This window comes from Phymastichus coffea, unplaced genomic scaffold (assembly GCF_024137745.1).
Source record: "Phymastichus coffea isolate CEN01 unplaced genomic scaffold, Cenicafe_Pcof_1.1 PCOF00224, whole genome shotgun sequence".
In the NCBI taxonomy this organism is placed as follows: Eukaryota; Metazoa; Arthropoda; class Insecta; order Hymenoptera; family Eulophidae; genus Phymastichus; species Phymastichus coffea.
In genome coordinates this window covers 24,995-168,295 of record NW_026707035.1, presented here as the reverse complement: position 1 = coordinate 168,295, position 143,301 = coordinate 24,995, and the positions used below count along the sequence as shown (strand labels likewise).

Sequence of the window (143,301 nt, the reverse complement as noted above, 5' to 3'; positions counted from 1 at the left end):
TAAACTTTTGCATAGAGCAAAATTCAATAAATTTTTCTACAGAAGTATCAGTCGGTCATTACTTTGGGGTTAATATGATTAAAGCGATCAATTTATATTGAAATTCATGCCCACTATATTGATGCACTTTTCAAACATTTAATAACCTATGGTAATCTTTCATGAACGTACACAACATATACCTATATATAATAACCTACAGCAGCTGATCACGTGACTATCTTTCAACCAATCAGCTTACGAATAAATTGGCTTCACTTTGCTAGGTTCTCTTTTTTATAAAAGGAATGAAAACCTCATGCTACCATTTAAATGAAAAAGTACACACAATTGGTTCTGGACGCTTACGTTAAAAAATTACTCTACTATCAAAGCACAAATAAAATTGATATTGTTTAATTGTTTCAGTTTAATAAATTACACTTCATTCACCTCTGTAAAATATTTAAAATAAGTAATAAAGTTGTCGTTAATACACTCAAATAATTTAGTTTGAAATTTAATTTAATGATTACGTTGCATGGGCAACAATTTCAATTTTCAAAGTCCGCAAATTTTTATTGAAAATCTTGATGTCTCTTGAAAAAGTCTGAAACCCATTGAAAGCTATAAAACTTGCATACCTTTTGTAAATATTCAAAGATCCTGAAAAGTTGTAAAGTTTTGAAAGTTTTTCATGATACTTTTTAGTAAATAGTCCATCAAAGCTGTGAAACTGCTTGAAAGAAGAATACATTCAATTGAGATTATTCATGATGCAAGCTTAAAATGAAGAAAAAAACACTACTGGGTGTGGAAGTTAAATATTTTAATGATATAGTGGAAGAGGTAAGAAGCGTTCGAGTTCAAAGAGTTATTTTTAGACAACCAAAAACAGTCATTTTCCCATGTAGGTATACAGCTCATTAAATGAAAATTTATGAGGGCTTCTTCGGAAGATTGCAGGAAATAGGGTCGACTACACAGGAAAAATCGGTCAGAAACACCTAATGATTTCTCTAGTTTGGACAGAAAAATGTCACAGTTAAGTAGATAAACGTCTGCTCAGCCCCAGTGCACGGCCCAGATCTCAAAGAACAAGGAGACATGTGCCGGAGTGTCGCGGCTGATTAGGCGATTCCGTCTCGCCTGCGGCCTTTTTTGAGAGAGTGAGAGAGACAGAGAGCAAGCACACGTATTATACAAATAGACTAGCGGGTGCAGTCGTCTTCGAATGCATCACTTTACTGCGAAGTTTACGCCCACTCTTCCCTTCGATGTCTACTGTTACGTAAGATCTCGCATATGCCTCATTTGAGCTTCACATATGTCCTATATACTTAAACATAACTCTTAAACTAAAACCGTGAATTTAGATTTATCAATCGAAAATGAAACCCCTATTAATTCTATCTCCAATAAATCACCAACTGTATAGAATTTATTTTCCTATTAGCGGTAGTTATGTTTGAAAAATACCATTTGGTTAAAGTCGAATTTTTTCCGTCAAATACACGAAACGAACGGTAAAGGTAGAAAACAAAAAACAAATTATCTTGTAATAACTTCCAAACTTAAAATAAATGATTTTTAATTAGTGTTTAAGTATTGTATGACTCGATTCGCGACGACAGAAAGAATATAAAATAGAGATCCAATAACGATGAAAGTTCATTGTAAGATAAATTTCGTTGAGCCAGTTTTTCGGAATAAAATTTAAAAATAATTTTTAAATAATTTTAAAGGAGCATTGAAAGTAAATTGTAAGCGAAGTTGTAAAAAAAATAAGCAAGACGTATGCGCATCCAGGGACGTGCATCCAAGATGTCTTGTCTTGATGAACTATCCAAGCGTTTCATTTCTCCACCCATCAATTTGTCTCACAGCTCTCGGCGCACGTGGCAGCGTCGACAAGTTCCCGAGAAGCTTTCTTCACGGCGCATAAGGCCTCGCGTCGAACGTTGCTAAATTTATGTATGAATTGTCGTGTCCGCGCTTTCAAGAATCGCGACGAGAGAGAGAGAGAGAGAGAGAGAGAGAGAGAGAGACCACGACGACGACGGCGGCGGCGGTGGCGGCGAAAGAACCGAGCGGTCTGTAGACGCGAGAGAAAAGAGAGAAAGAAGCGACCGCGAGGATGAGGAGATAGAAGGAGGATGTATGTAATTCGGGTCCATGCGCATTCCCACGCACTCCTCTCGCGGACACATACATGTATAGGAGGGAAAGAGGTGAACGAGTGCCGCGTGTCATTTGACACAGTCCTAAACTCGATTCGCGCCGAGAGAAAGAGCGCGGAGCGAGGAAGGGAGAGAGAAAGAGACGAGCTGCTCTCGCTCGGTCTTCGTAAATGCCTGCTTTTTTTTGTTTTCGTCTCGCGGGGGCGCAGTTCCCAGCGCCGAAAGAACAAACGGACTCACTCCCCGCTCGTACGTACATGCGCGCATACGCGTTCCCACCGCGCGCTGATGAACTCGCCTATCGAGCAATTTCGCCGCTTTGCGTGCGCTTGAATGCGCGAATCTTGCCGAAAGATAAGCCTTTTGTCGAGCTTCGCTGGTTCTCATGGCTTTTTGCGAGCGGGCAACAAGGACAGAGCCGAACCGAGCGAGAGAACAGATTCTTCGCGCTCGGCGCGCTTCGGTGATGGATTTTTTCGCTTTCCGCAGTTCGGTCGCAGCATCGGAGCATCCGCGCAGCTCAAAGAGGCATTCATTAGCTGTAGCGTAAATCAAGTCAAAAGTTTGCGTGGGATTCAACGAAGGGTATTGGGGCATTGCAATTAATCTGAATTTTCTCCGAGACAATAAAAAGCCAGTAGATTTTGCGAAGCTCGATCGCTTGGCGCAAAACAGATTGAGACCAGCGTACGTGTCCGGAGATGGCAACAAACTCAGCGACTGCAGCTGAAGTGTTTTGCTGTCACTTTATACCGCCCATCGAATGCAGCTGCGCGATATCCGTCCTACACTTGAAAATCCCCGCGTTTGTATTTGCAACGTAAGCGGCATTTCCAAACATACCCTCGATTCAAATATAGCGTAACGAAGACGTCGCGATTGCAAGAAGCTGCATTCGTCTGTGACAAGAGCTTAACTCGACGACGCGCGACGCGTCAAAAATGCAGCGCACGCGATCGTCTCTCTCTCTCTCTCTCTCTCTCTCTCTCTCTGTCCATACGTTGCGAAGAGCGAGCCGCGCGCCGAGCGCGGCCGAGAAATATCAACGCGCCTGTCTGTCCGGCGCCAACGAAGCAAAACACGCGGCCGGCCGCAGTCAAAACTCGCGCGATCTAATAAATTGGCGCGACGCGAAAGCGAAAACTTTTATTATCGCCGAGAGCCCCGGGTGTACGCATATAGCGGCCGATCGATTTCTGGCGAAACCGAGAGCCGAGAGCGCAGAGCGCACGATATATCCGTGACCACCCGATTCGCGGATCCGCTTCTCTTTGTTTGGCTCATCGGCGCGGCACGTGCGAGCGACGAGCGCGCGGAGGCGAGGCGAGCACGAGGAAGAAAACGGGTACGAAGCGGTCGTTCGTTAGGCCAATCTTATCGCGAAATAAAATGTCGGATCATTATTTAACTTGCAAATGTCGCCGGCGATCCTTCTCCTTCTCGACGAGCTTTTCCGCGCGCATGCGCGCACGCGCGCGCGCTAAAAAAAGGAAAATCCATGCGAGCTAATTCGCGTGCGCGAGATAAGCCGCGCGGCGTCGTGCCGGAGGAGAGCGCGCGGGGGCCGAAGCAGTCGTATAGGGCGCGCGAGCGAGCCAAGCGGCAGCAGCAGTTTTCTGCGCAGTAGCGCGATCTTATCGACACGCGGGCCGGCCTGGCTGCTTTGCTAAGGCCTGATGACAATATCGCGTGGCCGCTGAGATAACCGCTCGTGTCATTCTTACATCGACTGCTAGCCACTTCTTGACGTCTTTGCCGCGGGGGCGGTGCTTGTACGCCGCACTCGTGCTCGATTTTCTCCACGGATAATGCGGACACACACACACACACACAGAGTCGGCTGCGCCGCGACCACAGAAACATATACGTGCGAGACCCTCACCTAATTCCGAGAGCGGGCTCGCGACACGCGCCGCCGCTGCCGGCAGCTCTCCGCAGTCCTCATTACAGCCGCCAATCATCCCGAGCACGCCAGTAGTTGCGCCCGAGCGCGAGAATTCAAAGTCCGAGCGAGTTCCGAGTGGTTACGCGCAGGGGCTACGCGACAAAGATAAGCCTTGGAGAGTACAGGGGGAGGCCTCGCGCTCGAGTATAATGTCAGTCGGCTCGCAATGACGCTGTGGAAAATGAGGCTCGTAAAGCGCGGTCGTCGGGCACGCGAGCTGGCCGGCGCGCACTCCTCCTCGTCTTCCCTCGCGCGGCTCCCCCCCCCCCCCATTCCGCGAAGGCAAGAAAGACCCATCTCCACAGGCGCGACATTTCCCTGCCGACAAAGCGCCGCTCAAATGGACTTTCTCCGAGTTTAATTTTTCATGATGTGCCTTGCGCTCCTCTCCCACTCTCGTGAATCTATTAATTTTCTGATGGATTTAGGAAGACACTTTCGTCCGAAGCGAGCGCGCCTCGCAGACTCGCCGCGCGCGAGCCACGCGCGCCTCAAAAGAGTTGCTAAGGTACGTCGCTAATGAAGTGCGCCTTATTGTCGCGTTGTAAGTTATCTTCTTTATGCCTCGGCGCATGAAAGGAAGATGAGAGGCGAAAATGCACAAGCGACAACAGTCGAAAAGACGCTAATGGCCAGGCTGGAAATGCCCGAACACGTTTCCTTATCCGTCACGGACTCTTCGTGCGCTTTCCATCCGATTTACTCCTCGGCTCTAATCTTTTTCCCGTCGGCTCGTTTGTTTCTTCGCTTTTTGTTGGCGTAATCTCTCCGTTGGCGTTCGAGGTTTTTTTCTCGAGAAACCGACGATTTGACATGTACCTGCGCGCTCGCGCTCGATCGCGTCCTGGCAAACGCGCGACTGCAATGTCATGGCGCGCGCTACGTTGCTCGGCTGCAGGGGCCGCATCGCGTAGCAAGGCGTAGCTCCCGACGCGATCGACTCGCGCACCACTACCTGCAGCCAGCCTGCCAGTCGCAGCAGGCTTACTCACCTTTACGATTGACTCGGACGAGAGAGAAACTCTCGGCGCGCAATCTCGAAAGCAAACAAAGCCGAGCGATTTTACGAGGACTCGCTGCACTCTCTTCCCTGGCGCGGCCGGCTGTTTAGCAAACATCGTGCGAGAGCCGATGGCCAGCAGGTAAAACGAAGGCCTAATTGGATGATTAATTGTGTAATTGCGAGCGCGAGTGCCGAGGTAACAATGGAACGAGCGAGCGCGCAGCGCGGCAACCTTATCGGCACCGAGCGCACGTGTATATGTGCGCGCAGCAGCTGTAAAATCTCGCGTGCCTGCGCGCTGATCGAGCAACAGTCCTCGAGCTTAAAAAGTGATAATCAAAAAGCGATTACCCGAGAGCGAGCAGCGCTTTACTTCTCGGCCTGCAGCTCAGCTCCGTTCCAACATCGTTATTCTTCATTTCGTTCCCTTTCTTGGCACGGTCAAACCAAACATGATGCACGATACGTTTCAGAGACGAATTCACCTTGACTTATCACTTCGTTGGCGTTGCCGCCGTAAACGAATGCGACGAAATCTGAAAAAGTCTGCCCGACAATCAAATTTACGACTGCGCTCGCGTTATTACAGTCGACACGAGTGCACGAGTTTCGAGTGTTATTTGGGGGCTACGGAAACAAGCGGAACCCACAACAAAGTCAAGTAAAGCCCGTACCTCTGAAATATCGAAGCACATTCAAACAGCGAGATTGTGCGAACTCGCGTGGCTCTTCTGATTGGCTTTCAAAAGTGCATTCCGAACAAACTCGACTGCATCCGAGCGACTGAAAACCCAGCCTGAAAGTGCGACGAAAGGTGCTTGCGAGTCGAATGAATGAAGGCTTCGGCTAAGACTCGCGACGGCTAATTGTTCCTCGGCTTTATAAACGGGTTTGCATGGCTCTTTTATTTCGGCGAGAATCGATCGCGTCCGGCAATGCGTGCATTCTTTTGCGCTCCGTTGCCGGGCGGTTGTTCTGTCTCCGCGAGGCTCATTGTCAATTGTGCGCCGATTCCTTGGTAAAATCAGTTTTGTCAGATACCGTCCAATTAAAATTTCCTGTGCCAGCATTCATTTGTCGTTTTTTTTTTTTTTAGCCGAGGGTATTCTTTCGCGTGTACGTGTCTCCGAAGGAATAAAAAATAAAAGATTTTTTTTTTTAATGGCGCGATAGAGAATAATTGAAACTTTACAAGCAAGCTGTGATAAGTCGAACTCATCTAGTGGTATCGCTCAGTTGCCCCCGCTATTGTGGTCGGCGGCAAAGTCTTGGCAGCGCTATCACGCAATGCAGTCGTAAAACATCACTCTAGATTTTTAATGCTCGCCCACGCGCTTGCTGTGTGTATGTGTGTGTGTGTGTGCGTGCGCGTGTGTTATGATTCCTTTGCGTTTCTCGTTAAGTCTCTTATATACTCGTGATTTTATTTTCTACAGAGATATGTATCTCGCGCAGCGTAGAGCTGTGTCTGAAGGATAACGGTATCCTGAATAAGACTTGTGCGGTACGTCGGGAAATATTAAAGCTAAATCGACGTGTGCAGGTATAACGAGAGATCGTGCGAAGCCGCTCAAGTTTCAGTTTCATCGAGTTAGAGAAGATAAACGAGTATCGAAGCACGAGCATGTCACTCAATCGAGGATGAGACGTTTAAATGGAAGCAAAGCCGATTCAAAGGATCATCGGGAGAATGAGCGAGTGTGTGTGTGTGTGTATGTGTGCGTACGCAGTTCAGCAAAAAAAGAAAAAAGCCATAATCAGCGAGGGAGAGAGGAAGAGGCGCGCGCTCTTAATTGAAAGCGACTAGGTTGATGGTAGTGGTGGTGGTTCGGGAGGGCGAGCGGACTGACCTACCTTTAGGATCATCCGATCTTTTGAGTGTTTTACAATTCATCGCAGTTGTGTGCAGGATGCCGAGACAAAGGCGCGTTTGTGCGAGACGACGTACGTCTCTCTCTCTCTCTCTCCCTCTCTCTTTCTCGCTCTTTTGTCTCCCCCGCGGATATAAGACTTCCGGTACCCGTAAGTACGCGTGTGTGCGTACTCAATGGGATGATGCATCTAAGAAGTGGACTCGCCGGGGTAGGATGATTGTTTCTACATTACAGGCGTATATATGCGCGAATACTTTTTCAGGCGGCGCGGAAGTACCTCGGCTATTCAGATTGTCACTCGGAATATCGGATCTCCTACGCTCCACGCTTAATTCGAACCCTCTTCCAGTGGGCCCGAGAAACCTTCTATCTCGTCTTATTTATCTGTCGGCAGCGGGACGAACGAGGGGCGACAACAGCACTGTGCGTTCTCGACACCAATTGAAATGCTCCTTGATTCGTGCGATTTTCTAAAGATGCGTCCACAATGGAGCCTTCATTGAACGACCGCGGTGCAGCAGTCAACACACGTGCACACACATGCAGCGGCACGAGAGGCTAAATGCCTAATTGCCCTCTCTTCTTGGCGTAGTCTTGGCCTCCCCTCCTCCTCCTCCTCCTCCTCCTGCCAGTGGCGCACTTGGCTTGGAGGGCTCGGTCCGCGACGGGCCATTGTTTCCCTCGCGACTCGAGAGCGAGACAGAGCCAGCGCGAAAGTCAAGTCTCATCGGATTTTGTCTTGCGGATTACTCGCACTCGTGTTCCGTGGAGACGCTCGATCGCGCGCGCAAGCAGTTTCAGCGCCTCTTGGCCAATTAACTCGATGTGCCGATTTGCCCCCAAGCTTGTCACTGCTGCGTTTTTGCAGAGCCCACGTTCGAGCGCGAGTTTGCTACGCTCTCGCGAGTGCTTATGCCCCGCTTACAACTTATCAGGACACGTCGAATCGAAATGTCACTGCTGTCAGTCCACGCTTGCCGCCAGCAAATTTCATGAAAATGCCTTTCCGCGGGCGCTCTCGAGCTCTTTCGCTTGATGAGAATTGATGGCGCTGGCAATTGGCAGGAGACGGTACAACGGCGCAAAACTAACAGCTGACAATGGTCAAACGGAACGTCAAATCGGAACGAGCGTAAAAACATGTGGCTCGTCAAATCGAATGGCCGCAATAAAACGGCAACATCGCGGCAGCGAGCGAGCCGTGCGGCTGCTCTGGATTTGAGCCGCGAGTGGGGGGGCGTGACTAAATATCGTCGGAAAGCCAGTGACTGACGAGGAGGACGAGCAGCTATTAAGCGAAAGAGGCTAAGTTTCTGAAAGCGATGCGCCAACTGACTGCTCCGCCTACTCGCGATTCGCAATGTCGCGACGTAACACGCTCCTTCGCCTACATGCTACATCATTAGCTTTGCTGCCAAGACTTTTCCTAATAAATTTATCCTCGGTCTACTTTCGTCTTCTCATTCCGCACGTTTTCACTTGGATGGCCGACATTTTCATTCGCATTTCCCGTGCGTCGTCAATGCGCAAGGTGAACATTGTGCTACCGCACATTCTTATCAAAATCTGATACCAAAGCGACTTTTGCAAACGGTACTTGCCTTCTGCTTCGCTCAAACAGTTAGCAAAACATGAAAGTGAGACTTGGTACGGCTTACTTAAGATAAACAAAAACAATCCGATACTGAGATTGCGATAAAGACTGGCTGTTTTAGAATTTCATAACAATGTATCGGACGTTTAAAAACTGATCAAACGCTATTAAGACACGCTCAACAGATGCGATCGAAAGTGGTATTGAAATGCGTAAGAAGTGCTATAGTAATGCTGATGTGGTATTTACCCTGTGCAACTCTTCTGGCGACCGACTTGGATCTCATCGCTGGAGCGACAGGGCGCAGTTGAAACTCAAAATTAAAGCACTAATAAGATGGATTATTGTCCTCCGAGCCATCCGCCTGGATCCGTTGATTCCGGGATCGTCGCTTGGCCCGAAGCTTCACTTGGCTAGGCTAGTCCGCAAGCACGAGGCTCGAGTGCGCAAGCTCGCCGAGAGCCCGGCGGGAGAGCGGGAGAATCGCGCGAGATAGACTAGAATAGCACAGAGTCTCGAGGTCGGTAGTCGTGAAAAAGAGCCGAAGCGAGTCCGGGTGATAGGTCGTGATGGTCTGTCGTCGGTCGTCGTCGGGTGGCTCCTTCAGTGTCAGCCTCCTGTGTCTGGCTGTTGCGCCGGTGCAACCTCCCCTCCCGGCGACGGCGGCCGAAAGAAAGCGCGTGAGCGCTGCTCGCGAGCGGCGGTAGCAGCTACGGATAGAGGCGGCGATGGTGGCGGTGGCGGTGGTAGCGGCGGCGGCGGCTCTCCCACCCTCTCTCTCTCTCTCTCTCTCTCACTCTTCCGCGTGTTCTCTCTCTCTCTCTCTCTCTCTCTCTCTCTCTCTCTCTCTCTCTCCTCTCTGTCTCGTCTTCGTCGCCGACGTCAACTCGCTCTCCCTCGCTTTGCCTCTCTGCTCCGCTCTGCTCTTGGCTCTCCGGGCTCCCCACCTGGGCTCTTCCACCGACCTGTATTCTCTTTTCCTCTTCCCCACCAGCCGCGATTCGTACACTCGCGTACACACACTGCCACCCCGCTCGGGGCGCGCGCCACGAGACTCGCCAATGATCAAGCCGCTGTCTCGACGTGTCTCAGCGTCCGCCTCTCCTCTCCTCTCCTCTCCGCTCCTCTCTTCGCCGTGGCTCGACTCTCGCCGAATATTGCCGCCACCGTCGTCGTCGTCGTCGTCGTCGCCGCCGCCGCCGCGAGCTTCATCGCGCTGTACTCGCCCATGCCAATTTCCAAATCCAATCAAAGCCAGCCACTCCGGTCGCGGCTCGCGCGAGCGCAGAGCTTATTTTCGGCCGCCGGCTTGTCTCACCTGCGGCGAGCTTTTGACACTTTGGACAAGTATGCGCATTCCCGCGAGCGAGGACGGCTCTCTAGCGGTGCGCACCCTTGCGAGGCGCGCGCAGCCCCGCCCTGCTCTACGTCCGCGCAATGCACCCGCGACGCATCTACGGCGAGCGCCTCGAGCGCGTCACCATCGACCGCTCGGCGGAGATAGCATCCTGCCCGATCGGGACTGCGGGCCGATAAGCAGCTCTCCGGGGTGCCCGGGCAAACGGCAAACGGCGAACCCGAGCGATCGATGGCGAATTACGTTTCAATTCCAGGACAAGCCGATTGCGATCGCGCGCGATGACGTTGAGCGTGCCGTCGACGCTGCTCGCGCATACACGAAGCGCGAGGCTCGATTTATCGGCGTGTGCCGCGCGTTCCTCAATTAGCGCCGCGAACTTCCGAAATAACGCTGCCCGCTCGTTACTTCGGAGAGCGAGGACTCAGCGGCGCGAGAGAAAGAGCAAAGCGGTCGCGCCGTTGCGCGGTGGCTTCGTTACCAAAATACCGAGCAGCTCGCCATACGTGAGCTCGCGCGGTGGCCAGTCGCGGAACAGTTTATTTTCATCCCACGCCGATTGTAAACATTCGCTGCCGACGCCGTTTTTCCCCGTTCTCCTGGCTCCGCTCGCTTCGCCGTTGCGCCTCGATCGCGCGCCTTGCCGAGTTTACTCTCGCTAGACGCAAATCCTCCCGGTTGCTCCTCATCGGTTCATCGCATTTGGTTGGAGGACCGAATACTCCCGTAAATGGGTTAGCTGCGCGGGAAAGGAGGAAGGAAGGAAGCAAAACCTAATGAGTCGAGTGTCGCTCTACCAGACTGATTCGTCACGGATCGGTTTTCAGAGTAGTGCGCATAAGGTATAGGTGCGCTCTGCGGCGCAAGCCGACACCCTCAGCCGCGTGCACTCTCTTTTTTCCATTTTTTTTTCTTTTTGTTTTTTTTCAACCTCTCTCGCTCCACTCGCACTCTTTCCGTTCTCTCTCTCTCTCCTCTTCCTCTGCACGCTGAATGAGGCTGCCGCGGCTGGCTGTTGTACTCATCCGCCTGCGCGCTTCCATCTGTTTACCGTGTCGTGTATTTCATTTGGCGTTCCGCTCGAGCTCGTCTCCCTCGATTTTTCCCTTGCATGATTTATTCCTTGTTTACCGACAAGAACGATCCCTCGGCCGAGCACGCGCCCGAGCTCAGAAAACTTTCGTTGCTTTTATTCCCTAAGCCCAAACTCTCGTGGCAGACGGAGTCAATTAGGTACAAGTTTGCGCTTTTTATGTAACGCGGAGACGTTTTTAGTGCATCCCATTTCTCGAGTGACACTCTTGTCGTTTGGCGTGCGCCCAGATTAGTCGATATCTATCGTCGACCATACGCGCGCTGGAACACAGCTGAAATGCAATTAACGCGCACGGAGCAGGAGAAGTGAACGCGTGGCGCATACAAATTACTGCCAGCGCAGCGTGTAATGTCGTTTGAAAAAGCATGGGCAGGTGTTTTTACAATGCGGGACCAGAGGGAAAAGAGCGAGAGAGAGGGCCAACGAGTCAGCAGCGAGACCAGACGCGATTCGTAACAGTGCACACGCTCGCGCATTCAATTTACTCTCCGCGCAACGACTTCATCCTCCGCCAGTCGGACAATCGTCGCGGACTTGGTGATTATACATCATGGGGCAACTTTACCAATTAAGCGCTCCAAGAGAAATGAGACTAGACACGCGAGAACAGTTTGGAAGTGTGATTAAACTTGGGAGGCGTATACTCGGCGCAGCGAGGAGGACCGATTATTAGCGAGCAAACAAAGGCTAAACTGGAATGTTGTCCTCGAGGAATCGGTCAAGACAGGGAGAGATGGGCACATCGATACTTTGCCGTTCTACACGAAATTACGCGTGTGACTTCATTTGAATAAACACGAGGGGCTCACCGACCCGTTTCTCCTTTGTGTGTCATTACGGCGGACGACGGCCCACTGCGACTCTCTCTCTCTCTCTCTCTCTCTCTCGAAAAATTGACTATTTGTTTTCGAGGATGTTCACACGCTACGAAGCGACGCGCCCATAGCTTTGTACGATCAAAGTCCGCGACTTTTATTGGCGGTTGACTCTCTTTTTCAATCTCTCTCCCTCTCTTTCGTTCATTATTCTCCGCGTATACTCACGTGTACGCGCGCAAGTCGATCCGTAAGGGTGCGCGTATAAAAAGAAGAGGCGAACGGACTTTCTTTATTTGACTTGGCGAGCCGAGCCGAGCCGAGCCGAGCCGAGTCGAGCCTTTAAACGCCAAGCCACGACAATGAAAGCGATCTCGAGTTTCGTCTTTCATACGTCCATTTTCGATGTACGCGCATGTTCATATCTGGTAATATACTCTCGGTCGCGATCGTCAAGAGGGCCCTGGCTGTCGAGTGCCGGCGCACGTTTCATGACGGGGATTAAAGCCAACAGATTCTCATCAAGGCTTACCTTCCAGCTGCCTTGTTTTCATGCTGCTTTTCGAGAGACCCACGAGAGAGAGAGAGAGAGAGAGAGAAAGAGAGAGCTTTATCACGGCAAGACATACATCGTTTTCAATTTTATTCGCGCAAACTTTTTGAGTAGCGCTACAATTAACAGACATCGAAACGCTATTTTCATTCCTTCTGTCTACTGTTGATTTGGTAGAAAGTCGTAGAAACATTGGTAGAAGTAAAATGAACAAATTTGTCGAAAATGAGATAAGAAATAAGAAAATATTTTCTCAAAGTCGAAAAAAGTCAATTTGGCAAAAGAGAGCTCTCTGGGGCAGATCGCGAGGCAGCCGAGCGAAAAGAAAAGGAGAGAGAGAGAGAGAGAGAGAGAAAAAAGTCACGAGCTTCTCGGGAATTGGGCGAAAGGAGGAGAGCTACGGCGCTTTGGAGCTGAGCGCGCGAGTGAAGCGTAGTCGCGCGGAGGTAAGGAAAGCCGAAGGCTGAAAGCATAAAGGGGCCGTTAACGGATGACGTATATTAGGGATACCCGGCTCGGTCGGACGAGCGTCCAGGGGGAGTCCGAGTCGGCGGTGAGTAGAGAGAGAGAGAGATCGCCCCTTGTCCTTTAGTCGCTACTCTCGTGCTATAAAAACCACTCGGTTTCCTCCTCGCGCGACTAAAAGGCCAATCCCTTGCTGTTCCTGACGGTCGCCCACCAGCCTATCGATCCGGAAAAAAGTACGCGAGCACTCTCTCTCTCTCTCTCTCTCTCTCTCTCTCTCTCTCTGTCTCTTCGTGTCTCGCACGTTTACCAAGTAGAGCCACTCGAATCACCTTTAAGGCTTCGACGTGCACGCGCCCCGCAGATTATGACACGGCCCACCTATCGCTCACTTACCTTGACATCCTTCCGCGGGGGCCTCTTGATGCAGTACGCCTGCCTCGGCTACGTATCCTGCAATCATAAATTACGCAAATCGTTAATTACGATAAGCATCGGAGATCGAGCTTGCGAGCAGCGCAAGAACGGCTCGTGCTACTAACTCGCTGTGCAGTTCTGGCACGAGCGGCGGGCATTAACAAACTATTACTTTGCATAAGCACGGCTTTGTTTTTTTATTGTCGTTGCATGTGTCGCGGCTCGTGTTTTCGAAATGAAGTCGGCGCTATTAAAGTCCAGCGGCAAGCTCGCGACGCGGCGCAGTCGCGCTCGGCGGTTGTCTCGAGGACGAGTCCGCGTCGGAGAAGCAGTCGGACGTCGCGCTCGGCTTCGCTCCTCGCGGCGGAAGAGCTTTCCTCTGCTCGCCGGCGCGGATCGATAGTCGAGCGCTCGTTGTCGTGTTGTTCTTTTTCTCCTCGCCTCGAAAGCTCGCGCTCTCCCCGCTGGCTGTCTTGGACGACTTCTCGGAAGCATGAAATCCGCAGCGCGCCCCGGGAGCTTCTATTATCGACTAAAGTTCGTCTCCTCCCTGCGAACTCGGGCGCGCGCGCTTTTCGCGAGAAAACCAAATTACCGGCGGCGTTACGAGCTGCGGAGAATTGCCTCGGGCCAGTCTCGCTGCAATTACGATCGCTTTTCGAAAGTGGCACGCGCGCAGCCCTTCGCGGATAATCTCTGGGATATCGCCGGAGCTGCTTTCTTTCCGAGGCGCGCAGGCGAAGCTGGCCGCAATCGATGCTCGGCTTCGAGTAGCGAGGCAAAGGACAGCGCGCGGCCTATTGGACGGTGAGCGAGCGCGTGCCTGCATTGGCACGCCCGTAGGGATTGGCGCTCGCATGCTCGGAGACCGATGTGTGGGCCGCGGGCGCGGGGACCGCCTCGTCGAGACATGCGACGTCGCGGCCGTTACTTATATCGCGCCGGGGAAAAAATGAGCGGAGATCAACGAGATTCACTGCGCCGCTGGCAGTCCGCGCGCCGCCGGCGCGACCTCGCCCGAAATGCCATTTTGATTTACACACGAGCGAAGGCGCGTTCGTGATCGCGTGCCCAGCAGCTTATAAAGCTCCGCGGCGACCGAGCAAGCCCATAACGATGTAGGCATTTCCATCGGCCGTCCAACACTGAGGCTCGCTCGCCGTGATTCGCTCGGCGAGAGAGCGGAGGAAACGGCTCGCATCGCGCGGGCTAAGAAGCTGCGCGCTCGCGACGCCCGTCGGAGATCCGATGCCGCCTTCTTCTTCCTCTTCTTCCTCCCGCCTTCCGCTGCGGCTCGTTGTATCAAGCGAGAAATCAAGTGGCGCGCGGCAGCGGCATCGAAGCGCGAAGGATATTGCGAAGAAAGTCGAGAGAGCGGGAGACGAGGAAGGCTGTAGCTAGCGTGACTCTCGTGTTCCAGGTCAGACCTATATATTTCGCAATATTATATTATTACGCTCGTGCGCGCTCGGGCGTTATTTATCGCTCTGCCGCGACATTACGTAGCCTCGGCGACGCCGATGAGCTTTCTTATATGCTCGGAGCTCGGGCTCCTCCCCCGCCTTCTCCCATAGCGCGCCGACACGCCGAGCAGCTGCCCGAACATTTATCGCGAAAGCCTCAACTCATTCCGTGATTATTGGCCTGCCGACTGCCGCGTATACGCTCCACTGTGCGACCGCCTCGCACAGACTAGATGTGATTTCCCGCTCCGAGCAAGTTATGACTCTGCTGCAGTCCAGAGGGTGGAGCGGCGTCCTCGCCTATATACACTTACTCGGGCCCCTCAGACATATGTAAGCGAGACATTGATTTTACACTGATTTACTCGACATCTGCTGTGTGCGCCAGCTATAGATACCGTTGTACTCGGATAACCAATATCGTCGCTGGCCTGGCTGGATAGGCGAAGAGACGCTTCCATCGCGGGTACCCTACCGACAATCGTCGTTCGCTCAACGAGACAAAAAGGGACCGTAAAAGCCTTCAAACTCAATTCTCATGCGGAATTCCACGATCATTCCAATGGGACGCGAGGTTAGGATGCATGTGTACGCATGCACGTGCCAAATGCTTATCAATGGTCGCTCCTGTGGAAGCCAAGAGTAGCGTAAGTGGATTGAATAACCGAAAAACTGAGCATAGAGTGTGCGAGTCGTGAAAGACAGTGTGCACCGGTAACTGAAACTTCAGCGCTTGTCGATTCAACTAATGCGACGTGATCGATGAATGTAGGTACATTGAAAACACTATCATTGAATAAACGAACAACTCTCCGTTTTCCTGTTTCTCAAATGCACGCAAAATTTTTCGTAACAGCAGCTATTGATATCGAATCCGCGTCGGTGAAAAAAGAAGAGAGAGAGAAAAAAAAACACATTAGACTCTCGCGTACGCCACACGATTGTGCATATTTTCGATAAGTTTCCTCGGTGAACTTACGTAGCATAGTGGTATGCGCGTGCAGCGCAGTCTGGCGCGTCGCAGAGAGTCACTCGCTCGCGCTCGCCCGGCCTCGACTTTTATTCGCTTTGATTTCGGTCCTTTGCCAGGCCACGAAGCGAAAATTATTTAACGAGTTTCACCGCACGACCAGCGTAAATGCAGCGGCGCGGCGGTAGTTATACGCGAAGGGTGAAGAGCAAACGAGTGACGAACGCGACTCGAGCACCTCCGCTCTTGCTCGCTCACTTTGCGCCCGCGAGAGCTCAATAAACGCGGGCGCCAGTTCGATATCGAGCTGGTTTTATAACTGTATGAGAAAACACGTCGGAAAAGGGGGAAAAAAGGTAGCGGCAAAACAAATACAACCGTTCGCGAGTAATTAGGTTTCGAAATGTAGCCAACGAGAAGTTGTGCATTCCCAATTGAAAATTACACGTTTCGCTCGTTAGTCGCGCTGCTGCGGGTCACGCTGCGCGGAGAAAATTCTTGCCGCGAGAGACTGATTTATAATCGACGGGAAAATTGTATTTTATTTTTTTTCTTCTTTTTATGATGACTGTGTGAAAAATTGGAGAGCTCGGTAATTACGATGGGATTCCGCGAAAAGACATATATACATATATATACACACACACCTACAGAGTGCAGAGGCGCAAAAAGCATTAGGAAGATCGAGGGCGATGGCTTGACAGCCGGAATTTCGTTGGATATCGTATTACACGATTTCTCTCTCGCTCGTTCGTTCGTTTTGAAAACAAAATTTCAAGTTTTACGAGTGCAGGCATCGTTTAGAGCAGCTTAATAAAAAGAAATGCGAGAGCGAGAGAGAAAACTAGCCGAGAGCGTACGGAGAAAAAAAAGAGTATGGCGCTTGTTCGTAATGTGGCACGCTGGTCAGGCCTAGCGTGTTATGCAAATATCCGTGCGAGGGAGACCGAAAATTTAATATAGAAAGAAAGGGACCTGACTAGTTTCCGCTCCGCTTCATTAAACACTTCAATTCTCTTCTTCTCTTAGGAGGATTTAATACTGGCGCGAATTTTTTACTTTTTAATTTTTCGAATCGTCGTTTGAGCTCACTGATTTACGAACTTCTCGAAAGTGTGCATGACCTTCGGAAGATTGCGAGGAAATACTTTATGCCTTCCAATTAGCATACGCAATCTGCAGTTAATAAATCGTCAAAAGCGCTGCATTAAAAGCGAACAAAAGATTGTCGACGTTCGTTGAGGCTTGCAAAACTGAATACTCGAGCCTGAAGGATATTTTGCTCGTGCCGGGAATCGCACGAACGGCATTGGATTGGATGATTAGACCTGAATTTACAGAGAACGCTAAGCGCAGCGATGAGGAGGAAAAAGCGTGTAAAGCCAAGCGACGAATAATAAACTTCTCATAGCAAAACAAGAAGGGTGCGGGGAGGGCGAGGGGGCGGCAGACTGCTCAGTCCGGGAGAGAAAGTGGTTCCCCGCAGCCATCCCGAGAGCAAGCGAAGCTATTATCGACTGAATAGTTATAACACTATAAAGCAATTTAAAGGCAAGCCAGGTTTTTTTTCTCGCTGCCTCTCCCCCCCACGGATTGCACGCTAGACATGATCGTCGAAAAGCTGCTCGCTGCTCCTCTCGACAGAGGGTGGATGCGGGCGCGCTGGCGTCCTCGTCGTCGTTCCGCTGCCGGGTTTTTGTTGTGCTGCTGCCGCCACCGCTGCTCCCTGAGCTTCTCTCGAGCGTGCACGGCTTCGGCAAACCCTCCGGGCCATTCACTGATTCAAATTAATCACAGCCACGACGAATCATATCATCCCCCTTTCCGAGCGACACAGCCGCAGGCAGCTTTCCGTTGAACCTTCGGCGACGTCGACGACGACGACGCGGCACCTCCACTAGAGACCGAATCACGTCGACGTTCGCTGCCTTTCTGCTTTCGTCGCGGCTAATAGGCTGCGCCGGCTCCTTGATGGATCAGTCGGGAGCGCGCCATGTACTTATCGAGCTTTGTTGGCCACGCGGCGTTTATCCGAGGAACGCGCCATTCGACGCGCGAGACCAATCTCGCAGACACGAAAAGAAGGCGCGGCCCGCGCGAGATCCGCGAGTCTGAGCAAAGTTGGCTGGTCCGCTGGTTCTTCGCTCTCTGTTCGAGACGCAGTCTCATCACGCAACATTACCTCCGCGCTCGCTGCGGAAAGCGGCGCGTGCATTTCCGCCGGGATCGCTAGCTGGCTGGCTGGCTGGCTGGCTGGCGTCCTCCTTTCGTCGGCCGCAAGCCAAAGGATTGCCGTGTGCAGGGAGAGCGAGAAGAGAAATGGCGGTGCAGCCAGAGGTGGAGGAGGAGCAGCGGGAGAAGCAGCGCCAGCACGACCGAGCGTCGAGGGAGGAAGGGAGGGCTCGTCTCCGTGTCTCTATTGATCCTCCCCGGTAGCAGAGGAGCCGCGCGCAGCTGCCGCCAGCTCTTTCCCTCTCCCGTCCGCTCTCCGCTGGCGCTCGCTATCCTCGACAAGCCCCGCGTGCAGCGACTCTGCACCGCACTCGCCTCTATAGATATCGCGCGTACGGCCTCGCCGCTGTAGGCGACGCGCTGCCGCAGGAGCTCGCTCGCGGCAGCTGTCTTGCTTCTGCTCGCTCCGATTCCGCCTCTACGGCTCCCGCTCTCGGCTTTTTGCTGCGCGCGGGATGGCTTTGTTTTCCAGCGCGAGCCTTGCGCTGCCTTCGATCGAGCGACCGTTGCTCGGTTTTATCCGGCCAATCGCGCGCACGACGAGCCGCTGTCTGCCTCGGCGCGACCGATTCCGATCGCGAGTACGCGGAGACTCGAGGATGGTTGCGGCCCAATCCGGCGCGACTTTGAACACGCCCGCGCCAAAGCGAGCAGCGGCCTCGGTCTCCTTTTTTCCTCTTTTATTTTTTTCTCTCTTCGTTTTCTATTTTAATGAATATGAAAGGGAAAAGAGAGCTCGAGCGTTGCTCGCCAAAGAGTGAAAAGGAAATACGGGCAGACGGCAGACCATTAGCGCGCCTTTTGCGGACTCGCTGCTAGAGGCCGCGATTCTCGCGCTGGCGCTCGGGCGAGCCTCGTTAATTGACGCTCGCAACGACACGGACAAGATCATCGAGCTATTATATTTTAATTGCAGAGTCCGCGCAGAGCCTGCACCGCCGGACACGAGCGATGCGCCTGCAGTCGAGAGCTTCTCTCGGAAGTTGTGCCGCGCGCGGGATGAAGAAAAAAAAGGCTTCGAAGGAGAAAAGCGAAGCGGTAGGAGAGTGAGCGCGAGGAAGAAAAAAAATACGCTCGAGTTCGGTTCCTTTGAATGGAAGTAAAATGCCAGCGGGAGAGAGAGAGAGAGAGAGAGAGAGCCTTTTTCTCGGCCGAGTTTCGCTTGCGCTTTGTCAAAAGACTCGTTTCTGCGCGCGCGTATATAAGTGCGTGCACGCTCGCTGATCACTTCATTTCCGGTGGGTGTTGCGCGACCAAAAAAGAGCGGAACAACAAGCGAGCAAGCGCTATCAGTTGATAGAGGAAAGGCTCTCTCTCTCTCTCTCTCTGGTTGCGGGCAAGCTATTAAAAAATTTATGGCCTAGGGCATAACGAGTGCGCCACTCGCGGGGCGTTTGTCTGCAGCGGCAGCTGGAATGCCAGAAGCGAATCGATCGTTTATCAATCGCACGTCGCTTGGACAGTTTTGACGGATTAGCCTCGTTAGCTTTACGAGCAATTGTGATTGCGGCGAGGCCAAGCAGTAGAGCTGCTTTTACTGCTTCTTTATCTTTTGTTTTATGGAGCTTTCGCCTTGATCGATTTCATCTTTCGAGACCGTGAACCTCGTGTTCCACCGGAAAAAATCGCGTCGGCTCTCGCGAGGCGCGTCGAATAGGAATAAAGAAAAATGGACGACGCAGTAGCAGATGGTGTCGTGCTTCGCAAGAGTTGCGGTTATCTCTCGGGAGAGCAGAGAAGCGCTGCGATTGGTCTGCCGCGCGGCTGGTTCTCCGCAGCGCGCAGTGTGTCCGCTCGCGTCGCCCTCGCACGTACGCGCTGCCTCGAGTGGCATCCCCGGGCTGCGATTGGCGCGAGGGAAGCATCGCCCGGCAGCCATTGGCCAGGCGCGGGAACATCTCTGCTCATCCTCGCGACTGCGCGTGATCATCGCTGCCCTCCCTCTCCTTCTCCTTCTCCGCCGCATAGTGCTCGCTGTCTCCGTAGACCAAAATGGCGGATTTCTGTTTGCGCTGCTCGACAGCGCTTCTGGCGAACGCGCGCTCTTCTCCGACCTCGATCGGGCTCAACTGAAATTACGATATATTTAGCGTCTGGACGACAAATTATTTCGAGTATCCAATGGAGTCCTCGACAGCAGATACGAAAAGGGTGCCAGACAGGCAAAAGTACAGACAGAGAGTGAATTTTCATAAAAGGCTTGGCTCCGAATAAAGCCAAGGCGTGAAACGAGGTAATAACTCCGCTCGGTCGGGTTCTGCCGGCAACGGATCCGAGAATATACGCGCCAGAGCAGATCGTGCTCCGGTGGCGTTGTCGCGCCGGATCCCGCGCAAAAAGAATACGGCAACACGGAGAAAGAGAGAGAGAGAGAGAGAGAGAGAGAGCGAGAGACGCGCGCGAGATTTGCGAGAGGCACGTATTGCGAGCACGCAAGCTGCAAATAATACTCCTGCATGCCGCGCGCGGCGGATCCTTATAGCCTGACCAGAATAGTTCCCTCGTTTCGAGCTCTAGCTGCATCCTGAGCGGATGCACCGCTAAACTTAGCCTCTGGTCTTCCGCGAACGGTCGTTGTTGCTCTTTGCCTCGGCTGTCTTTTGTAACGAACGTGCACACGGCGGCCGCTTGGCGAAGCTGAACGATGACGGCAAGCCGCGCGGCAGCAGGAGGATCGTTATCGCGCTCGTCGACGAGGAGCAAGTGAGATGCTATGATAATTGGAGACGCTCGTTCCTCGTCGTCGGAAGAGGAGGAGTGGAGGGCAGGCGGCAGCAGCCCAGTCAGGGGAGTGGAGTTTGGTTACCATGGTTACGCGAGTAACCGCAGAGTCGAACGAGATAGAGAGAGAGAGAGAGAACGAGCGAGCACGAGGTGTCACTGACTCTTGGCGCGCGCGCGCGCGTTCTCTTTCTCTCTGTCTCCGTCTCGCTGGCTCCCTGCCTGCACTGGAGAACGCGGCCGCCGCTGCTGCTGCTGCTGCTGCTGTTGCTATATACATCGCGCCAAACGCAACACGAGCCGCTCGTGCGCGTTAAAACCCGAAGTACCGACTGCAGCTTTAGCATCGGCAGCTTGTGACAAATCTGGCCTTTGCCTGTGACTGCGTGTAAGCACGCAGTTCTCTTTGTCTGGCCGACTTGGCGAACGAAAGAGAGAGAGCAAGAGAGAGAGAGCAAGAGAGAGAGAGAGAGAGAGAGCAGGTGTACGTGCTGCCACGACAATGCACCAGCCGTCTCCAACTGTGATCCGGCTTGTACTTTGAGCCTATCGCGCGCGCGCGCGTTCGCTAATGAACTCGGGCAGTCTGGCAGCCGAGTCCGCGAGGGCGAAAAAGCTCGGCAGCTTCGGCAGCGAACAGCCAAAAGGCAGCGAAGCAGCGATGCTCTTAAGGCGCGCCGTCAGTCACTTATCGCTCTTAGACATCCGCATCGGCGTATATACGCCCGTGAGCGGCCGTGTGCCGCTGTGCTCGCGCGCGGTCTCCATGGAAACCCGGGAGCTTGCGCCCACGGAAAAACCTATCGATTCTCCCTTCGCACTCCGCAGCTCCGCGCTCTCGAAAGAGAACTCTTTCAAGAATCCCCTCAGCCCTCGACTGCTCCTCGGCGATCCTCCCTTCTCTCGTTCTCTCACTTTTCCATTTGAATCTCTTTCCCTCGCGGCGCGCAGCTCTTTTTTTCCTCTCGCTCTCCTCTTCCCCGCGGCCCTGGCAGCCGCGTGAGCGGCGGCGCGTCTCGCGCCAAAGCCCGACAAGGCAGAGCTTGCGCGCGCTCGTTAAAGAGGTTTATTTCGTTAATAAGGACACGGAGCCGGGGCTTATTGAAACAATAAAGAATGTCCTGGGCGAAAGCGGCGGCTGGTCATTGCCCAGGGAGAGAGAAGGCGGGAGAGTCCGAGGTGGTACGTGCCTGGAATGCCGCGAGCGCATTGTCGTCGAGGGCCAGCCAAGCTCGCACCCTCGCCGCGTGCCCGTGCGATGGATTTATTGCCGCTGCCGCATTGCGGTCGCAAGCTCTCGCCTCAGTCCCGGCGACCAGTTGAATCCGGTTGACCAACTTAGCTCGCGAGGGCGCAACGTTTACGGAGCCAAGCGAGTACCGCGAGGCGCTCTTTGCGTAACGCTCGGCTCGAGCCCGACTGCGCAGCTTCTCGGCGGCGAGACGCGTTACGCAATTGAGCCGTTGCGAGGCGCACGCGAGGATGTAATGCAGCGCGCATCCGCGGCTGCGAATCGATCGCCGCGACGGGAGAAGGCCCGTAACGCGCGCGAAAGAGCTGCAAGGGCGCGCGGGCTCGGCGTAGGTGCACCACAGCGCTCGTGTGTATACGCAGCGGAGAGCAAGAGAGGAAGCCAGACGGAGGAGAAGAGGGAACAATAGGCCCCGCTTCGGAGACTCGGAAATGTCGAGTCGCGTTCCCGAATGCCCCCGGACGACGACGGACGACGACGGATGAGAAACGCGCACCCTCTCGCCACTGCCGCCACTCGTGCTCGCGATGCCGACTGCGCCAGCGAGACGAATGTTCAACCAGTCGGCTCCCGGCAGCGCCGAGATAGGCGGAAACGGATTCCACCTCCCGAGCAGCCCGCGAATTCTCGATTGCTCGCTCGCATTCCGCTCTCGGACACTTCGCCCTCCCTTTCCTGCCCGAACAACTTGTGAATATGTCACCTACAGTATTTACAGGTACTAGCCTTTCGCAGCCGATACATGCCACTTTTATTCACTGCGAGCTAACGAGCTAATGCCGTACGTCATTTCTTTCGAGTTGCTGCACTATTTTGCAAAAATCGAGCGGAATTGCCTTTGCGCGCTGAAGTAGGCGGCCTCGAACGCGTTTATGCCTGTCATTACAGATAACGAGCGACGAGTTTGAAGGATGAATCGAAAGCGATCAAAGTAAACGAGAGGGTCAGAGAAAGAGAGCAATCGGCTTGCGAGCGTGTCCCGTCGTCTTTTTACACAAGGGCGTGTTCCCGCGCTTATTAGCCGCGGCCACGGACGACTACTGAACTGTCTAGAAAATTCATGAAATGCAAACATCAAACAAGGGTCGTCCGATCGATGCCAGCTCGCGGTGCGTCGTCCATTCTCCGCTATGTACGTTACACGTACACAGGCCGTGCGGAGCCAGCTGACGCGACGCGGCGTGGTCGACGACGACGACGACGACGACGACGACGACAGTCGATGCCATGGGAGGCCGAGAAAGACAGCATCCCGGGCCCGGGTAAATAGACACATTGGCGAAGCTCGCTCAATCGGAGCGGCTTTCAAGCTCAGAGCCAATGTATATCTGGCGCGATAGAGCGGAAGCTAGAGCCAGGGGGCGGAAAAAAGCGGCGAGGCGGCTCGGCTCGACGGCGGCACGGAGGCGAGCGTGCAAGGCATATAAGGCGCACGACAGCGCGCGCGAGAATTATAGTGAGGGGCACGTGATATTACGGGGCTGAGCACGGCAGGAGGCGAGGAGGTCGGCCGGGCAGCGAAAATGCGGTAAACGGCCCTAATAATGCGAAATCTCGCTGGCCATAAATACGAGGCGGCGCGATATCTCGGCGCGGCGATCTAGGTGGCATGTCGCCGTGTCTCATGTGATAGCGCGGCATTATGTGCGCCGGCTAGCTGCTCGCGAGCTGCACCTCACGTCAACTCGGCCGTGAGAGCCGAGCGCCTTTATACCGCTTATCAACGGACGCCCGCCGGCCGCTCCTCGCCGACAGCGCGCCCAGCTACGTTCGCCACCGCTGCAGACTTCTCCCGACTGCCCTCGCTCATCTCGCTTTTCCTCGACGTTCAGCTGCACAGCGTGCTTTCTGCCGCCTCGTCGCGTCTCCTCGAAACAATCGTAAATGGCGATGCTCGCTCGCTGGACGCGGGCAGTGGCCGCAGTTTCGTTCGACCGATCGACGAGAACAACCCGCCACTCGCGGATCTTGCTCAACTTTCTCATCGACGCATCGCTGCGTTCGTTCTTCTCATTTTCGTGACAATTAAGACTTGTGTGGGGCACGGCTATTTCATTCTCGTAAATGAGCCGCGACCGTCCGCAACAGACAGCACATTCGTTTTAGCAGTCACACCGCTTGGAATAAAAGGCCGCAATCACATCGGTGACTCGAGAGGGGGCGGCAAAGCAAGGATCGTTAAGTCATGAGTCTCGGGCACTGATCGATGTTACGTAGGAACTCTCCTTTTTTATATATATACTCGGCGAATGAACGGGCGAAAAAAAAGAAAAAAACGGCGACGAACGAAAGAAAAAAAGAAAGGAGGAAAGAAAGAAAGGAGAAAAAAAAGGCATTATCAGATTTGTCGAGGGCCACGTAACGAGGAATCTCGCCGGTATGAGGGTAGTATACATAGTCAGTGTCTCCTTGGCTGCGGGGAGCTTAGCGTGTCCGGTATCTGCGTCGGGGATCGCCGGGACACTTCGCCCAGAAATGACCATCGTCCGTCCTCCTTCTTGCTGGCTTTTTTTTCTTTTGACGGGCTTGGGCGCGCGAGCGCTATCTTTGCCCCGCGCGCACTATGTATATAGATGCTGCGATAAGTCGATTTATTGGCCAAGGGAAGCGGCTAGCGAGGTGCCCGATCATCGCTCCGGCAGAAACGACAGCGATCGATCACGGATGACGGAGCTACTTGCTCACTTTTTAATCGTCCGGCCTTCTGTCGCGTGTCACTCGCGGCTTCTCTCCCTTATTACTTATCAAATCTCTTTTTATTGTTTCACGAGCACACACGCTCGCACGCACACTCCGGAAAAATACCATTCTGTTCTTTTTTTTCTTGTTATTTGGTATCGACCGATTACACTGGCATTGATAATCTGCGGCCTGCGCTTTATTTCGTAGAATCGTTGGAGGACGCAGACGACACAGTTGGCCCATTATGTCTTTGCCATTTAATAATGCCCGATGTATACGTGGAATAATGTGTATTGCTGATTCAATGTTATCACAATTTCATGGTCAAATGCATATGAGCGAAATGTGTTATATCGCACAGTGCTTTGGATACAGGTGGCCTTCTTTGTCATTTAGCGTTCCGAGAAAATCAGGCTTGATCTTATTTCAAACGTAAACAATCGAGAACCAATGTTTCTTAATGTATATTTCGCTTATCGATACTGCAACATAATAATTGTACGTCGTGGACATCCAACATTCTCGCATGACAAATCCTTCTGTTCAAATTATAAATAATGTTTTCAAGATAGTAACGGTATTCCGAATCGAAGAGCGCCCAAGCGTTCTTACGGAACATAATTTTTTTTAGACATCTGAAAACTTTTTGTCGGTAATTACTTCAGCAGCAGGAGCAAAAGATTGTAAAATGGAGTCTGCTACAAAGGCAAAAAATAGAATGAAAGATGGAGCACAAAGGAGAGTGGAAAAAAAGAGAACGTTAAAAGAGGAGGGGGGAGAGGGAGATGGCTATAAAGGACTGGAAGCCAGCGTTGTTATGTCTAAAGGTCCTGAAGTTCCCGGATCCGATAGTGTTCTCGATTGCTAAACAACCTCGAACAATCGTGCTCTTTACTCGTTGCTGACTGCAGCTATTGGTTAACTTGTAAGTCATCATCTTGACGGCGAGTCAAAACAGAATCAAATGTACCTTAAAAACCACAGCGACCTGCATCGGTTAAGTTTCCTTTCGTGACGATCGTTTTTCTTTTTACACGCTTGCACGAGATATTTACTCATAAATAATTTATACATAAAAATCCAAAACACTTTTTCGCAATGCAAAAGAAAGCAACATTGAGATCGGAAAAATACTTTTGCTGCTCGAATAACAGCGTCGAATCGACTTCGCTATCGAAGCCTTTTCATAAGACGGACGTTATATGGACAAAAATTGATATTAAATTGCGCTCTTGATTGATACATGGAAAAACAAAGAATGCTGCTTTTATTGATGCGCGAAAAGTCGTATTTACGAAGGTAGTTCGGCAAGTAAAATTTCTAATGTGCAACTTGGCCTGATCTACGCGTACATCAGCTTGACTCGGAAAATATCTTATCGATGAAGGAAAAGCAACACCAATTGTGTTTATCTGACGATTGTCGGTTTCTCGGTAAACCGCGCGCTCGAGACAGTACATCGCACTAGGAACATTTTTAAAGCAGGCCGATCGTTCGGTCGCATTTTTATCGGCGCCTACTGCTACCTGGCGGATCCACTGCGAAGCGCGAGTCGATGCGGTCGCAGTACCCTGGAGCGCCAATGCAGAAAGCCAGATTGCCGACCGAGGATATCGCGCGACCGGTAACAGTGCGGTGATGAGAACCGTGGGCACGGCGTTACCGCAGCGCGCGACGCCGGGGGCCGAGACAAAGGAGTTCGGCTTGGAGCTTCGGGGAACCGACCGCACCGGCGCCGGCGGGCGCGCGCAGGTCGACGGGGGTCGGGCCGAGGCGCAGTACGCCGGCGCGAGGCGAGAGCGCGTGCCTCCGGTCCTCGTGGAAGCGGGCGCAGGCATCACATTGGTGTGAGCGAACGAGAGCGGCAGAGGCAGACAGCGGCTCAGTTCAGCGGTGGCAGCTACTCGTCCGTGAGCAGCCCGGCTCGGCCGCGCGTGCATGTGTCGCCAAGTGCGCGCGCGCTTCGGAGGGAGACAGCACTGAGTGCGAGCGAGCGGCCGCGAAAATTGGTCGCGCGAGCAGTGCAGTGCGAGTGCGCGCTCGTCGTAGGCGGCTCTACTCCCAGGCGCTCCGAGCGTCGTCGCGCTTCGTTGCGAGCCGCGCGAGTGCACTCGCGGACACTGCGACAGTCCGAGTCCGTCCAGAGCGCGGCGAGCAACGGTCGGGGCCCAGTGCGCCGTGCGTCGTGCAGGAGCGCGCCAAGGCCAAGGTGGTAGCGGCGGTAGCGACGATAGCGACGATCGGCGGCCGGCTGCAATCGGCGTGCGCGGCGCAGGCGAATGCGAAGGCGCAAGAGGGCGGCCTCGGGGCAGCTAGTGAGCGGCTCGCGCTGCAGCATCAGCGGAGGTCGGCGTCGACGCCCGGCGGCGGCAGGGTGCAGCGCCAGCGCCAGCAGCAGCAGCAGCAGGCGGCCAGGCACAGAGCCGGCCGACAGGCGGGCGGCGGCGGCGGCTGCGGCTGCGGCGGCGGCGACGGCGACGGCGACGGCGACGGCGGCAGCGGCAGCGGCAGCGACGGCGGCAGCGGCAGCGGCAGCGGCGGCGGCGGCGGCGGCGGCCCCTGGCCCGGGCCCGTGAACAGCGCCCGCGAGCTCCTCTACTTCCTCGTGCACCTGCTGCTCGTGCGCTTCGTCTGGTCGGCGGCCGCGTGCTCGCTCTACTCGTGGCTGCGCCAGGCCCTCGGGCGGCTCGCCCCGGCCCGGCTCCACGTCGACAACATCGCCCGCCACCAGCGCCAGCTGCTCGGTCCGCGCCACTCGTCCCGAGCCGACTGCTGCGCCTCCGCGCCCAGCCCGATCGCGGGCTCGCCCGGCGCCGAGCCACTCGTGCCCAAGCTCCGGCCCCTCGAGGTCCAGGTCTCGCGGCGGCCCGAGCAGCCCTGCGCGAGAGCGCCTCGCCTCCTCGTGGCCAGACACCGGCAGCCCAGACGCAGGCGGCAGCCCGGCACCATTCAGCAGTGGACCTGCCGCGCCCCAACGAAGCTGGACCGCTCCTCAAGGTCAGTGCACTGCCGCCGCGCAGCCTCCTTTGCGTAACGGACTGGCCCGTCGCCGCCGCGCTTTTTGCCCCGTCTCCCGAGGCGGCACGGCTATTTTTGCGACGCCGCGGTAGCGCGCGGCTCTCCTTATCGCTCGATTACGCGCGGCACATAGACAAAAACTCGTCGTTTTTGCGCCTCGATCGGCGACGTCGTCTGCTAGCCGCGCGCCCGCGAGAGCGTCAAACGGAGCCGACGACTCGCAGAGGTCCGCTGCTGAGACCACTTGCGAAATCGATCCGTCGCGAAAGATTAGCCGGGAAAAACGCGGAGAGGCACGAGGCCGAGCGCTGCACACGGATAGACGCGCGGAGCGCCGAGGCACAAATCACGAAAGACGAGCTGGCCAAGTGAAGCAGCGTCACGGATGTCGCGCGCGACGACCAGACTCGAGACCTCGCTCCGTCTCTGCGTGCGTCGTTGGCGGATCAGCTGACAGCGGCGGTCCCTCCTTCGCAACCCGCTATCTCGCCGTTTATCGGCGAAAAATGCAGTAGCGATAACCTTCAATCATCTAGCGAGCGCGTGTTTTTTCAAACGATCGTCTGCGCATAGCTGCTTCTCCATTGCTCTTTCTCGCGATCCCCTCCACTCTTTAGTGGCGCTCTAAATATTTAACTACCCGCGTCCGCTCGCAGCTGCTCTTTTTCTCTCTCTCCCCCTCTCTCTTTCGCGTTTTTGAGCAATCGGCCTGCTCTTTTTTCACTTCCTCTTCTGCGTGCTTTAGCCTGGAGAGTAACTCTCTGCAAATTTTGACAGATGCGGCGACGACAGCGACTGCGAGTCGGAGGTGGAAAGAGGATCGGGTCAGGGCTTTTATTTTGTTCCAAACGCACCAAGACGCTCGCGACGTTTATTTCGGTGCTTGCGGCGTATAAATTTTGCCGGAGCAGAGGCTAGGCCGCGGCTAGGCGTCGTCGACCTTGGCAAAGATTACGTGACCTAGAGCCACGCAACTTTCTCGAGTCGAGACGTCGCTTCTAGTGTTAGGCGCAGCGCCTTGAGCGGTTTCGCCGTTGCCCAATGTCCGACCGACCGAGCTGGCCGTGCAGCAGGCGCAAACCTCGGCGGAGGAGGCTCTCGCGACCGCCATTGTTCCTCTGGCAAGCCGGGCCGCTAAGCGTTGCGTAAAACAACAGAAGCAAGCCAAATAAAAGAGTTTCTTTTTTTCGGGCTGTTTACGTAAGTCGCTCCCGAGTTTCGAAACGGCCGGCTCGCGCGGCGCCACGCGATGAATAATTTGCGAGGCTCGCCGGAGAGTTGTGCAAAGACTACATGCCGAGCGACGCCCGCCCGGGCCCACCGATCTATCGTCAGCGCGATTTCTCGATCGGCCGCTTTTGCCCTCTCGCCCGCGACTCGGCGCCGCCGCCGCCGCGCTCGCGGGGAATCGACGGGAACCGGGCCACGTGCTGTTCGCGTGCCACTGAATCGCTTGCAAGCAAAGCACATTTAGCATTCGCGCGAAGGCGGTTAACGAACCCGGCCTCTTTTGCCGCGCACCCGGCGAAACGTGTTTTCAAAAACACGGACCGCTCGCCGCCGTTGCCGTTTGTTTTGCTCTCCTTTGCTCGGCCTTTTTTTCGCCCCGTTTTGTTTAAGCAGCGCCGGTCGCAAATGTTATGAGTCAAAGCAAAAGCGTGTACGTGCAAGCGAAAAACAAAAAGCAGAATGACGAGTATAATAATACGCGAGCGGAAGCGCTTTTCGATTAGCGAGCTGCCGCAGAAGCAGCGCGGCGACGGCCACGGCCGAGAGGCCATTGTTTTCCCCGCGAAAGAAGCTAAACAATGGCACGTCACAGTTTTTTATTATCGCCGAGTGGACTTTTCGCGCCTTTTAGCGGCTACCGGTCAGCCCTTTTATTACGCCAGCCTGCAGCAGCGGCGCAGCGGCAGGCTAATCGGCTTTCAGAGACTCTCGCTCTCTCTCTCTCTCTCTCTCTCTCTCTCTCCATGAGACGTAGGCGCAGCGCAGCGTTGACGGCACAGATTTCCATCGATTTCACCCCTTTTTCGCTCTTTTCTTCCGGGCTTCCCCTCGCGCTTTTTCTCTCTCCCTCTCCTTTCTCTTTGGCCTCCCCGGCATTTTTTTCATGCCGCTCCGCGCATTTCGCTTTTATTCTTCAACGGTTTCTCTTCTGGCAAGCTATTCACGCTGAATACGCGCCCGTGCCCCCTTTCCCTCTCGCTCACTCTCTCGTCTTTCGACATTAACTCAATTAACGGTAAACTCTTAATTGGACGCTTTTCTCTTTTTCACGAGCGGCTCAATGAAAATATAATTTCCCTTTTTACCGCGTTTTATGTGTTTACAACCACCAAGTGCCATGCCATTTCTTCCGTGTAACTTTATGAGCATATAGGAAGCGATGGGGACTCTCGCCACGTTCGCCTACGTTATTTTTTTTTCTCGGACAATTGAAAGACAACTTGACCTCTCTGTCAATAGAGATTGGCTAAATTATTCGCCGAATGATTTGGAAATGCAATCGCTTACATCACGCATTACTTTTACCGAAAGTATTCGGTAATTCTTTACCTTGATCGTATTGCCATGGGATTTCGTCGTTGGCGAGCGCGTGCGCGTACATACTAACGAACTTTTAATTACATTCATAATACATGCATGATATCCGAATTGACTGTTTCATTTTATCCTGTCTCTATCAGATAAACGATGTGTAATTGAGGCTTATCGAGAGATTTATGTTGCTTGCTTATCAGATTTCGAGAGATTTGGATACAAAAGAGACCGCGACCTCGCATCGTTAATAAAACCGACAACACGGAAACGTGTACGAGAGAGGGAGAGGAATTTGAGTTTTGTTGTAAAAACGCAAATGTTTGCTCGTTGAGGAAAAATAAATTATGCTGATGCAGGCCATGATGCGCACAGGCGCTTGCGTAAATATGAGGAGAAAACAAAAAAAAAATGCGCATGCACATCCGCGCTTTGCTCTGACCTGCGTGCGCGCCGCCTCCGACGCGGACAGGTGCAATTTAACGGCGCGCGTACATGCACACGTCACTGAAAGGCAAATAACGCATCTACAATATTGCTAACGAATCTTTTGCATTACGAGATCGCAGGGGAAGCCAGCGGGGTTGAAATAAAAATACCAATATCAGGGCCACAAAGAGGGCAACGCGCGAGCGAGAGGCGGCGCATTATTTCTCTTTTGCCGTGGTTTGCAGACTTTATATTAAAAAATTTTATTATGAGCCCGCGCCCGCTCGGCGCTCTTTCTCGCCGCGGAAAATACGATCAGGCAGGTTTTGGCTTCGCGCGGCAACGCGGCTGCGGCGAGCGGTATGACAATGCGTGAATGGTCGCGATATCAAATACAGACTTCCAACTTGCGAGCACTGTGCCAAAGAAGAAGAAGAAGAAGTCGAAACACTCGTTTTGTTCTTTTTTTTTTCTTTCCCCGTCGGCCTCGCTCCCCCGGCTCGTCCTCGGCTATTTTTACGGCTTCTTTTATCGCGGAGATAAACTTTGCAGAAATTCACTTTTCGAGGAAGTAGCTGCTTATTCCCGATAAAAGCTCCAGTCGTAAAGTTTTAGCCAGACCAGTGCGATGGATAAGCAAATTATCGAATTTTATAAAATTTGAAAACAATTAGCCAGCCCCCTTCGTACTGCCTTTGTCCGTGGCATGTAGCTCGTTCAATAGATTGGTTAATAATCGGCAGCGGCGGGCTTGCAGTGCCCAGCCCTGCCACTTTGAGCATAAATCCCTTCAACAAGGAGATCCGGATTGGAATTGGAATCTAATGTAAAACACACAAGGGATAATCGAATGGGCTGCATGTACCGGTGGAAGGGGGTGGGCGCAGGTAAATAGGGGAATTTGCTTCAAGTCAATAGCCATAATTACGTATCGAATCTCCACAAATAGTTCAATGCTCATAATCGCTGCTCATCGATATTCAGTTGACCCCCCCCCCCCCCCCTCCCTCACCACCTTTCTAGCTGGCAGTCGCATGCGGCCGAGGGGGGCAATCCTCGTCATTAGGCATATCTATGATTTTAGTCGGCAATTGAAATATACCAGCGAGTGTAGAAGGAAATCGCCGCGGATTCGCTCTGAAATTGATTGACTAGCGCAGCGCAATGCCGGCGGTAATTATTGGAGAGATCGGGGACGCGTGCGCATGTATATCTCTAATCTGTCTGTCGCTCAGTAGTCACATGGCGGAGCGGAGCGAAGGGAGCAGCGTCCACGATAATGGACACTCGGTTGACCGTGTAATTGACAAAGGTTCGGCGCTAAATATCGAATGGACTGAAATTGCGCCAACGAACGCGTCGGGACGGCCACGCATGCGAGTATCTCGCGGCGCCGCGCCGTCGGCGATTTATTCGGCGAAAAGTATAGAGAAGAGCCCCGCGCATAATACTCATGCATATACATGCAGCCGGAGCTCTATCCGCGCGAGCAAGCAGCAGCAAGAACACAGCGGCTCTGCTAAATCGACTCTTGACCTCTCGGCCCGGCCCGGCCCGACTCGACTCACCGGCTCAATTCCCAAGCACTCCGGCTACACTTGTCTGCACGAGAGTTTTTGTTGGCAAAAGCCGCCGCCGCCGCCGCCGACGACGACGACGACGACGACGACGACGACGACGACGACGACGAAGCGAGATATAGAGAATAAGGAAGAAGGAACAGTTGCAAGTAGCTCGAGGGAGAGCGGAAGATTGCAATTCCGTCGCAGCGCGCACGCTTAACGCGAGTAGCTCTCAATTAAACCGCGCAGCTGCAGAACGAGCTTCCTTCGCGCCGCTTGTTCGTCATCGTCGTCGGCTGGGCGCCGGGACAGCCAGCTCGGAATAAAGCGCGTCGCCCACTCGTTAATCGCCGCCGAATGGCGCGGCTTCCTGTCCATTGACTTGGCGCTTTACGGCGATACCTCGCGCGACTTTTACGAGGCGCATTCTCCGGCTTCGCCACGGCGGATACGAGACGGCCCCGCCCGACTGCTATCGCGAGCAGCGCGCTTGTCGCGAGCCGCCGGCTATCACCGCGCGCTCGGGGCTCTCGGGGGAGGACTGTCCATCATTCGACTTTCCGCCGCAGCAGCGACCTAATCAATTGGATCGAGCGAGCCTACGCGTCGGCTGGTTCACTGGCTGCCTGCGACGACGACGACGACGACGAGGCCAATTCTTTAACGACGCACGGCATCATTTCACGTCCAATAGTTTCCCTCTTTGAAATGGTAGCGACCGCCGCGACGTTCCGTCTTCGCGCTGGTCGTTTTGTTCTTTTGCCTGGAAAGAGCGCGTAATGGGAATACTTCTTTTCACGATCCCCGTGGCCCTTTGTCATGTAAGCTCGAGCAGAGTTCCTCGCGTCGTATAATTTATTGTCTGGATCTGGACTTTAGTCGCGGTGCAGCGGCGGCGGCGGCGGCGGCAACGAGGACGACGACGACGACGACGCTACTACGAGGGAAGAAAATCGTTATTCGATTTCTCATCCCTCGCTTGCTGCCGGCTGCCGCGGCCCTTTGTTTCTCGCGCTCGTTGGATAAATGAGTAAGCGCCGCCGTCGCGCTGTATACATAAGCGAATTAATCGTCGACGAGCGTCGCGCCGGCAGATACTCGGGAACAAGTGTCGAGGGTTTTTAGTGCGAGGGCGTAAAAAACTTATTGCCGCGGCTACTGGTGTTCGCGAATAAAAATGACTCGTAAAGTTAGCCGAGACGAGTCAAGTAACATTATAATGAGTCAATTGCGTGCCCGACGAAACAAAGTTGCCGCTCGCCCGCTGCTCCTCCGGACGGGCTTCTTAGTCCGTTGTTAGCTGCACTCGCTGTTCGCAGCTCGTCGCGCAGTCAACTTTGACCGAACGAAAAGCAAGAGCCGAGAGCGGAGCGTCATCGCTGCGAGCTCGACCGTAATAAAGCCTAATATTTGGCAACAAAGCGAGCGGTGCTATCAGCCGTTCGTATCTGTGCGTCGCTAAAACATCGTCTTGCCGCCCGAGGCGAGACAAGAGAAAAAAATCGAGCGTGAAAAAGCAGCGAGAGCGAAGCGCGTTTATCGGTCCCGTCAGATCTCCCCCGGGGAATTGTCAGGCTGCGCGCTACACAATTGCGTGCAGCGCTACCGGCGTCGGTGGCGCTCCGCTGAAAGTAACGTATTGCGCGAGGGAGGCGCCGCTCCGCGTCTAATGGCCCTCATTAGTAGACCGAGTATATCAACTCCCCCGCGATTGCTCGCACTTGCTGTGTAAAGACTTTTCCGCTCTATCTCTCACGCTCTCCAAATAAATTTGGCGCCGAGTGCGGCCCAGAGAACAACCGGCGATACTGCGCTAACTATGCCTTTGCGCTTTTCATTCTCTTTGCCGTTGCCGGCGAGCGAACCAACGAAGTGCTGCTGCCGAAAAAAGGCCTGCAACGGACACGCCTCTGCCTCGCTCCGCTCGTGCGCGCGTGTTTTTTTTTTTGTTTTTTTTTTTATCTTTGTTTTTAGTGCGCCAGCTATTGACGGACAGCATTGTGAAGCTAATGCTCGGGCTTTGAAAAAAAGCTCGAAAGAGAGGAAGTTCGTTCGTTGGGCTAATTTCATTTCACGCCGATGTGCCTTCGGGAATAGTTTCTGAAACAATTGCTCGATGCGAAATTAAAATCTCAACAGTGGTCGCTTTGCCTTTTATATAGAGCGCGTCCGCACTGATGACGAGCCACTGCAGTCTTTTTTCTACCTTCGACGTCGATTCTTCCAGTCTCAATTGCACGAGAATGTGTAACTCGCGTCGTTCGTCTGCCGCCCGAAAGAAAAACAAAGTACAACGATTTTTCTCTTATTCTTTTTACTGGTTCACCCGAGAATTTAGCGCGTGACTAGGCTGGTAGCAGATGATTTGACGCTGCCGTCACGTAGTTAGAAATGAAATAGTAACGGCGTTTTAAATTGGCGGGGCCCTTAAAATCGCGCCGCTAGAATTTCCCGCAATTTTTTCGCACGCGCGAACAGTTAATTTAACTTTTTTGGACGGTTAATTGGCGCGGATATTTTTTACCTGCGCTCAGCTCGTTTCGCGTTCGTTTAGTAAATTTGCCTTGCCCCTATAACGCAAAGTTCCGAAGCACGTGTATAGATACGGTCGTAGCTGTATGGCGTTTACTATAGAAAATATTGATTTTCATCTAGAAACTATGCAGGTAAGCTTCGAACTTGTCCGCGCGTGCTACACTTGTTACACGCTACACTCGCAAATTGTTCCAGCTAAATTTTCCAAATTTGCCGGGCGCGAGCTGTTAATTTGTGAGATTTTGCAGAAAATCGACCGAATTAATAGTGGTTAATTGACCTTAATTAAGGCCGTGAGTGGACCGTAGCAAAAACAAAAAAAAAAAAGGAAAAGAAAAAAAGAAAAATGAAAAAATGAAAAAATCCGCGCGTTGTTGCCGAATAGCCGAAATGGAAGTCATTTGAAATATTTGACGAGCGAGCTGCGAACGAGCGCGCGCGATAAAACTCGCGACACAAAAGGAGTAACAAAGGATGCACGCGGAGAGCAAGAGGTGGGCGGCTTGTTAATAATTTTGGACGGGGGATAGCGAGAGAGAATCCCCGGGCTCCTGCTTGCGATCCGTCAACTGAATTTCAATTAGGTCAGATAGGCAAAGTGGAAAGACGCGCAATGCTTTACAACTGTCGCTGCGACAGAACCTGGCCATAATTCACTATTAGCGTTACTGTGCGTGCGCGAGCTTTGCGCTATATCCGCAGCGCGGGGGTGCGAGGGAAGCAAGATAGACGCGCGCGTCTCCCACCCCAAACGTAACTGTTGCCAGCGCGGCGTCGCTAGTCAAGCTTGCTTATGCGCCAAATTGTTGTTTATTCATCCGGTCGTAGTCTCTTCGATGCTCCTGGATGTCCGTCGATCGACCAGCAGCCGGAAAGCGATGCCCGCTCTTTTCCGAGATTGCGCGGCTGATTAGCCGGAACGAGGTAGCAAACGAGCTCGGCTCGTTGATTTTCGGGAGGGCCGAGCAGCGGGGAGCGAATAATCCCGCTCCCGCTAGTTTTCAGAGGCTAAGAAACGCATCTCTCTTATGCTCGACTGGTGGGCGGCCCAAGTTTTAACCATGAAAGACGTTATTTCTTCCGAAGCAGTCCTCGCGCGGCAGTAGCAACACCAGTAGAGCTCCTCTTATCCATCCTCTTTGCAAAAGTTTAGTACTCGAGTGGGTTGTAGCCGGGCGGGCGGCAGGCAGCGAGCAGAAGAGCGATAGCGAGGGACGCGGAATAGAATAGAGCAGCAGTGGCGCTCTTGATGAGTACAGCGGCATCGGGCGTTACGATAAGACGCCGCCGACCCCACTCTAATAACTCACCATTTTAAAGTTGCAGCTTGTCCGCGGAGAGGTAAACACGCCGCAGCTCCTGGCGCCCGTCTCGTCTCGCTCGCTCGCTCGCTCGTTTCGCTCGTTTCGCTCGTTTCGCTCGTCTCGCGGTCCAACGTGCCCGCGCGCGCCAACGACGCAGCTCCGCGGGGTCTCGTTATCCACCTTTCCGCGCTCGGTAGTGGCCGTGCGGCTTACCAGCCGAATTTGCATCTCGCTAAAATCGCCGCAAGCCCTTTCCGCGTTCGCTGTGCCGGCGGCTGGCCCACGCCATCTTCGATCGTTTATCGTCCCTATCGACTAATTATTAACCTGCCAGCTGAACGTCAATTCCAGACGCACACGGGCAAGCTGCCGTTGCGTGTTTCCGCGATGACGTTAATGTGCCGCAATGGAATCATAGACGAAGAGCATGATCAAATGCAGCCTATCGCCACTTCGCTTGCAACGTTAATCATCGTTTCCACTCTCAATAGTGTTCTACAAAAATCGAGCTTTCGAGTCTTATTAAACTGCGTCGCGCGTCACATTTTCTTTCAAAGTATTCCATTGCCCATTATTTCAACCTAAATATTGCCATTGCGCCAATGTCTGATAATGCTGTTGAAATTTGAAACAGTTTTCATAAGGGTATTTGTCGTTGTTGTCGTCGTGTCGGATTACACTCTGAGGTACGATCGATCGTCATGCTATTCGGAAACGCGTACAGCGAGATGAAAAAATTAAAAAAAATTACGGCAATGATTGTACGAAGCTCGGCAATATCGATTCAATTGTCGTTGAACTGCCATTGAACTGATTGGCGCGAAAATTGCAGGCGCAGAAAAAATAAGGGCACTGATACGGTAAATAGTCGTCGATTAGACTGCTTTCCGTTACTTTAGCAGGAACGATCAATGGTAAATAATAGATTTATGCTTTATTGTCGTCCAATTAAAATTATCGCGCTATTGGCTTGATAGGTAGCAAGTTTTGTTTGTTTTGGCCTCGGCAAATACAATCTGTCTTCGTCAAAATTTTCTTGGATTGTAGCCAGCAAACCTTCTACTTCTCTAATGAAAAAATTGAAAAGTAACTTTATCCATTTTCAAAACATGTTCATCATCGTTAAACTGCCGGGCTATTCAATCATTTAGTACTAGCCAATTTGTCGATAGAGATAACGGGTTGGGAGGCGAGAAATAAGGCAATCGGGAGGCCGACGTGGTGCTCGATATGTTAATTGAAAAAGAAATACATTAGGAATGCGGAAAAGTAGGTTTGAAATGGCGGGTGGGGAGTTATCTGGCGAAGCGTTTCAATAATGAAGCCATCGCCGGGCTCTCGCGCGTTGGTTTAGCGATCGACGAGCCGCGCATTTTCTTGTGATTAGCCTTGCAAATCGATAAGTAATTAGCAATCGCATTTGGGCGTTAAGAGCGCGAGCGTTTGCTACCCCGAGCGATTGAAAGGTTGAATAGAAGTGCAAAGAGAGAGAAAGGGAGACGGACAGACAGACAGATAGAATAATCGATAGTGCCGCTGCCGCTAAGTTTTTGCACGGGTCGAAACTGTCGAGAGGGGAAACGAGGCTGATTTAACCATCGATATGTATTTGCACCAACGATTACTACAGGCTGAAGCCTCGCGACCGAGTAAGTACTTTATCCCCCGACGTTTGTATTCATTCGATATATAACTGATTCGATTAGTCGTCCGCGGCGGCGGCGACGGCGGCGGCGGCGATGATCGATGCTTCCGCACAGCTGTCACGAGCAAAGTTCTCTCTCTCTCTCTCTTTGTGCAAGTTATGCGCGCGGCTACTACGATCAAGGTATTGATTCGGTTGGGGAAAGTACGAGAGTAACTTTCAAATGCACGTCCACCGGGAACCGACGGAACGAGAGCGGCGTAGCGTTGAAATTAATAATAATTGTTTGCTCGCACCCATGCATGTAGATGGCAATTGCAAGTGCGTGTCCGCCGCGGAGTCCCCTCCACGATCCGTAAAATATCCGAACGATAGCCAGTTGATTTAACTTTTAAACGAGGCTGGCTCGCTAGCTCGATCGATTCGCTGCCGCGTCTTGGCTGCTCTTTCACAGCGAGCCATTGTTTCGCGTGATGATCGCCGGGGCGCGCTGATTAGCGGGAAAAACAGTGGCGCACGCCTGTCAATTGGTCGACGGCGTTAACGAAGCGCGCCCGCGGCTGCGGCGTCTTTCGTTCGGCGCCGACACACCGGCAAAAAGAAAAGGCAGGCGCTTTGTTTTCGCGATCCAACTTGTCTTCTCGTCTTCCTTGGGCGCAACCCTAGCTGGCAAAATAGGCGAGTCAGCTTGGGAATCCGGACAAGGCCACTCTGATAAAAATCGCCGAATATGCAGCCGCACCAGCTCGCCCCCCCCCCCCCCCCCCCCCCCCCCCCTCTGTTGTCGCTTCACTGCATCTCTCGCTCCACGGCGTCTGCCAAAAGCCACTGACACACCGCCACCTGGTCAGCACGGCCAAAAAAGAGCCGAGCTTTATTACTTTGTCCTTATATACCTTGCGGTTACATTTTTAATTTTCAACGGGGAGAGAGGGAGAGACAGAGTTTTAATAAAGAAGCCAGCCGGTGGGAAAGGGATGACCTTCTGCCTGCGAGATTCGATATTCGTGACTGCACGCTCGCTGAAAATAGGCAATAAAGATTATGGTAGACTGGCAAGTTATTCGCGTCCCTGTCCCTCTCTCTCTCTCTCTCTCTCTCTCTATTTCTCTCCTTCTCCCTGTGTATATGTACATATATATTGTTTAGCTGGTCTTTTTCTTATGTAGTCAGTCTGTATATTGATGTGATCAAAGGATGAATTGGCCTTTAATAGGATTTTCAATCTAGAATTCGCGTATGAAAAGCTATAGAGGTCGGCTTGAACTTTTTGCCTGTTTAATAGCTCACGCGTCCGATCGATGCCACCTCTATTCAGTATCGGAGAGAGATGCAGTATAGAATCCAATTCCCACTTGATAAACGAGCCCTCGTAATTCCATTGCGCAACCGATCGGCGGGACACGTATAAGCGAGAGAGAGAGAGAGAGAGAGAGAGAGAGAGAGAGAAAGAGAGAGAGAGCGAGAGAGGGAGAGAGCGCGTGAGCTCAAGTAGCCCAGTGCGAGAGACCCCCTGCCTGCCTGCCTGCTGTTGCCGCTTGGCACCAAAAACTAGATCGGAAAATGCTCAATCTCCAGAGCAAGCCTCCAAAAGAGAGCTACTTTTACCGAAGAGAAAGCAAGCTCCTTTCTCTCTTTTTCGCGCTCGCAACCAATTCTTTTCGCTCGAGACCTTCTGTTATCACCTTCGATAAACCGTCCTCTCCCTCTCTTTCTTTACTGGTTACACGTCGAGAAATCGCTTACACTCGTGATACTATTACCAGGGAGAGTTTTTTCGGTTGATAATGCCGTCATACGTATGCTCGACTGCCTCTACTTATGGTGAGATCCCCCAACCGCTTCATGCGTTATTCATCGATTGCGCCTACGTGATACAATGTCGATTCTCTCGTGCGACTCTGCGCCTGCCTCTGCGAGCCAGTATTTATTGAATAAACCGACGAATAAAGCAATGTTTTGTTGTTTATTGCGCGAGTTTATTGCTCGGTTGGCCCACATACCGAAGTGGGACGCGCGCGCGAGCATTTGGGAAAAATCGAAATCGGCGCTAGCGATTTGGCAGAAGCGGCGCCGCGCTACAGCGTACATGATGCAAACGCGCGAGCTTATATTTAAGCATGCGGGCGAGCGCGCCGCGAGCAAGCGGACGACGCGTCGTCGATGCGATTTTAAAGGACAAAGGCGAGATTCGCACAACGAAATGCTCATTAAACGTTTCCGGCGAGTTCGGGCGCGCTTGTGATCTCGGGGTCGAGGAAAAGGGGCCACGGATCGAACGCGGAGGCGCCTCGGCAGCGCTGGTCACGCGCGAGAACGCGAGCGCGTATTTACGTCCGCGCGAGCGTAGGCGAGTGCACGGAATGCCGCTGCCGTTGCGCTATGAGTTTTTCGGCGCCCCGAAGGAAATACCCAGTCCCAAACGGTCGCGTCCGCCGGTTTATTTCGTCGCTTTGAATCTATCGCCTTGACCGAGATGCCGCCCAATATAGCCGGCGCTATTTCGACGAGTCTCCGCGGCGTCTCTCCCTCCCTCGCGTCGCCGTTCACAAATGAGCGAGAGACAATTCATTGTGCTGCAGCTGCGCGTGTACTCTTTTGAGGTCGCGCTCAAACGATCCAAGGTTAGGCGCGCGCGCGCGCGTGCGAGAGCGGGAGCCTTAGTTTCGAATTGACTGACCTTACGACGCCAGTCTCGTAACGATTACTTTTAGCAAGGTTCCGCGTGACACGCCGCTCTGCCTGCTTTTTTTGTCTTTCTCCTCTGCAGATCGCGCGTGTTTTCCCCAACTATTGCCCCAATGTTTGCTCGATGGAATTTTGTTGCGATATACGATGTTAAATTGCCACTCGTTCGTAAGGTTAAAAGATTAAAAGCGAACGATGCCATCCATCCTTGCTCAATCTTAGCGATAACAATGAGTGGCTTATTCGAACGTTGATCTAGCCTGTGGGCATCGGTGAGGTGAACGAGTTGCAACCTAACGCAAGAAAGAATCTTTCAGAGGTATTTTACACAGTTACAATATAAAAATGATGATCGAGGTGGGCCTGTTTGATCCCACGTGTATTCGAGAGCAAATAATTCGCAGCGTCACGTGCAGTAAAATGGATTGGAATGAGATGAAAATAGGCGGGTTCGGCGATTGCTGGGCGCCAATCGGCCAATCGGGCGACAAAGGGACCGTTAGCCGCGAAAACATTTAAGAAACGCGCAGCCGTTGTTTGCTCGTGCACTCGCATTTTTCATAGGCACGCATACGCGGACACGCAATAATTGGTCCTCGCGCGAAATTCATTGAGCCTTGTCCCTGGCTGCACTGGAAAGATTTATCCTCGATCACGCCTGCTCGATCACCTCTCGCGCGCGGCAGCGTACAAGCGGAGGAGAGGAGGGGGAGCGGAGAGTACCAAAGGAAAAAGAGCATTGTCTTGCGATTTGCGAGCGACCTCGTGTCTGTTCGGCAATCTTGGAGTAGTTATCGATGAATATTAATTGCGCGCGCGCTCATGAATAATACTCCCACGAGCACGAAGAATGCAAATCCCCCTGTGGCTTGACTTTCCGATTATCCGCTCGACGCGCCAAGACTAATGACGTTTCCAACGGCCCGCGTCAGGTGGAACTGGAGCAGCGGCGCGCACGGCCCGCGTCGAATCGCTGCCGAAGGAACCGCTCGACGCCACCACCGCCTGCCGCCGTCTACCGCCGCCTGGCTCTTTTCGCTCGACTTTACAGATGCACCGAAATAACCATTGATCCCGAGCGACACCTCGCTCTCGTCGCGGTAGCTTACCCTTGTCCGAGCTATTCTTGTCAGAGCGCGATGATGTCAATCGGATAACGAAGGTTTTGTCCCGTAGCGCCTCGCGTCACAAATCCGTCAGTTATAATTAACAGCGCTAGCAGCAGAAAATTAATCGATGTTTAATTACGTCGAATCCATTTTCTCGCGCGCGAGCGCGCCACGTCGCCGCGGATAAATCACTGACGCTGATGTGACGCGAATAAAACAACCGGCCAGCAGTTCCAATCGCAATATTTTCCGATAGCTAATACACTGTTTCGCTCTGTGGTCGCGCGTGTATCGCCAAAAAGGACGGCCGAGTATTTGGTCGGCCGTTTTGTTCTTCGCGCGCGCGCGCCCCTCGGAAAAGCATAGACTGGCCGAGAGCGAGCGAGGCCGATCGGAATCGCTCTTAATTTGGCAAGAGCAATATCGGAATTTGGTGCGCGCCAGCGTGAGAACTACGGGCGACCGGTTCATAACGTTCATCAGGATCGTCATCGGCGCTGGCGGGAAATAGGAAGTAGTGCGCTTCACGCGGATAGCTATGTGCAAATATTGACGCGGGGGGTGTGGCGATGGCGCGCGCGCGAAAAAGCAAAAAATACCGTAGGACAGCGCCGGCAGCCCAGAGAGATATGTGATTTTTTTTAAAACAACGTGTCATCGGATCAAAAGCTATCCCGGTAGAATACGCGGATTTGGAGGTAGTTCGATGGCTGACGGGCTTATCCTCGGAAGCTCTCGCGGGCCGAATTTATAGTGTTTGACAGGGCGGCAGCTACCGACCTGCTCTTTCCGCGTCTTTTTAGCGGCCCCCTCTGCCGGTGCCTACCTGCCTTTTATTGATATTTGATCTTTTTACCAGTCGGCCGTCGCGTCGGCCGCGCCAACCCGCGCGCATTCGAGCTTTTAATAGGTTTGCGCGAACGTCCGACGAGCTTTGACGGCGGGCGCGCGGCACGCTTTTCGGGCACGTCGGTCCGCGCGCCCGAGCGAGAGAGTTTTTGTGCGCGCCGAGTGCAGCTTAATCAGTCGCCAAATATGAGTCATCAAACGCGCGCGCTCTCTCGCTCATTTCGGTTTTAAATGCAAATTCACATTTACCGGTGCGCCACGCTGCTGCGAGCGCGAGGAAGCTTTTCCATGGAAATCCTTCTTAATTTCGTTTTCATGATTGCTATTCGACGCTTTAAATTTTAATCGTTTGCACGCTGTTCATTTTCTCGTTTTACGTACACGCGCGATTTCGGCAAATTGAAATACGTGCGGCGAGGAACTATCGCGACGAAGGAACGGCAATTTCCGTCGTCGGCGGTTTTTAATTGAAAAACTGATTGAAAACTCGTGTAAACTGCGCAAATGTTAATTCGCCGAATGTTTTTATGTTTCAGGTAAGAATGAACGTCGCTTGGTGCAGCGGGCAGAGTTTTTGGCTGTATCCTATCGAGCCAAGTTGTCGCTAGTTTAATGAGCGGCTACAGGTTAATCCTCAGAGCAAAATCAAGTTAACATTCAAAGTTATCCAGTGTACATAGGGAGCGGGTGGCTAGAGCGGCGACGCAAAGCTCGATGAGGGAGTCTAGACCGGCAGCATAAGGTGCAGGATTTGCCGGGGTAGGTACAGCTACATGCACATACTGTCGGCGGGCGAAGCAGAGGCTTCCGCGCACACAGGATAAGTTGTGTGCGTGTAACAACTTGAGCGTCGTGCCAGTACTTCCGGCCTAAGTAGTGCCGCGCGGGGCGTCTTCGAGGCGTATAGACGCGAGGCCGAAGGCAAAGCACCCCGTCGGAGTTAACGAGCACAGAGAGGGAGACAGAGCGAGACAGAGCGAGACAGAGCGAGACAAAGCAAAGACGCTCGGGCCTCCTTAATTGTGTGTATCGCGTACGCGCGCCTCGCGGACGTCGCCGTCCCTTGCGACGCGCGCAGTCGCGTGCGACGTTGTGGCGACCCACTTGTTGTGTCGGAGCCTCCGCTCCGAGACACTTTACGGTTCATTTGCCTTTGCCCGTCGACCTATACTTGGGCCAACTTCCAGGCGAAAGCCTGGCTCCTCTCGCTCTTCCTACTCCAGCCGCTTGTGTATCTTGATTGAGGCGGCGACGATGAGCCCGGCGAAAAGATGAGAGGCAGAGCGCAGACAAGAGCCCGGGCTCTTTTCATGTCTTGCGACGGTGTAATTTCCAATTTTCGCTTGCAGCGACGCTGAAAAAAAGCAGCGGCCGCTGCTGCTTTTTCAGCGACCTCAGCACTCTTGCCCTCGCTCTCTTTCGTCAAACGCTCAAACGCCACGCGTCATAAAGAAACTTTGCGCGTCGACGGACGGATGTGCCCACGCGCGCCAACCGAGCCAACGACTCGAGCAGAGCTAATTAGCGATATAAGCAAGACGCCCCAGAAAGCGAACGAGTAATTTATGCGCATAATTAATTTAAAACGATCGGCCAAGTTTTCACAAGTGCAGCCGACGTTATTAAGTCTCAGGGGCGAGAAACGATCGCGCACGATCTCTCCCTAAGCTTCGCCCCCCCTCCCCCCCAGCGCCAAGCCCCCAGCGCCAGCCCCCTCCTCGATCCCTCGCACGCTCGTTCGCGCCAAACTCCCGAGCTTCAAAACTTGATACGACAAAGCTGCTCGGCAGCTCGCGAAACGCCGATTTTCATCGCGAATCAATTTGGCCCATTTGCATCTTCAAAATATGACGGTGTAATCTAAGTTTCAGCTTTTACGCTGCGCCTGTCCCGGCCCCTCCATTTGAAACTTACTAACGAATGCAATTATTATTCCCGAGCGCCGCTCTCGTGTGCCCCTTTGAACGCACCTCCGCGCGGTCAATCGCTGAGCTCGCGGAAGATCGTTGGGATGGGTTACCTGATGCGCGCACGTTGCGCTGTTGTTGCGGGAAATTGAAATTTTCATTGAAATTTACGAGCAAAAGATGCGCTCGCGGCCCCGCCGCGCAGAAATAGCCTTTAAATGGCTCTCGCGAATTAATTGGAGCACATAACTGCGAAGCGTACAACTCTTAATCTTGGTCGAGCAGCGCGCAGTATTTCACGTACAAATAGCCGCTCGAGTCGAGCCGTTTGTTTTGCAGCAGCGGGCGGACAGTTTTCGGCGAGCGCCCGCCCATATTGTAATAAGGCAACTGACTTGCAGCTCCGTTGGAGCGCGTGCGAGCTAAACCCAACCAAATGCCCACTTAATTTGAATTTTCGCTTCTATTCATCGGGGAAATTCATTCAGCGAGCGAGACCTTGTTAAGCGGTAGCGACGGCGGCGGCGGCGGCGGCGGCAGCAGCAGCAGCAGCAGCAGCAGCTTAATCTAGAAGCGCCCGATTAATCGGCAGCGGAGCCTCGTAAATAAAGTGCCCGTCGTAAAATCAACCGTTAGACGGTTATAAAATGCGCGCCCTCGCGCGGCAGCAGCCGGCGACGAGAAGAATGACTTTTATACCGGCCAGCTTGCAGCCCGACCGAGGAGGAAAAGAGCCCGCGGCGCTGTTGCTCGGCGCGGCCGTTGTGCCCGGTCGACCGGAGGCGACGAGCGCTGGAGCTACGTGCTAAAGATCGTCGCGCGCCGATGCGGCGAGGAGCCTGTATCGGTGACGCGCCAGCGCCAGATAGCCCGCTCGAGTTGGCCGCCGACTCGGGCGCGAGCGAGCGCGCCGTAATAGCCGTTCGCCCGGTAATGAATTGCATTGTCATCGCACGCCGTGCCGCGGCGGGGCGGAGGCGGCGCGGGACAAAGTTTAGCTCTGAATCGCTGCCAAGAAGTTGTCAGCCGGCCACATCGTAGCTCTTGCCGCGCGTCAAGTTTTTCGATCGGCCAGAGGCATAACTCCTCGCGATTTATTTCACTCGGGCTAATGGACGCTAATGCAGATGCGGTTCGCGCGTTCGCCCCCGTTTTCTAATCCTCGTGCGCCCTCCCTGCGCGATTTTGATTTACGCTACTGGCGCGGCACAATAGCGCTCCCTTGAAACGTCAACGAGCGCCATACCTCGGAGCTGGCGTGCGATTCTCGCGCGGCAATGTTCGCTTACGTCCGTTACGTATGCATTGGCATCCTCGGAGGGAAGGCGAGAAGGGCGTGGATTTTTATACCTGGCAAACGTATAAAAGCAGTCGCAGCTTTCGCCCGCGTCTCTCCCTCTCGCACTTGGCTTTCTCTCGCGCGCAGTTAGTTTGCTGGAAAAAGCTGCTGCAGCAAGTCGAGACACGTAAGTTCAGCAACCTGGAAATTCTCTCCCTCGCTACCAAACGTAAGGGCAAAAACTCACGGATACGCGCGTAGCCGACTGGACCTGCTACGAAGACGAATTTTCCATGCGTTAACGTAGCCCGGCTGGGCTAGGGAGCTGCTATTACTTCTCGTAAAATTAAAATAAAAAAAAAATAAAACGTCTGAACGGCGAATTGGCATTTGCAAAGCGAATGTGCGATGCGATGAAAAAAAAAGCAGCGCCGCGTGTGCTCAAAGCGAGCGAATATGTGCGTTCGTTAAAAACAAGCGGTGACTCGGTGCGTTGCTGTGCCGGATTATCGCCGGCTGGCCGGGTAAACATGCATGCAGTTCGCTCGTTCGAGCGCCTCCATTTCCACTTAGCATTATAAAGTGACACGGCCAGCTTTTTTGCCCCGATATCCCCTCAATTGCCATCGCTGCGCCAGATAGTCACTGTTTATTGACGTGGAAAAGTTACACGCTTCGACAACAATGTCGAATGACAAAACAGAGAGAGGGAGGGAGAACGTGGAATTACAAATAGCGACGATTTTATCGCGTTCGCCTTGGCGGCATTTTGAATATTTGCCGGGAATATGAAAAAAGCCGATCTCACTTATCGCAACGTAATATTGCCAAACAGCATCTCGCCATAACGATGGCACGCATGCCCACGAAATAATTTGCTTTTATCGCCGAGGGGAGGAAAGATGAAAAAAAAGAGACTCGCTCAGCCAAATCTCCCCTCCGAAAATATGCTAATTTTTCCGTATTTTCCCGTTGGTTAAGAACCAGCGGCGGCAGTGGCGGCGGCGGCAGTGGCGGCGGCATATCATTAACGTCGCACGCGAAAGCCACAAATCCTCGCGGTAATACCCCTCGCGCACTCCCGCGTCCGAAATCGCATGGTTAGCCGCGCGCGAGAGCTCGGGACTTTTTTTCCTCTCTTTCTCTCTCCTGGCCGCCGCAAACCACCAATGTATAGGCGAACGACGGCTACGTAAGGCGAGAAGGGTGGGAGGGGGCAGCGGCACCTCGATACACATTCGAAGCGAAAGAGAGGCAAAAAATTGGTTGGATCGAAGATATATATCGGCGGGAGGCGATATCGCAGCGGCTCCTTATGCAAATGCCTGTTTTTCCGTGGGGCCGCGCTTTATCAATCCCCGATGTACCCGTACGATGCTCCCAGTGCTACTGGTGGTGGTGGTGGTGGCGGTGGTGGTGGTGCTGGTGGTGGTGGTGGTGGTGCTGCTGCTGCTGCTGCTGGAGAAACACACGTGAGTGGTGATAAGGCATTATTGGAGAGCGAGCGCGGGAGAAACAGAGATACATGGTCGTATTCTTCTTATCTCGGTACGACATCGGCTCGTGCCCGATGACGCTTGATCCGACTCGTTCGTTCTCATCCCTACATAAAGGAACAACTGCCTCTTTTGCTCGTCCCGACTCTCTCTTTCTTCGCCGGCGAGGTATCTGCTTTATGAGCAGGCAGTAACTTTAGGATTACGAGTGCAGGAAGTTCGATTGCCATACAGCGCGAGAAACTCTTCCGATCCCTATCCGGCGCTACCTATAAATCCCTGCGTCGTGCTCTCGTTCTCTCGGTCTGTGTTTCACGCGCGCGCCTCTGCACTTGGCAGGCTCATGAATGTAGCCGGATTCGTTAGAGCTTTTTGCGATTAGCCGGACGCGTGCGCGAGCTTCGTCGGCGACAGCTTGCCGTCAAAGCCGCGCGCGATCATTGACTTTTCGGGACGCTGCCTCGTCGCGGCTGGATTATTGCGTGGCTAGTGAATAATTCCCGAGCGATGCGCAGTGGAGCGTGCGAATGTAGCAGGCAGCGTTAGGCGGAGAAGAGCTACAACGGCGTTTACCTTGGGTCGACCCTCCTCGCTAGACGCTGCCGCTGTGTACAAGCGCGCTCATCGCCGCAAGCTCTCGTTGTTTCCTCGCCAGGAGAAATCAATATTCGCAAACCAAGCGGAAGAAGCGGGCGGGCGCGCGGGCAGGGCCGAGAAAAGGGAACTGCGGTGTACAAGCGCTTTCGCAAGCTCGAAATTATCGTTCCGACTGGAGGATTACGGACGCGATGGACGGGACGAACTAACGGACTGGAGGGATACTTTGGTCGTACTTTATCGCGAGCGCGATATAACTTGGCAAGTAGGCGAGCCGCCCGGATAGAGAAAGGCGAACGATCATACGGGAGATCCCGAAAAGGAAGTAGACGCCAGAACAAACTAAGTCCTGGAATCTGACGCTGCTGCTACTGCTGCTGCCACTGCGCGAAAGCTCCAGTCCGAGAGCTCAGACAACTTTTATGCCAAGCTCGCGCTCTTTTTTCCCTCTCAGCATTCTCTCTCTCTCTCTCTCTCTCTCTCTCTCTCTCTCTCTCTCTCTCTCTCTCTCTCTCTCTCTCTCTCTCTCTCTCTCTCTCTCTCTCTCTCAGCAGCCGTTATTTTCGAGTTAAAGAAAAATCTTAAAAATATCTAAACATTGCGATTTCTTTAATCAATCTAAATGGCCATGAAATGTACTCCGTGTGTACTATTATAAATCTGGGAGTCACTACGACCAGTAATCTTAGTTGGAACATCCATGTCACTAAAGTAGTGTCAAGAGTGCATTATAACTTAAAACGATTATGTTTCAGAGCAAATTACCTGTCAAATGACATCAAGAAACAGTTGGCGTCTGTATTTTTGCTTCCCCACTTCGATTATTACCGCTTAGTCTATTGCGATCTCCTATTTACTTAACCACGTGGAGTAGATTCATCTTTAAATTAATATTTAAGAGACGCAACCTTAGAGCCCTACTACAAACGACTAAATTAACTGCCCACAATTAAGAGACGACAATATTTCATCGTAATTGCTACTTATAACATCCTTCAAACTGGTATACCCAAATGTTTAGTACCCTGTTTTCTAGTATTAAATCGAGATACTAGACGCATCAACCGATTGCTCAAAATGGTCGCATCATCGTTATTTGCCCTTCCGAGGCCAAATACCAATGTACATGAAAGTACACAGGTCATGTTATGAAATTGCGTAGAATTAAGCCATCTACAGATTCATTTAAATTCTTGCTCTATGATTACCTCTTAAATGGAAATTAGGACACCAGCAAGACTTAGTCAATTCAAGATTTATCATTCGGTAAGACTAAATTATTCTTAAGATCATCAAACCAAAATCTGAACTAAGTTTAGAATATTTTGTTTTCTGTTCGTATTCATTTTTATATATTTTATTATTACACCACTTGTTTATCCAAGAACTTTACGGTTCTATTGAACCTAAGCATAAATAAACATAGTATCGAATAAAAAAATCTTTCTGTGCCCCCTCTTCGGATCGTTACCCAATGACGCGCCGCGCGCGAGCTTGCAAGCTAAGCTACTCGTTCCATGTCCATAGACTACTAATGCATGTATAGTGCAGCTCGACATTGTTGGCGACTACTGCGAGAGATCGCGATACGCGTGCTCGCGCCTGGCTGCATGACACTGAATGCATCGCCGGACTTTATCTCGGGGCGGGTTATTGCCGTAATTAGCGCGCAAGACCTAGAGAGAGAGAGGGAGGGAGAGCGAGAGAGAGAGAGAGAGACAGAGACAGACAGACAGAAAGGGAGAGAGAAAGGGGATGAGTCGGGGGGACGCAGTCCGGTATCGCAAATTAAAGCGGAAACGCGGCAAGAAAGCCATTAAACGCCCATCTAAGCGAGATAGCAGCCTAGTTTTCTTCTTGCTATACCGACCACCAACTCCAGCTCGCGCAGTTCAAGAAAAGAAAAGATTTTTACGACGACTGTCCCTGCCCGACAAATTATCCTCCCCCCACTTTTTCTCGGATTTTTCTTGATGAACGCACTTGTACGAGCTCGTCCCGCACTTTTTTTTATTTCCGAGCGGGACTTCTCGTTACTTCTTTCTATAAGACACAGATATCACCTCGACTCAGCTCTACTATCGTATATGGATAAAGCCAGCTTTTATTAAATCATGGAAATCACTGTACTGTAACTAAAAAACAGCTTGAGATTTTAATATGTATTCCTAAAAATCTAAATTATGTCCAGTAAGATGGACTTATACAACGTCAATGTAAATAAGCCTGTGACTGTAAGATTGTGAAACATTAAATGACATTTTGAAGGAAGTTATCAGATCGATCTTCGATATACTTCAATGAGCTCCGGTTAATGTTGCTATAACCGTGAAAATTTCATTATTTTTAATTTTCCTCGGGGGAAAAAAAGATTGTTGACAATTTAAAAGTGCTTCAATGTTCTTTCTTCTTTTCATTTTTCAATAGAAGCAAGAGATAGTGCTTTTTAAACTTTTTTCCTTGCCGGTGGATCCAGGAATTTCTCTCTGTATTCCCTTCCACAGCGTATTATCGTAAAAATTACAGCGTTATCCCAGGATACCATTCAGTTTATTCTTGCCACTCGTATTTACTGCTGCAGACAATGGAATGTAATGGTTTTGGTTCGCTTATTAATAAAAGGCACTTTCTGCAATATTGAGTTTGCTCGCAGCTCCGTTAGTGACACGATTTCGCACAAGACGATGTGGCTGATGAGGCTATTTGATAGAGAAAGCAAGCTTGATAATTGTACGCGTCAGCGTATTCGTTGTATTCGTCGCTCGTGGAAGCCGATAATCGGGAGGTCGACTGAACGGTAATTTTTTACACGATAGATCGGGCGAGGCGACGACGACGGCGACGAACGAGCGTTCCATTAGACGCAAAAAAAACTTGCTTTGAGGGAAAGATTTGCCACAGCGAGCGCGCGAGGATAAGAAGCTCGGGACAGTGAAAAATTCGCGAATAATTCTCTCTCCCTTTCAGTGGAGGGTAGGGATCGCGACTGTGATAAATCGCGGCGAGCACTCGCAATAAAAATCTCATTAAAGCCCGAATAAGCTCGACATCGTCGTCCGCTTGGCGCGGGGACGAGCTTGTTAGAGTCGTCGTCGTCGCCGCCATCTACTCGCGGTAATTCAGCGAAAAGTCAATTGAAGAAGGATCGGGGCTCTCCAGAGTTGTCGTCGCGGAAAAGCTGAGCTATGCCACGAGCTCGAGCCCCGCTCGAATTACACAGGTTTTAGCGCTGGTCCAACTCTAAATAAAGCGCCGATGCCGCGGGGCAAAGTTTGCGCTCAAGGTACACTTACGTATGCTAGCGCGTAATCAATTCGGATCTCCGTATTTTTCTTGGCGGCCGAGATATTTGCACCGTCTCCCCCGGCCCCTCCCTCGCTCTCTCACTCGTCCGAAGGAGTGAGGCAGTGAGACGTAGCTCACGTCATAGCGCGCCATTTCCCGAATACTTCTCAACTGTCGAAAATCCACATTGTCTTCTCTCTTCCTCGCCGGCTGCGAGAGCGCGTCGTATAGATATAGAAGCCTGGATGGCGGAGAGCACGAGCGAGTCGTTCTATTCTTTGGCGCACGTTCTTTTTAGCCCCCCGTCAACTTCCTCTCGAACTTTTCTCGTGTCGGACTTAAAGCGCCGTTTCGCTCAAACCAAAAGCTCCTCCTCGCGCGAGCGCACGAAAGAGGATTTAACGGCTAAGGCGGCAGCCGCGAAAAAACTTGCACGCGATATACTTCTCATCGAGGCGGCGGCTCGTTTGGGATTTTCGCTTATTTTCGCTTACTTTCGCTCGGGCCGGCGCGCGCGCGCCACGCTCCTGCCTTTGCCGCTCTGCGCGCTCGCACAGAAATTTTTATCCGGCGATAACGAGTGCGCCCCCGGCGTCTAATTCTTGGCTGCGCTCGGCGCCCATCGACGAGCGCAGACAGAGCCAGCGGCAGAGACAACTAGCGCAGTTGTTGCTCGACACCTGCTTTCCTCGTTCGGCGGTGGCGGCGATAATTGCAAGCGCCCTCGGATCCCTGCTGTGCGCTTCGCACCGACTTTAATGCCGCGCCCGGGAACAAAGGCAGCTCGCAGCCAGTAGCGGCGGCTCGGCACTCTAGCAAAACGCACGCGACAGCTAAGCGTTTGAGTCGTCGAGCAAACACTCTCTCGAGCGCATATTATGTTGCCAATGCGTCCTCACGCTCGCGTTGTCGCCTGTTTTATTTGCCGACGGAACTTAACGATGATCGATGCGCCGGCAACGGCTCCTCTTCGCCGCTCGTTTGTCGCTCGATCTCGTCGCCGCGGCTCCCCGCCACTGATTGATTATTCAAAAGCTCGATGGATTACCGAGGCGAAAAGGATTTTCTTGGCGCCAGTGCGCGCGCGCGAGCGCGACAGAAAGCGCTCTTGCCGCGGCTGTAGGTCCGGCTATGCATATAAGAATTGTCCCGTGGGGTGTGCAGCGTCGGGCGGCAGCTCCCTCCGGGCGTATTGCTCTCTCTCTCTCTACCGAGCTCCCTCAAGCTCTCGTCCGATAACTTTAGCAAAACTTGCGCGGCGTCTCGCGCTCTCTATCTTAGCTGCGTCACGCGCGCAAATCGAAATTTCCGACTTGGCGCTCCCCTTCAAATTGTCCATCCGATTTCTCCCCGGTCGCGCTTGCGAACGCGCGTCGGACAGCTCTGTCGCTGCGAATTCCTGGGCGTGCTCGCGAGCTCTCTGCTTTCGCAGCCGGGCAAGCGGAGTGCCAAGGAGTCGCGGTGCTAGCCTATGCTCCGCTTCTCGCCCATTCTTCGGCGGCAATTTCGCGCGAGCGGCGTCGGGCCTTATTATCAGGAGACGCGAGGCGTCGCGACGAGGCTGCAGCTGGCGGGCCATGGCTGCCACGCGCACGACAAAAAAAATACCCTAATAAGTCGTGATGCACAGCCGGTCGAGTTTCTTTTCTTTGGCGAGCCAACTCCGCCGAGGGCTTTTTAAACTTGCTCGCGCGCGCCCGGCCGCGCTCCTCGCGAACTCCAACAGACAGTTGCGAGCGCGAGAGCAATCGATGAATAATATCGACGCTCGAATTTCCGAATCGCTGCATTCGAGAGCGTACGCGTATGCCGGCGTTGTAGGCGCGCAGAGCTCGAGCGCAATAATGTTACACGCGTAGCATTGACAATCCAAACCCACTGTGCGATGCTTCTTCGGCGCCTCCAGCCGCCCAAGCGAAAAATAGATATTTAGCATATATACAACGAGGCAAGTTGGCGCGAGCGAAACCACTTTGGAAACTTTGCAGGCTCTCGTTGTCGGTAATTATGTGAGGCTACGCTTAAATCTTGTTACCGTTCGCGCAGACTCGCGCGTAGTCCGTAGGAGCTTATGTTCGCGGTTTCATAAAGTATTAAATTGCCTGGGCTGGATGGCGCGCGCGAGCCATTTTCTTCAGATTCAATAACAAGCGCATAATTGCTGCCTCGTCGGGCCTCGACGCCAGACAACGCCGGGGATCCGCGTCGCGAGAGCAAAGCTGCCGGCGCCGCGGCGAAACGGATCTCGCCGAGTCGAAAGCCTCGGGCGCGCCGACGAACGCTCTCTCGCGAGGGAACGGGAACGCGCGCGAGCCTCCGCCGCTCTGCTTACGCCTCCCCGAGCGTAAGCAGAGCGCGCGTTCAATTAAAAGTTTGCTCGGCGGAAAACTGGCGCCGTTGGCCGCGGCAGGGCTACAATTTGGCCGCGTCTCGATGGGCCACTTTCGGCGAGAGTGCGAATAACGAGCCGCGGCCGGGCCGGCGCTCCCGCGACTCGAGCGACCGGCCGCGCGCAGGCGGCGGCAGTCGTCCCCGCGCGTTCGGGCGCGACGGCCGGAACGCGACCAGCTGCCTTGGCCGTCGAAGCTTCCCGGCGCGCCAGCTTCCCTCCTGCTCCCGGCTCGCTTCCCCTTTGACCGACGTGCGGCGCGCCAAGCTCTCGCGCTCCACCTTTTTTCCTTGCCCGCTGGTCGCTTCTTTCATCTTGATGAACACTATGCAAATAGCGCCACGGGCGCGCGCTTAAAATTTCAAATGGCGAGCGCCGCTGCACATTTCGACGCGCTAATGAATGTTGGGCGCGCGGGAGTGTTTCAGCGTTTCAGCGGCCGAGGTCTCAAGAATTGCGCTCCGCAGCCCGAGTGCGCCGGCTAATTCGGGCGAAACACAGGGAAAAATGGATTTTGCATATGTAGCAGTGCCCCGCGCGCCCCACGCGGTTCGCCCACTCTTTCTAGTTGGATATGTATTTATTCGCTAATTTACAAACATGATTTTGCGCTCGCACATGAGTAATCTGCCAGAGGGCGCGCTTATCACAGTGGAGCACTCTGCGCGACTCGCTCGTTTTGCCCGCGATATTAATACGCGAAGCATTAATAAGAGCGAATTATTCCAGGCAGTTGGCCATCGCGGCGGCGAGCTTTGCGCGCGTCCAAACAACACACGAGCCGCGGATTTTTGCGCGTCGCGACTGCGATCGATGCAACGAAAGCTTAAACATCGTCACGCTGTTTGTAATCTTCTTATTATATTTGCTCGGTCGGCGCAGCCTCGGAGCCGCTGCGATGCACTGCTCCCGCGCACCTCCGCAAACAAGTCCGAGACCGAGGCGCAGATATTGCTGCCGGCCGCCGGTATTTAGCAATAAGTCGACGTCGTCGGCGACAGTAGAGTCAGCGGAAATGTAAACGGAGGGAGGCGTTATCCGGCCTCGGACGCGGAGAGCGCGTACATCCATCGGGCCGGCGATGATGATCGATATCGCCGACGGTGGTTCTGTTTTCGCGCGCGCGCGACGACGACGACGACGACAACCACTCGGCCGCTCTACGGTCGGGGCAAAGCTTCAGCGCCACTGAGACAAAGTAAATTTCCGGATGTCCCTGGCTTGTTTTCGCCGTCCACTCGCTAGCTCCGTCCTTCCCCCGGGGAGGCTAGCGATGTTTGGCATCGCGGTGTCAGTCTTTATTGCTCCGCAGGAAGTGCTTCCGACATCCTTTATTGTCGTCGAGCTTGCCTTTTCCTTTTCGGCACACCTATGTTTCTCTCTCTTTACTACTCCTGTTTGTCCAAACTTTTTAGCCACGTATGCTGCTGCTCCACATGCGTCCTTGGCGGAAAGCCGGAAATATTTTTCAGAGCCCAAAGCGCAAGGCACAGCTGAGCGCACACGATAAACTGATTTCCGCTCAGGCTGTATAATGTAGCTCGCGATTTTTACATGTATCGCGAATATATGGGAGCCGCGTCTTGCGAGCAGCAATCCCCCGACGCGAATATTTCATTTAGCCGCGGCATTATGCGCGATCGCGCAGACTGCAGTCGAAAAAGGAGCAGCGCGGATTTTAATTTATGCTCCCCTTTCGTTTTTAATAGAGCGACGGCGGGCGATAAGGACGGCGAAAAGTCGAGCCTGCGAACGTATTTCTCGGCGATATTTATGCAGACCGATCGAACGGGAAAGATATCAACTACATGTAGCGATGATGAATTATTCTTTAGCTATGTGCAGTGTGCCTCGCGCGCGGTCAATATTGCCGACCGGCGCGATAGTTTACTCGACTCTTATTCGAGCTTACTCGAGTAAGCCGCTGATCGATGCCAACAAATCGCGTTATATCGCAAGTCTCGCTCGCCATTTTCTGCGCATTGAAATTGAAAAATTTCATTCGCCACGCTCGCTGGCTAACCGAATTTCTAATTCCCAATTACAAATGATATTTCCGGATGATCGAGTTTCCATCCAACTTCCAAACGATGGCTATGCGCTGTTGGCTCGTTCGAATGGAATAACGCCGATTAGTGCTGCCAAGTAATACAGTCGCTGTGCTATCTCGATCGTTTCCTTCCAACTGCTACGAGGCACCTCCTTTCGATCCCTAAATAATCTATCCCTCAAACTTTGGCATACACAGCAAATTCAATTGCTGGCTAGCTTTGTCGTGCTCTTAAATAGCCGTGAGCAATCGATCGATAACGCAGCTGCGACTACGACAACGATTTAAGAACAACGACAAATGGGCACTCTTTCCGAGCTGACCGCGTTTATTGTACGGAGAAACAGAGTCGGAGTTGCACGAGCGCGCTCGAGTAGGATAATTAATCTGCGACTTTGATCGAAGATTGAAATGTCGCACAAGTTGCGACGCGCAAGATGCGTCCGTTGCGGAGGAAGACGAATCGGCGATGTAAGCGCATTAATGGGCAACGTTAATGCAGGCGCCGTATGACTTTTAGCAGGAGCTCAACACGCCGCTGCTAATTACGCGGCGACTGGCTGCACCGAGGAGGCATTATTAATCCCCGAGATCCGGATTACCCGCATACAGCATGCGATATCAGAACGAACGAGGAATATCTTTGGCGCACTTGGCACGTAGCACTTTGCGCGCGTTCGCGGCCCGTCTGCGCCGACGACGGCTTATTTACTTATTCTCTCGTCAAAAGTGTCTCGCCTCGGTGACGCTCCGGAGCGGGCGCGCAAAGCCGATTTCACGACGTCAGCTGTTGACGTTGCCCCGATCAGTTGCTGCCGCCTCTTGCCTCTCGCCTCTCGCCTCTCGCCGGGGCCGCGGCTCGCTCGGATCGCCGGGGCGAAGGCTTGATTATCGGCGCCCGCTCGGCACGTCGCGAGGCGAGCCGACGCGAAACTTAGCCGCGCCACTGGCCGAATATATCGCCGCTGGCGGCGCTCTCTCGCGCGCGGATTATAAACTTGGCTTTGGCTCCGATTCAGAACTGGCTGTTATTAGCGAGTCTCTCGCTTCATCCTTTTCATAAATCCTCGTTAAATGGGGCTGCAGAGAACGGGAACGAGGGAAAAGCGAGGCAGCAGCGCTGGCGCTAAAAGTGCTTGTACAAGCGTCGACTTAACACTCGGACTGCTTAATACCCTCGTTTGTTAAAGTCTTGGCTGGCTATTGAAAAATTCCGTAATTTATAAGCTGCGCGCCGACAAGGGCGATTTTTCCCGGCGCTTGTTCTACATTCGGCGCGCTCGCTCGCGCTGTTTGCTTTGCCCCGGCCCTCTCGAATGCACTCGGGCCAGCGTGAAATTCGGACGGCTGCGCTGCGGCGCGCAGATGGAGAGAGGGCGCGAGAGGATTTTCCTTTTGCTCCGACGCACTCATCGCTCGGCCCCCCGTCTTGCCCCTACCTGAGCGCCGCCCGAAATCGATACATCGCACGGCTAAAACTCTGCCACCTCGTCTCGTCAATTGCTCGCAACGTCCAAGTGTGGCTATGGGTGCAGCGCGGTCCGCCGCGCGAGCAAGGCCACCGAGGGCAAATGCACTCCTCGAAGGTTCTGCAGTGACTCGCCGCCCTCGCATAAATACCAGTCTCGAACAGTACCGCGTATAACTATGGCGAGGGGCCAGGAGCCGTGCACTTGTACGTATGAGCGTCGATTCGAGCGACAATGAGTCTCCGAGCTGCAGCTCTCCCACTTTATGGAGTCGCCGGGGAAATGGAATTTCCACGATAAAAATCGCTCTCTCGTTGGAAATTTCAAGGGGCCGCCCTGCCTGCCAGCGCGCCACTCCTCGGAGATGAAAAACCCAGAATTATTCCGTTACTCATGATTTCATTATCGGCAACTCGTAGGCGCTTCATCGCTCGACAAAGCCCACTTAACAACTCGCAAGGGCTCTTGATTGCGCTGCCGCGACCTTATCATTCATCGGGCGACGATGCAGCGCGCTATCGGTGAAAAATTACGGCCGAACGCATTATCGGCCAAGTCGCTTCGATTCTCGAGGAGCGCGACTCGCTCTGTATCGGCATAATTCAATGAGATTGCCCGGCCGCAGAGACAGCATACGGTCAATGATCGATAGCCCATAAGTAGATGCAGCGCCCCCCCCCCCCTCCTCTCACTCTCTCTCGCTCTCTCGCGAGTCCAACATCTATCAACACTTTTCGTTTTCGGGCCTCGGACTCCTAAAAACTTTCTCCATATTTTATCCGCACTTTATCTCGTGCTCTCCTCTTCCTCCGCGAACTTTCCACTCCCTCTTCAAAAAGCTGCGCTCTCGCCGTCCCCATCCCACCTCCTTCGTGTCATTCACCCCTTTCTCCCCGCGCCAAATTTCTCTCTACTTTTTTTTTTGCTTCTTTTTTTCTCGCCGCCCGAAGAGAAGAAAAAAAAAGCGCAATTTCCAGCGAGCGCGGACAACGATACGCGTAGGCAAAGATGTCACCCTTTTACGAGCAATGCGCTGGCAACAGTAAAACCTCGCTGGGCAAAGTTTTTTTTTTCGCGCGGCCGAGTATAAACGTCACCGCGGTGACTTAATAATCTGACGAGCCACCACTGGCGCAACTTCGCTATTGCCCTTTTACGCCCGCAAGGGAAACTTGGTCGTGCGCGCGGCAGCCTCGGGATTTCTTTTTTACTCGCAAACTAGCCTCGTTAATCCCCCTCGCTCGAGCACAAAGAGAGAAAGAGAGAGAGAGAGAGAGAGAGAGAGAAAGAGAGAGAGAGAGAGAGAGAGACAGTCGAGTCGTTAATTATTGTGCGCGCGATAATTGACTACTACGCTGGATAACTTTATTATCGGGCGCGTAACTTTCAACACCTGGCGCCACGTTTTTTTCCTCCCTCGTTCTCTGCTCTTCGTTGACGACGCCTTCAAGCTGTTTACGAGTAGCCGACACAAAGGATGAAATTGTCGTGTCGGTTAAGCGCGAGCTATTCGAGTCTGCGCATAAATCATAGTAATTAAGAGTCGGGCCTGTGTAAAAGCTGGCTTACTAAAAATCACGAAAGCGTGGAGACCGAACCCCTTTCTCCGTTTGTGTTCGGACCTCGGCATTAGTCAGCGAGGTCGGGCTTTTTCACCTAGGAGACGAAACAGCGTGCTCGGACCTACGGCAGCGAGGCCGACAATGACGGTGAAAAATGCTGCGGGTTTCGTGAAAAAGGAGACAGTGTCGGAGGGTAGAACGATTCGGGAAAAGGGGCGCGTGTCGATCGAGTGAAGCCCCAGCTCGGCTCGTTTAGCGTGAATGTATGATGCGACAGTTTAACGGGCGACGCTCGCTGACTTGCTTACTTCGTCGTAAAGGCACTGCGCGACGACGACGACGACGACGACGACGACGACGACGACGACGACGACGACAAGTGGGAGGTCGAAAGTAAGAGGAAGATGATCTAGCTGGCTGCGCGAAATTGAGGCTCGACGGAGGAAGCAGCATCGACAGCGGCAGCAGCAGCAGCAGCAGCAGCAGCATACTTTGACGTTACGACATGGCCTTTAAAGTTGGAGCGAGTTATGGGGGTGCGAGAGCGAGCTGCAACGGCAGCCTCGTTGGTGGATGAAATATCAAGTGGATCTCGAAGGCGCGCGCCTCTCTCGCCTACTTTTCTCTCGAGGGAGTGACGTCTTCAACTTTGTTCGATTTTCGTGTTTGTCAGCCATCCTCGCACGCGTCTCCTCACGCGCCTGTCCTCGGGCTCTTCATTTTTTAAGCCTCTTTACCGGCTCTTTTATTACATCTCTCGCGCTCACTCTTCTCTCTGAAAGCTTCCCTTCCTGCGTAGCTCGCTTGCCTCGCGTGCAAGCCGCCTCGACGTTATTATTTACAAGTGCTCGTCAACGAGGATCGCTCGCTTGCTCCGAGTGACTTTTTATCTCAGTCTATTATTTAGATGGACCTTACTCAAAGAGAGAGAGAAAGAGAAAGAGAGGGGGAGGAGCAATCGACAATTTTATGGTTCTGCTTTACGACGGCAGGGCCCTTCCTATGCTATGTGTTTGTTATTTCAACGGCGGAGATTTAATATTCTTGAACAAGAGCGAACATTATCTAGTAAAGCCTGTTGTCTAAATGCACTGATCTGTTATCTGCTCCTGACATTGTTATCGCTTTAGTATTGGATTGCATGATTGGATCAATGTTTACTTGCTCGATGCTAACTGTAAGACTATCACTTGAATACACAGAGTAGCCTGTACATCATCATCAATCCGTATCCATCGATTCATACTCCCTCGTAATCACCACAACCAATCGAAAATATCCAACTAACTACACGATAACAGTTTTCTCTTTCTATTCGAGTCACTGATGAGATTTATATCGATCGGGCGCTTTTTCAAAAAAATCAAATTGTTATGAAATTATCTCTGCTCCACTTTTAGTCTCCACTTTATTTTAGTATAAGTTCCACTTATATGTCTTCGCTAAGCAAATGGTTCGCTTACTTCATATTGCAACCTCATTTTTTAAAAAATTTTAAATAAAAGTAATCCTATAAGCAAATAAATATTGGACAAGATTTTGATGAAATGGATTGTCAACTTCGAGCTCATCGCACATTTCTTTATTTAATTTCTAAATTAATCGAATTTGCTTTTCAAGATGAAATTTCGTTACTGGTATTAATAACATGTGGTTTTCCGCGTGTGCCAATATTTTCCTACTGCTTTATCGAATAACCGTATTGCTTATTTTATCGTTGAGAATATTTTTACATCTACCAGAAACGAAAGTGTGTAGATTGACGTATTTTACGAAACGCTCATATATATACATCTGTGTACGCGTGTCTGAATTTGAAAGGCAAATCTGTTTAGATTGAAGCTTTGATTTACGTTGATTGTTGAAGTTGCAAACTTATTTAAGCTATCTCAGTTCTTATATCATGGAAAGTATGCAAACGTAATTACAGCATACATATTTTATCCAGTCGGAAAATTTAGAGCAGCAAATAGTTAAGGAACATAAATTCGCAGTTCGCGGAAAGCGAATTTGACATAATTACAAGCAAATCCAATTTCGTTAGAGTAGTAGCTTATACGTTACACTTGTTACGGGCGTGAAAAGTGTTAATGAATCACGATTGATTCTGTTTTGCACTTACTTATCTTGAAATGAATATTGTACAGAGAATACGTAAAATAATTGTATGCTTCATTGTAATTGTGCAAAAGAAACTTTTAGGAAGTGTTCAAGGATAAATTGCGTCAAGAGTTTTTATATATAAAAATTCTTTGAAAACGAGCCGCAGCTTTTTCTTTTCTTGAAAAATAAGCCTTCAAATTACTAATTATTTCACAACAATTACCTGAAAACTGACTATGTTGGAGCTTGAATGGATTTACGAAGAAGGGGCTGTTTAACGACAAAGTTAAAAAATAATTTGGTTGGTTTCATTTTGCCGCGCTGTAAAGTATATCCCTTTGAATGTTGAATTAAATCCCTGCAAGTTTGAAACTTGATTAAAATGTAATTAACTGAAACAAGTTTGAAAATTTGTGGAAGTTGAAATTATTAAACCGCTGAAACTAGTTACAACAGGTAAGCCTTTCCGCGAAGCGTCAAGCCCACAAGAAGGCGATATTTACCCTGTGCCCTCGCGTATGCAGCCGAATCTAACGTACAGCATAATCCAATATTTTAAACGGGATCCCGTGTCGCGACTTGGGTAACTTAAAAAAAATCGAGACGATAATTAGATGGAGATGGGTGTATTTGGATGAGACGTGGTCTACAGGTGAAATGGAACGTCCTCTTATGCAAATAAACGACGGAGAGGTCTCGGAGAGCTGGAGCATTTTATGAGCTTGAAAAAATTTAATATTCTTAGTCGGCCAGTTGTAGTAGTGACGTATGTGGCGCGGGTGTAATAATAATTCAGCCTCGAAGGGGTTAAACGCGGGAATTTCATCAGTTCTCATTAACACGAGCGTCGGATTAATTTCAGCGTGCCACGCCAGTAGCACGCGCCGGAGGAGAAAGAGGCAGTGGGGGGGGGGGGGGGGGTGAGGAGGAGAGATGTGCCCTCGCCAGACAATGTTGGCGCTTGAACGTTCAAAGAATCGTGCTCGACGCATTGAAAGGGTCGATGATTGCATTCGCGTTCGGTGACGTTTTAATAGCTGGTCGGCGGCCGCGATAAAGCGGAGCGTCAGTTTTTCGTCATTATCGGTCGCCGATGAGAATCGGCCAAGACTAAGCAAGTAATCTCGTCGTTAATCGCGTGCTCGATTTTTAACGACTGCCGCTGGCTCGCCGTAACGACTCTCACCTAGAAACGCTTCAGTGAGCAGTCGAAAACTCACGGGACAAATTTAATTTGGCGAAGCGGTGTAGGTATCGCGATAGAGAGAGAGAGAGAGAGAGAGAGAGAGAGAGAGAGAGAGAGAGAGAGAGAGAGAGTTTGGTTCGGAGTCACACAAATCAAGCTCCGGGACTCGTTTGGCGGGCAGTGCAGTCAGCGTTTAAAGAGCTCATCGCACGCCGGACGTATACGTCGGTCGACGGACGCGGCGCGTCGCAGCGCGCGGCCAAATATATTTGCATAGAGCAGGCTGTTCGGGTCGGGCGCGTGCAGTTGTTGGCGAAGTCGAAGGGTGCTCTTGGGCGCGGCGCTGCGGCGGCTCGCCGCTAAAGTTGACGGAAGTTACGGCGCGGCTCGTCCGCCGCGGCGGTGGGCCCTTAAGCGGAAATATCCGCGGACGAGTCGCGACGAGGCGACGGAGGAGGCGCGGGGCGCGCTAGCTGGCTCCGTTCGTTTGCTCGCGCCGCAATAATGACGAGGCGAGGGAGCTGCACTCTCGCAGCCACGGCTAGGCAGCCGGAGCAATGGGAACGCTTCGTAAATTACCCGGCGGTTACGGCACGTAACTACGACGTGGCTGAATGCGAGTACCAGCTACAAGCCGATAGAGAGCTGCTGCTCTTGCTCGCGCCCTCTCTCCTCGTCGCCACTGCGCTCCCCGTATATGCATGCTGCACTGCGTACACAGCCTGATTCGTGATTCCCGGCATTAGCCGCTCCGAGGCGCTCCGAAACAAGAAGCTAGCTCGCTCTGTATGTATATCCGCGCCAGGCTGTGCGCGTACTGCGCGCGTGTGCGAGCCCCTTGACCGCTTAACGAACGGCTTGAATCGATCAAATTGAGAGACGAGTCGAATAAGCCATTACGATTTGCTGGCTCTGGGGCTGCTGCTTTGGAGAAATCACCCGCCTACCCTTTACGCGTCCGCCGCCATATACCTAATGCAGGCTCATTTGCATGGAATAATCTCAACAGCGAGCCGCCACCTATCATTTAGGTGATTAGTCCGGGCTTTGCATATCGGTTCCGTCGACTCCCCACTCCCCGCGATGGCGATTACCACCGAGCTGCAGTTAGCATTATGAATTTCCTGCCGAATTATCATATTGCGCTGCCGTAGCTACATTAGCGCCTTTGCCCCGGCCCCATTATCGCGCCAGCTGCATGCTTTGCTTGACCAATTTTCATTTCAAAAATCGCGACTCACTGCTCTGCAATTTCGCCGTGTGTGCGCGTTCTCTCGCTCGCTGCCGCTTCAATATATGGAAATTCATTTTGCCGGCGCTCGGCAAATGCCATGCGGCGATTCTGCTGCTTGGCGTTTGCTTCTGCAATCTACTTACGGCTCGACCATTCATTGCCAAGCCTGCCGATTGCGGTGTCCGCCCGAAATATTTCGCGAATCTTCGAAGCGCCCTTTGGCGCACATTTTCGCCAGCATCGCAATCGCAAACGATCTCTAAAACACAGGCATATTGGCAGCTGAATTAACACGCCAAAAACTGCTTTTCATTCAACACTAGCTCATTACAAACTTTATAACGGCATCTGACTGAAACGTGCTTGACAAACCTCAATACTCAATCAATCTGTATCGAGTTAAGGCCAACTTGGCCAGCCCCATAGCAAACTGTCCTAACTTTGTCTACAAATTATTTAACTGATTAAACGCCGTATCAGAAAGCGATTTTGGACACGGGTTTGATTAAATTCTTAATGAGTTTCAATATTTCTTCTCTTTAGCGAGGTAAACGAGCTTTTAGTTATGTCTATCCAACATACGCCAAAAGTTGCACAAACTGGTCGCATGTTAAAAATTTATGGGCAATTTGAACGTACTAATATCAAATCGTCATGCATTTATCATAGCATTTATGATATGATGTATGCATGAAAAAATCCAATGATTTAAATGAGAAGTTGAGCTCCATTCGTATAATAATACTAGGTCAACGGTTTCAATCTGTCCTCGTTGTAATTGAAATAATTATCATATCCGCGGTGATTTATCAGTGTAAATCATTCGATGAACAAAATGCGCGGGCGACAAGGGAGTAAGGCGAATTAATGAGGAACAAAGGGTAAACGACGAGCTAATATTTAAAATAAATGAAAGCGATAAATCGTAGAGTAGGCTAGGGTAGTAGGGCGTAGCAGCAGCAGCAGCAGCAGCAGCAGCAGTCGAGAGCGGTATATCGGACGTTCGAAGCGCGAGCGATCTGCGAATCAGGCTGCCACGGTGTACTTAGTTAACTTGACCGGTACATTACGCTCATAATAGGGCGGTGAGCTGCACCGCAGTATAGCAGCAGCAACTAGCTAAGCGCGGCCAGGCAGCAGCAGCGGCAGCGGCGCGCAATAGATTACGGCATTTCAGCCCCCACCTCCGCCCCCTTCCCCCCTGACCATTAACCCTGCCCTGGCTCCCTTTCGCGCCTGATAGCGAAACTCCATTCGCCAAATATCAACCCCGTATGTGTGCGCCGCGTGCCAGTTTTGCTACTCGCGCGCTGTCAAAACTTGGCGCGATATTCGAGGCGGGCTTCGTTAACCGATTGTTCGCTCGCGCCGACAAATAAACTGCGCCGGCCGCAGCCAAGGCGAATAAAAGTACGTAATCCCGCGAGCAGCGCCAGCAGCTCGTTTCAATTCGTTTCGACAATGCGACTGAGCGAGAAACAGAGAGAGAGAGAGAGAGAGAGAGAGAGAGAGAGAGAGAGAGGACAAGCCACACAAAACAAAAGCCAAGTGTACAGCTTCCCACTGTACTCTCTGGCTTTGCTCATACTGCGAATACTTAAGCCATTGTTAGCAAAAACCTACACGCAGACGCATTTAGCGCTGCACAACCGCTTTTCCTCTCGCGCTTTTTACCTTCATTTCCTCCTGCTCTGTAAGTTGCACGCGCGCCTTTATTTTTCTCGGCGCGTCTCCTCTCGCGTGCGTCCATTTCTTTTGGCTCGGCTTGGGCCCTCGTAAGCTTCGCCGATTGAGTCGAGTCAAACATTGTACGCGTCGCATATACATTTTCCGCCCAATTAAAATTCCAGTTGCCGAGCAGGACTGACCGCGAGCCGGCCGCCGGAGCAGAATATCAACCTTATTTTCCGCTGCTCTCCGGGAAAAAAGCCGCCACCGTCGGATTTGCATTTGAGGTTTCGCTCGGCGCTCTTTCCCTCTGTCGTCTTTTAACGAAACAAAGAAACAACTAGTCGGACACGGATAGTCCGTGCGCGGGCGCGTCTGGGGCCGCGACTCGTCACGGGAAAGTCGGCGCGCAAGGAGCAACGCCGCTCGACGGCGCTCGTTGCTCGCGCAAGCCCGCTAATAAAATTAGGCGAGACCCAAGCGAGCGGCAGCAAGGGAATCGACCGGCACGCAGCCAAAATATTTTTTCGCATAATGCGCGAGCGAGTGAGTGGCTGGCTCGCCGGGCACGTCAGTTGCAATCCGGCAAATTCACTTTGGCCCCCGTATAACCTACTCTGTCTCTTAAAATTCAGCACAAATATTTTCGCAGTTTTCCGGAGCCGCGAGTAAACTCGGTTGCCCTCTCCGCGTCAGAAGGCGACGGCAGACACACAGTCCCTGCTGCACTGCGAAAAATATCAAGTTTCAACGGCAAGCCATAAAAGGCTGGCACGCAACCGTGCAGCCGAGTTTCGAGCGAGCGCGCAAATTGAGGGCGCCGAGAGGAGGATCCCGTGGCACGCGTCTATTAACAAATGTTATCGTTCATTTGCATCGTAATGCAGTGCAGCTACGAGAGCCGAAGGAGCGAACGGACACGTGTAGCGCGGCTAGAGATGCTCGTTTTCGCGAGCTCGGCCGTCTCCCGCGCGCCGCGCCCGTTCCGCTCCCCGCAACCTCCTGAATTATTCCGGCGTCGTCGGGCCATCCCGAGCTGGAGGACTGGCTGAGGAACTTTCGCCACTGGCGCTACTCGCCGGATGTATTTCGATCGACGCGTTTCCTCGTGGCCGTGCCGACCGCCGGCCGCGACCATCGGCGGCGCTCGCTGCACCGCGAAAACAATAATCAGCGCGTAAGCAGAAATGCTTGGATCGGCAATGGGCGTCCGTGGACGTTGGTGAACGATCGGTCGTTGCCCGATCATTAGTAGTTTTGCCGACAGAAACGAGCGTCCGGCGCGCGCATACTTGAAGCGCTCTAATAGACGCGGATTATTTATCCGGCGGGTAATTGCCGTTAGACGCACATATGCGAGAGTGCGCGAGCGGAGGTGGCCATCGGTATTCGATGATGATTGGGCGCTCTCGCCGACCAACCCAATTGCAGTGCCGCGAGAGTCCGTATCGAGTCGCGCGATATTCCGCTTAGTGGCGGACGATTTTCCCGGGCAGCGCATTCCCATGATAGCTAATAATCGAGCGATCGAGCTGCGACGCAGAGGGCGAAATCCAATCGGATCGGATCCGAACAAGCCGAGAGCTGACTCGCACTCGACGAGGCGAGCCTCTTTCCCGGTTTGGGCCGGCGCGCGCGGCTCGTGACGCGAGCGACGACTACGCCAGGCAGGGAGAGAAGAAAGCGCCCAAGTGACGCCCACTGCGCAGGAAGCCGATTAGCAGGTGAGGAGGCGCGCGGAAAGTGGACCGGCGGTAGGACGCGGGGCTGTCGGGCGGGCGGCTGGAGCCTTTCGGTCGCGGACCGACTCGCCCCCAATAACTCGCGGACGAGATCGGACGCCGTCGGCCGTCGCGTGCCGGCCCAGCGAGGACGGGCGCTGATTAAACCGTGCGCGCGGCCAACGTCGAAGCGACGCGAAGGCAATTGGCCTCATCGCCATTTTTATTGTTCTTTTGTCGAGGCCGCCACTCGAGCTGCAAGTGGGCTTGCCGCCCGTCGGCCCCTCCGGCGCTGCCTCGCCTCGCTCTTTTTCATGGAAAGCCTGCTATCGACTCCGTCAGTCTGCTTCGCGGCAGCGCGGCGGCTCTGTCCTTTATTAATCCACTCCCCTGCTTTCCAGCTACTTTCGCACGAGCCGAGAGCTCGTCGTCTGCCCCTCTGCGCGCCGCTGCTCGCTCGCTCCCCGTTCATTTCCCCTCGCTACGGCTCTCAAAGAACTTTATTACGGGCCGCTGACTTTTTTATAAGTTCTCGCGCCGCATTATTGATAGTTGCATCGTTTACTTTGATTAAGCCTCGCCGCCTCGCCTTTCCGACACACCGACCCGTCGACACGTCGCTCGTGCTCCTCCCTTTCCAGGTGAGCCAGCAGGCAGCTCTAATTAGCTGCGCGCTCGAGAACCTAAGCGAATATTGATCTGTGCCGCTCGCCCGCGCGCGTTACATCGGTCGAACAAGCGAGAGAGAATGTTTTGCGGCGGAGCCAAAGCCGCGACGGCTCCGACGCATCGAGGGCCCGGGGGGGAGGGGGGGGGGGGGGGCAGCCGCCGCGGCGGATGATTAATGAATTTTTAATGTTTATCCAGCCTCCGCGCCCCCTTTTTCTATCGGCGGAGTTGGGCGCCGCAAAAACCCGCGCAACGCGAGCACCAGCCTGGAAAAAGCCAGCCAGAGGTACAAAAGGGAAAAAACACGGCCGAATCTCGTTTCACAACAAAGTACCGTGGTTTTTCCCTATCCGAAGCGAGACCGTCTAATCTCGATGCTGCAAGCCCCGGCTGCAAGCTCCACGGCACCGGCTTGATCCACGCCGATAAGCTCGGCACGCACGCTTGCCCTCCTCTTTCTCTCGTTAAGATCCCAAGGAGTGCTATCGCGAAACATAAGAAGTGTCGCCCGGTCCGCCGCCGGCGTGCAGACGCACCTAGGGGATAGCCAGAACGGGATATCCCTGGGATTTCCCGCGATCGCCCTCCGCTAATTGCGCGTCAGCCTCCTTCGCCGGGACCCGTATATATCTCTACACACGCTTGCATGTGTTCGCCGATCTCTAATTGCGTCCCAAGCAAGCCCCAATGAAAATGTCCAAGCACCCGGCTTCTTTTCGTTTCTTTTTCGTTCGACTACCGGCGCGCAAGTCGTGGCATCTAATTAAATTATCGATCAAATAAATTTAATCAAGCTCGCCATCCGCTGGCAGAATGCAGGCGCAAAGCCGCGTTTACCAGCTGATCCTCTCGCGCCTCGCGCCTCGCGTCTCGCGCCTTGCACCTCGCCCCTGCTCCTGCCGCCTCCTCGCGGTCGAAACCTCAGAGTAATTAGTCGCGTGCGACGGAGCTTTGATCGAGTGTAATGTTACAACAATGAGCAATCCAATTACAGCAATTAGCAGCGAGCAAAAGGAAACTCGGAGCGACAAGACAGAGCAAGTGCGGAAACCGAAGACACGTAAGCAGCAAAGCCTTTCTCTCATCCCCCACCGCCTGAGCTATTACATCGACAGCCGCGCACGTCTCGCCGTATTTCCCCGTATTTCCACTCTTTCGCGCGGCGTTCTGATTTCGTAAAACCCCATGGGCCTAGAATTCTCTCGATTCGATTGCAATTGGTTACCGCGGTACAGCGCGGAACAAACGCACGAGACGACTCCGGGTGTAGATCAGGGCAGAAGAACGCGAGCTATGTCGAAAGTGGCCGGAATTCCAGGGAACAGTCGTCCGAGCCTCGGCGGCCCGCAGAGGAGCAGGAGGCGTGTGTGTAGCTCGGGCACCGACGATTTATCCGATTTAATTGCCGCCTCGTCCAGATAATTAATTACTCGCCCACGCCTCCTCCCTGCACGATGGCGCGGAGCCGGAGGGAGGGAGAGAGACAAAGACACGATGACAAACGAAAGACGCGCACAATAGTTGAATTGCTCGCTGCGCAGTTCGATCGTCATTTATTTTTTGCCGTCATTCGTGGAGAGGTTGGAAAGTGCGCGAGCGGCGCGGTTTCGCCGAGCGGATCGAATTACCCGGGAAGAGAGCTAGAGGGGGGACTAATCGTATTATTTATACAGTTGCCGCTAGGTTGCCATGGTTTACGTAAATGTGACGCGTTCGCTCGCGAGCGCGCCACTTTAAATTGGCTGCGGACTAAACGTTAAATAGACGTTCGAGGCCCGAATTAAAATTGAGCCGACCCTTGGCATTCCGGCCAGATTATTTGGCGGGTCTTTGCGCGATTGCACGTAATGCTCTCGCGGAGCGGCGGCGGCGACGGCGGCGGCGGCGGCGGCGGCGGCGCAAACACCGAGAGAGATACGAGGGCCGAAATTTCGCGCGTGCCACGCGTTTGCTGCCGGGCCGCGCGCCGCCTCGCTGCAATCGAAAATCCGTCGGCGCGCTCGGCGGCGGCTGAAGTTATCTTGAAATGCGAATCAATACGGCGATTCTCTCATGAATAAATCACGAGTTTTACGCCAGCAGCCAGCCAAGCCCATAGGTATTCGGGCAGCGTGTGAAATTACTATTGTGACAAGTCTACTGTCACGCGATCCCGAAACTTTTGATCGACTCTGCCTGCCGTGCCAGGCCAGCCCCAGCCCACCGCGCTGCTTCCTATCGATAGAGAGCTCCTAGAGGCTTTTTCCGGTCGCGCTTCGGTAGCTTGGCCCACGCCTATTGCGCCTGGCCCCGACTCCAAATATCGAAAAACCAGCGCGCACTGCCAACGAAGAAAATAACGAAAAGTCGATGCCGTCTGTGCTTTTTTTTTCGTCGTCGGAGCGGCGCGGATCAAATCGTTATTCATCGGACCGGTAACTGGCCGCATGTGTATTTCTGCGACAACATCGGCTCCAGAGAAATTAATACGTCGTTGCAGCCCGCGCGCGACAGAGAGAGTGAGAGAGGGAGAGAGAGAGAGAGAGAGAGAGAGAGACACCAATCGATCAACGTCCGGAAAACCGAGCGTCGATTATTTCCCCCGTACGTCCGTGTCTCTGTTCTCTGCGTACGCGCGTATGTGTTGCACGTCGGTCGGTCATTTTAATCGAATTTATATCAATTATTTTGGCAATAGCGCTGGAGGATGTATACGTGTAAAATCGCAGTCGGAAGAGCGATCGAGCGCCCGTGAAAAATAGCGGGATCTTCCGCTTCGTTTACATTACGACGACGTGACGAATCGTTGGATCGGCATATTTCGACGGGCCGATCCGTCGATCGCCGCAGAATTCTAATTTCCCCTCTCTCTGACTGCTATCGTGGTTGCTGCTGCCGCTGCTGCCAGGCAAGAGCTTTTTCCCAAGCTACCCGCGTACGCTCGCCCACGCTACGGATTTTTCAAAAGCTCACCGACCTTTAGCACTCGTTCACCCTCCGTCCTTTTTTCCACTTTGTTTGCTCGATGAGACAACTACGTGCCGGCTCAAAACATTTTTCATCCGCTCTCCTTTTTTTATTTTTCATTCGTTTTATTGCGCCAATTGTGATATTCAATATTCGCATGACTCTCAATGAATTCCGAGAGCCGCGCACGTTTACAAAATAACTAGTGGACTTTTTTTCGCGCGCGACGTTTTAAACTGCTCAATGAGATTTGCTGTATTTGCTTGTCACGTCCAAGTAACTATCAGCTGGGTACAACTGCTAATATGAAATATTTCAACACGTCGACAGCCAGGTGGCACCGCTGATGTAGGTCGCACCTTTTTCCCAACGTTCGTCGTCTTTTGTTTTCGAAAATATCACATAATCCCTTCAGAATTCAGAATCGGATGATATATTGATGGGACAGGTGCAGCAACTGTCGATAATACCACGCTGGTTGCATATTTCAAAGGAAGCTTGTCGTTTGTAGTTGTCATTGTCACAGCCTCAAGCGCAACGTAATATTAGTCCCGCGCAGTCATTCGCGAATGACCGCGCGATCAACATGGCTCATCAAGTGAGCGAATAACGCGCACCTAGCGTAAGAGGAGCTCTATATCGAGGCCCTTCATCAAGACACGTCGAAGTTTTCAGTTTTCTGTAATTTCGAGGAGGCTAATAATTGAATTCTCGCGAGATAATTTGCGTTGAAGCCATAGGTAGGGAAGCACGGGGGATAGGACCAACCGAAGGCAAAGGCGAGGCGGCAGCTGGGACGAATAGCCAGGGAAAAATAAATAGTAGCCGGCGGGAAGAAAAAGCGTGGCAATCGGAGGACGGCGAGGGACAGCAGGTGAGCAGGAAGGTTAAAAGAGGATAAGGAGGATCGTCGGTATCGTCAGGAGCTGACAAATATGCGCGTGCACGGCGTGGAGACGAGGCGAGGCGCGCGCGCGTGCGCGCGTGCTTGTCTCGTCCTTTTGCCGCGGGGAGCGCGCAGAGAAATCGCAGACAATGCTCGGCTGGCTGAGCGGCAGCATGCATCAGCTCGCGAATAGCGCCGAGCCAGCGGTAATACATCACACTCGCCTCGTCCCCGGCTCGCGCTCGACTGTCTGCAGCGTCGGCGTTCGACGGCATCGGATTCGCCGGGGTGCGCGCGAGGCTGCCAAGTCGTCCTAGTCGTCTTTTCCGCTTTCTCAAGCCATTACACCGAGTAGTGGCTGCCGGTGTAGCACTCCACCTGTCGAGCCTCCGCGCCTGGTCCTCGCCTTAATAACTGCCGAGCGCGGTCCGCTCGCTCCCTCGATTTCAGACTTGGCGTGCTCTCAAATAATTTAGTTATCGACAAGCAAACGTTTTCGACGTTCCATTAGGCGGGCCGCGCTCCGGCGCTTGTGCGCGGCGCGCAGAGTGCCTCTCCGCGGCGCGCGCCCGCTCGCTCGCTCGACCCTTCATCGACGGCTCGCGCGCGCCAAGGAAGAAAATCGATTAGGCCGCAGCTCCAGCCCCGGCGCGAGTCGCTAACGGAAAAAGCTCGCGCCGTCATCCAGCGCGCGCGGATAAATCTCCCGTGCACTTCTTTCCCGCCGTGGAGGCTTTTTGCGCGGCCGCCACTCGGAAATCCCGCCGAGTGCGCGCGCCGGCAGTCTGGCCGCGTTAAGTCAAAAGCACGGCCAGCCAGCGGAAGGCAGGAAAAACCGGAGTGAAGGTGCGCAGCGAGTCGGCGAGCCGGCTAGGAAAACGTTCTCCAGTCCAAAGGCAAATCGCGTAATTGCGCGGGGCGAGGCGAGGCGAGGCGAGGCGAAGCGAGGCGCCGTGGAGCGCAGCTAAAAGCCCGCGCAAAACTTGAGCACTAATCCAACGATAAACACGTCAGACCGGCGCGTTTGCATTGCATATTTTTCGCTCGCACTCTCGGGCTTGATCTCCCTCTCCGCACAGCAGCCACCCCCGTGCTCTCTCTCTCTCGCTCTTTGCAAGGCGTAAATCTGGCATGACGCGCAGCTGCTTTCGTACGCGCGCCGGCGCTACTTCGTCACTCATTTTTTCAGGCAGTCGCGTGCCACATAAAACTCGCGCTCACGTAAATCCGCCAAGTCGACGCCGCCGCCGCCGCCGCCGCCGCCGCGCAAGTGTTTTGCTGCTGCTGCTGCTGCTGCTGCTGGCTGCCGCCGGACCGTAAACCTTTCTGCCTCTTTATGTGCTCTTTCACTGTAGTGAGACAATGACGTGCTTTCCACTCGCTTTATCCTCTCACCCTCGCCCGTTTTTTTCGGATAGCCGCCTCCATAAAGAGCTGCGCCGCGGCCGCCGGCTTGAATTCTTTAATTACTGCTGTTTGTCGCCTGGCCTTTTTCGTCTTTCCTCGAAAAAAAGAAGGAAGCGCAGCGTCGCGTCCGCTGACGAATCCAATTTGAAGTTGTATTTTTCGCCAACACACTCGTTAGGCAAAAATGAGTGACGTTTGCTTTTTGTTTTTCTGTTTTTTTTTTTTATTTCTTCTTTTTACCTCTTTCTTATTCTCGCTTTAACATAAGCACAGTACCTACTTAACGTGTGCGCGGCTGCATTTTTCAGGGTGTAAATACAATGCGTTCTTTGCATAAGCACAATACGCCTCTTTGCATAAGTGCAAGTGGCGGCAGCGGCGGTAGCAGCAGCAGCGGCGGCGGCGGCGGCACGGCGGCATCGAGTCGAGCGAGCAAAGCTCCGAGAAGAGTCTCATTTTCCGGCGAACGCCTCCTAAACGTTTATTCGAGAGCGAGCGCACGGCTTGCAGCCTATAAAAATCTGATTAATTTCGGGCGCACTCGCGGACGCCCCGCGCCTCGGTTCCGACGAAGACTCGAGCTCGCTGCACTCGGCCAGGAGCTTCGTTAAATATTTCAATGCGTCTTTCATTGGGCGGGCGGGCGCTCGAGTTGATTTATGCTAATAAATAAATACGTGTCCGAGGGCGGCCGGCGCGCCCGGTCAATATGCATTCAGCTATGTAAATTTGTAGAGCGCAGCGAGACTGCTCGGCGTCAAATATGAAACCCATTTATCGATTGCACGGCAGGCCGCGGCGCTCTCTCTCTCTCTCTCTCTCGCCCTCTCTGGCACTGCCTGCCGCTCGCTCGCTTTGCTCGCACGTCCGAATAACAAGCAACGAACGGTTTTGATTGCGCGCTCATGACCAGCAGCGTGCGAGCATAATGAAAGGCGCGCGCGCGCAAATGTTTGATTAAAAATGGACAGGGCGTAGTAGTGCGGGACAGTCGGTGCGGGCAATAAAATCGGCGAGCGTCAAGGCGCGCATGCTAATTGATTTGATAGCCGCACAATAAACAAGAGCGCGCGGCACATAGTCGCACATCGAAAATTGGTGGCAGCTGCTGGCGCGGCGCGCGTGAAGGCAATATGAAAGCTCCGCGGCGAAGCGCGCGAATCGGCAAAACGATGCAATCAGAGTGCCTTGCTGATTTTAACGGCTTTGCAGCGTGCGCGATCGTCTCGCCACCCCGCGCCCCCTCCTCTCCCGCTCTCGTTATATAGGCATTGTAACAGTTACGTTAATTTGCGTTTCGCTGTTTACTCTTCATACGCGCGCGCGTTATGCGCAAGCAGCAGCAGCAGCAGCAGCAGCAGCAGCAGCAGCAGCAGCAGCAGCAGCAGCAGCAGCCACAGCCACAGCTTTGAAGCGCCCATATAATGCGCGCAAGCGGCAACGACCTGCTTCTAGCGCTCACTCTCCCCCCTCTCTCCTCGACTGCATTGCACGCTCTCGCGGCCACTCTCGACGCTATTCCGAATACATAACCGGATTCCTGATTAAATGCATCATCGTCGCGCGCGCAAGAGCTTTGCCGCTTATTCAAGTCGGCCGCGGGGGAGCGCATAAATTCCGGGCGATCCGCGCCGGCCTTCGACAATCGGCCAATCGGCCAACGCGATCTTTTCGACCGGAGCCACTTCGGTATGCAGCGTTCGCTCGATTTTCCAAGTCGGCGCTCTCCTCGTATCGCTAATGAGCAGCGCGCTCTTGGCGCGCTGCAGCGGACTCCGATCGATCGGCTATACGTGCGCGTGCCGGCAAACAATGACGCTCGCTCGCTCGCTTGCCAGCGCGAGGTTTCGCATTTTTTCCCTCCGCGAGCGAGCCGTACGTGTTTGTCTATTACGTTCATAAGCCATTGTTTGCCCGCTCTTGCTCCACCTCCTCCTCCTCGTTGCTCCCATTCGTGTAATCGCGCGCGCGCTCGGCTCGCCGCTTTATTTCGTCTCGTTTTGCCGTGCGCGCGCTCTTCAAACTTTTTCCCTTGTAACTTTGTTCAGCCTTGTTTACTCTCGACTGAACGAGCGATTTCGAGCCACTTCAAATTTACTCGCCACTCGTATCCGCTGCCGCCGCCAGCGCCGTCCCCCCTGCCCCCGCCCTCATCCGGCTCGCTCGCGCTGTTTGTTTAATTTTCAATATGCCTGCCCGCCAGCGGCGCCACTATTTATCTGTCCCACTGGCACACAGCACCTCCGAGCACGCCGCACGCCTCTGCCGGCAGCATGTAGACCGTGAGGTCGCTGCCGACGCATCAAAAGTGCCTTTTGAGATGCCAGAGCGAAAGGAGAAAGAGGGAAGACGCCGAGTGCACGCTCGGCTTCGTCAAATTAAACATCCGAGCTCTGGCCCGCTCCGCCTGTGTTTTCAAATATTTTCCCCTCGTCGTCGTCGAGGACGCGGCGCTGCTCGTCGCTGGCATTAAAACGATCTCGGCACGCGGGCGGCAGAAGGGAGCTCTAAAATCTAGGTAAATTGGACTCTGGCCTCTCCGCCTCGTTTACGGTTCGTTACGGCGACGCGCCAAGATTAAAAAGCCTCGGATGACCTCTCGGCAGCGATACTCGGCTGAACGTAAAAGAGAAGGAGGAGGCTTCATAGCAGAAAGAAGTCATAAAAGCTGAGCTGCGAAACTCAACTGTAAATCCCGAGGAGGGCACGCGCGCGCCGACTGGAGTGTGGAGAGGCTGCCGTGGCGCGACGCGTGACTTTGGGCGGCTTTCGGCGCGGGAAGATGCGCAGCCGAGCGCGCGCAAGTGTTAACACGTCGTTCGGCTTTATGGAGATTACGTAATCCCATGTTTTTAACCACGTCGCGTGCAATTCAAGCTCTCTCTCTCTCTCTCTCTCTCTCTCTCTCTCTCTCTCTCTCTCTCTCTCTCTCTCTCTCTCTCTCTCTCTCTCTCTCTCTCTCCTCTCCTGCGTCCTGCAGCTCTCGCGCACACTACCGCTCGACTTGTACATATACGGCTACAGGTGATATACATGCGCAGCCCCACACACTCGCGCACGCGCGCGAACCATGCGAATTCGGGATAAGCCCTCCCTTTCCGTGTTTCCGTCTTTCGCGCCCGCACCGCTGCCCCTGCCCATCTACATATCTATTTCCGCTGTTCCGCTTTTTTTCCCTCGCTCTCTCTCATTCCCGCTCATTGTCACTGCTATCTCGCCGAGGCTGTACGTTTTTATTTGCTACAGGCCGCCAGTTTACATAAACTAAACAACGCTGTCAGCCGGCGGGGAACACTTTTTCCTGGTGCCAGATCTGATGTAAAGAGAGAGGGGGGGAGCGTTTAATTTATCGATTACGCGCTATTGTTTCGAAGCGCAATCCTGGAAAACTGGCGTCTATGTGCTAGTGGTTTTTTTCGTCCTGCGCGCAAGCTCTATCTCTGGCTTCATCTCTCTTCCAACTCTTATCGACTGGAAGTTCATTACCTGGAGGCAAACTTTCGGGTCACCGACCATCTATGTATCTCTCTTCGTCGTGCGGAGCAGATAGAAGAGGGGGAGGGGAGCGCAGGAGAGATTCGAAGTGTTTCGGAGCATTGGCGTGTGCAGTCAGCAGGAGGAACTTGCGGATACGCGGCTCTCCTTTTAAGAAAATCAAATCCGAAATCCCAGCTACTTGGAGCAGCCGAGCTAAGCACGTGAAAGCCCGTATAAATAAAACGACTTGCTACGCGCTGCTGTACTGCCTCTGCTGGCTCTCTCCCCCCGCGGCCCCGCTACGTACGAATAGGCAACGCTCGCTCGCTAGCGCACTCGAGGCACGTAGCGGTCCGATGTCCCAAAAATTCTATCCGTGGCTTCTCTAACGCGCCGCCGTAAAAGCCCGTCCAGCTTCGGCCCACGCCCTCCTCCTCCTCCTCCTGCTTCTCGTTGGCGCCGGTGACAGTTCTATCTGGCCAGTTCCCTCGCTGTCCCCGCAGCGCCGGAAACGCGAAATAAGGTCGCCAAATCCGAGAAAACGAGCGCGTGCTACCTACGCGGATTACGCCCGAGTCCCCCAGGCTGCGGAGGTCAGCCGCCCTCGCACGCGTCTTCCCTCGGCCGACTCTCGTGAGCCCTTCCAGACTCCCGCCGCCCGAATTATTCAGCCGCTCTATTTATTTTTCTCCGCTCGCGGTAGGCGCGCCGGCGCGGCGCGCGCTTCCCAGAGTTTATCGAGCAACGCCAGCCGCCTGTTGATGACGCGGCAAACAACAGAGGAGAGGCAGCGCGCTGTCCGCTTCGCAGATCGCGACGGCGGCGAGCTTTTAATTATTTTTTCGACGTCTGCCCATTTGCCTGCCTGCGCCCGCGCGCGCGCGCGCGCTTCGCCAACAATAGACCTGCCCAAAGGCAAATAAATGTCTCGACGATGAGTCAATAGAGAGCAGCGTGCTTTTTCATCCCCTCCCGCCGCTCGCTCGAGCTTTTGTTATAGTCGGCATTTCCGCCTGCCGCCTGCACTCCACGTCGGCTGTGGTAAATGCGCTTGATTATCTTTGCCGATAAGCGATCGGAATATTCCAGCCTACGCCAAGGGAGATCGACCGAATAATAAACGCCAATCATTTCAGCTGCGTTAATTCTTTTCTGGAGTGTGCCTCGAGTGCCGACTTTTCTTCTGTCATGTTGATCGCTATTCTTTCATCGGATTCTCAATACATCGAGAGGAACACTAATTTGCTCGTATGTCAACACGGCACGTCTCTTTCTCAATATTCAATTTATCATGGAAAACTGAATTTTTTGTTGTTGCATTTTCTACAATTGGATGCAAAAGGTTTTACAGGCAAAGCTGTCTAATTGTAACTATGTTACACACGATAGTTCAGAAAAATGCGAGTTTCCAACCAACGATCGTTAAGACTCTTTGTCGGCAGCGCGAAAAGCTAATATAAATGATTTGTTATTTCGTTCATTGTTTCGACATTAATTTTAACGCGCAATGCATTCGATTTGCAATTCACGTTAATTCAACTGAATAATTCCACGCGTTTCAAATAGATGATCAAAACTCGATTATGAATTGTAGGAACAGTAAGATATTTGCTAAAAATGAGTAATTCCAATCTGTATGGTCGAAATCAAATAAATTAATCCGATGAAATTATTCTGTGTCAAACCGAGTCGGTACGTGAAATGTCAGAGGTGAATGCGCGTTAATAAAATGGGCCGAAATTGCGAGAAGGTCAATAAAGTTTGCTAGAATACACAGAGGAGGAATGTTTCAAAACATTCGTCAGTCTGGAGGGAGGGAGAGAGCAAAAGTTGATAACATCGGAACGCTACGGTTGTTTGCAGAGCGAAAACGAATTTTGCAAGAAAATAAAGGTGGAAAAAGGCAAAGCGCATGGAGGGGGAGAAAGAGGGAAAACCAAACTGGCGCAATGACGACGCATGCACGCCGGTTAATTGATCGACAAACGCTATGGAATAAATGTATGGGCGCGCAGAGGGAGGAAGCAGGAAGTTGCTCATAAGGGGGAGGCCGGCGAGCGATCAATGAGCATAATAGACACAAGTTTGGATTCAGCCGGAAACACAGACGAGCGCTCGCCCGAAATATGTACAGATCGATTTGCTGCGGTTATGCACGTAACGTGCCCTCCGCACAAAAGCTCGCCGTGGCGATCGCGCATACAGATTTCCGTTGTAATAATAAACGTCAGCGGGGAGCGATATCTGCATGGCGCGAGGCCAGGCCGAGTGATCCGCGCGCCGGCAATGTTTAGCCGCGCGCGGCGGTCGAAATTCAATCGTGACGCGTTTTCCAATCGCCACTGTAACGACATCTCTAGCTCTCTCTCTCTCTCGCTCTCTCTCTCTCTGGCTCGGCAAATGCCCAATCCCCGGCGCGCTATATCGCTGCCTGCGGTTCTTTCGCCGGGTCTGCCCCCAAATGAAACTTCCGCGCGTCCGCGCCCGAATCGCAGCCAAGCCGAGAGCGCCGACGACTCGAATCGAAACTTGGTTTACTTTTACAAAGCCAAACTGGCCACCCGTCCGCCCCTGTCCGAGCGAGATTCAGCCCCGCCGGTCGCGCAAAAAAAACTTGCCGATGGCTTTTCCATCGCGAGCGCGGGCACGCGGTGCGGCCGTCCTGCCGCATAGCTTGTGGGAACCGAGCGAGGCCGACCTGACTTCCGGCCTGCATTAGGCGAATCGCGGCACGCCCATGGCCCTCGCGCCTTTCTTCGTCCTCGTCGCCTGGGCGATAAGTCGACTTTGACGTTCCGCGCTCGGGCGCGTGAGGGAGGGAGCAGCGAGCCAAGTGAATAAGTCTGTGGCAACGCAAGCGCGGACTGCGTGTGCCGCGGCATGGCGGGCGTGCGTCGGCTGGCACAAAAAAAAAGAAAAAAGAAAAAAGAAAGAGAGAGACAGAAAAAGGCAGAAACGTACGTTTCATCGAAAGAGCTCTTTTGCGCGTTCCGTAGCCTTTGTGGCCGCGGTCTTCATCAGGCAAACGAGCGAGTAGCTTTTTGCCGCGGAGCGATAGGCAATCGCTCCCCTAATCTTTTGCGGGCACCAGCGTTGCCGGTGAAAGAGTAGCCACGCTGCTGTTTTCTCCGAACTCTTTCCAGCGTAATATCCGGAATTCTCTGCGAAAAAATCAGGCGCCGACGAACATCGGCCGGCGATTGGTCGGCCCCCTCGCGGTCACCGAAGAGTTCGAGAGGGCAATTCGGGAGGACGCGCGAGGAGCGCCATCGCGGGGGCTGTCGTCTCGTGTATCGCGAGCGTGCAAAAGGCTACTGCTGCCGCCTCGGATTTGCGTCGGCTTGTATTTCCAACGAGGCCGCCGCCCGTAGCGCTGCGTCTCGCCGGACCTTGACTGCTACTACTGCGAACGCCGCCTGCGGCAGCTACTCTCTCTCGCTCTGTGTGCTTAGTCGCGCGTGGCCCCACCTCCCTGCCGACGCTCGATAGCTTCCACGGAGTTCCAGGTTTTTCGAATCTCTTTGCCCGACGCCTTTTTCGCTCGCGTCTCTCTTTATCCACTTGCTTTCTGCCTCTGATTTTTTTCGGTCTCTCTCACTTTTTCCCGTGTTTCTACCTGACGAGCTTTGAGCTGGCGCTACTCCGCTACTGCTATCCTCAGCTGCACTAAATACAGAGGGCCGAAACGTCGAGCTTCTATTTGCGGAATGCTCCTCGTTAACGTCGATGTCCTATCGGGTGTCCAATATTCGCGTCGGATAACGGCTTTGTGACACTCTTGCTCTACTCTCGCAGCTCTGCTTTCCTAGTTTTTTGTAACTTTCATTATAACCCGAAGCCTGCAAGTATCGCGTCACGCCTTGTCGCCAGCTTGCTTTCCCGTCCTCTTCTTTGTCCAAAGGTCACTCGGACTTTTCGAGCAGCAGATAGTTAAGAACTCAGCGGGCCAATTTATTCATTTTTCGAGTTGAGCGTGCAGCTCAAGCAAGACGTGACAATTTAAATAATTTAAATCTTGCCCGAGAGCAAGTTGTTACGTAAATAGATATTCTTATTTAACTTGGGCAACTCTAATAGATTCTCAACGTTTCTCTGCTACGCAGACTCTGCTCGAGCGGCCAACTTTTCTTTTTTCATCTTTGTTATTTTTTAGGTTAGCGAGCTCCTGAAGCTAGAGCTTCTCTTTAGACGGGGGAGAATCATTATTTAACGAGAGACCGACATTAAAATAGTTCGGACGGAAGAAAAATTAATCAGATTGTGGAGTCGAAGCCCCGTATAAAGCGGTGCTCTCGGAAGCGACATTAAATCCGCTAGACGAATAATGAGAACGAAATTGAGGGGAGCTCAAGAGAGAGGTACAGCTGCCGGTTTTAATTTTTGCAGCGAAATTAAAATGGTCGATCAAGCGTGATAAAGTGCCAGACATTAGCCCTCAAGGTCGACAAAGCTCAGCCGTGGCGAGGGATGGGAAAGATTTTAATTATCTGTTAAACAATCAGGCCCCGACGGCGAGCCGACGAGCGCGCGCGAGAGAGAAAGAGAGAAGGCCAATTAAAACCCCCGCGAGTGAACTCAATCAATCACTCGCGGGCGTCGAGCGCTGTGATTTCAGAAAATTGAATGCGCCAAATATATCTCTATTAATCCGATTGTCTCCTCCGGCGCGACCCTCACGCAATCCGCTTTCTCCCTCGTCCCGCGTGCCACGGACACGCGCACACGCGGACACTGTTTAGCTAGTTATGAAAATTTTATCCGGCGGCACACGGATGCTGCGGCTGGCTCTTTGCATATCTCTCTCTCTCGCTCTTTTTTATCACGGGGCGAAGGGGAGGAAGGTGCTTTTTTGTCAGCAAGAGAGGGCGAGCACTCTACCTGTCTCGCGCCATTATTCACCGGCCGAGTCCATTACCGCGTAATAGTATCCGATGAATCACCGCGCTCTCTTAAGAGCAGCCTCGCGAAACTCGCCGAAAGATATGAGAGAGAGAGAGAGAGAGAGAGAGAGAGAGCGCAACAGAGAGAGACGTACGACCTTCGAGCTCGCCCTCCAACAAAATGCCCAGAATATGATTTTTCTTTGGCTCACCCCCCTACACATACGGGCGCGTGTCGCAGCCGCGCGGCCAGTCTCACTCGCAGCCAGAAAGAAACGAAGCAAATGAAATAACCGCGGTTCTGTAGTTCCGCTTTGTCCCGGTCTTGTGATTCGTCAGCGTGTTCTTTCCGCCGCTCGCTATCCACGTGCCGCGCAGCCGTCCACTCCCGATACGGGCATTTTTCTCGTCGTCATAAGCGTCGATCGCGAGAATCGCTTGATTAGTCGCACTCCCGTGCGTGGCCCCGGGGCCAACTCCCTCTAAGGAGCGCTCGAAGCGGCGCGAAACGCCAGGCAGAAGCCGTCAACGAAAAAGCCACGGCTTGTTCTTCGCCTGCAATTTGATTTGGACAACACAATGGGTTGCTCTTGGAGAACGACGCGCGCTCCAGCTCGTCTCGGCGCATGCTGCGGCAGAGCTTTGTATAAATAATGAAGCCGCGCGCACTGTACGCGCCTTCGTAGCAGCGCCAAGGGCTCTCGATTTTGCTAGTTTTTTCCTCCTCGGTGTGCTTGCCGTGCCTCGAAAGCAAGCACCGCGACGGCTCTCTAATTAAATATTCAACTCATCTACGGCCGAGTTGCCTCCTCTCGCAAGATGCTTCCCCACTCGCACTCTCTATCTCCCTCTCTCTCGCGCGCGCGCGAGAAAGCGTCGTTTATTAATTTACAAGTGCATCGTCCTTTTTTTACGCCTTGTTGCTCGAGCGTCACTCTTGCTACACTAAACGCTCGCCTCTATTTTTCATAAAACGAATCTGCTCGCTATAAGAGCCGGTGGACTTGCTATGCGAAGCTGAATCTGCAACCGACTGCCAGTAGGTTTTATTCATTTGCAACAACAGTCCGACGAGGAGTCGCGAAATTACGAAATTATCTGGCAATTTGAGAGAGCGAAATGGCAAAAAGACTCAACAGGAGTGTACGCAAGAGCATTAGCCGGTTAAGAGTAATGGGGCGTCAAAGCTACCGTTGCCTTTTCAAATTTTCCGCCTCTACTTGGACTGCGAGCTGCAGAAAGAGGAGAAAGACTTTCTTCCTTTCCTTAATTATACGAGATTTCGCTACTGCGACTTGTGGCTGTGGTTAAGTTTGCTCGCTGCCTGGTGCACTCTCCTCGCCTTCGTCTCCGCTTTATCCAGTCGGTCGCTAAGCCCCGGCGAATCATCGTGCGATCAAACGAGCGCGGCGCCCAATTCGAGCGCATTCTCCTCGATACCCGCCGGCGGGGACTCGCTCCTCCCTTTATTTTTAATCGAGTCATTGTGCGCGAGCAACTTTCTCTCCGTAAAGCCGCGACTCCGCGCCGATAGCGAATCGAAAAAAGGGGAGAGTGGCTCGCTGACTGGCTGGCGATACGTGCTGCAGGCCTCGCGCTCGATTAATGAACGAGATAATGGCGGCGGCTGCCCGGTGTAAATATAAACTGGCTTCGCGCGTAATTAGTTTTTAAAGCAGTCGCGCGAGGGAGAGGCTAATTGATATTCGCGGCGTTGCATTAATGCCCGCTCGCGTACTTTGTCCGTAGAGCAGCCGGTTTTCATAGCGAATATGTCGTTCGGTCCAGTCGCGCTGGCGCTGGCACTGCTCTGCGTAATAGCCATTGGCTTAATAAATTATAGAAATACGTTCGACGTAAATGGAGCTGTAAGCCGGCTGCAGCGCCGGCGACAAAAAGGAAGCCGCCGCCATCGCCGCACGCAACAAAGCCCCTTGGTAATTAATTTTCAGCGGGCCGCTGCTGTATTGAGTATTGAGCAGCGCCCGCGTGCGGTGTGATTTGTACTCTCTCTCTCTCTCTCTCCCCCGCCCTGGCGGTTAAGGTACGCGCGGCGCCGTGGCGCTCGTAGCTGGCATTCGAAAAAGAAACCGCGAGAGCAGCTCTCTCGGTAGCGAGAGCTTAGCAGCAGCGCAGGGAAACTTGTGTAAATTGAAAGCGTACGCGTCTGCACTTTCGCAGTTTGCGCTTTATGCCGGGCCCTCCGATTCCTTTCGGGCTTTCACGACCCAGCTCTCCCTCCGCCGCCCTTACTCTAGCTTACCTACGCGAGATCGTTACATCTCGTCGAGTCTGCACAACTGCGCCGAGTATCATCTCTCTCGCTCGCTACCGGCGCTACTGCTCTGCTACTTTACTGCGGCTGATTAGCGATAAAGCCCGTCTTACTGCGGCTTCCTCGCGCGCAGTTTGTTTGCCCCAAACCACCACTGGCTCTCCAAGATTTTCAACAAGTTCGCCCTCCCCGCGCTCGATTTCGAGCAAACTTTTAAAAGGGGTTTTTTACATGGCTGTAAGCCCAGGTGTTCTTGCTAAACTATTTAACGTTCTCGGTCTGATTGAAAGAGCCGCGGACGACTAATCGTAAAAGTGCACAAATCTACTTGCCTTTCTGCAGTTTTCCACTGAATCTCGTGCATCGTCGACAAAGGAAAACTGAGAAGCCCGATGCTATCGCGCGTTTCACCCACAAGTTTTTACGCCTATACGCTTCTGCGCCGTTGTTTTTTAAGCGGAGTAAGTTGACTTTATCCGTACAACAAGGATTAAAAGCTTTTGCGTAAATAAGAGCGGACGAAAAAGAATGGCAGCTGGGGGGAAAGAAAAATCGAGGGAGGTTGAGAATTGTATGAAAGCTGATCTCTGTGTAAATATAGTTGGCTAGAAAGAAAACAAGACTTTCCCGGAGCATTAAGTTTTGTGGGGATTTGCGCTGGGTCGCTTTGGAACGAGGTCGCGGTAGAAAGAAAGAGCGTGATCGAGGGAATTAATTGACTCGCGAAATCAAAAGTTTTGAAAACACGCCACCGAATTGCTGGTCGCGCGGGAGTGCTGTGCAATCTTTTATTGCACTTTATTGGACCGAACGAGCGCGCGCGCGCGCGCGGCCAGAGAGAGAGAGAGAGGGAGAGAGGGCTCGCCGAGATTATTTTGATTTATCCGCGAGTTTCGCGCACTGGGTGCTCATCGATAACCAATCGCAAAAAGGAACAAAAAAAATGAAAGAAAAGAAAGAAGCAACGAGTGCGAGCGAATGCGTGGTCGATTTCTCGGCAATAACTCGCGCGCTCGATAAAGCAAACAATTACTTGATAAATTTGGCGGGAAGCGCGGGCACGACAGACTGCACGGCGGTCGTTAGCGCTCCGCTCGCGGTGTCGATATGGCAAAGTAGCTAACGACGTGAAACACTGCGATCCAGCGTCGCTCGACCGGTTATAGCCCTGGACAAATATTTACCGCTGGAAAGATCGGCCTGCGCAAAAGGCTGTCGATAGGAGGCACTGGGGTAACGAGTTGGGTGGCGAGCTTAAGTCAATTAAATAGTTCGAGGGTAAGCCGCCTAGGTTTCTCCCTCTCTCTCTTGCACGCGCGCGCCTAAGCTCGAGGGCCGATCTCGGGCTTAACCCAAAAACTTGCCCCTCCTCCCCCTCCTCAGCTGGCTTCGGTACTGCTGCTGGTGCTGCGTAAACTCCCTCGTGCATGAATATCTAGTTCCGATAGGAAAAGTTAGCGGCGTCATTAATTATGCCTGATGCGGTTGTTCGCAGCAGAGCCGCATAATCCCAAGGCATACGTTTTCCTAATACCTGCAGCTCAGATCTCTCTCGCTCTCTCTCTCTCTCTCTCTCTCTCTCTCTCGCTCTCTCTAGCAGCATCGCGCTCGCGCGCGCTGGTTTCAGTCAGGAAAACGCGCTGCGGAGTCTTGATCGAACGAGAAGATGTTGGCCGTGCGGCGGCTGGCTTAGCCGTGTAATTGGCGGTTAGGCCGCTGCCGTTGCCGCCGCCACCGCGTCCCTGATGGAAGCGGCCATCTGCTGATTTGCTACGGATTTCATCCCAGGATATTGCTATACAGCGATGCCAGCCTCAAGCCATTCACGTGGGACCACTATCCTCTTGTTACTCCCAAACGGCCTAATTAGTATGATGTACACTCAAGACGTACACTCACATGAGTGCATTAGACAAATTGTATTTATCTGCTGGCCGTGATTATATGCCGTTTGGAAATGGGCAATTACCGGCACTTGGCTGATCGTTACTAACGCGCACGTAAGTGCGGCCAACGGAGGGAGCCGAATAATATACGAGCCTTGACGCTCGTTTTCCGCCAAGAAGAAGAAGAAGAAAAAGAGGAGGAGGAGGAGGAGGAGGAGGAGGAGGAGGAGGAGGAGGAGGAGGAGGAGGAGGAGGAGAAAGAGAAAGGAGAAGAGGAGGAAGAAGAAGAAGAAGAAGAAGAAAAGTCGCAGCTGTGTACACATATAAAGAGAGGGCGAGGAGTCCCTTGACGAGTGCGCGCCTCGGGGGAGCGGTATAACAACGAATAGTTTCCTGCGAGTCCGTGTTCGAGGCGTTAAAAGGCCTCGGAAACTTGGCGCGCTCGACTTATGCGAGTCGCCACACTGCTTAGAGCACTCCATTAGAAAGTCCGGCAGGCCAAGCAAGAGCAAGTGAAAACGATCGAGCCGCGGCACGCGCCCAGTGGGGATTTGCCGAGGCCAGCTGCAGCATCAGTCGCGGCGACAGCGCCAGCAGCTCCGATACGTGCTCGATTGCTCGCTGGCAGATCCGATTTCGCGCGCGAACAGGGATAAGTCGTCGGGCGCGGCAGACGAGACAGGCGTCTCTCTCCGCACTCGGCCATTCATATATCTTTCGAGCTTGGAACCCTCGGCCGCGCGTTAACGACCTGTCCCCGTCTCCGCGCTTCCAGCTGCCCGGCAGGGGCGCGCGCCCGCGCTATTAATGCGGCTGACCGCCCGACTGAATTGCAATTCTCGCGGCCGGCCGGATGAATATCGCGATTGATTGCTCTCGCCGCGAGAGGCCGGACGGGAGTCTTGCACGGCAGCTCGGCCGATTAATTAGGCGTTAACAAGGGACGCGTTAACCTCGTTAGAGACCGAAGCAGCGCGCCGACCTCTTTTTTTTCACTTCTCTCTGCTGCCTACCTACAAATCATTACTGCCTCGAGAATGTTAAAAGCTCGCCAAGCGAACGTTTCTGATTGTAACTCCGACTGACATTTCCTTTTTCTTCTCTTTGTTACAGGTGAGTGCGGAGTTTACCGTTGGCTTTCATCTCGTAATACGTGAGTCTCGGCTCTTCATAATTCAAAGAAAATGTTTCCCTAACGAAGGCGCGCGCGTAACAATCCTCTGTTTTTCCACTCTTTTGATACGGCGATAGCAGGATATGCCTGTCGGGAGGATCCAGAGAAAACGAAGATGCGAAGTCAAGTGTAGGCAAGATGGCGCTATTCATGCAAGTGCGAGTCTAGACAATTTTTTCTTCTTCTCGATTTCGCCCCGGTAAAAGTAGGCAGCTCGGCCCTCGCCGCTCTTTCTTCTGCTCCACTTTCGAGCGCCGCGGATGAGTGAAAGAAAAAAAAATTATTCCTTTTTCGACGCTCGAGTGCGCTCCGACATATTTTCCCGAGAGAAAATAGTTGAAGAGCGCAGTCAGAAAATTTTTTGCCAAGTTCAACGACGCCACTCGAGTGGCGAACATCCAATGAAACCGTGGGCTCGCGCGCGAGCGCGGGTATCACGAGAGATTACTCGCTCGGCAGCGTCAACAATGAGTGGCAAAAAAAATGGAGGCGAGCTCGAGCGAGTCCCATTGAAAGCTCGGAGAAAAAGAAGAAGCGCGGCGTCCGCGTCGGGCGAAATTAACGGCGAAGAGGCTAAGCAAGCTGCGCGCAGCTCTCGTCGCGGTATTAACGAGCTCGACTGCACAAAGGAATCGACGTTAACGAGGATTGAAAACTCAATTAGCCGACGGGTCGCGCGCGAGCTTTAGCCAAGCAGTGCGTCGTGGCGCATTGCTCGGCTGCCTGACAAACTTGTCGTTAGCAGCTCGAAATCTCGAGCAGGCAAACGGCGCAATGTAATTGCAACAATTACGCGGTCTCTCATACCCGTACCGACGACCGCAGCCCCAGCCCCAGCCCCCAGCGACTCGCCTGCCTTCGCTGAAAGAGAGAGGGAGAGAGAGTCAACTTCCAGTCATACAATACGAGCGTATTCCATAAATACGTTTGACAGGGGCTGCGCGCTCTCCCACTTCCTTTGAGAAGGTCCTCGCGAGCTGCGTGTACACTTGCAAGTTTCGCGTCTCTCGGACGTATGCTGCTCGGGCCCTTTGTTATGCTCGGGCGCGGTGCATTCCCCGAGAGAAGACGCCGGGCGAGACCTTTCCGTCGCTGCTCGCGTCGACCTAATACTCGGTAAGTGCCTCGCTGCTGGCGCGCGAGGCAGCTAAATTGAAAAAGGCCAGCCACTCACTGTCGAACAACTGGAACAGGCCGAGTACGCCAAGTATGCAAAAACTGCGAAAAAAAGCGCCAAGGAAAAAGGCTACTTGCGAAACGGAGCTGACGAGCGAACGAGAGCGAAGCCTCTTTTCGCGCGCGCGATTCTGGCCGCAAGCTCGCTTTTGAGGTGCGCTCGCTCTCGCAGTTTTTCTGAGCTTTCGGTTAAAAGTTGGCCGCGTCTTTCCCTTTCGCCGGTCAAGTCGCACAGGCGCGCGTCGACTTTTATTTGATATGCCCACGCACGCGAGTCCAACTTCGGGGCTCACGGGAGCTCGTTAAGCGCGCCCGGCGAGCTTTTCCTTCCGCCTGAGATGTCGGCGCGCGCGTCGCAGATGTCCCCGTTTCCTAAATCGTTTCGCGCCATTGCATAATTTAGAACGGAGCGCGCGGGGCAAAAAACGCGCGCTCGCTCGCGGCTAAATTGCCGCCGTTAAAAAATGCGACGAAGCATTCCTGGCGCGCCTTCTCGACTGCCGCGCGCGACGTCGACGACCCAACGACTGCGCAAGCGATTCAACTCACCACTTCATTTGGATTTATCTGGGCGCGCGCGCGCGTCTGCTGCTCTCGGCGAAAACAAACACATTTTTTCCAAACGCGCTGCACCGCAAGCATTTAATAATTGGTTTTGCGCGCGAGCTCGTGCCGGAAATCGTTAAAACGAAGATGGCGATGCTTTCTCTAACGTATCCGCCGAAATTCTCGCAACTCGCGATACGAACTCCATGAGAAACTCTTTGAAAAGTTTTTAATTATTACGCGGCTTCTTCGAGAAATGTTCTAGTTGCGCAATGAAAATATTCGGCCAGTCTGGCAGCGCACTCTAGAAAAAGCTAATTAAGACGTAAAGCTAAGTAAGGCGAGGATTTTCGCGAAACAACAACAGATGGAGTTGGCATGATTCGGAATTGCGCTGCAAATGGAGTCAAGCAAGCGGTAGAATAGGTGCGAGCTGAAAAACAGCGATGCAGAGACGGCGAATACGGGAACGGAGGAAAGTTTGAAAGGCCGGCAGCGAGAGCGTGTAACAATTAAGCAATAGCCTGGCTAAATAATGAAGTTAAAGTAATAATCGTGGAAGTAGCGGAGCTTTTGCAAGTTAATTGAGAGGTTAAGCGGAGCCGCGCGCGAGCTTATCTCGGCGAGCAAATTGTCACGCCATTAGGCGTGTTTTTTTCCTGCTCTGCATTCGTATGCCCGCGCGCGAAACAGTTAAAGTTGCTGCATACACACGCGGGCTTTGAGCGAGGCGGCGACGGCGGCGCTGGCGTCGCCGCCAGCGCCAGCAGCACCGCGGATTTGCAATTGTCGCAGAGCAGTAATGAGTCGAAAAATAAACAGAGAACAGAACTTGTAGTTTGGCGAAAAAGAAGAGAGCCGAGCGAGCGAGCGGAGTTGAGAGCATTGCGCGAGCCAACGCTTTGTCGCAACAGCATGCTGCGTCGTCGCACGAGTAGTACGTGTTGGTCAAGTACGTGGCCGCGGGCAATTTCATTTACTTGCGAGTGTTTTCAGCAAATAGAAAGGAGGATCGAGCGCGTCCGCCTCTCGCGTCTTCTTCTTCTTCTTCTTTCGCAGCTCGAGCCTTATCGCTCAGGATCGATCTGCCTTTCATTTTCTCTCCCTCGAAAGCTCTATTTTTTCCCTTCGAGCTTTTCATTGCTTTTCTTTGCAGCCGAGAAAGAGAAGAGTGGGAGGCGTGCGCTCACAGCCAACCACCTCCACATCCACTATGGCTCTCGGTTTTTCTTTTTTTTTTTCTTCGGCTCGAGTCGCTGCACGTACGGGAATAATCTCTCTCCGTGCGCGATTTTTTCTCCATTACGTCGTAGCGTGCAAGCTCGATCAATTTGGCTCGCGGGCGAGCGAATAAAGGCAAAAAAGGCGAGGCAGGAAGGAAGGAAATCGCGGAAATCACGTACACGCGGAGCGATTGGCTTTGCAGCGCGCCCCCGCGAAATAGAATACGCAGTGCTCTCGCGGCTTTGATGATTAGCTCGCAATTAGCATCCTAGCTCGTCTCCAAATTGCCATCCAAGTTTCATTACGGTGAGTTCGATCGCTTTTCCACCTCCACCTCCAGCATTCGCCTCGCTATCCGCGCTCGAATGCACTCGCTAATTTGGAATTCTTGCCACTATTCGCCCCCCCCCCCCGCCGCCGCTCCTCTTCCGCCCTGCCCCGGCGCTTGGGCCCCTTAATTTTTCAAGCAGACAAATCGATCCGGCAGCTTCGTGTTCGCAGCGCGAGTCATCTTAGCGAGAATGAGATTGCTGCATTGATCGGTGTGTCGGCCGGCGGCAGCGGTGCATTGTCAACGAGAAGAAGCCATCGCTGCCTCGCGCACGTGGCGCATTCATAAGGCCAGCGGTTGCGACAGTGACGAGATATCGGGCCCGAAGCACGGGGAGCGGCAAAAACGGAAAATTTAATTCGTCTTGATAGGCGGCGCTACTTTAGGGAGCTGACTTCCACCTGACCTACTCTACCTCTGCTCCTTTGTCCCTGTATACGGATGGCGCATTCGAGCGCCGCGCACAGTCTTAGAGCCCTTCGCCAAAGTACTTCCGTCAATGTTCGCTATTGCAATTTTCGCGGCCCGCGAGGATGCAAGCGCCTCAAGACTCGATGCAGCGCCGGCAACGCCAACCTGCGCTATCCGCTCTTTACTCCTCGGCTCGCTCTATAGGAATTTATAATATTGGACCGCTTTCGGCGCGCCTGGAATTCCCCCTTTCCATTGGCCCGGTGCAATCATTTTTAGTTCGCAACTGTTTTCAGCGAGTCCGTGCCGCCGCTATTGCTCGTCTCTCGCGCGGTGCGTCCGATTTCACGCCCCCGTGCGCAATATGAAAAAACTTTGCACGCACCGCCCGCAAAATTAAATAGCGACTCTGCTTCCTTTGCCTCGTTGCCAATCTTTTTTTATTACAAGCCTACCCGCTGAGCTCACTTATAATTTGACAAGTAAAGAACCTGTTGATTTCGTAACGCCGTTTTTTCCTTTTCTCTCTCTCTCTCTCTCTCTCTTCCTCGTGCTCCGTTTTGACACTCGCTAATACGTTACTTACATTCTCCATTCGTCTTTTTCCATTTGGCTGAAATGGCATAGCCAACGACGATGGATTATATAACAGAATAACAAAATTATCCGTAACCTACTTTCCAAAAGTTGCCAAGATCTGCTTGCACTGCGAGAGATATCTTCTAATTTATCTTCCAAATGGTCAGTCAATTTTCGGGTATGCTTTTCGCAAATCATTCGTCAATTACGAAAAAGGAGTACACCAAAATTACCAGTAGCCATCAGAGTAGATGTCCAAATCTCAGTCTATTTACAGTAGCAATTTGCAGGGACTCTTAAAAGAAAAGCACGTGCAGCCTCTGAACATCTGCGCGAGCAGGCAGAAATTGAGTGGTCCATTATAGAGCAGCAAGTTTGCCCGTATTATGTCACACACGGCTGGTGGCGTTATGTGTCCGTACATGTATTTGGCGCAGACGGGTGTCGTAAAGGAGTTCGCAAAAGCGAATCGTTGTATAATAGTGTTCAGCAGCAGCAGCAGCAGCAGCAGTAACAGCGAGTTGCAATCAGGTTTGTTGCGTAAGACGGGGCTGCAATGACGCGAATCAGCGTACAGTCACCGGCGACAGTCGACGCACCGGGGAGAAAGGAAGAAGTAGAAGAAGAATACGATGATGCAGCAACATAGAAAGGCCGATGGCTCGCGTAACCAGTGCACGCGCGCGATTTGTCCGAGTGAGTTCCGGCGGCGGACCGGTCGATTTGCAACGGCAGGGCGTTCGGCCATTGACTGGCCCCGCCGGCTTCCAAATCCGAGTTTACTCAAGGTTCCGCGCGCAACGAATGGAGATGAATCGCGCGGTTGCCAAGGAGAGTGAAAGCCAATTGGCACGGCGCAGATCGATCCGCACGATATCTGGCAGACCGCGCGGTCGCGCGCGCGCCACATTATACAATGCGCGCCGGCCGCGGCGAGCCTAGTTTTCACTCTGACGCAATAGCCGGTCGGCCGGTCAGCGGGCGTCGATATTGCGTCACGCGCCCAGCCACTGCACACACGTACGGGCGCGCGCTGCCACTTGCTGCTGACTCGACTCGCGGCTCCCGCGGCGGCGCTGCTGCCGCTGCTGCCGCCGCTGCTGCTGCTGCTGCTGCTGCTGCTGCTGCTGCTGCTGCTGCTGCTGCTGCTGCTGGCGGCGACTGCGTCGCGGATAGCCGCACGCCGCGCGCACGCTCGCCTTATATATCACGCAGAGCAGCTGTCGACGAGCCTCGGGATAACTGGCCGATATCGGCGCGCGCTCGCGGGCTTCGGCCGACCTCGCGTCTGATTCCCGAAGACCGTTGTTACGCGAGCGCGCATTGAGTCATTCGCGAAAATATGCGCGCGAGGCGCTCTTAGACGCGGCTAACCTGTCTCCGCTTCGACTCCGCGTGCTTTCTCCGAACGTCCGTTATCGTTCGTTTAGTCGCGGCCGTTCAGTCAAGGACACTCGCACTTACGCCATCGCCAACAGATTTCTCAAATATTTGCTACTCGCAAGTCCGCGCGCTCGACAAGTCCTCGTCGACGCTGACGCCCGATCACTTTCCCGTCGGCTCTCTCCGGGACGAATTTTTAATTTGCAGAGAACACAGAGCTGGCTCGCGCTGTTTGCAGCCCGGAGCGAACTTTGAATTGACGCCGGAAGAAAATCAGTTTACAAGTTGTGAGGAGAAGAGAGTTGCCGAGGGCGTCCGATGTCAGTACAATGAAATTCTTGCCTGGCAACTTTTCTCACGGCAACGATGAATAAATCGAATCGCAGAAAGGGATCGCGACAATGTTGATCCTTTGGAATTATAATAAAAAACCAATTGGATGATAATCCAGGGGAATAAAGCTGAAAAAGTAGGCGATAGATCAACAAATAATGGGCTATGAAATTATGAAAAGGGAAAGATATGATTGCTGGAAGCGGCTAGAGGCGAGGTAGAATCGGTCTTTTGATCGCACACTAGAATCTCGTAGGAGCGAAATTATCCGCTTAAAAGGTCGTTTGAAAACTCGTGGAACATCGAGGAGCGCGGGCGCTCCGGCGAAGAGACAAAAGGAGCCAGAAGGAGCCAGAAGGAGAACGAAAAAAGGAGAAGTCGCAGCTCGGCGGCAGGCGGAAGCAGTGGCAGCGAGAGACAAGGCAATTGTCGTAGTCGCGCGAGCAAGGGAGCCGCTCCGATACGCGTGCTATACTGGCGCAGTATACTGGCAAACGTCGGGGTATTAAGGTTCCGCAATAAAAAGTCACGTTCTAAATAACCTGCCTCAATATAAAATGCATTCTCTCTCTCTCTCTCTCCCCGGTAATGCATCGTTCTCTCCCTCGCGGCAACTGCGCTAGACGGCGAAGAAGAGCCATAAAAGAGTAACAAGGAGATGAAAAGAGAAAGGCTGCGAGGAGCCTGTAGCTTCGTTGGCTATTGCGTCATCGTCGCGCACGCACGAGCAAACGTTCCCGTCGGAGCGGCCGGACGAGCTTGCGCCCTAAGATTCTCCGCGACGACCGTCCACGCGCGCCCGAGATTTTCTCTCGCCTCTCAGGTTCGTTTTACGATAAATCGGCACACGGACGGCTTACGTGCGCGGCCCGGACGCCCGCTAAATGAAATACATCGCGGCCACTGGAACCGCGGAGACTCGGCGGCCGATACCTTTATCTTGTGTCGCGCGGCCTCCTAGAATTGACGAGCTGCTGTCTCCTCGAACATTCCGCAACAGCGAGGAGAACGAGCAGATAAAAAGATGCCACGCGCCGGAGCTGCGAGTGTAATGCGTGCGTAATGGCGCGAGCGCGATATCGCAGCGCGGAGACTCCCGGGGAAAAACCTGATATTGAAATCAGGCCGAAATTTACGAGCGGACGACTCCACTCCGGCCGGGCCTGCCCCCTCGTCTGGCCTGCAGCAGGGACGAGCTTTCTCGCCGAGCATACCACCGGCGCCGCCGCCTCTGCTGCTTTTAATTTGGCCTCTTTGCATATTTCATGATCTCGCGTGCAGGATGCGCGCGGCGAGTGCCGAGTCGCGCGCTCGTGCATCGCCGGAGGAGGAGGAGCCGCTGCCACCGCCGCCGCGATACGCCAGCAAGTCGCGCGTCCAGAGCTCTCGCCCACGAGATTTATCTTTCATTTTCATGAATTATTTCGACGAGTTAGAAGATAAAATTTTTCGGGTTGTCGTCGGGCGAGCTTTTTCTTCCTCGCTCGCGCCGCTGTCTTTGCGCTTTTGCCGGCGCGCTCTCTGCAAAAATTATGAAAGAAAAGCTCGGCTTTGAGGCCGCTTATTTACAAACTCGTGGCGACGAGTGCTCATTTCATTCTGCTGACGTGTGGAAGACAGACGTGTGGAATAATATTATTTTCATCAGCTTTACGAGCAAATGGTATCAGTGGCGCTCCGACAGAATCGGTCGACTTGGTCGCTTTCGTCGTTTCGAGATGTTCAATGTTTTCATTCAAACGAATGCGTCAGATCAGTAAATTACTTTTGATAACTGGTAATAGATTAAGACTGTCCATACTTGAGATACTCGTAAATAGTATATTCAACTTTTTTCTAGACGTTATGTAAGTAGATATTTTGAAATGTAAAATTGATTGATTTGTATATATTCTGACCTGACAGACTGTGAATTTCAATCGATTTAACGCCTGTATTACAATTTATTTGGGATGCTACACGCAGATACGACGCTGCAAAGTCGTATTTAAGATACGACTTTGCACTGGCGATCATATTACGACAATAATTAGGTCTCAACGGACATATTTTAAAATGCACTCGTATCAGTTGTAAATTTGCCATTTTGAGATGCTGGAGAAAGTAAATCGGGTGTAAGTGCACGGTTATGAAACGGTAAAAAGTTATAAGTACACCGTGTTCCTAGTTTAAAATTGAATTAAGCAATCGCGTTTGCCTAAATAACCGCGGTAGTTTAAATAATAGTTTCCTGTATTTTTCTAACCGATACGTTCAATTATAGCCGATATGAATATTATCTTCAGCGATACTAATAATGATTGCTGACCTCGTTAAGCTAGATAGGAAGCATTGTACGTGAAAGTAGACACTGTCTAGTCTGTTCAGTTATCGAAAAGCATTGAGCGAGCTCTATGTTGTCCGTGTCTTTTTGGACAATCGCATACTTGTAAGTACTTGATTGTTCATCATTATCTTTTCGTTTATTAACGAAAATGTATCACTTAGTGTATTGTGGGGCCAAGTGAAAATCTTGCAGGCGCTATTTCAAATGATATTTTATGATATTTTTGGTGACATTTTTACGGCGCCCAACTTTTTTCAATTGGCACACAACATGCGATGGCTACCGAAAACAATGGACAGCTACAACAGCCTGTCAGAGCCAAATAGATTTTATCGTCTAATTTTCCTTCGCGGTGACTGTTACGAATATTATTTATTGTACTCGAATACTGTGTGACGTGCAAAAGTAAAGCTACACCTTTCAACAAGTAAAAGACAGTCGTTAACGTATTCAACATATCGTCTAGAATCCGCAAAAACGCCAGTCGAGCAATAAAGTCAAAAGTAAAGCGGAAAGATTAGGGCAAAAAAGAGCGATTCAAACAAACAGGAAAAATCGTCGAACGGACGCCATGATAATATTTGTATAACGTATTATTATCCGTTGGCTGGCGCAAATTAAAAAAACGAATGCGTTAATAACGGAGTTTACGGGGGGTAGCGGCAGTCGACGCGCAGGTACCTGCGCACACACATAATGTAATTGGCCAGAGGCCCAATCTCATATTTATGATGGCAACAGAAGCAGCAAGAGAGAGAGAGAGAGTGTGCGAGAGAGCGTCGGCAGCGTAAAGGCTTTACACCTCTCGCAACGGTACACTAGCTGGTGGCGCACGTGTGTACTGCGGCAACGACGCGCACAGATATAGCGCAAGGTATAGCGGTAGCGAGCGGTGCAACAGCTCGGATGGTGGCGCGTGTTTGTCAGAGGGCGCTCGGGTGGTTCGCCTAATTTCCAGAGGCGCGCGCGGGGCGCGATGTCGCAGCCGGCGGCCCATGAAAATTTAAGTGACCAATAACCGCTGGGCTAAGCATTACGAGCTTGGCCTGCGCTCTGCCCTGCCGCCGCTATAACTACGGCAACGCCACTGGACCAAGAGACAGCGAGTTTGCCTCGGCACTAATTTAAATAGTCACCAGCCAAAGAGAGAACGAGCTGCTAGCGTCTCACCACCGCCACTGAAATTCATCACGGCCCGGGGTAATCTCGCTGAAACGACCTCGTCCGCCAACCCCTCAAGACTTGATACTACTTTTTCTCATTCATTACCTCGATACGGCGCCAGGGCCCACTTAATCGCGCGCTAATCAAGTGAGAAAGAACGAGGAGCAGAGAGGGAGAGAGAGAGGACTGTAAGGGACAAAAAGACAAGCTGATTTTTTCGGACGAGCCTGTCTTCCCCACGGCTATAGCAGATCGATCGTTAATCTCCTATCGGAATAATTGAAACTTTGATAAGCCGCTCGAATGGGTAGCTATCGTCGACGCTAATAGAATTACTTTCAAATGAAAGTATCGGATGAGAGAGAGAGAGAGAGAGAAGGGCTTGTCAAAACGACAGCAGAAAAAGAAATTCATCGGCGCGCAAGCTCTTTCGCTCTCGCATTCCGCGCCAAATCCCCGTTCATTGTGACATTTTTCCACTCGCCAATTAGTTATTTCCTCCCTCTCTCCGTGCGTCTCAATAGCGACCTTTGATTTGTTCTTTTCGAACGCGCAAAAATTGGCTTTGCTGCACGCGCGGCATTAATTAGCGCGAACGAGCGACATTTTTCAGCAGAGCACTTGCATACCAAAAGTTAAGCAGAGCGCGGCTGCTTGCTCTGAAGTTGGCGAAAAATAAAAACGATAAATCGGAAAGTCCGGGCGATGAATAACTGCGCGCCGTAACACGAGTGAAGAGATGAATGCAAAAATTAGCGTCGGGGGGAACGAGGGGGAAAGAGGTAGATGACAAATTCAAGGATACCTTGGGCGCGTAAATCCCGCTGAAGCGTGCAAGCGCAGCCGCAAACAAAACGAGAAATTCCAACGCTAGGCGAGGCGAGGCTGTCAAAGTGATATTTTATTCAAAAAGTCGGTCTCGCCGGCAGCGCCCGGAGAGACAGGTAGTGCATTTACAACAGCGCTAGTTAAATCCCCGCGCATTTGTGGCGCCGGCCCCGCTGAGAAATATCGGCGGGCCTACGCCGCGAATCGATAAGCGGCGGCGTCCGGAGTCGCGCCAATATCCTTGGCGTATTTATGCTAGTGGGCAATCTGCCTGCGAGCGCTCAGGGCCATCGATCGCGAGAGCCGAGCGTTTAGCGCCCGCGCGCCGCCGCCGCCGCCGCCGCCGCCGCCGCCACCACCGCGCTGCCCGAGAGATGTGTACATGCAACCGCGCGAGAGCGAGCCGAGCGGCAGGCGGCAGGCCAAGGAAGCAGCTAGCACTCGCTTGATTTGTGGAGGCCAAGGAGGAGAAGTTGCCCGTTGAAATTTTCATTAGAGCTCTCGGCCTGCTAGCTCCTTAACGAACGGCCCTCCACTCCAGACTTATCATCGTCTGCGCGCTCCACTGCGCTCTCGCTCTCGCTCTCGCCGCTCTCTACGTATACAGATATACTCTGCCTCCGAGACGGCTAGGGCTTTTTCTAACGAGCACCGAAAAGGGCGAGCGTATGACGAATAAAGGCTGCGCGCAGAGAGAGGGACGGGCCGAAGACTGCGCGACGCCAAACGCGCTGGCGACATAATGTCCGTCGGGTTTTGCGCGATCGTCGCCTCGCTCAGCGCTGCGCTGCTGCTGCTGCTGCTGCTGCTGCTGCTGCTGCTGCGACTGGAGCTCCTAAATGTTGTTTTGTACGCTTCTTACTCGGCCGAGAGAGCAAAAAGTCGCTTTACGTCGACAGCTCTACTACGTAATTATGTGTCTCGCACTCCTTCTCCTTCAGCCACGCTGTGCTATGCCAGAAGCAGTAGCAGCAGCCCGGCGTTCCTTAATTTGTATTCCTTAAGAGGCCACTTTAAACGCTGCTACTTTTGCTCAAGCGCCCCAGGGCCTCCAAATACGACCGAGTCCTTTTGAATTTATGCGAATTTAATATTTTCTTCTTTATACGAGCACTTTTGCTCGCCACTACATTCCTTTATCTTCCTCTCTCTCCCTCTCTCTTTCTGTCATTCTGTTCTTTTACTTTCAAATGGGCGCGGCTTTTCACCTCATTCAGAAATTTTTATTAAACGAACGCGTAATTCATGTGCGAGTGCGGCGTGGTCTACCGCGGCAATTTATGCGCTCGTGAAATGGATATCGGACCTATGCACTCGTCAAGTGGTCACTGTTCGCTAGTTGTGTGTATTTCTCGGCGATTATGCAAAACCTCGGCAAACCAAGTGGCATACTAATTAAGACTTGACTAGCCCCATTTTGATGAACTCTCTCATCCCTTTTCAGGTAAGACTCCTCGCCATTTCACTCGTACCCCCATTAAGTCTGTAGGTATCATTTTATATCGGGTCGCTCCATAAATGCAGCGTGACCCGCTTCAAGCTCCATTTTAGAATATGACTCGCCTACAAAGCTTATGCATTAAAGTTTATCGAGAGAGTGCAATATCGCGAGCACGAAGAAGGTATCGATTTTTTAATGAATGATGTAAGCCACGAGATACGAGACCAGCATGATTTTCTACTTGCGCGAAACACCAGTGAAAGGCGGGTAATTAGTCCTTAGGCGGGCTCGCGGTCCCTTCAAAAAGAGAAATTGAAAGCCAAGAGAGAAGCGCAATTTAAAGAGTCAGAGCGTCGAGGTAGACAGCAGAAGGCACGCGGCTGCGTGCAGAGCGCGCGTCGCATGAAAGCGCACGAATGCCCCGGCGAAGGGTGAAATTTTCGCTCGTCGAGTGGTGCGCCGCGCGTGCACAGCCGCCAGTCGGTCGACGCGAGCGCGTCACGGTCGGTCGTGGCAGGAGATTCAAATCACGGCCGGGACGACACAAAGCGAGCCGGCCGGGAGCGCCAAGTTTGCTCGGACGGACTTCAGGTGCGAGTGGTCGCCTCGTTCTCGCAGGAACGTAATCAGCCGCTCGTGTCTTATACACGTCACGTATCTCTCCTCGTCGGACTTGCACAACTGGCAACAATCAATTTAGCCCAAAGGAGTTTAGCCGATCTTGCTACTTCTCTGTTTTCTCCTGTCTTCGCTTCGCAATCGCGCTTCCCCCTCCCCCCCCCCTCTCTGTTTGGCCGGGCGGCTGAACTTTTTATGTTCCGAGTGTTGCGCGCGCCCCCTTCGTTCGAGGGGAGAAGCGCTCCTTGGTCCAGTCGTTTTTGCATCTTGCCGTTATGGCGCTCGTTAAAGCGGCTCCCGGCATCCGAAGTCACGCGCTCGCCACGAATATCATTAAACTTTGACAAATTGCAGCCGGGCTACGACCCTTTCGCAATTAGCATTCGAATTTTGCCTGTATCAGCGGAAAAGTTGTCCCGCGAGCTAGCGACTGCAAGCCGATGCTAGCTACGTGCGCGCAAGCGACGCCGGGTTAAACATGCTGCTGTAACCTACTACTCTCTGGTGCGCTGTCAGTTGGCCGATTATGCAAAATCAATATTGAATACATCTGCGTCGGAATTGACTATAATGCAGTTGGTAATTGTCATAATACTTCGACCAACTTTGCGCCACTCTGACGGCAAGTTAAATAAGTTGTAGATGACGGTCGGCGTAAATCAATAAGCAATAACTCGAGCGCCAAACTCGTTGGCTCGTTGTGTGCGGTAGAGTGGCACGCACTTTGTTCGCCACGTGCACTTTGGCAAGAATCGAACCACAGCCTCCCGCTGGTATTGCTGCCAGCGCTATCAGAGTCGACCGTCAATGATCTTGTTCCAGAGATCCTCGACGTAGGTCTGTCTTGACATTTTGCAGGCAAGCTTCGCGAGCGCGAGCTCGGCATAAACGACGTCGACATAAACAAAACTAGAGATAATAAACGGGAGCTTAAGATTTAGCCCGAGAGTTCTCATCTTGACGTTTTTACGTGGATAAAAGTGGCCGCCCTCCTTCCTTCCTGCTCTGCTCCGGCGGAGTTGTCACCGTAAAAGCAGGAGCTAGAGACGTCGAAATTGTACTGCACGCTCTCTCTCTCTCTCTCTCTGTCGCGCGCGCGAGAGCTTTGACGCGAGCGGCCTTTGAGAAAACGAACATTTGCCTCTGTCTCGGGAATCAATGCAGCTGCAGTCGAGCGGCGGCGGCGGTAGCGACGCCAGCAGTAGTGAGTGATCGATGACGACTGCGCCGGTTAATTCCGTCGTCAGTCGCGCGCGATCGATACACATCGACGCCTCTTTCAGCCACGGCTTCTCGCTCGCTTTTACGACTAAATGTCACAGTAGCTTTCCACTGTCAGTCACCTTGAGAAATGTACTTTATCGCTAGGGCGAGCGTATATAAGAAGTTACAGCCCAGGCCGCCGTCGCCGCTAACCTTCTTCGCTGAGCGAGACAAGCTACTTTTTCTTTCTTGCTCTCTCTCTCTCTCTCCCTCTCTTTCTCTCGCTGGCCGCCCGTCAGCGAGTACAAGCGAAGGCCCATTAACCTTCCGGATTGATGTGTAGTTTTCTGGCTTGCAGATCATCTTCGCAAGCAGCGCCGGCAGCGGCAGCCCATCACTCGCGCGTAACCATAACAACCGATCATCGGCTCCTCGATACCCTCTCGATGACTAAGCGAAGCGCAAGAGTCCAGAAAAGACTCCCGGATAGCTTAATTTATGTTCGCTTGTCGTGACATGCCTAACGGCGGCTGAGGGAATGAGCGAGAAGAGAAAAAGAAAAAAGAAAGGAACGACTCGCCGCGCGAAGCGAGCTGCAGGTGTTATAGTCGCTCGTAGCACGCGCTCGCTCGAATTTCCCGCGGAGTTTGCTTCAAGTTTCGGGATTAATCGAAGCGTAAAGCAGCGAAGAATCTCCCAAGAATATAATTAGATACACACGGAGTAGCTGTTTCCGCTGACTCCGCGCGCCCCTCCATACTCGCGAGTTCTGGGCAAACAGGCGCTCTCCGAGTGAGCGCTTATAATCAATGAAATAAGAGACTGGCGGCCGACGAGCGCCGAGCTAAACATCGGGGCGGCCGAAAAGTGAAATGGTCGTCGAAGCCCGCTAAAGCTCGGTTCCCCGAGCGATTATCTCTGGCGGCGAGCTAATTCGACGAGCTTTTTGCGAGACCGCGCCGCTGCTGTTGGCCAGAGAGACGCTAGCCAACCGACCGGAAGTAATCGACAGACTTAGCGCGCATAATTGAAATCGCTGCCGTCTTTGCCGCCGCCGCCGCCGCCGCCACCGCCACCACCGCCGTCATCGTCGTCGCGACTCGTTTTTCCTCGGTCGCGCGCGAGCGACTTCCACTTTCTGACGTTGCCTCGCGCGGCGCCACGTTTTTCCCCACTCATTTGACTCCTTCGTTTCTCTTCCATTGTTGCTGCCGGCGCTGCCTGCGCTTCATCCATCTCCTTCGCGAAGCGAACCGGCCACAAAGCCCGCACTCGCGCTATTTTGTCATCTGCAGCATCTGGCAGGCTCCTTAATCGGCGCCGTTCCGATCCCATTGACGGATGCCAGCTATTTTCGTCTTTTGCTCCATCAAAACCAGGTACGCGCACGCGAGAAGCGCCGTCCCGCGTGTCGGCCACCGAGTGCAATTCTCCGGTCCCTGGCCGGCCCGTCACCCGATATAGTGCAAACCTCGGTCTTCCGCGCGACCAATCATACATTTGCCCACCCGTCGATGTGTTCCTCGCTTTTCGTCCGAGAACGTCGCTCTGGCGCCTTTCGGAAAAATACTCGGCCACGCATCGCCGACTCGACGTGTGCCTTGTCCCCGTGCCGGCAGCTCCGGCTGGCCAGCGAGCCGGAAGCTGTGCCGAACGGGATCGTCCAAAATACTTTTGCCCGTTACATCCGATCGTACTAATTTGCGTGTACCACCGACTGGGACCCGCGCACCCGATCCCCAAGGATGAAAGTATGCATTAGCTTCGGCGGACGTCCGTACGCTGCATAATACATCAAGTGAATAATCCCCGACAGGGGGAAATTGAATTTGCCGCAACAACTGGCGGAGCGGCCGCATGAAATATCCATCGATCCATCATCCATCACAATGCACTCGGGAGGCCGCTTATCGGCCAGATTTTTCAGTAGTCGCGCGCGCCATTAAAACAGCAGTAGCCGGCGCCTTCGCCCGTGGCCCCGGGATTGGCTTTGCGGGGCCGCGCTCTCTTGCGCGGAGCAACAGCTCGCCGACGGGGGCCAGGACCGAAGAAAAGTTGCTCGCGCGGCCGTAAATCGTGGCCGCGAACTCGCGCGCGCGCACACACACACATACACACACACAACTCGTCCCACGCTCGACGCGAGAGCTGTCTGGATGCGTTACGCCGCTCGTCGTCCGTAATAATGCGCGTTCCACGCGAGGGGTGGGCTCGAGCCAACTCTTTTTTAAGGAGCCGACGACGCCTGTCGCTCGCGCGACAATAAAGGCGGCACGAGAGCGGAGCTGCGGCCCGATCGATCGTCGCAGCCGCGCTCTCGCCTTATTGCTGCCCTCTTCCGCGAGCTCCGCCCGCTATCCTAACTATCTTGCGCGAGCTGTGAGCACCTAATTGCGGCGCCGCGCCGCGGAGCGCATTATGAAGCTGCCCGCCAAGTTTACTAATTATAACTAATAAATTGCGAAAGCCAACTCGGCACGTCGAATTGCAGGCGCAGTTTGTAACGTGAGCTCGGCGGCGGCTGCTCGCGCGCGCCGCGATCCCAGCTCGCGAACGGCCGCAGCGCGCGCGCCCGCTGCGGACCGGCCGCCGCCGTCGCGGCGACGGAGGTGCCAAAGCCGTTATCTGCCAGATCCGAAGATGGGAAAAGCGCGCGCGCGTGACAAAAGCGCGCCCGATTTCCAGGCCTTTTTTCAGCTCGACTGCTTGGCAAGCCGACAATGTCGGCTACGCGAGAGGAAGTGCTTAGCCCACGGATTTCTCGCTTTGTATAGCGTACGCCTCGGGAATTTATTATCACCTGACGCCTCGGCGCGCGAGGAGTGTCGCTCCGCTTCTTCCAGGGCCGTTCATCAATATTTGCTCGTTCAACCTTTACCGGCCGACGTATCTTGTAGCTGCTCCTTTGGTTTAAGAAATCGGCGCTTCATTATACGGAAATCGTTGAAAGCTCGCGACATTAAATCGGATAAATGAGCTTTTTTAAAATACTCTTTATCGCACGTGCGATGCCTAATTGATTTGGGAGCTCGGGAAAGAGAAGCGTAATATTTAACGAGAAGATTACAAAGTTTTTACTTGAAGAAGGGCTTATCGAGCGCAGAGAGAGAGAGAGAGAGGGAGAGAAAGAGAGGGAGAGAGAGCGAATTCCATGCCGCTTACTTTGATATTTCACTGTCCAAATTGACAAAGGAGAACGAGAAGGAGAGCCATCTAATTCCCGGCTATAAGCTCTTCAACACAGTTCCGACCACGAGCATGTTCAAAATCTTGAGGCTTAACTCCCTCCCTCCGCGTCGCTCTACCTCGCTCTTTCTCTCTCTTTAGCCAAGGCGTTCACCTCGATTACATGTTTTATTCAAGATGTTAAGTACCCCTCGGCCTCGCTTATGGCTCTCTGTACAGCTCTCTGCTGGCAAAAACCGCTGCCGTCCAAACGATTATCCTTCAGCTTCATTGCCGATGCACTTGCTTATTCAGCGCACCAACATTGTCCCGACGAGATTGCAAAAGCACTACAGCGACTGCCACTGCGATCTTTGCCGGATAGATTATCCAAGGCCCCTGGAGCGACGACGCGATCGATCGATTTTTGCCTTAAATATGAGTAAACATCGCGACAGCAGCTACGATAGAGAAGTACAAGTTGTTTGGTTTTAATTTGTCGGGGCCGATAAAAACTTGATTAAAAGTAGCCGCGCGCCGGGAGGAGCGACCTGCACAACTAGCTCAAATTTTTGCGCGAGCCATGGCGCGCACTCGGAGTTTGTGCCCGACGCGAACGCCTCCAGTTTATTGTTCGCGGCAAACAAGCCGTGAATTCGTTAGAATGCGCCATCGGTGCATGAAAATTCAACGGGCGCGTGAAAAAGCGAGCGGCGCGGCGGGGATTTTCGGCAAAGCCGCAGGCCGCGACGGTGCCGTTAGCTCGCTGCTCGCGAGAATCTGCCGGCCCCCGCCGAGCCGAGCGCAATCGATGCGCACCCCCTTTGCTATCCGTGGCATCGATCGTCCGAGGACGCCGGGGCTCGATCCCGTCGGCGCGCGTCTCTCGAGCCGCGGAACGGCGAGAAATAATGGAGAGCTCGATGGCATTCGAAAAATGGAGCTTCGAAAATTGCCGTGGCAGCCGTGTCCGTAGCCCGGTAGTTTGGCCAGGGCGAGCGCCGCGGCGCCACGGGAAATTGGTATCCGAGGCAATCGGATTGCCGTGCTCGCTGCCGGGAGCCCGTTCGCTCTCGAGCGCGCGTCTGCCTGCGCTCTTACTAATTAAATCGCCAATCGACGCCCGGCTCGGGATTGGGCCCGGCGCGCGGCAACGCCCCGGAATCCAGCGCCACCGGGCAGCCCGCTCGGCTCTTTCGCTTCGGCCGCGTGATTTTCGTCGCAGTCGAATAGTCGCGCCGGCGCGGCAATCGCAGCGATTACGAGGCCGCGATTACGCCTAAGCCGGCAGCCCGGGCGCGATTGACGTGGGCCCGAGTCATTAATTAATCGCGTAATCCTGGAGACTAGCGGGAGACCAGCGCTGCACAACCGGCTTATCGTGTACGCCGGCGCCCATTTGCCGCCACTTGCTCCGGCCGCGAAGACCGGACGCGCGCGGCTCCCGCCCGACGATAAATAATAATCGGCGTTAATGCGCGCGCCACGAGCCGGCCCGCCACCGATTCAATCTCGACAAGCGCGCCTAATTGTTTGGCCGATCGGCGCGCCCTTCCGAGCGCCCTGCCCCCAGCATTGTGCCTTTCTTTGATTGTTTTGGCGAATATGCGGCGGCGGCGAATAAATTTCCCCTCCCCACTCGTCCCGGAGCTGACCCGGTTATGCCAGGCATTCTCATTCAAATTACGGGCATTATGGAGGCTCGATTTGCGAGGTCGACCCTTGTAAACATTATCCGGCCGCGTTCGCGCAGCGGCTCGCTCGCACGCGAAGCACACGAGCGCAGAGCAAACTCAATAAGCGTAGATCGTTTCCAAATGAGGATTTACGGCTGGAGGACTGCGGCGAAGAGAGAGCGAGAGAGAGAGAGAGAGGAGAGAGAGAGAGAGAACGCCCGGCTCCTCTCTTCCTCCCCCTCGCTCACTCTCGGCTGGGGCGTAAAAGCGTACTTTATTCTGACGTGTCAGTTACGTGCCAGAAAACACTTAAAATTCGCCGCCTTCGCCGCCACAGCGCAGCGGCGACGGCAGCACTCGGCGATTCTAAAGCCAAGAATAAGAAAGCGCCAAGTTTTAAGAACCGGAGAAAATACGTCGTCGAGGGAAACACGCCGATAAAAATGCTTTCATAGAGTGCGCATTCGGCAGCAGCAGCCTCGTCGTCGTAGCTCTGGAATTGCAGCTCCCTCAAGCTCAGCCAAGAGACAAGCGAGAGAGAGAGAGAGAGAGAGAGAGAGAGGAGAGAGAGAGAGAGAGAGAGAGAGAGAGAGAGAGAGAGAGAGAGAGAGAGAGAGAGAGAGAGAGAGAGAGAGAAGACACTCGGTTCGCGAAAGAAAGAAAGGAAGAAAGAAAAGAAAGGAAGAAAGATCAACAAGCTGAGCCCTAACAAGCCAGCGCCGCGGGCGAGTAAGCGTCCCCGTGAAAAAAAAATCGAGCCTCTGCCTCGCCGCCTCTCGTTTCTCTGCCGTCTTGTAAACAAAAAGCCCAGACCGCCATCAAGCATGCGAGCCTCGTTATTTAAGTTCGCTACACGCCCGCCTAGGCTGCCGCTGCTGCCCTCCAGCCATCGTTCCGCTATACGTATCTCTCTTTTTAGCGCTTTCAGCTCTCGCGCGCGCCTTTGAGCACGAGGAGAAAGAGTGCGCGGCGCCAAATTGCTTTTATCGCCGCTAAAATCGGCCAGCGAGCTATTGTCATGTGGAATGTGTTTCGGGCGCGCGCGGAGATGCGTAGGAGCAGCCGAAGCCTCGGTGATTCCTTCCGGGCAGTTTATGCTGCACTCTCGAGAGAGGGAGAGAGAGCTTAGCGGGGGCTAAAAGCGAGCAACGGCAAAGAGCAGCAAACCCGCTGCGGCTTGCTCTCTGTCTCGTGACTTACGGCCAGACGTTCCATTATTTCCCGAAAGTTGTCGCGCGTTTTAGTTGCGCTGTTATGCCGCGCGGCGCTAACCTCCGGTAAATAACGCCGTGGCGCGGGGCGACCGAGCCCCTTAAATCCCCAACGATCGGCCGCGCCAAAGCCGCTATCTCGGCCTACGCTCCGCCCGGTGAGCCGGCGATAACCGCGGGCCCCGAGAGCCGCCTCTTTGTGCGATGCCGCATCCCGGGGCTCGCGGATTCATCGGCCGACGCACTCTTCGCTTGCGCGAGCCACGGCACCACGGCACCCCCGGCACCCCGGCACCACGGCGCACAGCTCGCACGGCTCGCGGCGCGGCGCCGGCAATGGACGATTGATCATTTCCACGGCTGACCTACTTTTCCGATCGATCTCTCCTCCGCCACAATGTTTCCTCGCGATGGCGAGAGCTTTTCTCGGTCGACTAATCTTTAGACGTGGGCCGACTCGAGCGCGATGACGCGATGCTTCTGCGATGATTATGCAACCGACAGCGGATTTCTCTCATTGAGCCTGGCTGACCACACGCGACCTTTTCTACTCGCGCTCCGCGTTACTTTTCCATCTCGCTCCTTTCAGCTTTCTTTTTTCTTTCTTTGATTTTTCTCCGACTACTTCCGACTTTTATATTAAATATTGGATTTCGATATTTTTTAATATATACCGGGTGCGTCCATGTTTTCAATGCGTTGCCAATCAAAAAAGTTCATTTGATAAATCGAGTGCGTGGACGCGCTACGGTCAGAACGTTCACGAATTTTGGAGCAAAAAATTTTCGCAAAATTTCGCTACATTTGGTAAATATTCATCAATCGTTGGCTTTTTTTCTTTTTTTTTCAAGGAGAACGTTGATTTTTCGTTCGGACAACGAGCTTTTCCGGTTTACATCGCGACGTATTTATGTCAATAGTAAATACATAGAAACATATTTCAGTTTTTCCTCAAAATTGCATCGGGTTGTTTTCGCATAGCGATGCAGAAACATCCATTACAATTCGATTGCGGATAAAAATATGTTTCCTTTCCGCGCTTCATCGTTAATTGATGGATGTTCGATAAGCGAATGAGCCACGCACCAAGTTCTGCGTTTGTCAGTGAGTCATAAAAAACAAATTTTGTTCTCCGCGTATTTCGGTCTACTTGCAAGTCAGATATGATCGAGCACGGATGAGTAATGTCAAATTAGAAATCGTGAAGAGGCGAATTATTCAAAAGTAAAAGGCTGCCTCATAAAAATTCATGGAGTTTTCAGCAAGCCGTAGAAACACACGAATAAGAGTAATATTTTCAAAGTCAATTTGGCGGTCGGGGAGTAGGAGGAGGAGCGAGCCAGCCGTAAAAGGTGGCCTCGTCTCTGGGAATAATTGAAAAAAGCCGTCGTCCCCTCGAAAAAGTGCTGGCGCGCGCACTAAGCACTCGGCTACGGAGCACGAGATAGGAGAGCGCGAGGGCTGCACTTTTAGTCCCGAACTCTCGCGGTACAGTAATTGCACCGTCGGGATTATGTTAATCATTGATACTTTAACGACTTTCGCCGCTGCGCGCAAAAAAGGGCTACGAAGCTCGTTATCTCTCGACCGACGGCCAACTCGCACTGATCGCTTATATTATACGCCAGCCACTCGGCAAATCGGCCAAGACCCGCTCGATCGTCCCGCCCAGTCTTTGCCGCGTTATTTATTTATTTATTTAATTCCTTCTTTTTTCCAGTCTCGATCGTTCGTCAACTATGGGCGATTGATTATTTTCATTGTTTTGGTGCGATTCCCATCAGCGCGCTGCGAGCCGGGGAAAAGCATTTATGTGCCGATACAACGCCCCACAGAGAGAGCCAGAGAGATTTTGTCAGCGTCATCGTCAGTCCGAGAACAAACGATCGGAATCGTCCGGGCTCCTCGTGTTCATTAACACGCGCTCTGTCAAGTGCATTGTCCTTTTTTGCGCTGCCGCGAGTGGATTAATGCAATCGCTTTAATTGTTATTTTCGACGGCTGACTCGCACTCGCGGCGACAGACGCGCACATAGCCACGCGGCGGGGCATCGAGAGCGAGAGTGAAGGCTCTCGTGCGACGCGACGTGTCGCCGAAAGAGGACTCGGCCGGTTTTTTTCGCTCGCCCACCCATCCCACTGTGTACGCGCTGGAATCACTCGAATCTGGCACGGTTGTACAATTTTTTTAAAAGCTGCAATCGCGCCGCCCTGCAAATATCACTGCCAAGCGGATATTACACTGCAGCGGGATTCGCAGTGTTTTTTTTCTTCCTTGCGCTCGTTTCGCTTGGTTTTGCGTTTTGTTTCGTGGGTTGCTCTATGCTCGCGCCGTATGCCAGAGAAAGAGCGAGAGAGAGAGAGAGAGTGTACGTCGCATTATATTAACCGTGACAATCGCGAGCTTCGCGAGCTTGGTAATCTGAATTAATGGCGAAAATCAATTTTGGCAAAGTGGCCATTGCGGCGAGGCAACTTGGCTGCTACTGCTACTGCTACGAACACAGCCGATTAAATCCCCAAAGTTAAAGCAAGTTCTCTGATCGTACGGCAGCTGCGAATAACGTAAAATGGCTCGCGTGACCGCCGGCCTCGACGCACCCTGGTGGCCAGGCCGGCCGCACGCGCTCGAATTTCATAAATCATCTTTGAAGAAATACTGCGGGTCGCCCCAAACGAGTTGATTAAATTTTTTTCCGCCTTGGCCGAGTTTTTAATTAGCGCGGGAAGCGAGCTTGATATTTCAGCTCGGCTACTGCTTAGCCGTCCGGTGGCGCGCGTGTGTGGATTAAAATATCAAAAGTTGCTCGGAGCGGGCGCCGCTAAGTGGCGGCGGCCGTGGGAGAGCTCTTAATGAGCGCGCCGCGGGCACGAACGATCCCCGTCCGTCGGACGCTTCGCTGTTTATTGAAAAACTCGAGCGAATAAATCAGTGGGAATGGGGCTCGACGCGCGGCGCCCGCGATCGCGCTCGGAGCCCGAAAATGCATAATGTATCTCCGGCGCGCGTCGCAACTCGAGAGAGAGAGAGAGAGAGAGAGAGAGAGAGAGCGAGCAAGCGAGAAACGCTAAGGTCAAAGCGCCGGCGAATGCCTATGCATAAGGTCGCTCGTCAGTCGCGCGACGATAATTGCCTTATCGGAATGCCGATATCGCGTGGCCGCGGCGCACACACACGTGCGCAGCTACGACACAGAAGCAGCAGCATCAGCAGCAGCAGCAGCAGCAGCAGCAGAGCGGCGTATACGTACACGAGTAGTTTGATTAATCGGGGCGCTTGAGCTCTCCAGCTCGTGAGTGCAATTTGTTGCGGTGAATTTCCAAAACACTCGGCTGAACTGCAAGCAGTAGTTTGGCTTGTATGCGCAGCGGCGGCAGCCAGCCAGCGCGAGGAGGGAACAGTAGCGGCCTGTCAGAACCGCTCGCAAGGAGCAACTATTCCTCAAGGTACATAATCCTCGGCTTTGAGATTTGCCAGTGTAACTTAATATTACGTCGTGTGCGTTGCCGTGCCTGCGGCTCTCCTGGCGGAGTGCGAGTGACAAATACGCACATATCAATGCCGCGCAGACGCTGGGATAGGGCAGCGGAGGTGGCGACTGGCGTCCGTAATTACAGTCGCCTGTCTCGCGCCCTCGGCTGCCGCGCCGCCAGATGCGGATCGAAGCGCAGCCTCCCGTGACGCGCGCCAGCATCAAACTTGCACCGTGCGCACACTTAGCTCGGCGGGAACGCGTCACTGTGTGTGCACGCAGACGCCGAAGGTGCGCGCCGCGCGAGCCGCGATTCGAAGGTGTGCGCGCCTACGGGCGACGTCGTCGTCTCGCGCGGCCGAGACAAAAAGGTCCGGCTGAAATACGCGCGCCGCGGAGCTCCTCCTCCGTTCGACGGGAGCGGCGGCTCGTCGGCGCGTAGACGCGAAAAACCAGAGCTGCAAATCAGCGAGGAAACGCCGCGGCGGAATAATCTATACGCGCAGCGGCGCAAGTCGCGATGAGCCGCGTCGCTGCTATTGACAGACGATTTACATGCAAATTTGGCGGCCCACTGGCTGATTTGCCGGTCTGCCGGCGCGAGGACAACTTTGAAATTAGAGCTCGTCCCCGCGGAGGGCCGAGGTTTTTTCGGCGCCGCTCGTCAAATGAATAACAAATAATCCTAGGCGAGCTTTTTTGCCCCGGGGCTCTGTCGTTTGCATAATGCTCGCGAGCCCGACGACACGGCTCTAGGAAAAGTGCTCGCTTTCGAGAATTGTGTTTCTTTTCAATGAGTTCGCCAGCTCCGGCGAATCAAGGCGCGCTGCGCGTGTTTATCCACGACTACGCCCAGTCAAACTTTTATTCTCGCGCTCTCGGCAGCGCTGGCTCACGGCGGCTCACGGCGGCTCGCGAAAGAGGCAGCAAGAACGGATTAAGCTTGTCTCTCTGCTGGATATAAAGCGTATCGAGCGAAAATATCTATATAAGGCGCCGCGGGAGTTTATTAGCCGATGTAAAGGTGAGACAGCGTACAAAGCCGAAACTCATTAAAGCGAGAGCGCCGGGAACAAACCCTCTTACCCGAGAGCTGGCAGAAACACAAGGAAGAGCTCTTGATATTCTCGGCTGCCAACCTCACGAGCAGGCGGAATAGATTTTTCTATCTCGATAAATTTGATCTCTGCCCGTCTGCCTGGCTTTCTCTTTGGCTGCTCCGCCGTGTCTCTGAGCACAAGGGCTGATGAAGCGAGAGGCGGGATATAGTGGCGGCGCGTCTCGCAGGATTTATTTCCCATTAAAAATCGTTGGCCAAGCGTGATTACGGACCGCGAGACAGCCGCGAGGAATCGACGGCCACCGGCACAAATATCAGCCGCGTTTCCGGCGCGTTTCCAGCGCGTTTCCGGCGCGTCGCCTCCCGAGCCCGCGCTCCTATATACTTTTTCAGCTTTGCTGCATTTCGAGAGCTGGCCGACTCGCCTCGCGCTGATCTACGAGCTCGCGCGGGGCATTAGCATAGCGCGCTTTGTCCCCAGCATCTGGTTAGCTTGCGACAAATGCGCGACTTTTCACCCCGGCATATCTCGCATGATTTACTGCTCCGTGCCTCGGCTCCCAGTCACTCGCTCCGATACATCCGCCGCTGCGCTGCTCCCCAAAACTCCGCCAAAACAAATTCCCTCATCCCGCCGAAAGTTCTTTAATGCTCGATTTTATTAGTCCGCTCGGGAGGGCCACGCGTAAAAAGCCGCGGCTGTGTGCCAAGGAAAGCTTGTGTTTACGCAGCGCACTGCATACGTACGTTATCTCGACTTTCGTATTCAGCCAAGTAAGCTCCGCTCGCCGGTCATCATTTATGCAGACGTAATTTTTAATCTATTGCCATCGCCCGAAACTTGCAGCGACTCGCCTTCGGTTATTCGCGAGTCTCGCCCGTTCAACGCTTCCTCGCTTTTAATTGCGTGCCAGAGCCGCACCTCCTCGCAACTCACCCGACTAAATGACGAATGTTTACAGTTTCACGTCTTACTGCGCGAGCGTCCTCGCTTTACTTTCGCTTTATATTGCTCATCCATCGTTGCCGCGCGTCGTTCCAGCGTAACGTTCGCGTGCGCGCGGCTAAGTATTTTCATTGACGATAATTCGAGGGCTGCGTCGACGATAATTTTCACAGCGATCGGCGTACTTGCTCACGGTGATTGCGCCCGTAGATGCACAACGGCAGCGAACGCTGTTCCGGCCAGCTCTGCGGCTCCCCGTAAAGAGAGGCATTAAACAAGATTTTGGCGAAACTACGCGCGGAGAGTGCGTGCGGCGCGTTAACTTTCGACTGATTTTCCGTTGGGCGCAGCGCGCTCCAGGGAAATAATAACAGTTTTGGCAAAATGTGCGCGAGGCTGGCGTCCGAGCAACGTTGGCTCGAGCCGAGGCAAGGTTAGCGTCATCGCGTGCGCAGACGCGCCATGCTGAATTGCAAGCTTGCCGTTGTTGTTGTTGTTGTTGTTGTTGTTGTTGTTGTTGTTGTTGTTGTTGTTCTTCTTCTTCTTCTTCTTCTTCTTCTTCTTCTTCTTCTTCTTCTTCTTCTTCTTCTTCTTCTTCTTCTTCTTCTTCTTCTTCTTCTTCTTCTGCTTCTGCTTTTTCTCCCTTGTCGATGTCCGAGTCGCGCGCGATATACCGCGTATGTCGGTCGCGCTAAAACTTGATACGCAGGTAGAACGACCTGAGCTCCCTGCTAATGAGCCGATAAATTTGGATGCTCTGAGGTGGCGCGCGAGCAGCAGCAAACGGAAGCAGGCAAGACGCATAGGGAACGCTGGACGTGTAGCTACAGCTTCGGAAACCAACTGATTTCCGGTTAGCCAAGCTGGCGAGCGAGAGAGAGAAAGGGGGGGGGGGCAGATTTATGTGGCCTCGTGCTAGAATCGCTGACCTACGACACGTTCGGCGAGTCGAGCGTGTAGCCGGTGAACCCGTACCTCGATAGAGATTCCCTACTCGCCCTTCCGCCACGACGCGCGCTCATGATTATTTGAAAGCTCCGCAGGCGCTTTTCATTAGCTCGCTTTTCAAACGCGTGGCCGTGTGCGTGCGCGCGCGCTCGAGAGAGAGAGAGAGAGAGAGAGAGAGAGAGAGAGAGAGAGAGATAGAGATAGATGTGGAGCTCTGGCTTGAAAAAGAACAATTAGATTCGATTAAATTGGCGCTGCTCAAGTGCCTGCTAATGGGCAGCGGGAGCTTGCGCGTATCCACCCTGGCGGGATTGATCGTTTGATGTTGGCTTAGTGCACGGCCACGTATGAGTTTTTCCCGCGCTGCGCCACGGCCCGTTGCTCGCGAAAGGAAGAGATTTCTGATGTTCCGCGTCTTTAAGCTCGCGAGCGCACGATATATGTGCCGCGCATAGAGGTCCTCAATCTCTCGACTGGTTCCCTCGGCCCTTTACGGCACAGCCGCGCTGCTTCTCTCTCCGCACGTCATCGCCGACGCCGACGCGCCGCTATACGTTTCTGCTCTCGCGTGCGTAATGACACTTGAGAACGTTGCACGCTAGATAAATTTACGACTGTTATTTCTCCGAAGCGATGGAGCGATCTCGCAGCTCTACATTTTCGCAAATTACGCCGCAAATTCGCAGATGTTAGGTCTTTGGCCTCAGCCCTTTCACATTCGATATTACGCCTTTGTGCTCCGTCGTTTCCGATCTTATGTAAAGATGTCGCGAGCAAGCGTTGCACAGCTGCAGCGGACTGCGAGCAGTTTGATCGAGCTCAACAAAGGCAAGTACAAATCGGCTTTGCACTCGTCGTCTCACCGAAAATCCAATGCACAATTGAGCTCTGCGAAATGATTAAACGATGTGAATTTCGGCGCAGCAATGACGTCGATCGGCCATGCCAAATTAAAAGATAACAATCGCACCGAGAACACAACGGTCATTCTGTGACTTTTATAAATGTTGCGTAGCTCCAGTTTGAAAGGATTTTTCCAACAAACAGCTCACGGTGTTGTAGAGCCGTAAAATAACTGCAGTGAGTCTAGAGATCGTAAAACAGCGAGCCAACGTTCGTTTGTCATTAAACTCACTTGGAACTCGAAGAATTTTTTGTTTAAATCTCGTCAAATAGGTTCATTAGTCATTTCAGTTGGTCGCGTGCAGCCGAATCTCATTAACTTGCAATCGGAATAGTATAACTATGCAGGCTACGTCAAGGAATTATCGGCAATATTAAGTGAGCGTTTAAAAAGTTATAATTTGCGAATAATTTGCTGAAATTATTACGCTCTATTCGTAGCCTAACTTCATTTCCAATATTTCCAATTAACATTCGAACGTCCATTTATAAATCCAATATTATCATAATGTAATGCACAAGTAGATGATTTCACTCACGCAATTGTACTCAATTGTTGGTTGGCAAATAATCTCTGTGAAAATATATTAAAACCAGTCGCGAGTGAGTTGATAATCCAAACCTTTTAAACGAGTGTTAACGCATGGCATTATGAAAGCCGAATAACCGAATAATCGGCGAACTATATAATTAAGTTTCTCGCCGAACTCGTAAAAGTTTCATGGCGTCTCTCCTCGTTGAGAACCAAACGATCAATTATCCGCGATTTCGAACGATTCCCTTGAGAAAAGAAAGGCAAAAAGCAAGAAGCAAAAGAAGAAGCGGGAACAGGAGAATGTCTCAGGTCGTAAGTTTAGAGGTCGTTCCGCCGAGGGGGGGAGGGGGTGCCGCGGGGTAGTAGCACGAACGGGCGGTCGGACGATCCGGTCTGGCTGGGTCGCGCGCGGCTCCTCCTCGGTCGCCGGTGGAATCTCTTATCGAGATCCAGCGGCGGCCGCTTCAATGGAAGCAAGCAAGCAGGCGAGCAAGCTCGAGGGGGTTAGGAAGGCAGCGGCGTCGCCGGTGGAAGGACGAAGGTAATAAGACGAGCTTACTAGTCGTGAAAGGTAACGAGCCGCGGGGAGAAGGCCGAGGGCGCGCGCACCATGGAAATGTCAGTGCAATCAGCGGGAGCGAGACCGAGCCATCTTCAAAGTGCGCGGCTTACGACCTTGTCGCTTCCGCTTTCATCACGGAGGCGGCGGCGGCGGCGGCGGCGACGGCGGCGACGACGCCAGCGCAGCGCGTGCGGGTGTGAAAAGGAGCGAGCGCTAGAGAGGAGTCGCCGAGTCGCCGAGTCGCTTCGTAGCAGGCTGCTTTCAAGACGATCTTATCTATATCTCGGCCGATTCCGCTTTCATTGCGAGAGCGAGGGGAAGCGCTCGGAGGAACCGGCGCTGCCTCTGTCGGTGCGACGTGCCGACCCGGTAATTGAAATATGACGGACGCCCCCGTAGACGATCGTCTGCGCGTTCATGTATAATTAGAGCTCATCGACTCGGAAGAGCGAGCCAATGCTAAACTCGATTGCTATCGAGCGAAAAAGAGACTTGGCTCTTCCCTTCTCTATTTATAGCGGACTCGTCGCGTCTGATCCACTCGTGTCGCAGCCATGATTATACTCCGATGGCGTAATGCGCCCCGAGGGTCGACACAAGATGGGAAAGAAAAGGCACGTCAGTTGTATGCTCAATAAATTAGTAGACGCGCGCGGCCGTCTAATCGATAGCACGGCACGTGGATTAAAGTCTTTGGTTCTACCACTCGCCGCCGCGGCAGAGCTCGGGTGTGTCAAAATTCCATCTGGAAATTAATTGGAATGCCGTGTCAGGCTTGATTCGCCTGGGTTTTCTTGTCGCGGAGGTTCTATTTATGCAAGGCGCAAATCGACGTTTGATTTGATCACAATGCTCCTCGCGATCGCTGCAGCAGACAATGGAAAAAGCTCGGCGGGGCAGCCGTGAGGGCTCGTCAACGTGCGCGCGCCACACGCGCCGCGAGAAGCTCGGCTCGTAAATAATTCCAGGACTAGGAGAGAGAGAGAGAGAGAGAGAGCGAGACCGCGAGTAAGTCTGGAGCTTGAAGAGGGCCGCGGAAGGGACACGCAGGCGGATCCGCAGACAGGCCGGCCAGGCGAGGACGATTATGCACATCCACTTTGTTGCGAGGTAGAATTGTTGAAAGGAGTTGGCCCGGCCGCGCAGTGGTGGTAGTCACGCTTTAGTCGGCCGCGCTCGCGATAAAGAGCCAGCCGGCGAGATGGAACATCTCCCTCCCCGAACCAGACAGACGACTCTGACTACCACCACCAACGACACACCCATACTATTGTGGACTTTACTAATTACCTTGTATTCCGCCTTGCTCTCACACTGTCTCTGTGCGCGCGCGCGACTGCGCCGACTGTGCGTCTAGTTTGTCGAAGCTCGTCGCCGCTAATAATATTTGTAAACAAGCCTATTGCCATTGTTCTCGTGCGATTTGGACGCGCGGCCAGAGCGTTTCCGCTAATCACCTTTCTCCCTGAATATTAGCGGTGCTGATAGAGACTCGTCTCGCGCCGATCGATCGGCATCCGCTATCGTGCGGCAAAAGGGCCGAGGGAAGGCTTTTTAAAAATGTTGGCGCCGCCATACTCTAGCGTGCGAGTGCGCGTGCGTCTGTACGTGTGTGTCTGCGGAAGTTGGACGTATTGCCGCCTCGCACTGGCGAATCGTCGCCCCCTCGCTGACACGCCGCTCATATTTCATCCGTCATTCACTCATTTTTCACCGATGCGTGCACTCGTGTACACGCGAAAGAGAGAGAGAGAGGAGAGAGAGAGGAGAGAGAGAGAGAGTTTAGTGGAGAGCCAGCTTGCTAATTGCATTATTCACTGTCACGAGCAACCAACTTTTACGTCGCTAATTAATTATCAGTCTGGAGGATCGCTCTCGGGCCCTTTTACTTACTTATCTTATACGGGAGTGAAAATATTTTTGAACGCGCGCACGTTCGTTCGTTCAACGACGGCGACAAGCAAGAGAACGACGTTCCGTGTGCTTCTAAGCTTTCTCATTTGAGTAAAAGCTCCGCGCGGATTGCACCTCCAAGTCGTGCGCGCGCGAATTTTACGTACCCGGATTTACGGACTTTCCGACATTAAAATGTCGCTTCGATTTGGGACCATCCGACATTAAAATGTCGCTCCGATCTGGGACTTTTCGACATTAAAGTGTCGCTTCGCGTCATTACAATTTCCCTTTTTATTTACGAGAGCGAACGCAGAAAACTGGCAAGGGCAATTTAATAGCTTTACCGCGGATGAAAAATCTTTACGAAGCTTCTGACTCACGAGAACTGAAAATTCCAAGGATGCATTTGGGCGCGAAAATTCGATTGTTTAAATATGCAATTTTACCGTGAAATAATCATGAGAGCGCGCGAGCGGGTCAAATATAGAAATTTATACGAACTTACCGACTGTTTCCATTGGTCCCGCTCGTAAAATTCAAATCCTTGCTCGCTAGCGCAAAGGAGTCAATTTTTATAAGGCACACTGGCTCTCGGCGTATAAACTTTACAGCTGCGCAGTAAAGCGTCCGAGTCGAAGTAAAGGCAAAAGGAGGGGGGGGGGGACGAGTAGGGAAAGAACGAGAGAAACGACGGCGCAGTGAGACTTTGCATTGCGAGTCAACTAGCGGAAACGATTCGGGCGTCGAATCGAAGATACAAGTAGATTATGCAAGGAAATGAAAATAGAAGGTAGCAAGCGGAAAGTGCACACAAGCCAGCGGCGGCTGGCGGCAGCTAGTCGACGGAATATTGCTTATTGCGCGTTTTCTCGCGAAAGCAATTTTCAGGACTGTCTATTATCAGTCGGCAGAGCAAGCGCGAGGTTGTTTGGCCTATTTCGAAAAATGAACGAGCGCGCGGCAGGTATGTGAGGTGGGCAAAGAGTTGCGAGCAAATTAAAATGGAACTCGAGCGTGGAAACGAGCTGTCGAGGATCAGAGAGTGAGAAATCGAGCGTCGTGTTTTGACTCTCTCTCTCTCACTCCGTTCTCCACGTTGTCGTCTCGAAATTCTCAAGACGCCTTGCTGCAACACGACGAGGCTACAGGGGAATAGTGGGAGGAGGGGGCGAATCGACGTGCGGGAATTTCTATACGAACGCTCCTATTCAACAAACTCTCTCTCTCTCTCTCTCTCTCTCTCTCTCTCTCTCTCTCTCTCTCTCTCTGTGCTGTTGCTGTCGCTGCTTCTCGTTTTGGGTTCGCGCAAGCCGCAATTACGGCGTCGCTTAATTCGTAAACCGTTGAATGCCTTAATGAACGCTCGAACGCCGAGAATATTGGCGGCACATCCAAAGGGGAATTGAAGCTCCGCGCCGCGCTCTCGGGTGCCGGCTACGATTAGGCAGAAATCATATTTTGCAGTCGATGCGCGCAGCCGGATGGAGTTCTGGCCCCTGGCTTGCTTTTGGAAACGGGAGTAGCTTTGGAGGCGGCTCTTCCGAATGGCACTCGCGGAAATTCTTATTATTTCCACTCGACAAGGGGTTTCGAGTAGCGTTCGCACGCTCGCCCGCCGGTGAAATTAGCGCCTACAACTGTTCTCTCGCCGTCTCTACTCTTCTCTCTGCCTAGGATCCCTTTTGAAAGTGTCACCGGGACGAGAGGCGGGCTGCTTTAAATGGATGCAAATTGAGCGACGAATGTAAACGCGTCTCGTTACCAGCTCGCTCACGGAAAAACGAGACACAGAGCCAGCTCATTCTGTCGCTCGCCGTTTGTTATGCAAAATTATTAACACAGTGCTTTGAAGCGCAAGCAAGCGTTAATTCCAGCGCGAGTCTCCGCGAATTCGCAGGAAAGAAATGTTCGACAGGTGTGCGCCAGAGCAATCGCGTCGCGCCGACGCGTGACGCCGCCCGCCGTCCGCCGCGTTGATTCTGCAATCTGCATTGTTAATACTTGCCGCGGCGAATTTTCGCGACTTCGCTGCTGTGGGAATAGCCGATGAACCGGCTGAATTCTCGATCACGCGGGTCGACGCTCGCGCGGGCTTATCGATCGCCTTTATTCCTCCCGAGGCGGCTCTTTGTCCGAGTGTATTTTTACGTTTGTCGAGCGTCGCGCGCCATTAAAGCCTTTCCTCCGTTTCTGTTGCAGGTAAGCACCCGGACGGCTGATTGTAGCCTCGCGCTTTCGTGTCGCAATCTGTAGGCAAGATCCGCGAGGCGATTTCCATCGAGAGAGGTAAGCTTCTTCGTTATCTCTCCGCTGCTACGCCGCTGATATCGCTGGCATTCTTCGCTGAGCCGCCCCCGCAAAGATAAGCTGGCGGATGAAATATCGCTCTCGCTACGCCGTTCCGAGTGATCGTCGTCGGACCGGCGATCATTCGAGCGCGCGCACCGAGCTTACCGACCGACCCGTCAACGTTTGCGCAAACGCGCGGCTCAATCGCGAGGTGGCGCCACTGCGCGCCGCCGCTCAATTTCAATTTCGGCGCGCGAGCTCGCTCGTTTTGTTTGCTCAAATTAATCTTTCGCTTTGCATACTGCAAAGTACATCCAAATAATGCAGATTGAACGCACTGCCGCGGAAGTCCCTTCAAATTGAAAATCAGCGTTGTTTCGTGCGTCAGGAAACGCGATATGGATCGCACGGAGTATAATCATTCTCGCTCGGTCGTGTGCTGCCTGTGTGCTGCCTGTGTGCTGCTCGTGTGCTGCGGCTTCGATCATTCAAGCTCTAATTAAGTATGGAGATTTTTCAGACATTTGGCGCAGTCAGTTCGCTGAATTCTGCAAAGATTTCGATGCCTAAGAAATCTAACTCGAGTTGACTGAAACGGACGTCTGGCTGTTCTTGTGTACACTGAGACCAAGATACAGCTCAAGTTACGATTTTGCTGTTATGAATATAGTATCAGTTACTCCGACAAGGTAGAAATTATTCGAATTTTCAACGTGTACGACAGTGAAACCTTATCATCGTATGCATGAAACATTCCATAATTTGCCAATTTCAAGTTACTACGAAAGGGGTTAATCTTGTTCATTTCGTATTTTCAGTAGCATCATGCACACTTTAGCTTGTTCTTCATTATCGTTCGTTATCTATTTAACTATTCGATATATTTTCTCGGCGCACGGCGTGGAGTCGCAGCGCTGTCGAAAATTAAAGGCATTAAATCATTAACTCATCCTCGTCGAGGATGTCAGATACATTATGCGCGTGTACGACGTGGCAGGTATGAAAGGGTTGCGTGTGTGCGTGTGTTGGCACACGCACTGCTCGTCACTATACGTAGGGGGACACAAAGCCGATGGCTAAGGAGATGACGCGTGTTTGCGTGCGTGGTTGCGTGACTTGCAGCCAGCGAGCAGCCAGGCGACCTCCCTCCGCGCATGTCCGATCCCACAACGATGTCGCGCTATAAACTGCACGCTCTTCGGCACTTCGTAAAAAAGAACAAGAGATGGCGAGAAAGGGGGGAGGGGAACAAAGTAACGTAAGCGGTAGTAGGGCAGATTGATAAGAGTGCGACTGCCGGAAAGCAGAGCTATACAGTTGTGGCGGCGATTAGACCTGTGTAAATTATCGATTTTGCAGAACGACGAACTTTGCTCTCGTGCTCTCTCGCTCTCGATATAGAAGACTGGTGGTACCGTGGCTATGCAGCCGCCATCGTCCTCGTCTCGTCCGTGCCGCACTGACCCCTCGCCCCTCGACAATTTAGTTAGTTCAGGAACACAGACCCGGAGAGGCAGAGCGGAGCCTCAATTATTGAGCTCCCGCTGGCGTTTACCTTGTATTTTAGACAGCAGCTCTTGTCCGAGACTCCGGCAATCGCGCAGTCTGCCTCAATTTGCGATTATTATTCGAGCTGCGCCAAGGTAACCGAGAGGCTCGCGCAACGTAACTACATGCTGTCCTCCGTCCTCCGCCACGGTGCTGCGAGAGGCCATTTGGCGAAAGTTGGCCGCGTCCGGGGGCGCGCGCTCGGCAATGGTCGCGCTGGAAACGAAATAAGATTTATCGAAAGGCGAGCGAGTTGTTTATGACGTGGCGCGCGCGCTCGCGCGCGCACAAACGGAAGCATTGCCGCGCGCGTAGCCGACGTTTATTTCCCCGGATATTTTGCTTTCTATTTACGCGAGGCTCGGGAAATGCGCAAAGAGTCGCGCGCTTTTCCACCGGGCTACTTCACCGTGGACAGGGGCAAAGCGAAGAGGGCGCAAAGCACGTCCGGCAAACACGCGCCAATCCATAAACAGAACGAACAACCCGTTAAAATGACAATCCGCCGAAGTCGGGGCCGAGCTCTCGCTGGCAGGGTCGCGCGGCGACCGAGGCACAGCGGCGCAGCCAGCTCCGAGCCCGGAGCGCGCGCGGGCGAGCGAATTTTCGTTGCGCTCGTAAAAGAAACCTCGGAGCCAGCGTATGAAAAACGGAGGAGACCGATGTGCGCGCGCGTGCCGCCACCGTTGCCGAGTTTATTACCAATATACTCGCGCTCGGAGGCTTTCCGAAGGCGCGCGACGCGCGCACCCCTTGCGCTCGGCCGTTCGCGGTGCTTCGGCTGGCGCGGCATCGCGTTTCCTTTGCACCTCGACAAAAGAAACTACGGGAACCGGATCGTCGCCGGCGCGCTGCTGAAATCGGAGCAGAAGTAATACTTGTGCCCGCTGCCGATGGTTTTAATTTGGAAGCCGTAGCTGGCGCGCCGGCGGCAGTGGGGTCGGAGGCGCAACGAGGGCCGCCTGCCGCCTGCTCATTGTAGCCGGGAGAAAGCCGCGCGCGCGGCTCGCGTTTAATTAAAAAAGGGAGCCTCACGCGCACGCGGTCTCTTTGTCGGGGCTGGCCTTTTTAATATCAAATTTGTCGCAATAACGATATTTCTCCGGCGACTCTCGCGCCATTTTATCACATAATGGCGTCTTAATCCCATCGTCGTTGCGGCAACTTCATTACTCGCACTTTGAAATTTCCGATAATTAAGTTGGTCCTTCCGCCCTCCTGGGAATGTTTATGTAAGTAGATCGGCCAAGAATTTTAAAGAAGGCCGAAAGACCGCCAACGAGGCTCCGCGAGCCGGTACAGCCCCGCGAATGAAATTTCGCGCGGTCTTCGGGAAAAGCGGCGACGGGGAAAGAGAGGAAAGGAGAAACGGAGAAACGAGAGCAAGAGGTGCGCGCACACACGCGTGGCACTTGCGCCTGGCCTTGCTCTCTCATTTTCGCGACGTGAAACCGCGGCTTAATTGCCCTCGCCCCCTCCTCCGCGCGCTCCTCTCCGATTCCAAATGTCCGAGGACCGGAGCGAGAGAGCTTTTTCCGCTTGGTAGTACAAGTACGCGAGGGCCGCTCGTCCCTTTTTCGCGCGCGGCGTACCCGGAATAGAGAATGAGCTCACGGGCGACAATCGCGTTTGGCAAAAGTTAGAAGATTCGTTTTCGCCCGCGAGCAGAGAGACATTCGTTTGTTTCGAAAGAGGATTAGCCGCTCTCGCGTCGTTCGTTCATTACCCGGCCCCACGGCCAGCCCGTGCGCGCGCGTCCGTGTGCGTGTGTGATTTCATTCGGCCGAGTCCCGCGCGCCCGGGACGCGCCCGGGACGCGCCCGCGTGTGCGCCTCTCGTATCGGCGAGAGAAAAGAGAGAAAGAGAGAGAGAGAGAGAGAAAAGCGCGCGCATGAATCGCATTAGCTTCGGCCTCGCGCCGTTCCGTGCTCGGGGCGGATGTTGAATTCATTCAAGAAATCGAATTTATCGCTCGCCACGGCTCGGCCGCGCGCGTGCGCCTGTGCGACCCTTACGCGCGAATACGCTGGATATGTATGCAGATCCTTTAGGCTTCTTGGCGAGATTCATGGCTTTGGGAGAGCGTGTGCCGCTGTCCCGGAGAAGCAGCTTTTCTCCCTCATTTCGTGTGCCCCATATCGACTCTGGCTGGGCACTTTTTACGCGGCGATTAGTCGTAATTTATAGATCCGAGGCCGGTGGCGGCGACGGCGGCTGCGGCAGTCGAGCTTCTGCTATCTCCGTCTGTCGGTCGGCTGAGCCGATAAGCCTGTCGGCGGACTACGAGCGGGAGACGCTGCTGGCCTGGCTCTTTGAGCGAAGGACCAGCAGCGGCGGGCGGGGCGGGGCGAGCGAGCCTCGGGAGCCTCGGGAGCCTCGGGAGCCTCGGCCCCGCGAGGTACACGCCGAGGAGCATGGCACTACTACTCGTGTCGTCCCCCGGCGAGCGTTTGCATGGCGCGCGCTGCCACGTCGCCGGGCCAGCGAGTGCTATTTCTTCGTCGCAGCCCGCGCGCAACCCAATTTGGCGCGCAGCTCGCTCGAGCCGGCGCCTGCATTATTACGCGCCTCGCGCGTGCGTGTCGCGAGGCGTTTCTTCTCGCGCGCTCTCAAGACGACTAGACGCCAAGTCGCGCGTGCGGCGCAGCCACTCGGCGAGGGAGAACATTTTCGAGCTCGACCCGGAGCCACTCGAGCCGTCTGGGGCTCGGTAAGGGCCAGCGCTGTAAACAATTAGCCTCTGCCCGTTCCGGCTCTCCGGCGCGCTGGCTTTTCCGCAGATTTTCCAGCCGGAGTGCCTCCCGCTCTTCGTTACGCACGCACTAATCGCGCCGCGGCTCCCGCCTCCGCCCCGCCGACCTCGTGCCGCGCGGCTCCTAATTGAGCAAATAATTACATTTTTTACCAGCTTCTGCTCCGCCGGCTTCCCCGGGAGAATATTGACTTTAATTCCCGGCGCTGGCTCGCGAGGCTTTTTCCTTTTGCCGGATGTGAAATGTGTGGACAGGAGGTAACGTGGATAAGCCAGTATTTGCACTGCATTATCGATGTACTGCGCTGGCAGCTGCTGCTTTGAGAGTATCCACTTTGGGAGTAGCCGAGCGAACAGCGTCATGAAAAGCGTTCGTCGATTGCCAAACGGCATTATTACTGCTGGCCCGCGAAACTTGGCCTGCTCGGTTCCAGCTGACCGAGGGCTGAAAAATTGCCCGGCGCATCGAGCACCGCGCAAAGCCACGAACGCGCCGTCTGTGCCAAAGCGAGTTTCGCCCGGGCCAGTGCAATCATAAGCACGGCTCGAACAACTGCCGTCAAATAAAAATGTGATCGATACATCGAGCGCCAATAAAACTGAGATTAGCCGGCGCCGCGACGGCCGAAACAATAACATTTTCCAACGCCCGGCGCTCAGCGCGGATAAAGAAGCGAGTGGAGCGAGCGATAGACTCTCTCTCTCGCTCTCTCTCTCGCTCTCGCTCTCGCTCTCGCTGCTCCTCGGCTACGCTCAGTTTCAGAACTTTTCTTCACCTTGCTGCCCGACGCTCCTTCTCCCGGTACGCGCAGCTTTCTCGCCCCGTCCCTTGCTCTCGCACTGCTTTCTCTTTGGGACGCGTTCGACTATCTCTCCTGCAAAAGTGATTGGTCGTCCGCTTCGAGCTGCGCATTCCCCCGCTGCCCGCTCGTCCCGTCGCCGAGCTTGTCACTTTTATTTACTTTCCCGGATTAATTTCAAGCTGAATCGAAACCTGTTCGCTTTGATTGCTCCGCATGCGCGCGCCGATTCTGAATATTCATGAAAAAAGCCATCTTTCGGCAATCAAGCATTATTTTACGATGTCCCCGCCGAAAGCCCGGGCACTCTTCCCCAGCTTACAATTTCCAGCTGAAATATTGTTTTTGTTTTTTTTATCGAACCGCCGCGGTTTTCCGAAATCGGCTGCCCGTCGGAGAGCGCGCGCACGGTCTCGGCCTCTTTCGGCGGATTTACCATTGATCGAAGTGTCCAATAATGCAGCCCGCGTTATTCTTTACGAATCCACAAGCGATAATCGAGTGAATCCGAACGGTTGGCTCGAAACGCCTGCGCGCAGACCCCTTGTTTTTCAGTTGCCTCTCTTTCGCGGCGCGCCATCGTTCGTTGCGCGCTGTCGGCTACCGTCAAATTTTACGCTTGCGATTTTCGGACGAGCGTCGCCCGAAACGAAGCGCGCTCGCGGGGAGCGCCGCAAACGAACGTTTGGCGCCTTCGGTGCGGAGGGCGAGCGCGGCGAGGCTTTTAAAAGTAGAGGCACGGCGCTGCTGACTTTGACTGGACCAAAATTGAAAGAGGGCCGGGGCAAGGGTTGGCGGGCTATCCGTGCTTGCGCGCTCGCGATCGTGACTGGTTTTCGCGAGGCCGAGCCAAGCTCCGGCTGGTTTGCGGGCGTAAATAAGATTTGCACGTAAATCGTTTGTTTGCCGGTCGGCGGGGAAATCTCGCGGAAAAAAGTGCTTCGCAGCGCAAGACAAGCCTGAAAACACAATTCCTAGAGCCTCAGCGATATAAACACATCGCGCGCAGCATCAGCTCGACATTTGCTTTTTACGCGAGCTCTGCGTATTCCACATCCGCATATTATATTATTCCGTCCGCCGCGTTTCCCTTGCTGCGTTATGGCACACGTGAGAATGCACCGTCTCGAGCTTGCCTATTCTCTTTTTATCGCTCGCTCCCCATCCGCGTCGCCTTTTCGCCCCGCTCGTCGTCCTTAATTTTTCACGCAGCCATCTCCTTCCCCGTGGCAATCGCCATCGAGCCGATCCGATTTCGGTTATGCCCCGGCGCTACTTGTTATTGCGGCGATCTCTCTTTTGCCGAGTCGTCGACACTCTGAACTGCCTCGCCGAGTCGAAATGCTCGGCGCTCTTTATTGAATGAGACGAGGCTCGTAAATTTGGACGGCAATGAAACGACGGTGTTCCACGCGCGCAATGTGTAACTTTGAAAATGTTGCGAGCGCGCGGTTCCCTTGCATCTCCGAGCATCTCCGTGTGCGTCTCCGAATGTGCTTGAAAAATCGCCGAGGGCAAGGCGAGCGTAAGGACGGAAAATTAAATTCCAGGCGCCAGTCTTGTTTAGACTCCGACTCGAGTGGCAGTCGCGGACGTCATCGCGCTTCGCGTCAGTCGTCTCGTCAGCCTCGGCATTTTTACATTCCTCCGGAACAGGGAGCGCGAGGATGCGTCGAGGCACTGTCCTCGGCGTCAAATATGCAGCTGACGCCGCGCTCGCGCTCTCGCGCCGGAAATGTGGCGTAATGGCGCAAATTAAATTTCTGCCGACGAGCGCGCTCGACGCTTGGCGAGCGTCAATACCGCCGCCCGTTACTCACATTTCCGCTGACGCGTACTTGCCGGCCAATAGTTATTAATGCCTCGCAACGCAATGGCTTAATCCGGTGTCGATTAATCGGCGCGAAAAATAATTGCGACGGGCTCTCTCTCTATTCTCTTGCGAGCTCGCGATCGGCCGCATCAAATTATACGAACAACTCGAGCGCTCGAGCTCATTTCATGCAAATAACTCGATCGTTCTTACTCGACATTTAGCCGCAGTTTTCTCATTACCCCGGCACGGCGCGCACTCGTTGCCCTCCGGATATCGATCGCCCGGCCAGCCGCTCGACTGCGCGCCATTCATAATTAAAAAATAACCCGAAGACATTGCATTCTTTCACCGAGGAATTATCTGGCCGCTGGCAGCTATGCCATGTCTACGCTGGTGCACGTGCCAAAGACCCGAATTCGCCGCGCCTAAGGTCACGGCGCATACTCGTTTGCTATGTATAGACCGACGGGGAAGCGGGAGGTGACGATTGAGGCGCGCGAGCCTAAGCCACACGCGGCTTTTTGTCTCCGGCTACAAGCGCGGAGGACGAGGTGGAGCGAGAGGAGGAGGATCTTAGCACTTGGCAAACTTGGGAATCCCTCTGGTTGTGGCGGCGGCGGCGGCGGCGGCGGCAGCGGCAGCCTCTCTCACTCGAGTTAATCAGGCCTTGTTCGCGCTCCCAATGAGAGGAGGCTGCACGCTGCACCGCCGAAGACTTAATTTCCATTAATGGCAAATGCAGCTCCTTTCGACGAGCTGATAAGGGACTCCCTGTCGAACGCCTCCCCACCCTCTTAGCACTCTCCTGCTAGGTTCCTCTCGATCGATGCATTTAAATGCGCGTTTATCACGTTGGTTCGCTCGGATTGTTTCTTCAAGCTCTTTAGACTTCATCCATTTCTGCTGCACTATTTATTCTGACGCTGATAGCTTTAGCTTCTATAGAATTAGAGTGCTACCTGACAGGGAAAAACGAGGCTCTTTGTATTGCCGAGTCCCATCAAATTCTAAAAACTCACATTACTTTTTTCTCCGATTTCGTTTTCTAGAAACAATCGCGCGAGAATAAACAGCGGCTATTTCTAAATCGACATCGTTCTCCACTTTTAGTAGCGATATTAACAAAACGTCAACGTCCGCGTTGCTTGAAAATAAAACTTTCTAAATTTACATAACTCTATTAATTTTTCTCTTTTAATGCCGGCGTGTCTCACTATCAGAATGGTCGCTATCGCGTTAAATATTTTTCCGCATTATAACCTCCAATCGCACCTTGTTTCGCGCTTCCTATGTCGCCAAATAATTTTCATTGAAAATCCGTAAAGAATGAATAGCCGAACAAATTGTTGGCAATTACGGAATTGAAAGTCAGGTCTTATCGATAACGGATAGTAATATCAGTCGGTTTTTCGAAACGGATTGCAGTGTAATTTCAAAAAAACGCCATTCGTCCATAAACCAGCTGGTCAGCCAAACTACAGCTACTACATCGACGTCAATCGCTCAAATCGAAACCAAAAAATATAAGTGAAGTATTCGCTGAGTTACTCTCGATCAATTGCTGCTGCTTAAAACTGCGTCCTTCGTTTGCAAATGCAGCTCTTTTCTCGCTGTTCTTTCCACTTTCCGGGATTGCCGGCGTGCGCAAGTGAAAAAGCGCCGAAATCTATCGTGACCATTGAAGCTCTCTCGCTCCCTGAGAGCGAGATGGGCAGAAAAAGAGAAATGTCGGTCTATCGAGTAAAAAGCCAAGAAGCGAGTGATCTGACGGCCGCGAGATCAAGGTGAATGCATTTCCGATTGGAGGCCCCGCGGATGGCGGATATTTTTGCTCGAGGGCAGCGGCGGCAGTTGAAAAACGAAGCCAGCCAGCGAGCCTGGAAGAAGAAAGGGTCCACGTGACGAATTATCACGATAAATCAGAGGATCCTTCGGGGGACTCAGGTGGAAAGGGGTGGCGGGCCATTGAAAAGGGGTCGCGTGACAAAAGCTCGCTATCTACAATTAGAACGGCATTGTGCGCAGTTGTCGGAGAGAAGAAGCGAAGCGCACTCGTTAATCTCTCCCTCTCTCTATCTCTCTTTCTCTCTCTCTCTCTCTCTCCCTCTCTCTTGCTTATCGACGAGCTGCGGCACACGTGCGTGGCGGGCAAGTAGCCTCGGGTTTATGCATGTACACGCGGCGAGCGAGCGCAGTCGATTATAACGTGCGACACGTGCGTCCTATCGATTGGCCCCCTCGAGTGCAACAGCTCTCTCGCGCGCTCGCGCGCTTTGGTCACATGTTTCAAACAGGCAGGCGCAGACAGGCAGCCTGAGAGCCGCGTGCTCTCGCGGATACACTCGTCAGCGCCAGACGCGCCGCCAGCTACTGCTGTATTATTGCTCGACTCGGCTTATGATTTTCAAAGGCTCGGCCCGGCAACGCTGCACGCGCAGTCGAGTCCGGCCCAGAGACAGAGAGAGAGAGAGAGAGAGAGAGAGAGAGAGAACGCCATTTCTCACGGATATTTAGGACGCCGCTGCCGTGATTTCACGACGCGCCCTTTGTCGGCTCTGAGTTATCTCCGCTCGTGAATATTGAGAATGAGCTTGTAACGGATGTTTCAAACGGACTATGAAAAATCCAGCGAAGGAGCGCGAAGGGGGTGGCAAACGGATGACAAACGAGCGCAGCGGGGTCGCGAGCTTTTGAAATTCAGAGCAAATCGCGCGAGCCCGCGCGCGGCCAGATTCAATCGCTCGCCTATTTACATAATCATTACGCGAGCACTGGCCAACTTTATTAATCTGAGCGCAAACACGTGACCGCAGCGTCGCTCAAAGGGCCCCCCCCCTCCCTCCCGCTGCTCTCGCATTATTTACTCGCGCGTCGTGCCGCTAACATTTATCGAGTGGTTTGACGCAGAGCTGCGCGAATAAAATGCAACGCTGCAGCTGCCGGCTAATGTTTATGTAATCGCTTGCCCCGGGCAAATCCATACGCGGGCGCGGAGCGCGAGCCGCGGAGCTCGCGGCCAAGATTTACTGGGGCAATGAGTCGACTTTACAGCCCGGCTTACTGCGGATCGCGCTCCGCCGAGTTTTTACGGCCAGGCCTCTTGACGCTCGCCTGCGGCTCAGCCCTCGGAAGAATCGCCGGCATTAGTCTTCATTTGCCGGCGAGAAATTGATCGGCTCCTTCGCGCCGAGGATGATGATATTCAGAGAGCGAGAGAAAGAGACGAGGGGGGGGGGGGGCTGGTTGATCCTCTGGCGAGCAGGCTGAGCGGCTGGGCGGCGCGCGAATTACTCAGACTTAGTGGGCAATTCAATCAAGTGCGGCAGACTGCGCGAGCTCCTCTCGCGAGCGCGAGCCACGCCTTGGAATTTTCTCATTCAATTGGCTGCAGCGGCTAATTGAATTAGTCGCTGGGCGACTGAGGGATTATTAGCTGGCGAGAGTCTGATTAAATCCAGCCGCGGACCTCTGTGATTAGTCGGAACAATCTTGTCGCGGTCGCGCGCGCGCGCGAATTTACCTTTAGCTTGGGCCGGCGCTGCCTGGCGCTCGCGAAAAGAGCGTCGCGAGCAGTGCCTGCCCCACCGAATCAAACTGCTTCTTGCAACGCGCGACGTGCGCGAGCCTGTTTTCCCGCCACAAGCGCCGGCGTCAAAGAAAATTTGCGAGCTCTGTTCCCCTTCGCAACTCGCTGCGCCGCTGCTGCACGCCTAACTTTTTGAATATGACACGAGTGCAACTAGCAGATTTTATGGATCCAGCCTCTCTTATCCGCCTCTCTCTCTCTCTCTCTCTCTCTCTCTCTCTCTCTTTCTCTCTCTCGTTCTCTCGACAAACAGCAGCCGCTTCGGTCTCGCAGCTTGCTTTGCTCCAAGTCAATATCAACCCTAGCAGACTTCATAAATCGAATTGTACCTCGGGCTCTCTTTGAGTGGCGAGCTTTCAAAAGTTGCGCATCGACTATTTTGTTATTATCGCTTATTGCAGAGCAACGTTTTTCTACCGATTTTCCCGAGCGCGCTTGATTGAAGTGCATTCGCAAAAAAAAAATAATCCGACCGCGCTCCAGAGAATCCCGATAAATTAACTTTATTTCAATATTTGACGTATGAATAAATTATTCTTTTCATTTGTCGGAGAGGCAACGAATCTCTACGAATAATAATTCCGCACTCGTAAGCACGGTTTTAATCAACGTATAGTGATGGAGATAGAGCAACAGGGAGAGGAGGTGGAAACGAGATATTACGTTTCATTATGACGATTGATCAATAACGATGCTGAATACAGAGAGGCAAGGGACCCATTGCGTAAAGCCTTTAGCGATAATTCCCGTAGCGAGCGACGAGCTCTGCCGTTACACACCGATGCGAGCGCCAAAAATCCGCGCTGTTACAATGGACCTCGTTAATATTAGGCAGACGCGCTACCGCAAAAATGGGAAGCCCATAAGATTCGTCAGTAGATTATCGAGTGCATTAAAGCGCTGACAATAATGTAAATAGACGACGAGCGGCAAATTAGGCTAAAAGTTGCATAATGAGCATCGTCTAGCGAAAAAAAAAATACACAAGCGAGATAGAGAGCGTGGCGTGCCGTCGCATATCGCATGCATTATTAATTATGGCCACATGCGCCGAGATCGGCTCTCGTCTCTACGCGCGAGTCTATACGTGTGTGTGTACATGCTTAATGCATGCGAGGCGAGGCGAGTAGATAGCAGCAGCGAGAGAGAGAGAGAGGGAGGGAGAGCGCGCGCGCTGGGGACGATTCACGCTCGCGAGTACACAAGCCGAGCCCGGACTATCCGTTATTACGGCGATAAGGCGGGCAGCGGCGCACAACAAATAGCGCGCGTGCTTAGACGCGTCGTTCGCCGCGCACACTCTCGAGCCTCGATAAGAGCCCGCTCCGCGAATAAGGAAATGAAACGGTCAACGGCTTTTTCGACGGCCTCGTCTGTTTCTTCGCCTCTAAGCGGATTCCGCCGAGATCCTCGCCACGCGTACTCCGATTTTTCTGTCTGTCTGTCTGTCTCTCTCTTTTTCTTTTATCGGCATACGCCGCGCTTTCTCGGAATTTCGATGAAATTACGACTATGCACGCGCGACGTACGCGCCAGTCGATCGGCTTGCTCCTCTTGTCGTCGCTGATTCCGTCGACGGCGAAGCAGCAGATTCAATGTTTCCCTTGGAATTGAAATCTTGTCGTGTTTTATCAAAAGACATCCTCTCACGCAAAATCTGCAGGTATTACTGCACCGATCTTCCGATAGACTGTAAAAAGTTTGAAAGCCCTTCTCTCGAGCCATTGGCTGCCCCCGCTGCCGCCACCGCTGCCCGCCCACTTTCTTTCAAGACTATAATAATATATTATCCGTGGAGCACTAAAATTATTACCGTATTCTCATCTCGTCGTCGACGGATTTACGGTGGAGCGGCAAAAATGCAGCTTGCTATAAATTTTAATAAAACTTTAGCAAAGAAAGATAAACGCTTGGGGAATTGATTTCGCTCTGCTTCGACCCAGAGCTCTTCGGAACAAGACAGCGAGATGGAAATTATTTGGCGATAAGATGGCCTTTTTCATTGGACTGGAGCTCTTTGCAAAGCTTCGAGCGATACGAGAGGCCGGCGCTCCACGAGAGTAATCGAGCGCGCGGTCAAGCAGCAAAGCGCCGATCAATCCGTCGAGAGGGTGCGCAGCTCGCAAGGCGAGGGCAGACGTAACTAGATGCAAATCGGTCTGTCCGCAAGCTCGCGCACTCGCGGTCGGCTACATACACTGGCGGCGAGAATCAAGCATCGCGGCCACGTGGTAAACCCCAACAAACCACCTCGTCCCCTCCGGCGGACACTCCGCTGCGCGCTGTATCAAGCCATTGTGCTTCGGCCGCGATTTCGGCTCGTACTTTTCGCGCTAATCCGGGTCCTCGCGATATTCCGCTCACGTGCGGGCGGCGCCGCCGCCGCCGCCGCCGCCGCCGCCGCCGCCGGCTGGACTCGCCCAGAGCCGATGTCCTCTCGACGCACGTGCAGCGCGCTAAATCGTCCCTCGGGCCACTGTATCGGCGAACACGTAGCGACGTAAATAGAGATGCTCGGCAACTCTCTGGCTCTGTCGCCCCGGTACGGCTTCCCATAGTGCTCGCTCCTTTATTTTCCCTACTTCTCGGCCGGCCCCTTATCCGGCGTATTGTGCGCGCGTCGCGCCTCCGAGAGCCCGATAGTCGGCGATTTCACCGCCGCCGTCCACAACGGGACGCGCGCTCGTCGAGAATCGCGACGCGCGAGACGCCACTAACGCCGATAAGTCGTTTGTTCGCTGCGCTAATTGTGTTTTTCTAGCCCGCTTTGTCGCGCGCGCCATCGATCGACCGTCGCTTTTCTCTCCTCGATGTTTATTTCTAGTCGAGTGCGCCGCGCGAGATCGACTTTTTTGTTCTCGTCGAGCGCCGCGGAATAAAGGCTTCTTTCGGCATTCGGATATTGCATTTGAAAAAGACAGCCCTTTGTTCAACGTTCGATTCGGTGGGCAGGCATCGCGGCGCGCACGCGCGCGTCAATTTTTTCTCTCCATGGAGCTCGGGAGAACCGTTGGACACATGGGTTCGCGCCCGCTGCAGCCAAAGCAAAGCTAGTTCAGCGCGCTTTGTTTGTCGCGGCTAAGCAGATTTGGCTAAAACTTGGCCGGCGCAGTTGGCCGTTATCGGTAAGTTGACGCAACTTTTGACGTAGCAGCGTGTCAATTCCGAGCCTAGCTTTGCGGCTTGGCATGCGCATCGCGGGCATATTGGGAAGACGATTAAATGATATGCGCCGATTGGCGAATTGCAGTTTTAGCGCGCGTCCCCGGACGCAAATTAAAACTGGCAGCCAAGCGAGCCGTTGCGCGCGCTCGCGAACACCCACTGAAACCGATAACAGCGCTCCGTCGATTAATTATCAATAACGAGATTTAACGTTATTTCAAATTGTAGTGCATTCACCGGTTTTGGCGCAACGCCGACGAGCCTCACATTTGCATAATCATGAACAGACACTGGAGTACTGTATAATAATACTCGGACCGACATCCGAATTTCAATCAGGCCGAGCTGCTCGACTGCTGTAGTGCTATAGCGTTCCACCAGACGTCGTTTTTTGTCCAATCATTGTTATGCTAAAGCAAACTGTCAGTTTACACGTTTCGAGGATTACTATATACGTCCAGCTTTTATTTACGAATGTGTCCTACTGGAGAATTGCAATGGGGGGTCGATGTTCAATTTTTTCCTGAATCCCTCGTTCGCCTCGGAATGGGGGAGAGAAAGACGAGCTTGTAACAAAATAGATAGAGACGGCGAGGAAGAGGAGCAGGAAACAATCGAGCGACTTTCGTTGTTGTTCTTTTTCCTTCGCTTTCTCGAGTAAACGTCATTTAGAGCCGGATTATAGCGGCGAACGAATAGCCTTAAATTTAACAGAGAATTTTAATCAATGGGCTTGGTTGCTTGGTCGTCGTCGTCGTCGTCCTCGTCCTCGTCCTCGACGACGACGACGACGGAATTGAATTCCCGGCGGCAAAAGAGGCGGAAGAGTGCCGCGGAACGAAAGGAGTCCGTGCATTTTAAGAAGCAATCGTGAGAATGAACTCCATCGTCATGAAGTATTAAGAGGCTATCTGAAAAGTTTTGACTTTGACCATAACGTATAGTCTTGGGAGCTGGAGCAGCGTCTGCGAACCTAATTATAAGATGGCAAGTTTCACTCTCTCGCCCACGCCTCGCCGCTCCATGAAAATTTCATCCCACTCAACGGCTTCGGCGAGAGCGCCATGCAAATTTCGCGGCCAACTTTGTTTTCGGGCATGTCATCTCTTCTCTGGCGCGGGCCAGGCTCGCTCCGATGTGTCACGCGTCCGCGCTAAGAATCACGCGCTAATCCAGAAAAAAAGCCACATTTAACTCACCAAGCTCGTGTGCATTTACGTTCGTGTACCTAAGTTCGATACACCGGCAGAGCGTTCACTCATCAGCATGACAATTAGCGTCATCTGGCCTGTATGTTCGACGAGGAATACAAGGCGCCGCGAAACACCTACATACGTACATACATACTGCAGCAGGCAGTACGTGCGCCAGCACTAACAAGGCGCTACCCCCGTCCACGTATGCTCTAGCAATGTGGATATGCTGAATCCGCTGGTACGAAAGTATATTCCAGCTGACGTCACCGTAGCCAGAGAGAGAGAGAGAGAGAGAGAGAGAGAGAGAGAGAGAGAGAGAGAGAGAGAGAGCAGGAGTTCGATCCCCGAACTCTTGCTTTCTCAATCGAACTCCTCGAACTGTCGAACTCTCGATCCCAACCCAAACCTCGAACTCTTGCTCTCACAATAGCAAGCCTCGAACTCTTGCTCTCACAATCGCAACCCTCGAACTCTAGCTTTCTCAATCCCTCGAATTCTTACTCCCTTAATCCTGGAGCTCTTTTTCATGGATATGGATGTAGGATGGATATGGATATGGATATGGATATGGATATGGATATGGTATGGATATGGTATGGATATGGTATGGATATGGTATGGATGTGGATTTGGATATCCATATAAGATAAAGATAGAGAGAGAGACATCAGGAATTCGAGGGATCGAGATATCGAGTGTTCGAGGGATCGAGAGATTGATAATTTGTATCCCCTGAACTGTCGAACTCTCATTCCAACCCTCGAACTCTTAATCTCTCAATTCTCGAACTCTTGCTCTCTCAATCACTTAAACTCTTGATATCTCAGTCCCAAGTCAACCCGCAAACTCTTTCAATCCCAAACCTCGAACTCTTGCTCGCTAAATCCGATCCCTCGAACTCTTGCTCTCTCGATCCCAACCCGAAATCAACCCTCGAACTCTTGCTCTCTTAATCCGCGAACTCTTTCTCTCTCAATCCCAAACCTCGAACTCTTGCTCGCTAAATCCGATCCCTCGAACTCTTGCTCTCTCGATCCCAACCCGAAATCAACCCTCGAACTCTTGCTCTCTTAATCCGCGAACTCTTTCTCTCTCAATCCCAAACCTCGAACTCTTGCTCTCTCAATCCCTCGAACTCTTGACCTCTCAATCCCAATCTTCGAACTCTTGCTCTCTTAATCCGCGAACTCTTTCTCTCTCAATCCCAAACCTCGAACTCTTGCTCGCTAAATCCGATCCCTCGAACTCTTGCTCTCTCGATCCCAACCCGAAATCAACCCTCGAACTCTTGCTCTCTTAATCCGCGAACTCTTTCTCTCTCAATCCCAAACCTCGAACTCTTGCTCTCTCAATCCCTCGAACTCTTGACCTCTCAATCCCAATCTTCGAACTCTTGCTCTCCAAATCCCAACCCAACCGTCGAACTCTTTGTCTCTCAATCCCAACCCAACCCCCAACTCAACCCCCAACCCTCAAACTCTTGCGTTCTCAATCCCAACCATCGATCTCTTGCTCTCTCAATCCCTCGAACTCTTGATTATAGATATAGATATGGATATGGTATGGATATGGATATGGATATGGATACGCGATGGGATCGACAGTTCGAGGAATCGAGATATCGAATCTCTCGAACTATCGAACTCTCATTCCAACCCTCGAACTCTTGCTCTCTCAATCCCTCGAACTCTTGATATCTCAGTCCCAACCCAACCCGCGAACTCTTGCTCTCTCAATCCCAAATCTCGAACTCTTGCTCTCTAAATCCAACCCCTCGAACTCTTGCTCCCCGAACACTTGCTCTCTCAACCCGCGAACTCTGGCTCTCTCAATCCGTGAACTATTGCTCTCTCAATCCCAAACCTCGAACTTTGCTCTCTAAATCCAACCCTCGAACTCTTGCTCTCTCAATCCCTCGAACCCTTGATTATAGATATGGATATGGATATATTATGGATATGGATATATTATGGATATGGATATAGATATGGATATGGTATGGATATGGATTTGGATTTGGATATGGATATGGTATGGATGTGGATATGGATATGGTATGGATATGGATATGGTATGGATGTGGATATGGATATGGTATGGATATGGATTGGATATCCATATAAGATAAAGGTAAAGATAGAGAGAGAGAGAGAGAGAGAGATAAGCGGGGCTGCTATTGTGAATATACCGTTTGCTTGCTAGAGGTCAACATGGCCGTCGGCTCGATGAATTTTCTATAGGCGGTATAGGAGAACTGATAGTTTTTAATTTATTTTTTTTATGTATGATATGCAAATTCCGACCATATAATCGTTGAAGTTATTGAAAATTAACAAATATTTTATGAAAAACATTGTTTTTGAAAAGCCAATATTTACTACTAAAACCGTATTTGATTATTCAACAAGTACTTAACCTCATATAAAAACGTGTTTACATTTTCTTTGTTGATTGATTATTAAGGTAGTTGATTATTATCTGGATAAAAGTAAAAATACAAGATGAAAGTAACATTGGTAGAAGTGCTAAAATATGGTAATTGTACAGCAGCAAGTAGATATGTAGTAGGCGAAAGGATTTTGAATGCTAATCATATTTTGAAGTGTGGAAAAGTGAACACAAATTCCAATTATGGAATCTACATCATTGCATACTGTATGCAAACTACAGATATTCGTGAAAAGCTACATAAAATCAAAGATAAAATTACCATGAATAGATCAGTATTAATTTTCACGTGTTCGTGGAAAACAAGTTTGAGCGAGAAATGTAAGCACATTATTGTTGTAGTTGTGTTATATTGTAATAGGTAAAATAATTTTAATTCGATAGTATAATCAATTTATTTCAAATATCTCAAAGACAACGATCAAAACAAAATATTAAAACTGAGGTTAGGTACTTTATGAACAGCCAAATACGTTATCAGTAGTAAATATTGACTTTTCAAATGCAACTTTTTAATTTTGAAAATTAACAAACAATTTGTTAATTTTCAATAACTTCAACGATTATGTGGTTCGTTATTATGAAAATGAAATGCCGGTTCTCTTTCCGGCGAAGAATGGCCCCAACAATTCGACTTTCATCTGCATTTTCAATTGAACGTTCGATCAGTTCTGTTTGTCCGACATTAGCTCGCTCCGCTCCTCTACCTTGTTCGCCTGGTTCGATCAACCGAACGTCACGTCAGAGACGAAATGATCGGCGGCAAGAGTAGGAGGCAGGCCGAGCAAGAACGCAACGTATAAAATAGAAATAAATAAATAAAACGGCCAAGCGTTGCCAGAGGTATCGGTGCTTTGTGCGCTCACGAATCCGATGTCAGTTGCTCGCGCGTTTCGCGTTGCATTTTCGCGAGACTGAAATAGTTCCAGCAGGCCGCTTTGTATTTCAGTTCTCCTCGATTACCGCCGCGAGGCGCTTATCAGGAGAGCGGCAACAGCGCCCAATGAATTATATAATGTATAAAAAAAGAAGAAAACGACGAGTCCGCGACCGTAGGCGTGTGTTTGCCAACGATTTCGCCAAACTGTCGTTTCGCCTCTCTCTCTTTTTTGTCGGGCGTTAAACAACGACGATAATGCCCTTGCATTGCCAGCTACGAAATATGGCCTCGCTATCGATTGGCAGGAGGAAAGGAGGGCGAAAAAAAGGGCTTGATTCGAGGGCGACGAAAATGGGATAAAAATTTGGGCGCCCACGACAGAGAAAACGAGCTCCGCGCGAAATCATTGAAAGTCGCAGTGTCGGGTGCGCTTGAGCCGCGCATACGTATGCATAGAAAAGTTAGGCAGCGGCAACGTGTGGCGAAAGTTGGGGCTGCGCATAAATATCAAGAGAAAGAGAGCGAGCAAGGGGGAGAAGGAGTATAATCTGTCTGTCAGTGTGGGTAGGTGGATTTTCGTATCGGGCCGCAATGCATACATCGCATTAAAATGCAGAAAGGCCTCGCGGGCGAATCGATCCGCTATCGAGATTACGGGGCGCACATAATGCAGCCGCGCGACACCGCCAGCAGCGGCGTCACTTCCGAATGTTCTTTCTGACAGCGCCGCGGCTTATGGCAAGCGGCAGTCGTCTGCCGCTGGCATAAATGGACCCGGTGTCGCGGCCAGTACTCGTCTGCGCTACGCGTACGCACGGCCGTGCGGCTATTACGCGGCAACTACGCCCCGATGTATGCATGCCCACCCAAGCGACACAGCAGCCCCAAATACACCACCTAACTCGCTCTTTCACTCCGCGCAGCCTGTCGCACTTTGTTTCCTTTCCCTCTCCTTCCCCCTCCTTCCTCTTTTTCCTTTTCTTTTTTGTGCATAATCCGAGCCTTATCCCGCATCTGCGTTCTCTGCTGTTGTTATTACCTCATTTGCATACATCGCCTTGTCTGTTGTGAAAAAAGAAACTTGCGACTTTTCAAATTTTACTTCTTAACAGCTATTTTTCAAGTCTCCTGCAAACTTTGCTGTAGCTTCAGATTCTTTATTGCTTCTTTCATTCGCGTGTTTCTTTCTCGAAGCTGAACAACGTCTATACTGCTTGCGAAATATTCTGCATTTTTATATCAGCAGTCAGCCAAGTGCGATGAAAATTTCAGTACAGATTGTTGAGCAAATTTCTTTGGAGTTTTAACGCAACGCCTTTGTAAGCTGCTACGCACTCGACACTTGCAGGTCGAGGCAAACGATCTCTGCACGGAAAAGAAATAGCGTATTACTGTCATTGCACTCGAAATCGCTATCGTTCCCTCCATCGATTTTCCTGGAATGTAATAATTCTCGAGATGCCAATCACCGATATCGAGCGGCAAAAAAGAAAAAAAGAATACGAGAACAATGTTTATCGCGAGCGGTGCTGCAACTCACGACGATACGCATCTCCGCGCGAGAGAGCGCGCCACCGTTTCAGCAACAAGAGCGCGATAAGCAAAACTGATATACCAGAAACAATCGATGATCTTTCAATTTCGAAACACCGCTTGCACGCACATCTGTGTGGATGAAGTGTCGAGAGTAAGGTGGCGTCGTATCGAAAAGGAAAGAATGAGTGAGAGAGAGAGAAAGAGAAATTCGAGTATGCATCGGAAGAAGCCATTACTCCTTAGCTGACTTACACGACACTGACCCATCGATCAAACGGCAATCAGAGTCATCGATAGTCCGGCATATAAAAATGCCCGCGAGATTTGTTCTCGCCCGTTTCGAGCCTGTATCTCTGCAATTTCATGGATGGAGCGACTGCTATCGCGTGCCAATCAAGGGTAGCGCGAGCGCGTGTCGCGGCCTCGGCCTCCCTCCGGGCGCGAACGCTTTCAAATCGCGGCTGCAAACAAATCCAGCGGATTTCCGAGATCACTTGTCTCGGCATGTAATAAGACAGGCAAGCGTAATGCGCGCGCTGCCAGTGGCAAAGGGATAAGGAAAAAAATACACGCCAAACCGACGGAGCTTTCAACGGAATGAACAAACTTTGTTAAACTTATGAAATTAATTAAACTGCTAATTCATCGAATTAGCACGATTTAATTAAAAATTGTCCACGGCTACGCCGAGATTAAACAGCCACTCGCTTTGAACGAGTCGCGCGGCGGCGGCGGCGACGGTGGCAAAGAGCAATAAAAATCAGGTTGCCTCGGCGCTTTATCATCTGCTAAATCAGCGAGCAGATATGTAGGCAGAGCGAGTGCAGTGACTTGTGAAAATAAACCTTCGAAGAGTTAATCTTGCTTTTCCATTAAAATCAGAAAGGCGCGCAATCTACCGAGCAAATGTGACGAGCAACCGAAAGGAAGGAGGGAGGGGCAATTAGCTGGATGATACTGGAAAGCCAGTGGTAACGCGGAGTCGATGAGGTGGACTGCGTAGCGTCGGTTCGAATCGCGGCTCCTTTGACAGGGCTGCGTAGCCAGCAATAAACGGCTCACGGCCGACGAGATTGGCTTATCCCGCGGCACGCGAAAATCGACGATCGAAGGAGCAAGAGTTGGGGGGGGGGGGGGGGGGGGGGGAAATCGGATGAAGCCGCGCGCAGCCAAGATCAGAGCAGCTTAAAGTTTGACCCGGCGTGGGCGCGGCGGCGCGGCCCAAGAGTGCAGAGAGCCAAGCGCGGAAAGAGAGAAACGGCCAAAGTTGCGAGGCGAGCGAAGAGGCGTCGCTCTCGCTCGCTCGTCGGGCCAAAGGCAGAGGCTGCAGATCCGTCGCTGGATTTGCATTTTGATAAGAAATCTCTGGGAAAAGTTGCCGCCGCGAAGATAGGAAATCTCTTTAGGTGTGCGCGCGAGGCGAACGGCTGGTCGCGATGGAAGCAGGTCTGGCAGCCGGAGTCCGATCCTCCTGTTTTATTCTTACTTAGCTCATTAGGTCGGATTAGCTTGTCGGGGGCAGCGCGCGAAAAAAAAGAAACGTCAATTAGGCCGAAGCTAAAACGCGCCCGGACTTAGGACTTCGCGAAAAAGTTCGGCTGCAGCGAGCGCCAAACTTTCGGGAACGTGTCAATTAAAGTGAGAAAAAGAGACAAGCGCGAGCGAGCGCGGTCCTCCTTTGCCGGCTCATTTTTTCCAAAAGGCAAACTTAGTTGCTCCCTCGGTGCGTCCTCCTCGCAGTTGTCGTCTTCGGCGCAACGAGCGAGACGCATTCCTTCTGCAACTCTCATAAATTGACTTTGCGCTTATTCGCTGGTTTCTTGCCGCCTGGCCGTCCCTCGGCCCTCTCGCTGCTCGCCCTTGCGCGCGGCCGACGCGAGTGCCGTCTGCACGCGAATAACAAGCCATCAGCGGCGACGCCGCGCCTAATGGACGCGATCCATAAATAAACTCGCACTCGCCGTAGAAAATCTTTTGTGCGTCGAGCGATTAATCCTCGCTGCGTGCGTCTTCCCTGGCGCGCGGGTAAAAATATCACGGAGCGCCGGCTCGCGCTCAGCCTTTTCTCCAAGCTCGAGGGAGCCCGAGCTTTTCCAGCGGGTGGCCAACTTCGGCCGCTGAATTATCGCAATTAAAGTTGGCCGACGCCGGCGATACGTGGCGCAGGCTTAATATACGTCGATCCCCGCGATCGCCCCGCGCGCGTCAGCTTGTTATTCGATCGTGGCTCGTTTTTCATTGTGCGGCGCTGCGCGCCGGCGTGCCGATGACAGCCGGCGAGCACGCCCGACTCGCCGCCCGATTCGCCGCCCGAGTTCGCTCCCATCCTTCTTTTCGCTTGTGTCTTGTCCAACTACGCCGCGCGCTATCTCTCCATTTATCCCCGCGCTCTATTTCGAAGCTCTCGCCCCGTACGTCATCCTCTCGGCTTTTTTTCTGCGCGGTTCGGATGAATTTTTCACGGGCAGCTGCTCACTCTCGTTTTCCCGAGCGCGCGCGCGCGCGCCACGATTAGCTTATTATCGAACGAGGCATATCGATTCGCCGGATTCGCCATGTCGAAGACGCGGAGACGCCGCCAAGCTTAGCCCATTGCCGGTGAACGCGCGCGAGGTCGTTTTGCGATAAGCGCGATCGATCGAGGATTTTTCGGCGACAAGCCGATTGCGGGCGCCGAGTCATTTTTCGGAACGAGCGCGCCACAAGGGAGAACGGCGAGCGAGGAAAACAAGCAGCTAGCACTAATCCCCGCAGCGCGCTCTCTCGCGACGGGAGAGACGGGGGAAAAGGCCGGGCTCGCGAGCTTCCATTCGACTGCAACTGCATTATCAACGGGCCACGCAATCAATGGATGTGCTCGCGCGCGCGCTGCTCAATGGAACAAACCGAGCGAACGAGATGGAAAAAAGTTGGCGGAGTCCGCTATGGCGGCTTGACTTTTGACCAAATATTGCATTGTCTCTCGTCGCTCTCGTTTAGTGGCAATCTCCGGTTATTTAGCGCGAGCGCTGACAAAACCAGGCTCTTTTTGATTTACGCGGGACGAGTGCGTGACCGGCTCTCGGCGTTGGCTGGCCGGGCCGTGACAAAAAAAATCGTATTGTTCGCGTCGCGGAGGCACGAGCACTGATAAATTTTCACGCACTTTGGCGCGAAAAACTTGGTCCGGCGGAGCAGCTATTTGTCAAGTATTTCCTCGTAGAAAGGCGTTAAGTAATAGGCACTCAGCCGATGAGTAATTCTATATACTTTAGTGTCGCAAGGGATTTTACCGTCGGCGGGCGAAGAGAAAAAGTTTCGTCGGTGTCCAGCGGCATTTCGTGCCGATGTAGCCTCGGATGGCCGGAGCATAATTCATATTTATTTCGACGTCGGCGGGGCTGGTAGAGGAGGGGACGACCACGACGCAAGGCTAAGGCTAACTGAACCAGACAATACTCTCTTTCAGTCAGACTTTTTCCACGTCCGGCCAAGTTACGATCGCAATCCTGGCGATTTCTTTTGTGCCGCCGACTCAGCCCGGCAACGCGAGCTACCTTGACGAAAAAAACGAGCCGGTAAAAATGGCTTCCCGACACTTTCGACTCGCCATTTTACGAGCGTAATCACCACTCGATTGTTCCTCATTCTGATTTTTTCACGCCACTTGTAGTTCATTTTGCCCAGCCGGCTCTCGGGCGCGTAATTAGCCAGGGGAAATTTTACATCAACAAACAGTCCAGCCGAGATGAGTGGACTCCAAATAAAACGCACAACGGATCCAAACGATTTTTCGTGCCGAGCGCCAGCTCCAGAGTTTCGAGGGGCACTCATGCGCGATTTAAAATTTTCAGCCACGCAGGCGCAGAGTCGCGTATGAATGAGATGCTAGACGGTAGCGTGGCAGGCAAATGAAAATCGTCAAAACTTGAAAATTACAAATGACTTGGAGCGAAAACAATAGGCGGGCGCACTCGAACATTTCAACGAACCTCTTTAACTATGGGTAATGTTTAATAAGAACTGGTCCGCCGGAGCTCAAATTTTTCTGGCTTTTTTTCTTTGCGAAAATAATGGAAATTCCTCCTTCTTTACACTTATCCGCGCACGGTAGTAAAGATACGCCGCGGCAGAGATCCTTGCCGGATTTTTTTTTCTTCTTTTCAAGCTCTGTGTCTGGGTCGAGTCGGGCCTTAAATTGGCAAATATTGAAACAAAGCCCGTTGGCTCTTTGGGCGCAAGCTCGCAGCTACACTTGTGCGGATTCCCCGTATGATTTATCAGCTGACTGCTCGCGAACCCGAGCATTCATCGGTGTAAGCGTTTAAATGGGACGACGCCAAGAGTTGGCGACGTATATAAGCGACCAGTCTCGAGAGCGATAGAGCGCAGTGCTGGACGGCGATCTGTCGGATCGGCGAAATTAAACATTCGCAAACGGGTGCCTCGTTAGGCCGGCGCTCGTTACCGACGCTGGGAGGGGGGGGGGGGCGTCTTTGCCTAATGCACCTAACGAACGGAGTTGCCATCAATTTTTCAGGAGGCTCTCTTCCGGCCTTTGTTTAGCTTCGTTAGCTCGGCCCTGCGGCGCGCGCTCCCACGATAATTTTCACTTACTTTTCGAATTTCCGAGGGATTTCGCGCCATTGTCGACGCAGCGAGCAAAGAAGCGGCGGTGCTCATGGACGGAACGGCAGCGGCTACTGGCGCCTCAAGAATTCGTAAATCGCTCGGCTCTCGGCTGGCCGACGTGGAAATCAATAAATCGCGTTCACGCGAGCTCCTTTCACGACGAAACAGGCGAATCGACAGGGATGAAAGGCGCAACGTCGTTGCCATCGCCGTCATCGTCTTCGTCGATCGATGGAAGCTCTTCTGCTGCGGACCGCTATACATATATCTACATATATATATATATATATATATATATATATATATATATATATACAGAAGCAAGAGACGGGGCTAGACGAAGTATTTATATACACGAGCTGGGGGAGAGCTTCTCTCAGCTCGCCCTGCTAATGGAGGAACAGCGTTCGATTTTCCGCGCGCGCCTCTTAAATATTCAATTCTCCGTCTCGCTTGCCCCGTCGATTTCGGCAGCGACTCCGGTGCTCGCGACGGCTATACCCTCATGCGGACGACTAGGCCTCGAGCCGCGCGCGACTTATCTAGCCATCGAGTATGCAGACGGGAGGAGCTCTTTGATTTGGGAACGGCTCGGCCTGTAATATTCAGCGGCACTGCAGGGAAGCGCGCGCAAGTTCTCTATGTGGCTGCTGCTGCTGCTGCTGCTGCTGCCGCCGACGTTGCGCTCGGCAGAAGGAAGCCAGATAGAGAGGGATAAAGGGCTGCTGTCCGCTCGACCGAAGTAAATTAGAGGAGCGCGATGCTATCGCGCCAAGGCTGAGCGTGAAACTCGGGCAGCTTTCTCGTTGCCGATAATCATCGGCCCCCGACGACCATCCCATCCCCGGCGATAGCTGCATAGCCGTAGCCGCTGACGCGAGCTCGAAAAATTTCCGTGGCAGCGGCGCGAGG

At 52.9% G+C, this 143,301-nt stretch overlaps 1 protein-coding gene across 1 annotated transcript; it reads left to right on the top strand.

The window, feature by feature from the left end:
• Window positions 1–26,350: 26,350 nt before the first annotated feature.
• LOC131674270 (glycine, alanine and asparagine-rich protein-like) lies at window positions 26,351–118,596 on the top strand (the record flags this gene model as incomplete). Its single annotated transcript, XM_058952853.1, has 2 exons — window positions 26,351–27,595; window positions 118,572–118,596. Coding segments are annotated over 2 exons (1,270 nt in total), but the record flags the coding sequence as incomplete, so codon positions are not given.
• Between the last annotated feature and the right edge of the window lie 24,705 nt (window positions 118,597–143,301).